Here is a 144,179-nt window from a genome sequence, read left to right on the forward strand (position 1 = left end):
GATTGCCGCCTTAGCCAATATTCATAGGAATGATCTGAAAAGACTAAATAAATAGCATAAGTCTGTCTTGAGTTAATTTAATACCCTTTTGCTGAACTTCTTTTTGTAATCTTGTTTTGAAAGAAAAGGGTACACCAGTCTGTGTGATGTCATCTGACTGGCACAGTAAACACGTGTTGGAGCAGATCCAACTCTTACTCAAAATGTGCAGGGAGAAATGTACAGTCTAGGGTTCCCTCCCTTCATTGCGTAGGAGTCTAGTCTGCGAATCACTTGTGGGTTTTAATTGGACCGGATTCTCCAAATTAACGGGAATCCCTGTCAGAGAAGAAACCGGCAGCCTGCCTCTCTCTCAGTCCTTATAAAAGCACACACAGTGCAGGACTCAGCAGGATTTGAACGGAGGGCCACTCTTTCAAGGTACAGTGAGACCTTTCACTCTCAAGTCATTGTGCATAGGCTATATGATTTATAATGGAATATAAATTAATTGAGTTGTGATGTTCTTTGTTCTCTCCTTTCTGTCTGTCCGAATGCTATTGCTCAGGTTGAAACAGAGGACACCTGTGAAGATGGCTCCATCAGTTATTTCTGCTCTTCTTCTGCTGGCTTGTGCTCTCCCATTCAATTCTGCTCAGTGTGAGTATTTCTAATCACTGCATATGTAAATTGCTTTGATTCGTTTTCTGATGTGTGGTGTTTCTGGGTTTTATTCTAAATGGTTCTAACCTCCGTTAGAGATGATAAGGATGCATGTTGTCACTGTAAATTACCATGAGCGTACTGAATTTATTTCTGTAAAAGTATAACAGACTGTATATGCTTTATATACACTGATTTATATTTACTCATTCACAAATGATTAACTAGGAGGGGGAAATAGTTTTTTTCTGGCTCTGTAATGTAGGATTCCACCATTATCTTGTCAGTGTGACAAGTGACAAGTCCATGTGACAAGGCCTTATTGTTGGAATGATATTGATACTGTTGTCATTGCTGGTGACTTGTGACTATCTGTTTGTGGAAAGATCTCCATGACTGTGTGCTAGACTACTGAATGACACAAAATATTCTTTATGTTGTTGACCTTTCTGTATAGCAAGCTGTAGTGGGAGATGTGGAGGAGAGTATTACAGGGGTTACATGTGCCAGTGTGATTATGACTGTCTCACTCACGAGGAGTGCTGTAAGGACTACGAATCCCAGTGCACCACCAGTAAGGACTTTTCTTATCTATTTATTTGTGGTATCCGAGTGACATTACATTATGATAAACAAGATGTGGATCATAATAACCCATTAGAATGCTTGACGTGTTTTTAGATGATATAGGCGCACATGGGTGTACAGGTATTATGCATGGGTTATAACATAACCAGGAGGGGACTGGTGTGATAATGGATGTACTGTATGTCTGACTGTGTCTGTGTACCAGGTGACTCGTGTAAAGGGCGGTGTGGCGAATCCTTTAAGAGAGGCAGGCAGTGTGACTGTGATCCAGACTGCGCTCGCTACAGCAAGTGCTGCCCAGATTACAAGAGCCAGTGTGGTATTGAAGGTTAGTAAAATGTCAAACACACCTAGCATGGTCTTCTGAAGTAAAATTCTACACTGAAACCATGCATGTTTTTTTTGCATGTACGGTACCTTCAGAAAGTATTCATACCCCTTGACTTATTCCATATTTTGTTGCATTACAGCCTGAATTCAAAATGGATTCAATAAATGTATTTTCTCACCCATCTACAAACAATAACCCACAATGACAAAGTGAAAACATGTTTTTAGAAATGTTTGCTAATTTATTGAAATAGAAATACAGAAATCTCTCATTTGCACAAGTATTCACACCCGAGTCAATACTTTGTAGAAGCACCTTTGGCAGTGATTAGATCTGTGAGTCTTTCTGGGTAAGCTTTCCACACCTGAATTGTGCAACATTTGCCCATTATTATTTTCAAAATTCTTCAAGCTCTATCAAATTGGTTGTTGATCATTGCTAGACCTAAATTTTCAGGTCTTGCCCTCGAATTTTCAAGTAGATTTAAGTCAAACTGTAAATCGGCCACTCAGGAACAGTCACTATCTTCTTAGTAAGTGTACAGTAGATTTGGCCTTGTGGTTTAGGTTATTGTCCTGCTGAAAGGGGAATTCATCTCCCAGTGTCTGGTGGAAAGTAGACTGAACCAGGTTTTCCTCTAGAAATATGCCTGTGCTTAGCTCTATTCCGTTTCTTTTTTTATCCTGAAAAACTCCCCAGTCCTGAACTATTACAAGCATACCCATAACATGATGCAGCCACCACTATGCTTAAAAATATGAAGAGTGGTATTCAGTAATGTGTTGAATTGGATTTGCCCAAAACATAACACTTGGTATTCAGGACAAAAAGTGAATTGCTTTGCAACATTGTTTGCAGTATTACTTTAGTGCCTTGTTGAAATTAGGATGCATGTTTTGGAATATTTGTATTCTGTTCAGGCTTCCTTCTTTTCACTCTGTCAATTAGGTTAGTATTATGGAGTAACTACAATGTTGTTGATCCATCCTTAGTTTTCTCCTATCACAGACATTCAACTCTGTAACTGTTTTAAAGTCACCATTGGCCTCATGGTGAAATCCCTGAGCGGTTTCCTTCCTCTCCGGCAACTGAGTTAGGAAGGACACCTGTATCTTTGTAGCGACTGGGTGTATTGATACACCATCTAAAGTGTCATTAATAACTTGACAATGCTCAAAGGGGTATTCAATATCTGCTTTAAAAAAAAAAGTTTACTCATCTACCAATGGGTGTCCTTCTTTGTGAGGCATTGGAAAACCTCCCTGGTCTTTGGGGTTGAATCTGTGTTGGAAATTCACTGTTCCACTGAGGGACCTTACATATAATTGTATGTGTGCTGTACAGATATGAGGTAGTCTTTAAAAAAATAAATGTTAAATGCTATTAATGTGACTTGTTAAGCACATTGTTACCACTGAACTTATTTAGGCTTGCCATAACAAAGGTGTTGAATACTTATTGATGGAAGATATTTCATTTATTTATATTTTTTATTAATTTGTAAAAAAATAAAAAAATAATTATACTTTGAATTATGGGGTATTTTGTGTAGACCAGTCACAAAAAATCTCAATTGAATCCATTTTAAATTCAGACTGTAACACAACAAATTGTGGAAAAAGTCAAGGGGTGTGAATACGTTCTGTAGACACAAACTTTTCTGTATTGCATCCACAGGTAAAGATAGTATATAATTTAATGTATGAAATAACATCGTATAAATTATAGTATGACTTACAATGAAAAAGTGGTTAGAGTTAGTTGATTTAAAGATAGGCATGTTGGCACTATGCATGTAAATATGCATGTAAATGTTAAACTCATGCAGTAGCCTGCGTCAGTTCATTTTTTTCTCTTTTAATAATTACTACAGACACCAAACAACCAGGCAGCACAACACCACTGAAGACTAGCTCATGTAATAACGTAAATGATGAAACACCAAAAGGTATAGATTTATTTAAAGATAGGCATGCTGGCACTATTCATGCAGTATATTCATATCAATAGCGTTATGCATGTTAAAATACAGAAGCCTGTCTGTTCATCTTAATTATTTTCTGTCTTATTATTTACCATTACAAGCACAAAACCAGCCAGTACAACACCAAAGACTAGCTCATGCAATAACGTAATTGATAACAAACAAAAAGGTATATTTCATTAAGTATTAGATTTGAGAGATATTATAGGAAAGTTGGTTGCTTTTGGATACTCTGACTCATTTAGTACTTGGTTGACACACCAGGGGCAGAGCCTCCCCAGATCCAGCCAAATGAGGAGCCAGAGATGACTCCCAATCCACAGGAGGAACTGAATGAAGGTCAGTATCTTCAGAACAACCTTACTGAGGAGATGGATAACCAACACTTCAGCCCTAAATAAGACTGAAAATTGAATTTTCACAATTATTCACTCAGCCCAACATCTTCCAATGACAAAGTCAAAACATTCCCTGTAATAAGAGAGTAATATTGTCTAATGAAAAACACAGATCTTTTGAACTTTTCCTGACCAGTCAAAAATGGCAGAGAGTGTGCTTCCAAGATGTTTTGGATTGGCTGCCTGTCCTGCTGCTGTGACATTCTCTCCAGCTGTGACTTGAGCCGGAGCCCGGAGGCCATGTCTCCTCAGAGGTAGCCAGGAGCTCTGTGTCCGGGCCAGCCCCAACGGCCAAGAGAAACATGGGGAAATAATGTCATTATGAGTGGGCCGTGTGGAGGAGGGCAACAGGCACAGTCTCAATCAAAGAGAGAAGTGAGGAATGGCGAGATGAGGCCAGGATGGATGAGGAGATGGAAGTGTTATATGTGGGTTGCAACCCAAAGGTCGATTCGGGATAAAACAGGGTGTTTTTGGATTGATGCACTCTGGCCAGCCCACTACAAACCCGTTGGCACTGTAGAAGTGTATTCCAGCCTGGAATGTCATCAGTGTCTGTGGTTTGATTCAAGACATGCCAGGATGAACTAGAAAAATAGGAAAATATCAGAGACAGAGTTGTGCAATTACACATGCCACCTATAACTCAGTTATGTTAATAAACAATTACATTCATTTTCAAATTTGTCAGATGACCAGTTCATGCCATTGGTCACTCCAGAACCAGAACTCCAGGATGAACAGGGAGATGGTGAGAGAAACTTTTTTCTCGTTTCTCAACATAGCTACAAATTCACTTTTTATTTAGCCTATGCTGAATTGCTAGTTAGAAGATGTGTGAATGTGAATTTGACATTCATTTGCCCTTATTCCCTTCCACAGATGTAAAGGGTGAGACCTGGCCAGAACTCCCTGTTCCCTCTCCTGAGGCTGAGCAAGAGGCCATTTTAGAGGGGGACTACACACCCTTCCCTGAGGAATGGGATCCAGAGGCAACACCTGGCCAAGAGGGGACCCCACCAGCAGAGGCAAACCCCTACCTTGCCGAACCAGCCAATGAGGTTCCCACTGAGACAGCAGGTAAGGGATTCAATGAAATTCCATCTTTATTGTCCCAGTACGGCAATTAATTATGCAGTCAGGACAGGAGTTTACAAAATGCATATATGCTGTTAGGATCTTATTTTTCAGAGTAAATAACTCACAGACACTAGAGAAGCTTAACCAAGTTTAATTCTGCCAAAGGGTCTTTACAGCTGTAATTCAGACAGCCAAACAAACATTTCTCACCATCACAGGTATATATATCCCACTTAAGACACTCCTCCCTCTTATGGTTCCACAGGAAGAGTGTAACAGGATACTAAACCCTTATTACTCCCTTCAGGGGATCTGACCTCACCTCCTGACCTCAACCCCTCCTTCATCTAGTCCACAGATGTCCATCTGCCTCCTCTATAGCAATCCTTTGATCTCCTCCCATCCATCCAGCACAATCCATAGCCACTCTGTCTTTCTACAGATCTCACTCCTTAATATACTATGCGTCTGATCTATCATGTTTTTAATATCTCAATGTTCAAAATTTTGAATCCAACAATACACACCACAGCATTTGGGCACAGTGTGGGAGATGATAGCTGAGCCATATCACTATTTCACTGTTCCTGGAAATTGCATTTTACAAGGTGTTTCACAATCTACTTTGAGTCATTTGGAGTCAAATCAAATCTGACACAGACATCAAATCTCATGTTTTTCTAACTCCAGACTCCAGTGTTCCTGAAGGACAGCCTGATTCCAGCAGCAGCCCGTATGCATTAGACACAACTCCCCCTAGATCCTCCTCTGAGCCCACCCCTGCCTCCCCCCAGCCCTCCGACCAAGTCTTCCCGAGCTCAGAGCCCCAGCCTGGGCCTACTCCTGCAGAGGACACCCTTGAACTCCTATCTGAAGGACAGAGTGAATTGGACCCTGAGGGTCAGGAGGCAGAATCTGAGAACACACTGCCAAAGGACTCTGAACCCAGACCCTCAAACCTAGAGAATGCTGCCACCACACCAGCCTCCGACCCAACCTCTACCAGCCCCACACAGGGTACACCCTCAGGCTCAGAGGATCCTGAGGCTACCCCTGCATCTCTAGACAGCCCCACCCCCTCCACCAAGCCTGACCAGACACCCAGTGCCCCTGAAGGATCTACCCCAAGCTCAGAGCAGGACAGCTACAAGGAGAATGCCCCAACAACCACCCCTTCAGACCCACAGGATCCCAATGCGGCCTCTGAGGCACCAGCATCTGATAGTGATCCCGAAGCTAAACCTGGCAGAGTGGACACCCCAGAAAGTTTTGATGACAGCAGTATCCCCCAGACTGGAGATCTGGCAACGCCTCCCACCTCAGATCCTCAGGCCACATCCACAGACCCAACGGGACATGAAGAGGAAGGAGACAAGGCTGCACCAGAGGAGACCACTACAGACCCCATGAAGCTCACTCTCGTCCCCTCCATCAAACCCACCCCCAACAAAACCACGGAGAAACCCAAGCCCAGCAAACCCACAGGGAAACCCAAGCCCAGTCCTACACGGCCCAGCACCCTCACCGATATCAACCAAGATCTGGGCACAGACAACCCCAGGGACTACCAAGCAGGTAAGCTTAACCATGTTGGATCTTGCTTTGTCTTACTTTAATACTATTGCAACGAAACAGTCAAAGTGGTAGAGCACCTATTACTGGGCAATGGTAGAGTCACCAGCCTTATTACTGGGCAATGGTAGAGTCACCAGCCTTATTACTGGGCAATGGTAGAGTCACCAGCCTTATTACTGGGCAATGGTAGAGTCACCAGCCTTATTACTGTGCAATGGTAGAGTCACCAGCCTTATTACTGGGCAATGGTAGAGTCACCAGCCTTATAACTAGGTCGATTTGCCAACCTATCCTTTCCTTAATGTGTCGCATTGGATTGTATTACTTCTCTTGGATGAAAAGAGCTTCCTCTTGCCAAGTGTAGCGGCACTATATTAACTGGTGACAGTCAAAGGTGACAGTTTTCCCATAGCCTAAGAAGACAGTCCAGCACTTTCTGTGGTTTGGAAAAAAGTCCTCAGCTCCTTCACAGAGCAAAACAGAAAGAGGTCACATTAAAGCAGCAATCAGCAGTTGAAACAATAACAAAGCGTTCTCACGCCACTGTTTAAGTAAAAAGCTGAGGGATGGGCCTGGAGAAATATAGACTATGGATACAAGGACTGACCAACCCTGATATCAAAATTATAGTTTTAACCATGTTGAGGCTATTTAGTGTTTGTTTACAAACATAGGAGTAAAACAAGCTTATATTTTGGGTTCTGATAAAGTACGACAGCTGAACTCAGCTCATGAACTGTTATATTCTTCAGGAATCAATGGGTACATGTCATTCATTTATAAGTCAAAAAAAATTGCTGTAGCAACTGCTGATTGCCCCTTTAGCCAATTAACACTTGGACAAACACTTCAAAATGGTCCTGTTTCATTTTATTTTTCTTAATTGTCCTCGTGTGCTTCCTTTTTCTCCAGATGAACACAATGACACCAACATCTGCAGCGGTCGTCCCGTCGGCGCGGTGACTACGCTGAGGAATGGGACCGTGGTGGTTTTCAGAGGTCAGTGCCAGACCATAACACTTGGTCTAGATACTGTAATTATATAGTCTATGTACCAGACACACCAGATGTTGGGTTTGCATTCCCAGACCGTACCCTGTCTGCCTTTGTGATGTTGTGACTGGACTGTCCTTCAGCTCTTATCCACATTTTGTAGATGTGACACTGATTGTTTTTCAAACCCAAGAGAACCCCAAACATGTAAATGTTTCACGTTAATTTCCAAGGGTAAAGATGGTTAGCTACAGTAAGACAACCCCTGTATTATAGACTAGAAGATAGATACTAGAGGGTAGGCCATCATTGTAAATAATTTGTTCTTAACTGACTTGCCTAGTTAAATAAAAGGTTAAATAAAAAAATAGGATGAGGATGAAAAGTAATTGAGGACTCGATGCAGATGGACATACCATACCCAGTGTTGCTTCCACTGTCCTCCTTCTTTAGGACACTATTTCTGGGTGTTGGACAGCAATAGGGTGCCTGGACCTGCCCGTGGGATCACAGACGTGTGGGGTGTCCCTTCTCCCATCGACACAGTCTTCACCCGCTGCAACTGCCAGGGCAAGACATACTTCTTCAAGGTACACCACCTATGTAACATTGAAACATAAGATACCCAAAGCAAATGATAGAATTTCCATTTTGTCATACAGTATTACTGACTTGAAGTGAAGGGTATCTGTTCAATAGGCCTAGAATGTAACTATCCCAAACATAGTGTTATAATACCTACTTTTATACTACATTAAGTGGAGTTGATAGAGAACAAAATTGTTTATCTATGTGCCTTCTCCCCTCCATAGGGTTCTAACTACTGGAGGTTCGAGAATGGCATGATGGAGCCCGGCTACCCCAAGCTAATCAGGGCGGGCTTCGATGGGCTGCAAGGACAGATCACGGCTGCCCTGTCTGTGCCAGAGTACCGCAAGAGGAGAGAGTCGGTCTACTTCTTCAAGAGAGGTGACTGACTGCTGTACACTACTTACCCAGTGGAGGCTGCTGAGGGGAGGACGGCTTATAATGTCTGGATCGGAGCGAATAAAATATCAAACACATGGGAACTAGGTGTTTGTTGTATTTGATACCATTCCACTCCAGCCATTATGAGCCCGTCCTCCCCAATTAAGGTGACACCAACCTTCTGTGACAATATTAACTCTGATATAAATACATTAGAATATTCTTTATTGCGAAAGCCAGTGATAATAGATTTACTCATAGGTTTCGGCTGTCTCTGGTAAAGCACAAAAAACATGCATGCCCATGTCATCCTGAGCTACCACGTCTGATATCTGTACGATTGTCTGTTCCAGGAGGCTTGGTGCAGAAGTATTCCTACCAGTCTGGCATCAGCCCTACATGCGGCAGGAAGGTCCACTACTCTGTTTATACCGTACGCAACCGTGTTGCTAGGCAAGCAGGTAATGAGCTGCCCAACTTGACATTTCAGTCCTTTCACTGAACATTTTATTAGACTGAGGCAGGCAGTGCTGAGAACCACTCACAGACAGGTTTTATTTGATCTGAGATGCATTTAGTTCTCTATAAAGACTCAGATGCGGCTCGGAAGGAGGGTAAGAGAAAGAGGTTCACTGAATGTAAGCAGGTTATTCAGAGAAAACAATCACAATAGTCAGGTTGTGTGGGTGCAGAATCAGATTGTAGTGGAATGTCGCAACAATGTTTTTATTAGAAGTAAACCGACAGATTTAAGAACTACATAATTTCCTCAAACTGGAATTTGTACTCCAAGACACCTAGACAAATGTTCCAGTTCAAATATCACACTCCTCAAATGACATTTTGTCACTCTCTAAACTGAACGGTCTCTCCTCTCAGCGCCTCTGCTGGGACAGGAGATCAACATCCGTCTGACCTGGAGAGGCTTCCCATCCACCGTGACCTCCGCCGTGTCCATCCCCACCCACAAGAAACCAGAGGGATACAACTACTACCTCTTCTCACGCTGTAAGTATTTAGCCAAGATACTATTTTTATTACCCAAATCCGAGCCTGTAGCCTGTCTTTGATGAAAAATGGTTTGGTGGAAAACCCTGCACCTGTCGGTCTGCTGTAAAAATCCAGTCCTAGACCTTACACAACATAATGTCAGACACATCTGAGCCCCATGTGTCTAGGCAGGGTGGGTCAGAGAGGAGGGTGGAGTAGATGGGTCTGCTGGCATGGCTTGGTCCTGATCCTGTCCTAGGAGTGTGTGTCAACAGCAGCCCTTCCTTACTCCATAAGGAGGGAGGTGTTTGTCTAGTCATTGTCATTAAGATACCCTAAATTGGGGCTCAGGGTCTGCTGTGGCCAATTAAGAGGCCTCCCACAGGTCGTTTTTCTGACAAAAGATGGTTCATTGTTGGTGGTTCTGTCAGTATCATATTGCTACACAAACTTAAATTCTTAGACATATATGAAGTGATTAACAAATGAGAGACCAAGTGAGCCATTTGGTCCAGAGACGAAGTGAGCCCATATTTTCCTCAAATTAACCCACCCTCTTCCTGTGTCTTTCAGCCAAATACTACAATGTCAATATGGGAGATGAGCGACCTTTCATAGCAACTCCCCCGGTGAGCTCTGCTCCCCAGAAGAACTCCGCCAAAGACTTTTTCAACTGTCCAAAGGAAGTTTGAGGAGAAACAGCAGGGACATTCAAAAACCGATTCACTGACACACCATTTTCCTAATGGATCTCAAACTTTATTAGCATCATTATTCATAAAACCAACACCACAATGTTTTAGCAAGGACTCCACGTAACAATTCTAAAAATAAAAAAAGAAGATTATTCATCATAACAATGAAATGATCAGTGATCACCATAACTACAGGAGATACATAATTTAGATTTATGGAAAACGCAGGTGTTCTCTTTGGAACCATGGTGACCAGTCTTGTAGCGGGAATGATGTCTTGTGGAGATGGAAATAATGTTGGGGCAGGAGCTCTGATCGGTTGTTTATCGGGCAAATCTCCTCCCAGTCCCAGTTACACCCCGTGATGGCAACGTCCCTGGTTCCCATCAAACGAGACATATTGGTATGAGACAAAGGTCTGCTTTATTAATGTAAAAACAAATCATTCTGATTCTGTACAGCGCCTGTATAATATATAATGCAAAGATGATGCTAATGTAACAAATAATTTTAGATGAAACATTTCTCTTCTGCATTTTTTGACTATTAAAATCGATTTAACATCAACAATGAATCTCAACTTGGTTTTATATGTTGTATTAAGAGCTGTGTACAATATAAATGTCTGTTCACTCACCTCTCCTCATGCGGTTCTCTGTCCAGCGTTGGAGCTGTCGGCTGTGTCCTGGTCTAGAGGGTTTGGGCTGAGTCCTACTACTGTCTAAAGCAGAGAGACAAAGGGAGCAGTTACACACAATTACAATTAGTGTTGACCTTTCCACAACACACGGAGTCGAAAAGGGATTTGTCCATGTGTTCACATACAGCTGACAGTCAGCAAACTCAGCATCACAACAAACAGGAGGGGCAGACAAGGGGTAGCTATGTCCAATAATGATGTATTAATCTCCATGTCCATTTACACAAACTCCGTACATGTCTGTGTGTTGCAGATCGAGAAATCGGGATGTTAGATTTACTCTGGATTTATTTTAGATGATTTGTGTATTAACAAAAAACCCAGTAAAAAAACAGGTCCTATTAATTTCTGCTTACTTTTAACTCGGATCTCGTACCTGCATACATCGACAGAGAATTGCATAGTTGGTACGCAAAATGTGTGCATGTTGGCGGGTCTGGTACTGTAGAGAGTTGGGGTCAGTACCTGCAGAGCTGGAGGAGAGTTCCTGGCTGGTAGAAGGCAGGCCGCAGTCATCTGAGACCTGGGTAGGTTCCTCTATCTCCCCCGCCCGAGACATTACAGGTTCCAGAGACACCTCCACACTGGACACGTACACAACACACAGGTCATTCACTATGGAGATCACACGATTACTGTTGCGGTTCAAGTTCAGTCAGCTATACAATTTGAAGCTTTACTTTTGATGAATTTCATAGAGTAAGCAAGGTGGTCTCACAGGTCTCCCCCCGGCGCCATGAAAACATCAGCCCTCTCGTCCCCAGGACTTGGTCCTTCGGCCACCACCAAGCCTGGGGTTGAGGTGGTTACCATGGGAACAGACTGAGAGGTGTGTTCCGTGCCGTCAGATGGCGGGACCTCTGCAAATATGGACACTGGTGGGAGGGGGAGAGAATTAGTAGACGCTTATCCAGAGTTTATGTTGAAATGTCTGAACACAAACATTTATTTGGGCTGCAATCTGAGGTGCAGTTAACTCTAATGAACTTATTAACCCCCGAGAGTCGATTGACGCACTGGTTGCATATTAAAAAAATCCCCATCAGTCTGTCAGTTTAAGCTAGAGACCTGTTTTTTTGCATTGGATGCTTCTCAATAGACTCCATCCACCAGTGTCGCACTTCCGCATCTGCAGTGAAAGGTGGCTAGAGCGGTGTTTGTTAGACCAAGAGGCATCCCGAAAAGTCTTCTCACATTAAAGTCTATAGCGTCTGGACCATTTGGGCTACAAACGAATGGGACTCCACTCTACGACCCCCACAAGTTTCACAGGTCTCATCTGAAGGTTAACCAATACCGGTTTTAAGAAACAAATCAAAGTATAAAGTAGTTTTGTGCCTACCCCAAAAAAGGGGTTACATACAGTACCAGTCAAAAGTTTGGACATTCCAGGGCTTTTCTTTATTTGTACTATTTTCTACATCGTAGAATATTAGTGAAGACCTCAACTATGAAGTAACACATGGATTAATTTAGTACCCCAAAAAAGTGTTCGAGTAAATATATTTGAGATTCATCAGTAGCCACCCTTTGCCTTGATGACAGCTTTGCACACTCTTGGCATTCTCTCAACCAGCTTCATGAGGTAGTCACCTGGAATGTATTTCAATTAATAAGTGGAATTTAACCAAAGGATTTGACAAATGTGATTGATTTACCATATAACACTGGCCTACGTCTCGACTTCTGCTACGCAGAATATCAAAGCTCAATGACTGGAAAAGTGTTTAGCGTTACATCCTTATGATATACACTACTGTTTAAAAGTTTGGGGCCACTTAGAAAAGTCCTTATTTTTGAAAGAAAAGCACATTTTTTGTCCATTTTAAAACATCAAATTGATCAGAAATACAGTGCACACATGGTTGATGTTGTAAATTACTATTGTAGCTGGAAACGGCGGATTTTTAATGGAATGTCTACATTGGAGTATAGAGGCCCATTATCAGAAACCATCACTCCTGTGTTCAAGTTTATAATTTTAAAAGGCTAATTGCTCATTAGAAACCCCTTTGCAATTATGTTAGCACAGCTGAAAACTGTTGTCCTGATTAAAGAAGCAATACAACTGGCCTACTGTAGACTAGGCCAGCATCCCGGAGTCGCCTCTTCACTGTTGAAGTTGAGACTAGCATTTTGCGGGTGTACTATTTAATGAAGTAGCCAGTTGAGGACTTGTGAGGCATCTGTTTCTCAAACTAGACACTAACATCTTATCTGTTGTGCAGCGGGGCCTCCCACTCCCCTTTCTATTCTGGTTAAAGTCAGTTTGCGCTGTTCTGTGAAGGAGTAGTGCACAGCGTTGTACGAGATCTTCAGTTTCTTTGCAATTTCTCGCATGGAATAGCCTTCATTTCGCAGAACAAGAATAGACTGACAAGTTTCAGAAAAAAAGTTATTCGTTTCTGGCCATTTTGAACCAGTAATCGAACCCACAAATGTTGATGCTCCAGATACTCAACTAGTCTAAAGGCAAGTTTTTTTGCTTTTTTAAAATCAGCACAACTGTTTTCAGATGTGCTAACATAATTGCAAAAGGGTTTTCTAATGATCAATTAGCCTTTTAAAATGAATAACTTGGATTAGCTAACACAACGTGCCATTGGAACACAGGAGTGATGGTTGCTGATAATGGGCCTCTGTACACCTATGTAGATATTCCATAAAAACTCTGCAGTTTCCAGCTACAATAGTCTACAATTTATAACATTAACAAGGTCTACACTGTATTTCTGATACATTTTATGTCATTTTAAAATGGACAAAAATAAGTGCTTTTCTTTCAAAAACAAGGACATATCTAAGCGACACCAAACTTTTGGACGGTAGTGTGTGTGTATATATATATATATATATATATATATATATTCATTGACCACAAGAGACAGGTTGGAAGGTGACAAACACTTGACAAATCAACTTCTTTTTTCTAAATTACTGCAGTTTGAATTTGTTGATTAAATACAGGACATTGTAAACAATAACAGAAGAATTGTGTCATACAAGTATGCTCAATACAAAATAACCAATACAATAATAACTCATTGCAGCACTGCCACAAAAATGGAAAAGGCAATTAAAGGAGAAGGAAATTAACAAGTTTGTCATCCACCAATAAAAAAATTAATGGCTTAAAATTACTAATATAAATCATCACTAACAGTCAAGAGGGTTGACAACTATGCTGCATAAAATTCAAGATAGTTGGGAACAGATTGTCCATGTCCATACCATCGGGTTTATGAACTGACATACAATTGAGCATCAATTCATTCTTTTCAATTAAAGCCATTATCTAAAATTCTCACTACAAAAACAATGCTCAGTATACGGGGTATTCAACAGTTAGACCGGTGCAGACTGCCATGCGGAAACAGAACAGAGCATCTCTTTCGGTACTGTCCATCGGTGGCTTGTTTTTGGAGTCAAGTCCAGGAATGCTTATTATGATATAATATCTGGGTGTGGTTGGACCTGCAAACTGTATTGCTGGGGGACTTTAAGGACCAGTCAGTCAACAGGAAACATTGTGCACTTAGGTTACAATTTTTTTTTTTTAAAGCAGAAATGTTGCAGATGGGGGCGGATCAAGTCCCGATTGTGACACCATGGGAGAATGGCGGGATGCATTGCAAGAGAAAATGGTAGAATTATGATTTATTGGAAAAAATAGATTTATCTGTGTCTATCTGAAGGGTGGAATAAGTATATTGACAAATATACAGTGTAAATGTCTGAGGTCCTCCAATCATGGGTGAGGGTCGGGATTATTGCATGTTTTGCTTCTCGTTATTTATGTTTTGTTAAAATAAAAAATTCAGGACACGATTGTTTGGTTGAAGGACAAAAGGGCCAAAATGCAGTACTGTCCCGCACAATCCAGGAACATGTGGTCACCCTAGTGTGTGTGTACCGTACCTGGGGCAGCCACCTGCAGGGGTGTGGTGGGAACACCAAGGCCCCCAGACTCATCCTCATGACCAGGCAGGAACAAAGGACTATCATACATCCCAAGACCTACAACATACACACACACTTGACTTCACCAAAGAGAGATTGACATGGCAAAAGTAAGATCTCTCCTTATCAAATATCTCTAAAAAGTTATCTGAGAAAAACAGTGAGAGGAGCATATAACTAACTTGTTGATCTCAGTGGTGTGTATGAGGAAAGAGAGAGTGGGTGTGTCTCAATGGTAGGGTATGGAGAAATAGAAAAGAGATGAGGTGTGCCTAAGTACAGTCCAGTACCTCCTTGTGATGCCAGATGTCCCAGGTCAGAGTGGGAGGTGGTGGTTTGGGGCATCAGGTCCTCTGGGGTGCCGAACCTGAACCGGGGTACACCAGCCACCTGGGGAGAACTGGACCATAGAGAGCGAGAAGAGGTTAGAAGTACTATGGGGTTCCTATGGGGACTTTACTAGTGGTGTTTAGCGGCTGATGTGTGTGTTTCTCACTGGATAGCTTCTGCAAAGCTGTCAGAGCGGTGTGGCGGCACCAGAGTAGGAGTACTGGGAACCATCCTGTCATCATCGTCAAAAAAGTGCTGCTGTAAGAAGGCAGAGGGAGGAAAGAATATTATACTAGATCCTGAGCGGAATTTATTTTTGGGTCCGATACAGTTTTTTGGGGGGGGACAAAACTCACCGATACATCTGCCGATATACTGTTTTACAGCGGGTAAATGAAAGTAATATTTTTACACATCGAATTTTCCTAAATTGCCATACAAAAGAAGAACTGTCCAAGAAGTATATTCTTCAAATGGTGATTTATTACATTGTGACAATGACACATGAGAATGGCCACATTTCCCCCATTTTATTTATTAAATATCGGTATAATTATCGTCCGATACCGATATAGCGCTAAAAGGACAACATCAAACACTGACAACAGAACACATGAGTTGCAGTTTAAACAACTTCTTAAGCTTCCCCCTACTTTTCGGAAATTCTGTTAAAAATCGCGCAACATTTTGGCGTCCTGCTACTCAGGCCAGGAATATAGTATATGCATATGATTAGTATGTGTGGATAGAAAACACTCAGACGTTTCCAAAACTGTTTAAATCACGGCTGTGACTATAACAGAACGTCTGTTTCATCGAAAAGCGCAGGAAAATCTGATCACTGGAGATGGAAAAAGTATCCATGCGCCACTCCCATGAATTGTTAAAGGTGAACCGTAATATATTAGGCCAAGCTTGCAGTACCTACAGCTTCCACAGGATCTATAGAGTCTCCTCATTTGAATCTGAATTGATTCTTGGTAGATCCGCCCAAAGGGAACCGATTCTCTCCGACCACCAACCCGAGGCATTGTCTGTCTTTTTCTCCGGACATTTTTCCACACGGCAGGCTATCGAATTTACATCGCCTCCTGATGATTTTTATAGCTTATTAACGTGTAGTTATACCTAAAGTTGCATTAGAAAGGTATTTCGAAGTGTTTTGTAAAAGTTTATCGTCGAATTTTTAACTTTAAAAAAATGACGTTACGTTATGAAACGCTCTTTTTTCCGTTTTCCACACAGTCTTCATAGATCGATATCTAGGCTATATATGGACCGATTTAATCCAAAAAAAGACCCAGTATTGATTATGGGACATCAAGGTGTGCAAAGAAAGAAGATGGTCAAAGGTAATTAATGTTTTATATTTTATTGTGCGGTTTGTGTAGCGCCGACTATGCTAATTCTTTTGTTTACATCCCCTACGGGTCTTTTGGGGTGTTGCATGCTATCAGATAATAGCTTCTCATGCTTTCGCCGAAAAGCATTTTAAAAATCTGACACGGTGGCTAGATTCACAATGACTGTAGCTTTATTTTAATACCAAACATGTGTATTTTAATGAACGTTTGCGTTTTAACTAATACCATTAGCATATAGCGTCGCGCATGTGCATTTCTAGAGCTCTAGGTGAGACGTCTGCGTCTCAAGTAAGCTCAAGAGGTTAAAAGGGATAGCGCGAAATGTTCTACTTAACCAGATAAACTCGTGTATACCATTTCATATGTCTGAGGGGCAGTGGAAAGGAAGTTGAAGGACGTTTTCACGAGCCATTGCTAACTAGTGTTAGCCAATGCCTGGAAGTCTATGGGAACAGGTAGCATGCTACCTGTTCCCATATTGTGACTTACTCCAATATTGTGACTTACTCCGCCGCTGGCCATCCCAGGGGTGAGCTGAGGGACTCTGCCTACCGACTGGCGGCGCATGGGGCGCTGTAAGGCACAAACACACACAACTCGGTATTACACAGATAACCATACCACAAAAACAGCAATATAATTGTCTTATGCACAGACACACACAGTTTAACTGGCTATATTGTGTCATAAGCACAAACCTGTACCTGAGCAGGGGGTCCCCGTTCCTGGTTGATGTTGAGGCGGGGGGGCAGCGGATGGGGTGCTCTCCGTGGAGACTGGTGCATTCGGGGAGCAGAGCTGGTTGGGTCACTTGAGAAGGCTTCCATACTGCTGCTGCCCTCGACTGACAGAACAGGAGATGACATTGTGGTTTAGTTTGGCAGAGTTCCTACATCAAAATCCAACACAAACGTAATCTCTCCATACAGACGGACGCAGTTACATCATTGTCTGTTGTACTAACAGATACCCCAATAATATTGTAAAATAGGCTCATGTCTACCAGTTTCCGACATGTTGAATCTACTGGCTTGGTTAATCTACCAACAGAGCGACTAAAATGCATCTCTCAATCCAGACAGACACCAACATATTACATCCCTCTGTCACTCAAGTGTCAGATGTCTAACCGACTGTGGAAACAAGTGTGTGACAGTTTCCATCGTCTTACAGCTGTGTGTCTGGGAGTCAGCCGGGCGCTGGGTAGAGTCAGATGCTCCTAGACTCTCCTCCGTCTCCGTGCCTGGGTCTGTCCCATCAGGACCCTGGGAGGGAGGGAGGCACACACAGTGGGAGAGAGAGAAGATGAGGAAAGAGGGCGGAAGGAGATGTTACAGGATGTTTCCCACGCACTATCTACTGCCCTGTAGTGTTGTGGTAAGCCGCATATGCTGATCATGATTAATTTCCCTTGTACAGGCAATTCCCTTAGAGGTCTAGTAACTTTAAAGCTAGCTAGACGGAGAGGGTGTGCCCCGCTTTCTTCTGCATCCACACCCAGACCACAAAGCCTCCACCCACCCTTCTCCCCTGCCAATCTTCCAGGACCTTCCGTTCCCACACACACCGTCACTCTAGATCACAACACAGACATGAGGTAGCAGAGTGTAGCAAGAGCACTGGTGAGGCACCAATTCGTCACACAGAAAAACGTGCATGTGCACACAACTTTGGTTACAACATTGCCTGGCTGTAACATCCGAGAGACATGACAGTTGGAAAGAATTAGGGAGTGGGTGCAAGACAGGAAATGAGAGAGAGTGGAATTACAAAACACATGCTGGAAATTACATCGTTAAGTTAGTAACCGCGCATGTGTGTGTGGATCTTACCTCTGTGTCGTCGCCTTCATATGCCTCATTGCCATCTCTGCTCCCTTCATTGCTCTCCTCCCCCTCATCCCCCATCCCTCCATCATCTTCATCCTCCTCCTCCTCGTCATCATCCTCCTCCTCCTCCTCCTCCTCCTCATCATCATAGTCCTAAAGAGAGGATGTAAAAGGTCTCAATGAACAGTCAAGTTGAATTTCAACATTGAGTATGGGCTGCATATCAACATTTTCATTCCATCAAATAGAGTTCCAGATCTCTAAGTGACATACTCTCAGATCATTTTAGGCAAGATTTTTGCTAGGATTTGAGGGAGTTCAATTGACCATTCACTAAGCCTTGTCCCCAAATGTTGGGCAACCAATCACAGAGAGCAAACACCTCAGGCAAGCTCACATTTGAAATGCATGAAAGCCATTGAGGGCATAACAAAAACTGAGTTTTCATCCAAAAACAAATTGTTTAAATGGCTACATAATTTAACAGTACACCAGGGGTACTTGCTACTGTGATTCTGGAAATGCAGAGCCTGTTGGGAGTATTTTTAGAATACAGAATTATACTTGTGTTATTGTTTGCTAGCTCAGCCGGTAAAGACGCCGTCACTTTATTGACCACTCAAAATTGCTGACGCTAGCTAGCTAAGTAGCCAGATAATATAACTAGGCTTTTTTCTAAATGTACGTTAGCTAGCTAAGTTATCCATGCTATGAATAGAAATTTCATCTGCTGTCGACATCTGGATAGGATTTGAGAGTGCTTGATAACAACTGACTGCATGCCGACAGTGCATTCAGAGCCATCCAGTGGCTAGCAACACAACAACCTTCATTTTACCAGGTTCCTGTGAAGCAATTGTAATGACAATCCACCATGACACACACGAGAGTCTCCTGATTAGCATGGGGGAGTCAGTTTAATTTCATTGTGTATTAGAAACACACTATGAGATCACTGTGAGGGGATTTCGCCAGTGGTTAGAAGAGGAAATTGGGCTTCCTGGGAAAATGTAACAGTAACCAAGGCTTAGCGAAGGATCAATTAGTGTCTAGCAATGAAAGTATTTCAAATCGACAATAGTCGATTCCCTTTGTCCGTACCGGTTCCTCTTCCTCATCCTCCTCCACCTCCACCTCCTCCTGCTGCTCGTCCTCGCTCTCAGAGTCGGTCACTATGACGATGACATCGTGCTGGGGGGGTTCTTCGTTGGCGTCGTATGAAAATGAGATGAATGCGGTCTCGGACAGGAGCAGCTCTACAGGGACAGACTGAGACGCTGCACCCTCTTCAGCCTCCTCTAGTACTGGGTACTCCTCCACCACCTGCTGACACACACACGATTAGACACACAAACCAGACTGAAAGACCACATCAGCCTCTCGAGAGAATGGGTAGTACACACATACCTGGCTGGTCTCTGGGGCTTCCTGGCTCTCTCCAGGCACCAGTCCCTCTGCACTGCCCTCAGCCAGCACCTCCTCCTGGGCCTCTGGCTCCTCTGGGTCGACTCTCTGGATGATGCGTAGCTTCTTGGGGATGGGGGGTTCAGAGGGGTCCTCCTGGGGGGTGTCTGTGTCAGGCCCATAAGGGCTGTCCTGCTCCTCCTCACGAGGTCTCTTGGACATGGAAGATGTTCCTGGCGTGGCTGAAACTGGAGAATTGAAAAATACACAATTCTAGCTTAACTTGGTAGATATGCTGTTCATTCAATATTAGAGGACCAGTGGTAATGCAGTGAGAACTTCACTCATTGTCAACCCTTAAGCTTAGTTAGACAACACTACTATAACCCAAATCTATAGAAACTCCTGGTTAGATTTAATCAAGACACTCACCTGTCCCAAACACGGCTGTTGACGTCGACGGCCTCTCCATTTGCGAACTGGGTGCCGCTTCCATTACTGGGGCCGGGGGCTGCTCCTGATTGGCTGGTTCAGTGTGGGGCAGGCTCTGTTGCTGTGTTGGCTGGACGAAGGCTGTGGTCTGGGTCTGGGTCTGCTGGACCACCAGCATTGGGTTGGTGGTCTGAACGTTGGGGCTGGTTGACCGTACTGAACCGCTGGCACTGCCGTAAACAGTCACATGCTCAGGCGGGCCCTCGGATGACTGCATGGCTGGAGGGGTCACAGGTGACAGGGTCAATACTGTTCAGAGATGGAAATACCATGTCTGCGGTCTGATTCCCGATCCTTCCGTCTGAAATGTGCTCGTTCCCCCATTGATCTCATCTGATTCAAGTAATAAAGTGCACTTCAACTACCAAAACACTTCACAAACAGCCATCCTGCGCTTTAAAAAAGACCCATACTCAAATAATAATGCTATAACATTCACATCACACCAACAGTGATATTGGTTCCACAGAACTCACCTTCCTGGTTCTCCACCTGTGTGGTTGGCATGACGGTGGCAGTAGGGGTGGGGGTGGGCACGGTGGCGGGGGTGATCATGGGCCTGATGCTTGCCCGGGGGTGGGCTTGTTCCCTGGGATGGCAGGGGGCTTGCTGGGGCCTTGAGCACCCAGAGGGGTAGGCTTGATGTTGGCAGTAGGGGGCTCAGAGGTACTGGTGCTATGGGGGAAATACAGATGAAAACGTCATTGCACAAGTTACCCAAGTGTAGTGAGTGTGTTTGCGGGGGAGAGAGAGTGTGTGTGAATACTTTACCTGCCCCGGTCTGCAGCTTGGGTGGTCTTCAGTGGTCCTCGCTGCTCTGTGGTCCTCTGCTGTTCCTGAGCCTATAGGTAGGAGAGGAAAAATTAAAAGCAATCCAGGCTAGTCAGGTAGAAAGCACAAGTGCTCTATTGAAATCTATGCCTCCATCTCTCACCTTGCTGGGACCCTGTTCAAGAGGCTCATCCCTTTGCTCTCCGTGTCTCTCCTGCTGTTCCCTCAGGTCCCGCAGCTCCCTCTCCTGGCGGCTCAGACGGCCCTCGTATTGGGACTTCAGAGCACTGACTCTAACCTCCAGCTCCTCCCTCTGCTGTTTCAGCTCCTCATTTTCCTTCTGCAGCTGGTCCTTGGAGCCTGGGGAGGAGGATGGGATAGGGTCAAAAGGTCCCCCCCTTTTTTTGCTAACATCTCATGACAGAAAATATCAGAGATCAGCATTCACATACCGTTGCGGACAAATATATTTGCACCCACCCTTGCACTTTTCTTAAAGCTGCAATATGTAACTTTTTGTGTGACCCGACCAAATTCACAGAAATGTGAGTGTACACTATTTCTATGCTTCTTGTTCTTAAGTTTTACTTTTGTACACCAGATTCAAAAAAATTGAGAGAGAAAAAAAAAAGGTGATATTTCACAGCAGTTTAGATGTGACAATGATTCTCTACACAATACATTGCTTGTTTTGTCAAACTGAAATTAGGCAAACTATTCGATACCGGTACCCCTTGTACACTGCTCAAAAAAATAAAAAGGGAACACTTAAACAACACAATGTAACTCCAAGTCAATCACACTTCTGTGAAATCAAACTGTCCACTTAGGAAGCAACACTGATTGACAATAAATTTCACATTCTGTTGTGCAAATGGAATAGACAACAGGTGGAAATTATAGGCAATTAGCAAGACACCCGCAATAAAGGAGTGGTTCTGCAGGTGGGGACCACAGACCACTTCTCAGTTTCTATGCTTCCTGGCCGATGTTTTGGTCACCTTTGAATGCTGGCGGTGCTTTCACTCTAGTGGTAGCATGAGACGGAGTCTACAACCCACACAAGTGGCTCAGGTAGTGCAGCTCATCCAGGATGGCACATCAATGCGAGCTGTGGCAAGAAGGTTTGCTGTGTCTGTCAGCGTAGTGTCCAGAGCATGGAGGCGCTACCAGGAGACAGGCCAGTACATCAGGAGACGTGGAGGAGGCCGTAGGAGGGCAACAACCAAGCAGCAGGACCGCTACCTCCGCCTGTGTGCAAGGAGGAGCAGGAGGAGCAATGCCAGAGCCCTGCAAAATGACCTCCAGCAGGCCACAAATGTGCATGTGTCTACTCAAACGGTCAGAAACAGACTCTATGAGGGTGGTATGAGGGCCCGACGTCCACAGGTGGGGGTTGTGCTTACAGCCAAACACCGTGCAGGACGTTTGGCATTTGCCAGAGAACACCAAGATTGGCAAATTCGCCACTGGCGCCCTGTGCTCTTCACAGATGAAAGCAGGTTCACACTGAGCACGTGACAGATGTGACAGTCTGGAGACGCCGTGGAGAACTTTCTGCTGCCTGCAACATCCTCCAGCATGACCGGTTTGGCGGTGGGTCAGTCGTGGTGTGGGGTGGCATTTCTTTGGGGGGGGGGGCGCACAGCCCTCCATGTGCTCGCCTGAATCCAATTGAGCACATCTGGGACATCATGTCTCGCTCCATCCACCAACGCCACGTTGCACCACAGACTGTCCAGGAGTTGGCGGATGCTTTAGTCCAGGTCTGGGAGGAGATCCCTCAGGAGACCATCAGCCACCTCATCAGGAGCATGCCCAGGCGTTGTAGGGAGGTCATATAGGCACGTGGAGGCCACACACACACTACTGAGCCTAATTTTTACTTATTTTAAGGACATTACATCAAAGTTGGATCAGCCTGTAGTGTGGTTTTCCACTTTAATTTTGAGTGTGACTCCAAATCCAGACCTCCATGGGTTGATAAATTTGATTTCCATTGATAATTTGTGTGATTGTTGTCAGCACATTCAACTATGTAAAGAAAAAAGTATTTAATAAGAATACTTCATTCATTCAGATGTAGGATGTGTTATTTTATTGTTCCCTTTATTTTTTTGAGCAGTGTACACGGCGGATGCCACCCGTTAGATATACGGTTCCGATATACGGTTCCGTATTTCACTGAAAGAATAAATGTTTTGTTTTTGAGATGATGGTTTCCGGGTTTCAACCATATTAATGACCCAAGGCTCGAATTTCTGTGTGTTATTATGTTATAATTAAGTCTATGATTTGATAGAGCAGTCTGACTGAGCGATGTTAGACACCAGCAGGCTCGTAAGCATTCATTCAAACAGCACATTCATGCATTTGCCAGCAGCTCTACTGTTTATGAATTCAAGCCTATCAACTCCCGAGATTAGGCTGGTGTAACGATGTGGTGTGAAATGGCTAGCTAGTTAGCGGGGTACTCGCTCTGAGACTTGGAGTAGTTGTTCCCCTTGCTCTGCATGGGTAACGCTGCTTCGAGGGTGGCTGTTGTCGATGTGTTCCTGGTTCAAGCCCAGGTAGGAGCGAGGAGAGGGTCGGAAGCTATACTGTTACACTGGCAATACTAAAGTGCCTATAAGAACATTCAATAGTCAAAGGTATATGAAATACAAAATGGTAGAGAGAAATAGTCCTATAATAACTACAACCTAAAAACTTCTTACCTGGGAATATTGAAGACTCATGTTAAAAGGAACCACCAGCTTTCATATGTTCTCATGTTCTGAGCAAGGAACTTAAACGTTAGCTTTCTTACATGGCACATATTGCACTTTTAACTTTCTTTTCGCATTATTTAAACCAAATTGAACATGTTTCATTATTTATTTGAGGCTAAATTGATTTTATTGATGTGTTATATAAAGTTAAGAGTTGTTCATTCAGTATTGTTGTAATTGTCATTATTACAAATACATTCTAAAAATCGGCCGATTAAATCGGTAGCGGGTTTTTTGGGTCATCCAATAATCGGTATCTGCGTTGAAAAATCACAATCGGTCGACCTCTAGTGGCCATGTACACCACCAACTCAATCATCCCTGGCAGAGTGGTGCCAGGAAAATAACCTCTCCCTCAACAAAACTAAAGGAGCTGATCGTGGACTTCAGGAGACCGCAGAGAACATGCCCTCATCCACAGGGCCACAATGGAGAAGGTGAAAAGCTTCAAGTTCCTCTGCGTACACATCATTGATCATCTGAAATGGTCCACCCACACAGACCGTGTGGTGAAGGAGCAACTGTGCCTCTTAAACCTCGGAAGGCTGAAGAAATTCAGCTTGGCCCCTAAGACCACCCCAAACTATTACAGATGCACCATTGAGAGCATCCTGTCGGACTGTATCAACGCCTGGTACGGCAACTGTACCGCCTGCAACCGCAGGGCTCTCCAGAGAGTAGTGTGGTCTGCCAAAACACATTACCGTGGGCACAGTGCCTGCCCTCCAGGACACCTACATCATCAGATGTCACAGGAAGGCCAAATAGATCATCAAGGACATAAACCTCCCGAGCCACGGCCTGTTCACCCAGCTATCATCCAGAAGGCGGGTTCAGTTCAGGTGCATGAAAGCTGGGACCAAGAGACTGAAAAACAGCTTCCATCAGACTGTTAAATAGCCATCACTAGCTGGCCTCCACCTAGTACACTGCCCTTAGTCATGGTCGCTAGCCGGCTACCACCCAGTTACTCAACCCTGCACCTTAGAGGCTGCTGCCCCATGCACATAGACATGGAACACTGGTCACTTGAATAACGTTTACATACGGTTTCTCTAATTTCATTTGAATATACTGTATTCTAGCCAATGCCACTCCGACATTTTTCATTCAAATATTTATATATTTCTTAATTCCATTCTTTAGATTGTGTATTGTTAGACACTACTGCACTGTAGCATTTTGCTACACCCGCAATATCATCTGCTAAATAATTGTATGCGACCAATAAAATGTTATTTGATTTGACGCACAACCTTTGACAAAGACCACGTTTTTGGACACTGGGTTGAACATTGCACTCCAAAACATCTTGATATTTGATATAGTCACTGTTTGGATACAGCTAACTTGGTCGTAAATGAGTTACCCGTGTCACAGCTGTACCCATTCCTCCCTCAAATAATTTTCCTCTAACTATGGTGAAGGAAAATTGTCACTACCGCTCAGTCCTGATAATAGCACACGGTGCGCGAGTTGTAAGCTCACGTCTGTAAACAGTTTAGCTAGTTCTGGAAAACGCAGTCGTCGTGTCGAGGTAAGCTTTCTGATGAAAAGTGAGAAGAGGTGTTTGAATGACTCAGGTACTGGGTTGGACTCTTTGTAGGGTAGGAGGGACACCCTTCCCAGACTCACACGTCGTCTCGACATCCAGCCAATAATGGCTGGCGTAGTGTAATAAAGGCTGCTGACGAATACGCTGGGGGAATATCCCGTAAGTGTAATACCGAAACTAATACTTTAAAGAAAACAGCAGTTGATGTAGGGCACCTCTAAAAACTGTAAGAATTATAGCAGTTTGCTTCTGAAGAGTGGGCCAAATTGCTAGCAGTAATCTTGCCCAAAGGCTGTGCAACCAAGTACTAGCTCCAGGGTGCCAATTACTTAAAAAATAAAGACAACTGGAATGGACTAAATAAAAACTCTAAACTTCATTTCACAAAAATAAAATTGGTTATGCAATGCTGAAGATACAATAACAAGGTGTGGAGACCAAAAGTATTTTCAATTTCAACTTATTTTAGAAGAAAAATTGAATAATTTAAGAAAAGTGCAAGTGTGGCAAAATATTTGGCCGCAACTGTATACTTCGATGCAAACCTCAGCCACACTCAAGCTTGAGCCACAGTCAGGTTTGTCTGGCCTGGCCTCTTACCCATAAGCTGGTTGATCCTCTGCTTGGCCCCGACAAAGGCCTTCCTGGTCTTCTCCTCCTTCTCAGCCATCTGCTGTCTGAGGGTGTCCTCCTGGGAGGCCTTCTCCTGCAGCTCCTGTCTCAGCCTGGTCAGCTCTGTCTGCAGCCTGGTGGCCTGCTCCTGCGACCCGCGCACCTCCGCCTCACGCTCACCCACCACCTGAGGGGAACACACCAAGGTCTGTGTTGGTAATATGGTTTCATACAACCGGGTACCTTTACCACCCTTTCTGAGCCAGTGTTTATCTTAACCCTCTGCCCAATAGGCATTTACAATTTTGGTGAAAGTCATCCTGGATGTTGCCTGGGAAAAAAGTATAGGGGAAACACTGCTCTGACCTTGTTGAGGTTGTCCAGCTGTCCCTCCAGGTCTTTGGTCCGGGTCTCAGCCTGTCCCAGGGAGTCCTTCAGACCCTGGAGCTCCTGGGCTGAGGCCTGCTGGGCCTCCTGCTCCTGGGCTGGGGTGGACGCTGCCTCAAACACCATCTGGAGAGGAGATCAGTCCAACGCTGAATACATTACGGCAGGATTCACACACTGAGAATGTCTATTTAAATCAAGGACATCAGGTTAGACATTGAGTGTTCAACTTGATCCCACCTGGACCAACACATTTGTTATTCAGTGACAACATGAGTAAGGGTATTATTAGTTTAATGAGAAAACAATTGAGATGTATCTTGTTCTTGAATCTTGGGAGTCTGAGTGAATTCAAGGCTGGGTTTCATGAAACAGCTTAGTTACAAATCAATTTATATATATTTTTAAACTTTGCCCTGTACAAAACCAGAACAGGTACCAGGTGTTTCACCAACTGACCTTGTCGTGCTCCACCTTGAGCTCCTCATACTGTGTCTTGTAGCGGCGTCCGATCTTCTTGACCTGAGTGATGGTGCGGAACTTCTCCTGGATGTCCAGGTTCTTGGCCTCCATACTCCTCCTCAGAGCATCCCTGTCAGAGCTCACCTTCCCCAGACCCTCACGCAGCATCTGCACCTGGCTCTGGAGGGACGTCACCGAGCCACCACTCCTACAGGGAGATCATACATTAATATAAAACATCCCAAAATACTTTTTATAGTACAATCAGCAGATTCTCACTTTTTATGTCTTGCGTTGTTTGCCAATTCATTGTGTAGCATGGTGTTTTTACAAAATAGGTTCCTCATTGAATTCAGCTTCCTTGCTGTCCTTGGTACCATGTAATAACAGAAAAGTCAAACTGAGCGGTATTCAGTTTTGGATTCCAGGCTATATATTCTGTTTATATTACAGCCTAGGCTAACTCTCACCTGGCCACCTCAGCCTTGAGTCTGCCCGTCTCCTCAGTGAGCTGCTGGATGCGTTTGAGGTGAGCCTCCTTCTCAGAGTGGAGACGCTTGTACTCCTCTGGGTCTGTGTCCTTCTGCTGGCTCACCAGGTGCTAAAGGGACACACAGGAGTTAAACAGAACACATTACATTTCAAATCCAAAGTCAATAAACAGGCTTTTGGACCTTAGACAAACTGTGAGTCACAAGGAATCGTACTTTGAGAATGTTTTTATTGTTTTATTTGGGGTGGGGGTATTTGTTTTCTGTCATTGAGTAATATTTCATGGGTATGTTATAATATGATTGGGACAAATTGTGTAAGGAATAACACGAACCTGTGTTCTGGCCTTCCAGCGTTTGATGTCCTCTTCCAGAATCCTTTTCTCTGCTTGCAGCATGCCGCTCTTCTCACTCAGTTCAGCGTTGGACTCCTGCATGGGCATTATGTCTGACTCCAGCTTACGCACCTGACAGACAGGGAGAGAGATATGAAGAAAATGTCAATCAAAACAAACATTTCAAATAAAAAATAATAAAAAGTTGGCCTCTTGCCTAAAACAGCCAAAAAAAAAAAAAAAACAAGGACCAAATTCACCCAAGGTTTCCAGAGAAAAATGACTTAAGATAGGGTTTTGTTATTATAACCAAAGGTTGGTGCTTTGACACTGAGAAAGTAAACCTGCTGTCTTACTTTAGCCTGTGTCTGCTGGAGCTCCTGCTCCATCCTCTCCTTCTCCTCCCTCAGCATCTTGTTGGTCTCCATCAGGACACTCATGGTCTCAGTCTTCTTCATCAGCTCATCGTGCTTAGCCAGGGTCTTAGCTGTCACCTGGGGTCAGGGGTTAAAGATCATAAGCAGCACTGAGCTATTATCATCGTAAACTGCTCTCTCACCCATACCCTCTTCATTTATGAACAAAACTGTTTTTCCACTCTCCATTGAACGGGCATTTCAGTCTAGGAAAAGGCTTAACCTGGGTCCAGGTAACTAGCCTATGAAGCCATAAATCATTGGCTTTCCATAGTGTCCAGCTCACCTGCATTCGCTCTCTCTCAGCACTAAGGCTCTCCTGTAGTTCTCTCAGCTCTCTCTCCAGGTGCTCTACTCTCAGCCTATGGCGAAGACTCTCTCCTTGGGCCACCTCAAATCGAGACTCCGCTATCTCCTTCTCTCGGCGCACAAACCTGCAGCGTGACAGGGAGGGGACAGAGGCTATGATGAGAAAAAAAGGGTGTTGTAGGAGTGAAGTAATTGCGTGTGGGGGGGGGGGGTTACCTGAGTATCTCAAGGACCTGGTCCTGAGACTTGCCTTCCTCCGTGAGGGAGATGTTCAGAGGGCTCTCGTTGGCCTGGCGCTGCAGGGTGGCGGCCATCTTGCAGCTCATGGTCTGAATCTGTTCATGGAGGAGGCTGTTCTGCCTCTGCAGCTCTTCAGAACGAGACACCACCTTAGACATCTCCTCCTAACAGAGAGTTCATGCACATTACAGCCTTGTGGTGTACACCAACTATGTAAACTGTACAACCCTTGCAAAAGTGAGTGGCAGTTTACAATCTCTAGCTTCCAACAAGTATAAAAATATATTTTACACTATCACCATCTACACTTCTAACCATTTGCCACCAACACCATATCTATTATTCATAATATAAGAATCTCCTTTGATTGCAATCAATCAACTGCAAATACATACCTTGAGGATCCTCTCCTGTTCCTCCCAGGAGACTCTGGCCTCCAGCAGCTGAGCAGAGGCTCTCTGGGCCCTCTCCTCCAGCTGCTGTCTGAGCGTGGCTGCCTGCAGGGCCTGGGCCTTGGCTGCCTGGAGGGACTCCACGTCTGCAGCATGGAGCATCATCTCACGCTCATACTTATCTTGTGCCTCTGACGCCAGCTTTGCCTGGGAGGGGGGAGAAGACCAGCATTATAGACCAGCTTTAGCTGACCATCTAGCTGGAATGCAATACATAATGTAGTTTATATGGATGTATGAACCAGTATCACAGTTTACATGGTTAGCGACAATCAAGCTAGGTAATGCTCTATACCAAGCATGCGGAAAACAAGGTAGCAAATAGCTTTGTCAGATATGCCATATGAAAGGTTGGGACACCACTGCAACAAGATAAGGGCCAATTAGCCACGGCCCACTTCTCCCTCTCACCTGCTCCTGGCTGTCCAGCATGGCCTGCTGTTCCTGGGCTGCTGCCACCGCCGCCATCTGTAGAGCCTCCTGGTGGTCCGCCTGCACACTGCTCAGACTCCTCCTCAGCACAGCCACCTGACACACACACAGGGATAAGGAAAACAGGAATTTAGATATTAAATGTGTGGAACAATGGGGACCCCGGCATTGTGTGAACCCAGCACTTACGTGCACACTGGATGTGGTTAAATAATACAGAACGCATCAGCTACCATTTGAGCTTTACAGTGTGGAAATGTTTCCTTAATAGTCATAATAAAGGACTGTAAGGGAATAGATGTTAAGCTATAGTCCGCTCTGCATCATACCTGCTGCTCCACGGAGGCCAGGGCTTTCATCTTCTCCTCCTGCAGGCCCTGCTTCTCCTTCTCTGCCTCCAGGAGCTTTTTCTCCAACTGACGGTGCTGCTCCTGGGCTTCCTTCACACGCTCCTCAATGGCAGACCGAGCCTGCTCTGTCACCTAGAGAGACGAGGGAGAGAGAGCCAGAGGGATTTAGGACTGTACCGTTTACGATAGGGGTCTGAATAAGGGTATGAGGGATATGGTTTGAGGACTAAAGTTGGAAGGTCATGTTTTTTTGTTACGTCTCTGCATACATTATGAAGAAGTCAAAGTTTTGTGAGCCAATACTAACAAGCATTAGCGCAATAACTGGAAGTCTACTGGTATGCTAGCATACAGTACAATGGTATCCATGAGTATCCTACTTAGGGGCCACGGTAGTATCCTACTAAGGGCTTAGGGGCCAGGGTAGTATCCTACTAAGGGCTTAGGGGCCAGGGTGGAGTCTTGACCTGCATCTCCTTGTCCAGGGACTCCTCTAGGCTCTGGGCCATGGCTCTGTACAGCTCCATGCTGGAGGTGGCTGTCCTCAGCTGCTCTGTCAGCTCCTCTGCCCGTGTCTCTGCCTGCTTCAGGCGGCCATGCAGATCCTCAGAGTCCCCTTCTGAAACCTGGAAACCTTGAGGGGTGGGGAGTTAAGAAGTGAGGGGGAAAGATGAGAAGATGAGGTGAGGAGAGGTAAGTGTCACAAGACAGAGCACAGCTATCATGGTCAGCATAGAACGAGAACCTTAATAAAATATCAATAACACTGCTAATGGTACATCTCCAGAACACATTGTTTCAGGGTTTTATTTAGCCCGTTACTACATTTCCTATAAAATGTCATAAGACAAACTAATGACAGCATAGCTGTAGACACTGACCTACAGCTACATGGAAAACTAGGAATCCCACAGCTTTAATAAGCAAACATGCTAACAAACGTTTCTCATAGGAAACTAAATAACTGCACTCTGACCCACAACTTATTTGTAGTGAGGCACCCAAATTACATTTTTGGCCGATATGATACTTTCCTTGCCAAAAAACCCGATACTCGATATTTCAATTTTAGCTGCCTTTTAAAATAATTCTAGTACAGTTAGATAGGTTACACAGGCAGCGGTCCAAGGCACTGCATCTCAGTGCAAGAGGCATCACTACAGTCCCTGGTTCGAATCCAGGCTGTATCACATCCGACTGAGATTGGGAGTCCTATAAGACGGCGCACAATTGGCCCAGCGTCGTCTGGGTTTGGCCGGGGTAGGCAGTCACTGTAAATAAGAATTTGTTCTTAAATGCCTTGCCTAGTTAAATAAAAGGTTACACACACACACACCAAAACGTAATTTTGTTGGCATGTACGCATGTCCCCATTACCAGTAAAACATAATCAAAACTTATTTCTTTCACTTGTTGTTTCGTTATTCATTTGTTCAGTCGTTTCATTCTCAACCAGGATTTCTATGGAATGCCGTTTGGGTCTTTGCATGTCAAAAAAAGACCTTGTTGACTAATCAGGACCTGAATATGACAACACGTCACAATTTAACACATTCATTAATGTTTTAGGTAGTTATTACACAATCACTCGTATTTCAAAAGTCACAACGATTCATCGATATGTATGCTATGATGTCTCGCGCACCTACAGTGCTGGTCATAAAAAAAAAAAGCTGCAAACAATGTCCTTCCCCAAAAACGACAATCTGTTTCAGTAGCTATCCTAGCTAACTAGCTAGGTGTCATTTAAATAACCCTAATTTATAAGACAGTTCTTATTTGATTAATGGTGGTCCGACTCCTCTATGTGAAGCTAGCCACAATAGGGATTAGCTACAACAGGGGAGTTTGCGGTTAGCCTTCAAAATAAAAGTATGTCATTGACAGTGATGCAAATGAATACAAATAGTAAAATTATGACATAATTGAACAGATCATGCTAAACGAGGTTGGAATGTTATATAAAATCAACAAAAGACAATGACAAAAATCTGTTGAAATCACACCGGATGTATTATACTTTAGAATTGCACTGGGGGTGGCAGGTAGCCTAGTGGTTGGAGCGTTGGACTAGTAACCGAAAGGTTGCAAGCTCGAAACCCCGAGCTGACAAGGTAAAAATCTGTAGTTCTGCCCCTGAACAAGGCAGTTAACCCACTGTTCCTAGGCCATCATTGAAAATAAGAATTTGTACTTAACCTCTCTGCGCACGGAACCCGGTAGCGGGATGAAATTCGACAACATACGGTGATCGCTACATTAATAGTCATATTAAAAATTACAAGTGTCTCACATGTTTCGAGAGCCTAGAATCTTGCTAATCCAACTGCGTTGTCAGATTTAAAAAAGGATTTACTGTGAAAGAATACGATGCGATTATCTGAGGATAGAACTCCATAAAAAACAACTACTTCAACCAGCACAGGCGTAACAAATTCACGAACTGCAATAAAATAAATAGTTCACCTTTGACGATCTTCATCTGTTTGCAATCCCAATGCTCATTGTTACACAATGAATGGTCTTTTGTTTGATAAAATCAATTTTTATAAACACGAAACATTTTGTGAACCGCTTGTGTCGTGAATTCCGTATCATTCCATTTGACGACACATTCGAGGTAAATACACACACAGAACGTGACTTTTCCAATCATGTTTGGTTTCATTGCAAACAACTGGTTTGTTTGTAACACAACCAAATCTGATGGGTCATTTTGCGGGACGTATTGACTGAAAGAAACCGATTTGAAGACAACAAGTAATGACATCATTGTGCACCAATGATATGACCGCTGTTTCGTTGATTGACTGTATTTTAACCCAATGACCACTGATCGTCATGAAATCTAGCTGGGTAGATAGCCAATGAGCTATATGTAATGGTTGTGTGTTGGAAGACCAACCAATGTAGTAAACTCCGGCGTAAAAGAGGTTCATTCGCCATTGACGATTCATACCGGAAGGAGCAACGCATGTTGCGCACAGCATTGTTTTGGTAAAGCGCATATTCAGCTGTTTATATATATATCAATCAGTATGGCGACTAAGTCAGGAAAAGCTAAATCTAAGTCTAGATATACAGATGTACACACAATTTTAGAAGAAATTGATCGAGGACGATTCATTTAGCGATTCCCAAATGGAGGAATATTTTTTGAACGGAGAGGACATTGTTTTGGACTGGTAAGTTCTTCTCATGCTAATGCCGTTGTTTGAAATTAATAATATAAAATATTATTTGTGAAATGAAATAGCCTATTTGAGGCTGTTGAGGGCAGGGCAGAACAACAATGGCCAAAGTGAAATGGAGACAGTAGATACAGCTTGTCTGTTGTAATATCATAAAGACAGTAGATCTAGCTGAAATGTCATAATATAAATGAGACAATAGATTTAGCAGGTCTATAATAATACACTGCTCAAAACAATAAAGGGAACACACAACAATGTAACTCCAAGTCAATCACACTTCTGTGAAATCAAACTGTCCACTTAGGAAGCAACACTGATTGACAATAAATTTCACATTCTGTTGTGCAAATGGAATAGACAACAGGTGGAAATTATAGGCAATTAGCAAGACACCCGCAATAAAGGAGTGGTTCTGCAGGTGGGGACCACAGACCACTTCTCAGTTTCTATGCTTCCTGGCCGATGTTTTGGTCACTTTTGAATGCTGGCGGTGCTTTCACTCTAGTGGTAGCATGAGATGGAGTCTACAACCCACACAAGTGGCTCAGGTAGTGCAGCTCACCCAGGATGGCACATCAATGCGAGATGTGGCAAGAAGGTTTGCTGTGTCTGTCAGCGTGGTGTTCAGAGCATGGAGGCGCTACAAGGAGACGGGCCAGTACATCAGGAGACGTGGAGGAGGCCGTAGGAGGGCAACAACCAAGCAGCAGGACCGCTACCTCCGCCTGTGTGCAAGGAGGAGCAGGAGGAGCACTGCCAGAGCCCTGCAAAATGACCCCAAGCAGGCCACAAATGTGCATGTGTCTGCTCAAACGGTCAGAAACAGACTCCATGAGGGTGGTATGAGGGCCCGACGTCCACAGGTGGGGGTTGTGTTTACAGCCCAACACAGTGCAGGACGTTTTTCATTTGCCAGAGAACACCAAGATTGGCAAATTCTCCACTGGCGCCCTGTGCTCTTCACAGACGAAAGCAGGTTCACACTGAGCACATGTGACAGACGTGACAGTCTGGAGATGCCGTGGAGAACGTTCTGCTGCCTGCAACATCCTCCAGCATGTCCGGTTTGGCGGTGGGTCAGTTGTGGTGTGGGGTCGGGTGGCATTTCTTTGGGGGGGGCCGCACAGCCCTCCATGTGCCCGCCAGAGGTAGCCTGACTGCCATTAGGTACCGAGATGAGATCCTCAGACCCCTTTGTGAGACCATATGCTGGTGCAGTTGGCCCTGGGTTCCTCCTAATGAAAGACAATGCCAGACCTCATGTGGCTAGAGTGTGTCAGCAGCTCCTGCAAGAGGAAGGCATTGATGCTATGGACTGGCCCGCCCGTTCCCCAGACCTGAATCCAATTGAGCACATCTGGGACATCATGTCTCGCTCCATCCACCAACGCCACGTTGCACCACAGACTGTCCAGGAGTTGGCGGATGCTTTAGTCCAGGTCTGGGAGGAGATCCCTCAGGAGACCATCCGCCACCTCATCAGGAGCATGCCCAGGCGTTGTTGGGAGGTCATACAGGCACGTGGAGGCCACACACACACACACACACACTACTGAGCCTAATTTTGACTTGTTTTAAGGACATTACATCAAAGTTGGATCAGCCTGTAGTGTAGTTTTCCACTTTAATTTTGAGTGTGACTCCAAATCCAGACCTCCATGGGTTGATAAATCTGATTTCCATTGATAATTTGTGTGTGATTTTATTGTCAGCACATTCAACTATGTAAAGAAGAAAGTATTTAATAAGAATATTTCATTCATTCAGATCTAGGATGTGTTATTTTGGTGTTCCCTTTATTTTTTTGAACAGTGTATATTCAATGTATAAGCAGTGTATATGTTCCCTGTACTCTATATATATCTGTTTATTATACCTGTTGATACAGGGCTCATATGTGAAACTATTCTAGCTGAACATTTTCTTTCACAGTGACACTGACTCCGAATGGGAGCCCCCAGTGCCAAGGTGTCCATCCCCCACTGAATCTGGTTCATCCAGCTCCTGACACAAGTGGTGTTCATCTGCCCAAATGTATTTTCTGCAGGCATGGATGTGCTATGGCACCTGGCATCAGCAACATAATATTGTGTAGAGGACAGAGGGTCTTCCAAATATTGAAAGTGTTATTTTGTAAATGTGTATATATATTTTTTTCATGTTTTTTCTCCAATTTTTGGGTGTGTGTTAGAATACCATTTTGGTATTTTGTATATCGTTATTCCATTCAAATGTATAACTTCACCAATTTGGCCACTTTGGTACATTTGGGCTACTTGTGTGGGACACCTGGGTGACTTCATGATAAATGTCATGTCGCACACTCATTTTGGAAGTTATCATTCTGAAACTTTGCACAAGTACTGTTGCCCTCTTATGTTTTTCACTGAAATTGTCCCAATCATCCTATCTGAATGTTTGTTTTGTCTTGTTGTATCATCTTTAAAATGAACAATAAAAAAAAAGTTTTTTTCATTGTATTATCTAAACCAGATCTATTGTGTTGTATTCTCATACATTCAATTCACATTTACACAACTTCAGAGTGTTTTCCTTCAAATGGTACCAAGAATATGCATATCCTTGGTTCTGTGCCTGAGCTCCAGGCAGTTAGATTTGGGTATGTCTTCAAACGGAAATTGAAAAAAAGTAGGGGGGTAGCTCTGAGGTTAACGGACTTGCCTAGTTAAATAAATAAATAAATAAATAAATAAGTGTGTGTGTGTGTATGTGTGTATATATATATATATATATATATGCACTGTCCAGCCTTACCTATAGATTGTGGATCAATGACATGGGGTACCAGTCTACTCAGTGATACACAGAACATTAGCATCATAGCTCTTATTGTGGGACTGAAACCACTGAATTAAGCCACATTTCTTGTCAACCTGTCTATTGAACACTATTCCTGAGGAAAAACAATACTGCGTGGACGTTTTGGAGTCGATAACTCTGAGGACGACATTGGTAAAAAAATATATTGGGTATTGAGTAGACTGATACCCCATTTCATTGATCCCCAATCCTTAGGTAAAGCTGTACAGTGAAATATGAATGTCAACACACAATAGGATGACTGGGGAGGCGACTTCACATTCCAACCTTGTTTAACATTATCTAGTCTAAATATGGCATGATTCCACCAATTGTAACCTTCTGCATCACTTTCAAAGAGGTACTTTCATTTTGAAGGTAACCAGCCAATTATACTATTATGCCAAATCCTTATTGTGGCTAGCTTCACAAACATAACTTGGTCTGATCAAGCCTCACTAGCCAGATGAAGCTAGCTGGCTGCTTATAATGTTTGGGCAACGGGGTTAAGTAGCTGGCTTGCTATTTATTTTCATGAACCAAAGTTACATTTCAATAGGCAAACAACAATACTTAAAAAGATTCCTAAATCATTGCTAAGAATAACGAAAATGACTGCAGTTTCAACTGGTCATTGTTTTTCCAGGCTGGTTGTACCAAGCTAAAGCTAGCCAGCCCAGAAGTTGCGGTCAAACAAATAATGCTTCATTACAAACGCGGTATTCTTTAAAAAAATTGTTTGTAGCCGGTGTTTGCAGACTTTTTTTATATAGCTTTGACAGTGTTACTGATATTAGTGGTGGGGCTTGGCTTGCACATGCAATTTCAGAACACACATTCTATAATAGATAGAACTGGTTTTTGACGTGTCAAACGAAAATCATATTTAAAACACATCAAATAGTGTTATTTGCGTCTTTGACACGCAAAGACCCAAACAGCATTCCATAGTATGTTGTGAAGCTAATAGCAATGAAGCAATTACTGTCGTGAAAGCCAACATTACCCACGACAGAGAACGGTTGATTGTCAAGGGCAATGAATTCAATTACCTTGGCGTTAAATGGATTTCGCCTTTGAGCTGTCTCGCTGAAATTTTCTTACCCTTTCAAATGACTGCTCAACTTGTTGACTGCTCGATCCACAGCAGACATTGTGGGCTAGGTTGGGAATGCTGCGTTGCACGTGTAGCGCAAAATTTTACATGGCGCCATTACGTCATGTACCTACGGTATATAGGTATTCGCGTCAGCTTTGACATCGTTTTTCACATCTGCGTTAAACCTAGACATCGAGCCGATACCGATTTTGGCATTTTTAGCTAATATCATCCGATTCCGAAATGTTCACCGATATATCGTGCATCCCCCTACTTATTTGATAGATTTATGAGTGTTAGACAAAGCAAGGAAAGTGAACTTCAAAACATGATGTTTAATTGGAATGTGCAGCTGTTGTTGATAAGTGATGAATATGCTAGCTTCTGACATGACTGCAAGTCTGACATTTAGCTGGGAAATTTGAAAAATATCAGAAGCTATTTAAAGACAGGATAGCAAACTGGGATTTAAATGCTCTTAAAATAGTAATTGTGCAAGTGGCTGTATTGAAGAAAACTGAGTACTATCCACATTCGAGCCATTCCAACATTCAGGCTACAAGAACTTCTATGGGTGGTTCCAAAACATTCTATGAGGTCTCAGAAGGCAGTCAACCTGATGTGATTCTGTACGTTGTATGTACTCTTACCTCTGATGCCCATGGGAGTGGGCGGGGAGCTCAGGGACAGACGACCACCCTCTCCACTGCCCTGCTGCAGCCGGAGAGAGCTCACCTCCAGCTGGGCAGCACTCAGCTGATCCCTGGTCTTCTGGAGCAGGGCCGTCTGAGTCTCCAGCTGCCTCTTGGCATCCATCAGCTGCAACTGGATGGGGAAAGGCGAGGAAGGGTTGATTTTGTGTATGGTATGTGACCAAATGCTTGAATTCTGCCTTATTGAAGCAAGTCTTGGGGAAAAAAGTATAAGTGCTATATTAAAGGAGAAAGAGTGATAGAATCCAGGTAGAGGGGGTTATAGTTGGACTTGGGATGATTGTTGGTTGGACTTACATCTTGGTTTCTGCTCAGCAGGTGGCGTTGCTCCACCTCGTGCTCCAGTCTCTTCTGCAGCTGGCTGATCTCCCTCTCCTGCTTCTCTATCTGGGCGTTCAGACGCTGCCTGGTGTCTGTCTCGGAGCGCTCCAACGTGGCCTGAATGAGCACACAGGGAGAACAGTTAAAACATGACACGAATGTAGAGAGAGAAGTGCCTCAACCAATTTATGAGTGGTTAGTGTGCGATGTATCAATTGTTTTGAGATTGGTGTGTGTGTCTGTAGGTACCTCTATGGTCTTGAGATTGGTGAGCAGCATGTTCTGTCCTCGTTGTTGGGTCTGCATGGTCTCCTTCTCCTGGGTCAGTCTGGACTCCACTAGCTTCAGCATCTCTATCTCCTTCCTGAGGCTCTCAGCACGACCCTGGAGGTGGAAAACTCAGCTCAACTGTGGCTTAGAAACTAGATGTAATACATGTATAGAAAGACCACTAACACACACATTACGAGAGTGAGACCAAGTATTGTCTTTTTTTCTAATACAATGAACAAAATACTTGGAACACAGAAACATGAGGTACACACACCTCTGCCATGTTTAGTTTCTCCTGGGCAACCCTCAGGTCCTGGGTCATGGTGTGAACAGTCTGCTCACACGTCTGGGCTGCAGCAGCCATCTTCTGTCCCTTCTCCATCAGAGAGGCAATCTCCTTCCTGTAGCCCTTAACATTATCCTGAAGCATCTCATACCTGGTGGGTGGGGGCGTCACCAGGTAGGATCAGTAAGTTATCAAGCGAACTTTGCAAAAAAAATCTGAAATAACTTCTTGTTCCCACATTGAGAAAGACAAAATGTCCAAAACACTTTGGTAAGTGTAACTTACCCACAAATTCCAAGGATTTTTGAAAAACCAGGGAATTTGGGCAAAGTTCACAGAATTTTACAACCCTAATCATGTGCCATTGTGTTGAATAGTGACCTGAAAGTGATGTGCAATTCTCTTACCTCTTGGAGGTAAACTCCAGTTGGGTGGATATCTTGGCATTCTGGAATCTCTGGTCAGACACTTGCTTCTGTAGCTTCTCACTCTGCTCCATCAGGGCCTTGTCACTCTCAGACCTCTCCCTCTTATAGGAAGAGAACACTTCCTGCAACTAAAAAAAAACATACCAAACAAGATGTTCCTTTGGATAAGAGTAATGCAACCATTTTGTATAAAACTAATTGAAGGATATTGTTTGTGATCTACCATAACATGGCGGTTTGGTGGAACAAAAAGGACAGATAATGTTTGATGTATCAAGCAATGCTGCATATACATGTACACTGATATGCAGACTTCCATTCTCAATGTTAAATGGTAGACTGCCACAGAATTCCTGTAGTTAGTAGGTGTATACTGCCCTCTAGTGACTGACTAAGAAAACATAAAACAGCACAGAAGATTGTGGGAGTTCACCTGTCGGAGGGCTGCCTTGGCCTCTACCACCTCGGTTGACTCGGTTGCCATAGTAATGATTCCAGTGGGTGTGGTGGGGGTGGCGGCTGGGGAGCGGCGGGGGGTGCTAGAGAACTCCTCAGCAGCTGCTGCACCTGAGACAAGAGGTCAATATGTAATTAATATATACACATCCCAAAGTTATCCACTGGGGCTGGGACAAAAATTACTTCTTAAAGAACCAAAAGCCTGCACACAGTATATGCTGCTCCAGTACTTTATTCATGCACCCACATATACATTTCTGCTACACTAGCCTCATCAGGCCCCGAAGAAGGAAATGTTTGTGAATTAATCTGAACCCGACCTTGCTGAGGGAAGCTGACTCCGGTGGCCTGGGCCAGCAGCACTCTGTACATATCTCTCTGCCTAACGATGGACTCAGCCAGCTGCATCTGGTGGCTACGCTGCTCTCGCAGAGCCTCCAGCTCTGCCTGGGCCTTCTCCAGACTGCGCTCCAACTCACTGCACCTGGGGGGGGGGGGATTGGAATGACCTTTTTACTTATCCACAGACAAACATTTTACTGACACAGGGGAACCTAAGAGGAAGGTGGAGCAGGAGCTACTATCATATTGCTTATGCCAATCCAACAATGTCAGATCCACAAATGTATCTAGTCTAGTGGGTTGTTTCTGGATGGAGAAAAGGACAGTCGGACACTTATCTTGGGGGCTTGGGTTGAAAGCAAAACATAAATGATCTGCAAAAAATATGGACAATTAAGTATATCACACTTGGTGCCAGTGGTCTCTTCCTCCTCCCTCTCCTGTGCTTCGCTGAGCTCTCGGAGGGCCACCAGGAGGCGCTGGTTCTGCTGCTGGAGCTCCTCCACCCCACGAAACGTCACCAGATGCTGCGTGATGACCTCTGACGTGCTGCTGATGTCAGCAGAGCTCACCTCCTCATCGTGGGCTACATGGTTACCACGCGCCTCCTCCAGCTCAATGAGTAGGACACGGATCTGGTGGGGGAGGGGGTGAAAAAGTTATGTCCCAAACCTGTATTCTTGAAACCATCACTTTTTGATGGACATTGTTATTGATTTTCCACACCTAATTCTACGACAATAGTGAGGTTTGCGAGGTTATAAGACAGGATGTTCTGTTTGGGCCCTACCTGCTGCCCCATGTCTGCAAGCTGCACATCAGACCTCTGGTTGTCTCTCTCCAGGACAGAAGAGCGCTTGTTGGCCTCGTCAGTCACCTTCTGCAGACGGTGAACCTCCTGAAACACAGTAACTAGTTATAATTCCACTGAATGGGTTCTGCCACACTATAAGTGCACATTATAGGCAAGTGCAGTGCAGTTCATGAATACCAACCAAGGCAAGCAGTACCGGAGCATCAATACCAACCAAGGCAAGCAGTACCGGAGCATCAAGTCTGACACCAACAGGCTCCTGAAGAGCTTTCATCCCCAAGCCATAAGACTACTAAATAGCTAACAAAATGTCCACATACACTATCTGCATTGACCATTCCATTTTATATGCATATTCTACACCCACTTGATTTGCTCATGCACACAATCATATACGCTGCTGCTACTCCGTTTATCATATATCCCGATACCTTACACCTATACATACAGTTGAAGTCGGAAGTTTACATACACCTTAGCCAAATACATTTAAACTCAGTTTCACAATTCCTGACATTTAATCAGATTAAAAATTCCCTGTTTTAGGTCAGTTAAGATCACCACTTTATTTTAAGAATGTGAAAAGTCAGAAGAATATTAGCCTCAAATAAATAATGAAACGTGTTCAATTTGGTTTAAATAATGCAAAAACAGTGTTGGAGAAGAAAGTAAAAGTGCAATATGTGCCATGTAAGAAAGCTAACGTTTCAGTTCCTTGCTCAGAACATGAGAACATATGAAACCTGGTGGTTCCTTTAAATATGAGTCTTCAATATTCCCAGGTAAGACGTTTTAGGTTGTAGTTATTATAGGACTATTTCTCTCTATACCATTTGTATTTCATATACCTTTGACTATTGGATGTTCTTATAGGCACTTTAGTATTGCCAGTGTAACAGTATAGCTTCCGGCCCTCTCCTCGCTCCTCCCTGGGCTCGAACCAGGAACACAACGACAACAGCCACCATCAAAGCAGCGTAACCCATGCAGAGCAAGGGGAACAACCACCCCAAGGCTCAGAGCGAGTGATGTTTGAAACACTATTAGCGTGCGCTAACTAGCTAGCCATTTTACTTTGGTTACACCAGCCTCATCTCGGGTGTTGATGGGCTTGAAGTCATAAAGAGCGCAATGCTTGACGCACAACGAAGAGCTGTTGGCAAAACGCCCGAAAGTGCTGTTTGAATGAATCTTTACACGCCTGCTTCTGCCTACCACCGCTCAATCAGATACTTGTATGCTCAGTCAGATTATATGCAATGCAGGACATGCTTGATAATATTGAGTAATATCAACAACCATGTGTAGTTAACTAGTGATTATGATTGATTGATTGATTGTTTTTTATAAGATCCGTTTAATTAGCTAGCAACTTACCTCTGCTTACTGCATTCGCGTAACAGGCAGTCTCCTTGTGGAGTGCAACGAGACAGAGGTAGGTCGTTATTGCGTCGGACTAGTTAAGTTTAAGGTTGCAAGATAGAGCCCCCGAGCTGACAAGGTGAAAATCTGTTGTTCTGCCCCTGAACGAGGCAGTTAACCCACCGTTCCTAGGCCATCATCGAAAATAAAAATGTGTTCTTAACTGACTTGCCTAGTTAAATAAATATTAAATAAAATGTTTGTTTTTTTTAAATACAGATTTCCGATTGTTATGAAAACTTGAAATCGGCCCTAAATAATCGGTCGACCTCTACTTTATATACAGTAACAGTCAAAAGGTTGGACACACCTACTTATTCAAGGCTTTTTCTTAAAATGTTGAATATTTTCTACATTGCAGAATAATAGTGAATACATCAAAACTATGAAATAACATATGGAATTATGTAGTAACCAAAAAAAGTGTATATTACTTTATATATTTCAACAAAGTAGCCACCCTTTGCCTTGTTGACAGCTTTGCACACTTTTGGCAACCTCTCAACCAGCTTCACGAGGTAGTAAGCAAAGAAAAATGACAGCCCATCAGTACTTTAAGACATTAAGTCAATACGGAAAATGAAGAACTTTGAACGTTTCAAGTGCAGTCCCAAAAACCATCAAGCGCTATGATGAAATTGGATCTCATGAGGTCCACCAGAGGAAAGGAAGACCCAGAGTTACCTCTGCTGAAGAGGATAAGTTATTTAGAGTTACCAGCCTCAAATATTGCAGCCCAAATAAATGCTTCACAGAGTTCAAGTATCATCAACTGTTCAGAAGACTGTGTGAATCGGGCCTTCATGGTCTAAATGCTGCAAAGAAACTACAACTATTTTTTATTTAACTAGGCAAGTCAGTTAAGAACAAATTCTTATTCACAATGACGGCCTACACTGGACAAACCCAGATGACGCTGGGCCAATTGTGCGCCGCCATATGGGACTCCCAATCTTGGCCAGTAGTGATATAGCCTGGAGTCGAACCAGGGTTCAAACTACTTAAGGACACCAATAAGAAGAGAATTGCTTGGGTCAAGAAACACGAGCAATGGACTTGTGCAAATCTGTCTTTTGGTCTGCTGATTCCAAATTTGAGATTTTTGGTTCCAATCGCCATGTCTTCGTGAGACGCAGAGTAAGTGAACGGATGATCTCCACATGTATGGTTCCCACCGTGAAGCATGGAGGAAGCGTGATGGTGCTTTGCTGGTGACACAGTCAGTGATTAATTTAGAATTCAAGGCACACAACCAGCATGGCTACCACAGCATTCTGCAGCGACATGTCATCCCATCTGGTTTGCGCTTAGCCTTGGTTGGTATTCGTGTTTTAAGAGGACAATGACCCAAAACACACCTCCAGGCTGTGTAAGGGCTATTTGACCAAGAAGCAGAGTGATGGAGTGCTGCATCAGATGACCTGCCCTCCACAATCACCTGACCTCAACCCAATCAAGATTGTTTGGGATGAGTTGGACCGCAGAGTGAAGGAAAAGCAGCCATCAAGTGCTCAGCATGTGTGAAGTCCTTCAACACGGTTGGAAAAGCATTCCAGGTGAACCTGGTTGAGAGAATGCCAAGTGTGCAAAGCTGTCATCAAGGCAAAGAGTGGCTACTTTGAAGAATCTAAAAAATATTTTGATTTATTTAACACTTTTTTGGTTACTACATGATTCCACATGTTATTTCATAGTTTATTTCTTCACTATTATTCTATAATGTAGAAAATACAAAAAATAAAGATAAACCCTTGAATGAGTAGGTGTCCAAACTTTTGACAGGCACTGTATTTTAATTACTTTCTCATGTTCTTATTTTTGTACTACTTTACTTCTGTTTATTGATTTTGAAAGAGCAAGCAAGAAAAGGCATTTCACTGTACTAGTGCAGGTGACAAAAAACTAAAATACATTGCATTGCAGTTCACCAATACCATCTCAAATACATTATTTTCACTTACCCTAGACATTCTGGATGATACAGTTTAGTGCAGTTCAAAACCATCCCAAGCCATTGCATTTATCATGAGTTCACTGGATTGGTTTCTAATTATCCTTACATATCCTCAGATGTTTGACTAACAAAAGTCTCTTGGTCCTCTGTATGGCAATAATAAAATGCACAAACTAAAACCCACACACCTTAACTGCCTGTTCTAGCTTGGATGAAAGGCTGGCCACAGATTTCTGCATACGCTCATGCTCATCCCTCTGGCGTTTGAGGATGGGACCCTTAGCCTCCACCTCCTGCACTATGTCATCCAAGTACTTATTCACCCGCTTGTTCTCCACACGCTCCAGCTGCAGTGCCTCCTGGGTCTCCACATACGCTGTGTACAACTGGAGAGAAGGAGGTCGCTCAAACAGTTATACAGTCCCACCCTCAATCATCAGTACTATGAGCGTAATGTGTTTAAATATAACCGTTTTCTTTGCAAAGTAAATCTCTGCAGATGAATTCTGTAAATGTTAAGTAAATATGTGACGTGAAAATGTGTGACATAGAAGAGTCCTCTGTCACCAAAGCAGTACAACTGTGGCGTTACCTCAGTCAGCTTCATGCCAGGTTTGACTATCTTGGCAACGGCGACTGCGGTCGGGGACATGGTGGTAATCGTTTCCTCTGACAGCACTGAGGCTGCACCGGCAGAGCCTGGACACACACAACCATGCACAGGGTCAAAGTTCATCCTCCAGCTCAAACTGAGGTCTTCAGAGCGTGACCAAAGAAGCCACATCAACCTAACACAAATCAGTCAGTGGACAGTTTATATTACCCATCGAATGCTCATTCAAATAACATCAAACTTACTGGTAAAGAGGTTAATTCTGAGAGACATCATCCAAAATGAAGCAATTTCACAGTCCAGTCAATTGTTCAGTAGAATCAGGCAAGATTGTGTCTAAGACCTGACCTTTGAGCTTGGTGTCGGACAGCAGTTCGTTGGCGTTCTCCAGTTCTTTTTCCAAATTGATGATCCTCTCCTTCAGCGCAGCAGCCTCATTGTCCCGACAGTCATCCATCTCCTGCAACCTCACCTCTAGGGCCTTGTTCGCTGTAGAGAGGAAAGGAGAGGATAATGGTAGCCTACTTGTGACAAGCAAACCAAGTGCCCATGTCTGTAGGTTTTGCATTGAGATGGTGTCTGTGTGGTTTCTCTCTCACCCTCTCCAGCATCTTTCAGCAGCTTGTGCAGCTCCTCTACAGCCCCACTCAATTCCTCACTCTTGGACTCAGAGTCTGCAGCAGCTCCCTGGGAAGACAAGGTAAAGGGTTGTTGGCCAGTGTTGGGAAAGAAACAATGTATTCAATGCTCCACATCATCCACCACAAAAATGTTGCATGCACCTGTTAACTAAAATGTTCTCCAAAAGCTTACTTACAAAAAAAAACATCAAGGTCGCAATGATGACCACCATTATTAGGGAGCTATGGACTATCCACTGGAATCCAAAACAAATCCAAGACTTGTTCTACATACCTTGTACAAGTTGGAGAGCTTTATGTTGGCATTTAGCTCGTTTCTAAACTTCTCCTCCATGCTAGCCTGCTGCTCCTTATCCTCTTTCAGTTTGTTGATTATGTCTTCAGCCTGCTTCTGAAGGCCTTCATTTGAAGTCTTCAAACTGGTCACTTGGTCCTGGACTCTGTTCAACTACAAAAAAAAGACAATTATAATGTTGACAGAGTACTGGGGGAGAAGCCAGTCAGGTAATAGTTTGTTTTTGATATGTGAATGACTCCATACTCAATAGATGAATATGATAACTGTCATGTTCTTACCTCATCCTCTTTGTTCTCCAAGCTGCACTTCAGCTCCAGGATCTGGTTGCCCTTCTGGCGTGAAAGAGCCAGTAGCTCCTCACTTTTAGCCTTTAGCTCTGCGTTCAGCCAGGCAGTCTGGCCTCGCAACAGCTCCTTTTCCTGCTCCATACGCTTCTCACGGTACTGAGGGAACCGGCACAACAGCATGGATTACACAAGATATATACATGTATTAGATCATTTCAACACCTTCCTTGAGAGGTGGGTCCTATTCAAGTGGCCACGAGCAACAGAGCGTTCAAATAGGCTCACCTTGATGTTGACCTCTGAGGATTCAAGCTCATCAAACTTGAGCTGCAGCCCCATCTTTGAGGCATTGACTTCCGCCACTTTGTCATTGAGGCGCTGCAGGTCCTCTGATTAAAAAAATAAATCCAATAGACATTAGATCAAGTGTGTGTCTGTGTGTTTGCATCTCTCCACATAGATTCATCCATACCACTCAGATAGGCCACTTCCTGGGATCTCCTCTCCAATGTACGCACAAGCTCCCGCTTCTCTGCCTCCAGTTCATTTTTGGCTTTACAGAGCTGGGCCTAGAATAAAGATGTTAAAGTCAATGTCAAGCCCAAAAAAGGTGTCAACCTAAGGCTGGGTGATATGGCCTAAAAAATGATCAATGGTTTTAATGTTCTCTAAATAAGCTTTGTTGTAAAATCAAAAGGTCAAACACAGCATTTCAAAACAGTCAGTAATAAATCTAATGAATTCAGGGCTTTTGAAATTATACATTAAAAAAAAAAATTTTTTTAAACCTTTATTTAACTAGGCAAGTCAGTTTTAAGAACAAATTCTTATTTTCAATGACGGCCTAGGAACAGTGGGTTAACTGCCTTGTTCAGGAGTAGAACAACAGATTTTTAGCTTGTCAGCTCTGGGATTCAATCTTGCAACCTTTCGGTTACAGGTCTAACGCTCTAACCACTAGGCTACCTGCCGCCCCATATATGCCTTCCACAACCACAAGACCGAGTAATAATGTAATTATTTTATGAAAATAGTCCAGCCTGCCTTTTCTTTGCAATAATCACTCTTCTGGCTTTCAAGTCTGTCTATGAAAATACCCTTTGTTGCAAATGTAACCAGAACCATGAATAATGCACATTCAGTAATAATGACTAACTTCTTGCAGCAAACATAGAAAATTAACACAGGTCTCATAAACAATCCCTTAAGCACAAGACCACATGCAAGTGAGTAGCCAGCTAATCTTTATAGTTCAAGTTTAGCCAACACGGATCCATTTGCTAGCTAACAAGGCAGAAAAGTTTCATTGTTATGAAGACACCCTTCTGTCCATCTCTAACTGTTTGAACAGCATGTTAGCCTGTCCACTTTGTTTAGATATTGAAATCAAGTGGCCTACCTTATTTCTCAGAATGAGAACGAGTTGCCAATTCCTTATACAATTATGTTTTATGCTTATTTCACATTTAGAAAAACAGACTAGACAGCTAGTCGTCTTTGGTTGAAATGCCGCAATGCCATGCGTGACAGAAAAATAACATTAATTTCCAAAGGGTATCATTAGAAAGCTTAAATTCTCTATTACAGTAAAATAATGTCTCAATGTGTTTCGCTAACAATATGACTAATTCTGTTGTACCAAACTGCAAATAGCAAGTTGAAAATGCTTATCAGAGAGGAAGAAGTTCTCTCTTATCTTTGTTGTTGTGAGTGGCAGGGTCTTGGTCAGGGTGTGTGCAAACAGTGAGAAAGAGACTAACAGAGGTTTCACTCTCACCAAAATAAGCCCAATGTTATTCTATGGATATAAGCTTGGCGCCTTAACAACTACTCCCATTGTTAGGTCGGAGGCATGCGCATCTCGTCATTACACTCAGATCTCTGGTGTAAATGGAAGGTGCACACAGCACAGAAGGAGCTTAGGAGACTTGACCAAAAATACATAAGAACATGTGGAGATAAACACTTGTAAAAAACAAAAAGTAGAAGTTGATTCATGCGACAGAGGTACTTGGAATATCGGGCAAAACAAATTTGAATAAATGTTATATATTACCTAGCCCTACACAAAGCGTTAAAGAGGTGGGAAGACCATGAGGCTCTCACCTGTTCAGATGTCAACTTCTCTTGGTTGATTTCATACTCTTTATTCTTTTCTAGTACACTCTTGAGTTCTTCATCTATAGAAAAAAATTGCAATTTCATAAAATGGTGGATCGTCATCCCCAATGATGGGATGTACTTGACCCAAGGTCAAACTTGGGTCATGGTCAGTAAATTGCAAAGAATCACATACCGGGGTTTACATACTGTACATGTGCTGCAGTGGTAAGTAAAGAGCCTTTGAGTGGATCAAGAAGCTAGTTCCACTTACCGATCTTGGTGAACTCCTCTCGGAGTTTGTGGTGCTGTTCAGTCTGGGTCACAAACTGCTCCTGACTCTGTTCAAGACGTTGCACTTTCTCAAAGAACTGTTGTTCTACAAGAGTGACAACACATGTTAACGTTGCTGCTATTGTCTCGAAGGCGTAATGATAAATCAAAGTAGTTTAATAAAGTTATCTGGGAGTATAGAGAAGTTCTTAACAAACGAACTAGTCATCCACCACGTTCCCAACGTCAGCCAGTAAGCTAAACAATTTAGACATGGCTGATTAACAATGTTGACAAGCTACCCTAGCTAGCTAACGATTTTTTAATCCATCATATAACTAGGCCTTGTGAGATAAACAGTTGTCGATGCAGCTGGGAAAGGCCATCCACGTTCTGCGATAACGAACGTACAATGTAAAATATTTGTTTAACTAAACCTCATTGTTCGATCTGTGATAACATTTTATTTTTATAACTAAACCAAGATAGACCACTGCCCGTCGTTTCATTTGGGAACAAATGTGGGAAGAACAAGCCTGGAGGTGGGCGGGGCCAAGCAAGAGCAAGCGAGATCCTATTGGCGCTTACTAACACTCATGCGCATATTTCCGTTAGGGAACGCCTACTCTATAGTGCAAGTGCGCAAAAACTACTCTTACTAAACAACACAATTTAAAAAGAACACTTTGGCAAAGAGAAAAGTCTACAAAACCAAAACTTAGTTCACTGTGTTCGTAACATATTATAGTTTTAGGAACAGAACATTGTATGGAGATCAAATGTTTAATCAATGAGCAAATTAGCACAATGTCGGCCAAAATCCATCTCCTTCCATCTTCTCCCACTGCAGGCAACAGGGCTTCCTCTCACTACCATATTTGGTAGTGAGTGGAAACGCCACGCGGATATTTCAAACGTATACATCCGGTGAAAAAACAACGAGACAGATGTATCTGTGATTCTGTCTTTAGCTAGCTACGTAGCCTAGATAACTTTAGCTAGCGAGCTGGAATTGTACACATCATTACAATGACTTATTCGGATATAACTTACCGCTATCGACTCTAAATTGCTCCTGGTGTGACTTGAGGGAATCTATTTCATATTGCAGATCAGAAAATAACTTTTCTAGTTTATTTTGAACAGCTTTTGGTAGCTTCGCTATCTCAGCGCGCTCCAACGCCTGAAGTAGCACTGTAGCCATATTTCAGCCACACCAACTCTGCTCTGAGCAGGCGCATTGATGACTTGTTCGCTCACATCGTGGTGTATGATGGGAAAAGTAATGTTTACTTTTTTTGTGTGACTGGGAATGTAACTTTAAAGTCCTGATTGAAAGTGCACTTCAGTCCAGCAAAAGGTCTTATCGGAGTCTTTGAAACCAGCGCTGAATGTTTTCATCTCAGGGTTTAATAACTTTTATTCTCATTAAAAAAGTTGTATTATATTACCGGTACAATCGCTAAGTCCAATACAATATAAATCTCCTGTTACAATTCCCCCAGTTTACAGTGACTTTAAGCAAGGAGTTGCTCTTTTTTTATTTCACCTTTATTTAACCAGGTAGGCAAGTTGAGAACAAGTTCTCATTTATAATTGCGACCTGGCCAAGATAAAGCAAAGCAGTTCGACACATACAACAACACATAGTTACACATGGAGTAAAAAAAACATAGTGTCAATAATACAGTAGAAAAATAAGTATATACAATGTGAGCAAGTGAGGTGAGATAATGGAGGTAAAGGCAAAAAAGGCAATGGTGGCCACCAAGGAACTTGAAACTCTTGACACGCTCCACTACAGCCCTGTCGATGTTCCTGTAGTCCACGGTAATCTCCTTTGTCTTGCTCACATTGAGGGAGAGGTTGTTGTCCTGGCACCTCACTGCCAGGTCTCCGACCTCCTCCCTATAGGCTGTCTCATCGTTGTTGGTGATCAGGCCTACCACTGTTGTGTCGTCAGCAAACTTAATGATGGTGTTGAAGTCGTGCTTGGCCACGCAGTCGTCGGTAAACAGGGAGTACAGGAGGGGAATGGTATCCAACACGTGTTTGATACCATTCCATTGACTCCATTCCAACATTTTGTGAAAATGTGTCCATTTCAAGATATGAATTCATAGTGCATTTACATAACTCCCATGGTTTATTTAATAAATACCGAGGTGTCTGGTTAGACTGTAAACTCTCCTTCCAGACTCACATTAAGCATCTCCAATCCAAAATTAAATCTAAAATCGGCTTCCTATTTCGCAACAAAGCATCCTTCACTTATATGCTGCCAAACATACCCTCATAAAACTGACTATCCTACCGATCCTTGACTTTGACGATGTCATTTACAAAATAGCCTTCAACACTCTACACAGCAAATTGGATGCAGTCTATCACAGTGCCATCCGTTTTGTCACCAAAGCCCCATATACTACCCACCACTGCGACCTGTATGCTCTCGTTGGCTGGCCCTCGCTTCATATTTGTCGCCAAACCCACTGGCTCCAGGTCATCTATAAGTCTTTGCTAGGTATAGCAGCACCCACCCATAGCACGCACTCCAGCAAGTATATTTCACTGGTCACCCCCAAAACCAATTCATTCCTTTGGTCGCCTTTCCTTCCAGTTCTATGCTGCCAATGACTGGAACGAATTGCAAAATCACTGAAGTTGGAGACTCATATCTACCTCACTAACTTTAAGCACCAGATGTCAGAGCAGCTCACAGATCGCTGCACCTGTACTTAGCCTATCTGTAAATAGCCCATCCAATTACCTCATCCCCATGCTGTTATTTATTATGCTCCTTTGCACCCGAGTCTCTCTACTTCCACATCTATCAATCAAGTGTTTAATTGCTAAATTGTAATTATTTAGCCATTATGGCCTATTTATTGCCTTACCTCCCATATCTTACCTTATTTGCACACACTGTATATACTTTTTTCTATTGTGTTATTGACTGTATCTTTGTTTATTCCATGTGTAACTTTGTGTTGTTGTTTGTGTCGCACTGGTTTGCTTTATCTTGGCCAGGTCGCAGTTGTAAATGAGAACTTGTTCTCAACTAGCCTACCTGATTAAATAAAGGTGAAATAAATAAAATCACCAACAAACTATCATGGTCCAAACACACCAAGACAGTCATGAAGAAGGCACGACAAATCCTATTCCCCCCCAGGAGACTGAAAAGATTTGTCATGGGTCCCCAGATCCTCAAAAAGTTCTATAGTCGCACCATCGAGAGCATCCTCACCGCCTGGTATGGCAACTGCTCGGCATCCGACCGTAAGGCGCTACAGGGGGTGGTGCGAGCACCAATGTTGACCTAAATGACTAATGATGATAAATACAATCCACCTGTGTGTAATCAAGTCTCCGTATAAATGCACCTGCACTGTGATAGTCTCAGAGGTCCGTTAAAAGCGCAGAGAGCATCATGAAGAACAAGGAACACACCAGGCAGGTCCCAGATACTGTTGTGAAGAAGTTTACAGCCGGATTTGGATACAAAAATATTTCCCAAGCTTTAAACATCCCAAGGAGCACTGTGCAAGCGATAATATTGAAATGGAAGGAGTATCAGACCACTGCAAATCTACCAAGACCTGGCCGTCCCTCTAAACTTTCAGCTCATACAAGGAGAAGACTGATCAGAGATGCATCCAAGAGGCCCATGATCACTCTGGATGAACTGCAGAGATCTACAGCTGAGGTGGGAGACTCTGTCCATAGGACAACAATCAGTCGTATATTGCACAAATCTGGCCTTTATGGAAGAGTGGCAAGAAGAAAGCAATTTCTTAAAGATATCCATAAAAAGTGTCGTTTAAAGGTGCCACAAGCCACCTGGGAGATACACCAAACATGTGGAAGAAGGTGCTCTGGTCAGATGAAACCAAAATTGAACTTTTTGGCAACAATGCAAAATGTTATGTTTGGCGTAAAAGCAACACAGCTTATCACCCTGAACACACCATCCCCACTGTCAAACATGGTGGTGGCAGCAACATGGTTTGGGCCTGCTTTTCTTCAGCAGGGACAGGGAAGATGGTTAAAATTGATGGGAAGATGGATGGAGCCAAATACATGACCATTCTGGAAGAAAACCTGATGGAGTCTGCAAAAGACCTGAGACTGGGACAGAGATTTGTCTTCCAACAAGACAATGATCCAAAACATAAAGCAAAATCTACAATGGAATGCTTCAAAAATAAACATATCCAGGTGTTAGAATGGCCAAATCAAAGTCCAGACCTGAATCCAATGGAGAATCTGTGGAAAGAACTGAAAACTGCTGTTCACAAATGCTCTCCATCCAACCTCACTGAGCTCGAGCTGTTTTGCAAGGAGGAATGCGAAAAAAATTCAGTCTCTCGATGTGCAAAACTGATAGAGACATACCCCAAGCGACTTACAGCTGTAATCGCAGCAAAAGGTGGCGCTACAAAGTATTAACTTAAGGGGGCTGAATAATTTTGCACGCCCAATTTTTCAGTTTTTGATTTGTTAAAAAAGTTTGAAATATCCAATAAATGTCGTTCCACTTCATGATTGTGTCCCACTTGTTGATTCTTCACAAAAAAATACAGTTTTATATCTTTATGTTTGAATTCTGAAATGTGGCAAAAGGTCGCAAAGTTCAAGGGGGCCGAATACTTTCGCAAGGCACTGTATGTAATTTCATTGTGTTACTTTTTAATTGTAACTTTAGATTATTTAGTAAATCATTTCTTGAACTCCATTGTTGGTTAAGGGCTTGTAAGTAAGTATTTCATGGTAAGGTCTACACGTGTTGTATTCGGCGCATGCAACAATTGTTTTTGTTTTGATTTCCAGCCATTATTATGAACCGTCCTACCCTCAGCAGCCTCCATTGCTCTACAATAGTACTGGGATATGCAGGGTCAGACTTAGCATCCTGGATCCTTAGAGAGAGTACAGGTGCTCTGTAGTTGTAAAAAGAGGAATCATTGTGGAGGAAAAAAATTGCCAAGACATGAAAACTTTAAGAGAGGTTGGACTTTTAAGTATCTTGGGGGGTCTTTGAATCACAGTTACATTTGGTTATCTACTAAAATCAGCCTGCATTTCAAGTCTACAGTTAATCAGAGAGCAACAATAAGCAAAACACACAAACAACCTGTGGTGAGCAAACAGGCATGTATTCGGAGATAAATAAGAGATAGATATTGGGATCCAGATTAGATGGATAAACAGTTTCAGATACTGTAGTTGTCTCCTATTTAGCTTACATACATGATTTACTATAAGGTTTAACAGTGGTTTGTTATACAAAGGGGTGGCTGGCAACATAACATATACAATGGTTCAAAATGGCTGTCTTCATTAGCAACAGGCACTAGCATTAGCATAATCACCAACTAATTGACAAATTACTAACAATGTAATTATTGTAGGCCTATGTTAAATTCAAGATCTTTTGAAGACCTAAATCCAAATACCCAATAAACCATTACTGCAGTAGCAGGATTAGAAAGAGACTATAGCCTCAACATTCAGAATAATAAAATATACCAGAGTTGGGGAAGTTATTTGTCTCTTTACATGATGTGAAAGGGACTTTAGTAAGCGTTGAGGTAGAAACACTTCTTTTTGGAGTACATTTATATAGAGCAAAGAGTAAAACCAGAGATGTGAAGCTTATGAGAACGACCAGAAACACAATACGAGCTTTATCATTGTCTGAAAAGAGAGAATGGTACAAGGACCACATGGTAAAGGGGCATGTAGGTAATTTGATGTCAGAAATGAATGTTGTACTGGAGGTTGGTCTAGTGGTCAACACAGTCGCCTGCAGATTACACATGCCCCCCAACAATGGGTTCACATTATGTTTGTACTAATTCAAAAGCTTATCATTGTGATCATTCTTTAACTTGTTTAAATTAATGAACTGCATCATGTTGATTACGGGTGTTCTCACATATTGTCCTCTTTAAAGTGAACTATGGGGTAAAAAAAAGCTAAATAACTTAGTTTTCCTTGTATTCACACTGCCCTTGCCTTTGAATGAGGACTCAACTCTTTTGCCAATTCACATCACCTATTTTGTGGTCCGAGTCCTCGTTGCATTCACATTGCTATGTTTAGAAAGGAAACAAAATATTTTGCCAATATTCACTCAATGCACTCTGGGTTTTAATAAAGTGCAGGACAAGTCATTCCACCAGAATGTGCTATCGGACAGCTAATAGATTGCTTTTAATAAGAGGAGACATAATCATTGCAATCAGAACATAATATTAACATGTAAATATTATTGGTAACATAATAAATAGCAGAAGAATAACTTCAGATTAAATAATGCTGTAATTGAACATTGAAAAGGCTACAGCACCTTTAAGTGCTAGCATTGATTTTGTTCCCCTTGTGACTTTCAACAAATATACAAAAGTATATGGACACCCCTTCAAATGAGTGGATTCGGCTATTTCAGTCACACCCGTTGCTGACAGGTGAATAAAATCGAGCACACTGCCATGCACTCTCCATAGGACAAGCAATGGCAGTAGAATGGCCTTACTGAAGAGCTCAGTGACTTTCAACGAGGCACCGTCATAGGATGCCACCTTTCTAAAAAAAAGTCAGTTCAAATTTCTGCCCTGGTCAACTGTCAGTGCTGTTATTGTGAAGTGGAAATGTCTAGGAGCAACAATGGCTCAGCAGAGTGCTAAAAAGTCTGTACTCGGTTGTAACACTCACTACCAAGTTCCAAACTGCCTCTGGAAGCAACGTCAGCACAACAACTGATCTCAACCCCATTGAACACCTTTGGGATTAATTGGAATGCAGACTGCGAGCCAACATCAGTGCCCGACCTCAATAATGTCCTTGTGGCTGGAAGCAATGTTACAACATCTAGTGGAAAGCCTTCCCAGAAGAGTGGAGGCTGTTATAGCTGCAAAGGGGGGGACCAATGCCCATGATTTTGGAATGAGATATTCGACGAGCAGGTGCCCATATACTTTTGGCAATGTAGTGTATATCCTCATCATTGACAAGTAATTGCAGCTTTCAGGCTTTAACAACAGTATCTTCAACTCATGGCACAGCAGAGAGATCAGATTTATTCATGATCTATACTCAAACAATGTTCTTTATGTCTTTTACACACATCTAAGCTACATTTGGTATCCCGCAAAAATTACTATTATTGTTTCTTGCAAGTTGAACTCTATATTTTGAGAGACATTACCTCCAGATGCGTCAATGAGCGGTCCAGCTGATAAATGTTTCCCCAATTCACAGACTCAAAGCGTTTTATCTACTATTTGTGAGTCAATTCATACTTGGGATAAACACAATATAGATAATGTAGTAAGAATATTGGAGGGACCTTGAGATGGATTATGACGAGGAATGGGCAGCATGTATCTTTCTACTCATGCAACACCACATTCTGCTGTTCCAGTACAACATTTTACACAGACAACATAGAACCCTATACGTTCTTAATAAGTTTGACCCTCAAAGACCCCCAAAGTGTTTAAATTGCAAAACAGGAAGTGGCACATACAGTTGAAGTCGGAAGTTTACATACACCTTAGTCAAATACATTTAAACTCAGTTTTTTACAATTCCTGACATTTAATCATAGTAAAAATTCCCTGTTTTAGATCAGTTAGGATCACCACTTGATTTTAAGAATGTGAAATGTCAGAATAATAGAGAATTATTTAGTTCAGCTTTATTTATTTAATCACATTCCCAGTGGGTCAGAAGATTACATACACTCAATTAGTATTTGGTAGCATTGCCTTTAAATAGTTTAACTTGGGTCAAACGTTTCAGGTAGCGTTCCACAAGCTTCCCACAATAAGTTGGGTGAATTCCTCCTGACAGAGCTGGTGTAACTGAGTCAGGTTTGTAGGCCTCATTGCTCGCACACGCCTTTTCAGTTCTGCTTACATATTTTCTATAGGATTGAGGTCAGGGCTTTGTGATGGTCACTCCAATACCTTGACTTTGTTGACCTTAAGACATTTTACCACAACTTTGGAAGTATGCTTGGGGTCATTGTCCATTTGGAAGACCCATTTGTGACTAAGCTTTAACTTCCTGACTGATACACCCACATATTTCCCCTTCCTCATGATGCCATCTATTTTGTGAAGTGCACCAGTCCCTACTGCAGCAAAGCACCCCCACAACATGATGCTGCCACACCCTTGCTTCACGGTTGGGTTGGTGTTCTTCGGCTTGCAAGCCTCCCCCTTTTTCCTCCAAACACAACAATGGTCACTATGGCCAAACAGTCCTATTTTTGTTTCATCAGACCAGAGGACATTTCTCCAAAAAGTACAATCTTTGTCCCCATGTGCAGTTGCAAACCAAACTTTTGATGGCGGTTTTGGAGCAGTGGCTTCTTCCTTGCTGAGCGGCCTTTCAGGTTATGTCGATACAGGACTCGTTTTACTGTGGATATAGATACTTTTGTATCCGTTTCCTCCAGCATCTTCGCAAGGTCCTTTGCTGTTGTTCTGGGAGTGATTTGCACTTTTCACACAAAAGTATGTTCATCTCTAGGAGACAGAACGCGTCTCCTTCCAGAGCGGTATGACGGCTGCGTGGTTCCATGGTGTTTATACTTGCATACTATTGTTTGTACAGATGATCGTGGTACCTTCAGGCATTTGGAAATTGCTCCCAAGGATGAACCAGACTTGTGGAGGTCTACAATTTCATTTCTAAGGTCTTGGCTGATTTCTTTTAATTTCCCCACGATGTCAAGCAAAAAGGTACTGAGTTTGAAGGTAGGCCTTGAAATACATCCACAGGTACACCTCCGATTGACTCAAATGATGTCAATTAGCCAATCATTAGCTTCTAAAACCATGATATAATTTTCTGGAATTTTCCAAGCTGTTTAAAGGCAGTCAACTTCATGTATGTAAACTTTTGCCCCACTGGAATTGTGATAATGAATTATAAGTGATATAATCTGTCTGAAAACAATTGTTGGAAAAATTACTTGTGTCATGCACAAAGTAGATTGTGCATGACCTACTTGCCAAAACTATAGTTTGTTAACAAGAAATTTGTGGAGTGGTTTGTAAAACGAGTTTTAATAACTCCAACCTACGTGTATGTAAACTTCCAGCTTCAACTGTACAGTTCCAGTCAAAAGTTTGGACACACTCATTCAAGGCTTTTTCTTTATTTTTAAAATTATTTTCTACTTTGTAAAATAAAAGTGGTAACATCAAACTATGAACTAACACATATGGAATCATGTCGTAACCAAAAAAGGGTTAAATCTATATATATTTAAATTTTATATTTTCCAAAGTTGCCACCCTTTGCCTTGATGACAGCTTTGAACATGCTTGCCATTCTCTCAACCAGCTTCATAGGTCACCTGGAATGCTTTTCCAACCGTCCTGAAGGAGTTCCCATATATGCGGAGCACTTGTTGGCTGCTTTCCCTTCACTCTGCGGTCCAACTCATCCCATACCATCTCAATTTGGTTGAGGTCAGGTGATTGTGGAGGGCAGGTCATCTGATGCAGCACTCCATCCCTCTCTTTCTTGGTCAAATAGCCCTTACACAGCCTGGATGTGTGTTTTAGGTCATTATCCTATTATAAAACAAATGATAGTCCCACCAAGCGCAAACCAGATGGGATGGTGTATCGCTGCAGAATGCTATGGTAGCCATGCTGGTTAAGTGTGCCTTGAATTCTAAATAATTCACAGACAGTGTCACCAGCAAAGCACCCCCACCTCTATGCTACACTGTGGGCAGCACACCAAAATGAGCAAATTTTACTCATCAGACCAAAAGACAGATTTCCACCGGTCTAAATGTCCATTGCTCGTGTTTGTTGACCCAAGCAAATCTCTCCTTGTTATTGGTGTCCTTTAGTAGTGGTTTCTTTGCAGCAATTCAACCATGAAGGCCTGATTCACGCAGTTTCCTCTGAACAGTTGATGTTGAGATGTGTCTGTTACTTGAACTCTGTGAAGCATTTATTTGGGCTGCAATCTGAGGTGCTGATTTCCGAGGCTGGTAACTCTAATGAACTTATCCTCTGCAGCAGAGGTAACTCTGGGTCTTCCTTTCCTGTGGCGGTCTTCATGAGAGCCAGTTTCATCATAGCGCTTGATGGTATTTGTGACTGCACTTGAAGAAACTTTAAAAGTTCTTGAAATTTTCCATATTGACCGCCCTGCATGTCTTAAAGTAATGATGGACTGTCGTTTCTCTTTGCTTATTTGAGCTGTTCTTGCCATGATATGGACTTGGTATTTGACCAAATAGGGCTAATCTTCTGTATACCACCTCTACCTTCTCACAAAATACCTGATTGGCTCAAACGCATTAAGGAAATAAATTCCACAAGTTAATGTTTAACGAGGCACACCTGTTAATTGAAATGCATTCCAGGTGACTACCTCTGTCCTTTGGTCTGATGAGTCCAATGAATGCTCTTCAGGAGGTTTTCATCAAGGATCTCTCTGTACTTTGCTATGTTATTCTTTCCCTCCATCTGAACTAGTCTCTCAGTGCCTCCCACAGCATGATGCTGCCATGCTTCACCGTAGGAATGTTATTGGCCAGTTAATGGGCTGTGTCTGGTTTCCTCCAGACGTGACACTTGTCATTCAGGCCAAAGAGTTCAATCTTGATTTCATCAGGCCATACAATCTTGTTTCTCAAAGCCTGAGAGTCATTTAAGTGCATTTTGGCAAACTCCAAGCAGGCTGTCATGTGCCTTTTACTAAGGAGTGGCTTCCATCTGACCACTCTACCATAAAGGCCTAATTGGTGGAGTGCTGCAGAGATGGGAAAATCTTCCAGAAGGACAACCATCTTCACAGAGGATATTCTGGAGCTCTGTCAGAGGTCACCGGGTTCTTTGTCAACTTCCAACCAAGGCCCTTCTCCCCCAATAGCGCAGTTTGTCTGGGCGGCCACTTCTAGGAAAAGTATCGGTGGTTCCAAACTTCTTCCATTTAAGAGTGATGGAGGCCACTGTGTTCTTGGGGACCTTCATGTTGCAGAAACATTTTGGTACCCTTGCCCAGTTCTGTGCCTCAACATAATCCTGTTTTGGAGCTCTAAGGACAATTCCTTACACCTCATGGCTTGGTTTTTACTTGGACATGCACTGTCAATCAATCACATTTATTTATAAAGCCCTTCTTACATCAACTGATGGCACAAAGTGCGGTACAGAAACCCAGCCTAAAACCCCAAACAGCAAGCAATGCAGGAGTAGAAGCAAGGTGGCTAGGAAAAACTACCTAGAAAGGCCAGAACCTAGGAAGAAACAGAGAGGAACCAGGCTGAGGGGTGGCCAGTCCTCTTCTGGCTGTGCCGGGTGGTGATTATAACAGAACATGGCCAAGATGTTCAAAGATGACCAGCAGGGTCAAATAATATTAATAATCACAGTGGTTGTCAAGGGTGCAACAGGTCAGCACCTCAGGAGTAAATGTCAGTCAACTGTAGGACATCATATAAACAGGTGTGTGCCTTTCCAAATGATGTCCAATCAATTGAATTTACCACAGGTGGATTCCAATCAGGTTGTAGAAACATCAAGGATGATCAATAGAAACAGGATGCACCTGAGCTCAATTTCAAATATCATAGCAAAGGGTCTGAATAAATCAGCAATCATTTCTTTTAACCTGTTTTCACTTTGTCAGTATGGGATATTGTATGTAGATTGATGATGTAGATCCATTTTAGAATAAGGCTGTAATGTAACAAAATGTGGGAAAAGTTAAGGGGTCTGAATACTTTCCGAATGCATTGTACACGGTTTCTAGGGTTGCCCAACCAGATTCTGGTCATTAATCAAGAAACAAGGTTCTGAACCCTTTTAGACTGATTCTTTTAGAAAATGGAAACTTTTATTAGCAAGAACATGAATGCTATTTAATTGGATTAAGGACAAGCCACTAACGATTTCAGTGGTATGAGATTTTGCCTATGGAAAGACTTAGCGCTGTTGGATGAAAGGAAATGAAAACATTAATACAGAAGTGTGGCAGCCATAAAAGTAAGGACAGGAAGGGGAAACTGTGTTTTTTTGCCGATGTGGAAGCTTATTGCATGGTGAAATGTGAGCAGAAAGTTCGGCAACGATGTGGAAACTTCATTTGTATTATTTTCTTCTGTTTTTGTTATTATTATAGGTTACTTAGAACATTGTTTGACTATAGGCCTATGGTATATGATTATCATTGTTTCTTTCTATGTTGATGTAAAAAAATATATCCATGACTGATTCACCACTTGAACAAAGGCTTTTGTCTGATACCTATCAATAATATACATATACAGTAGCGACCCATCATACAGGGCTACAAAAATATATACAGTACCCATCTAAAGTTGGACACCTACACATTCAAGGGTTTTTCTAAATTTGTACTATTTTCTACATTGTAGAATAATAGTTAAGACATCAAAATGATGAAATAACATGGAATCATGCAGTAACCAAGTGTTAAATCAAAATAGATTTTATATTTGAGATTCTTCAAAGTAGCCACCCTTTGCCTTCATGACAGCTTTGCATTATCTCAACCAGCTTAAGGTAGTCACCTGGAATGCGTTTCAATTAACAGGTGTGCCTTGTTAAACTGTGGAATTCCGTAATGTGTTTGAGCCAGTCAGTTGTGTTGTGACAAGGTAGGGGTGGTATTCAGAAGGTAGGCCCATTTGTTAAAACACCAAGTCCATATTATGGCAAGAACAGCTCAAATAAGCTATTTGTTTCTTCAATGTAGTCACAAAACCTTCAAGCCCTATGATGAAACGGTCTCTCATGAGGACCGCCAAAGGAAAGGAAGACCCCTAATGCAGAGGATAAGTTCATTAGTTATAAGCCTCGGAAATCGGCACCTCACATTGCAGCCCAAATAAATGCTTCACAGTTCAAGTAACAGACACATCTCAACATCAACTGTTCAGATGAGACTGCGTGAATGAGGCCTTCATGGTCGAATTACTGCGCAGAAACCACTACCAAAGGACACCAATAAGAGACTCGCTTGGGCCAAGAAACACGAGCAATGTACATTAGACCGGTAGAAATCTGTCCTTTGGTCTGATGAGTCCAAATTTGAGATTTTTGGTTCCAACCACCATGTCTTTGTGAGACTCAGAGTAGATGAACGGATGATCTCCGCATTCGTGGTTCCCACCGTGAAGCATGGAGGTGATGGGGTGCTTTGCTGGTGACATTCAGTGATTTAGAATTCAAGGCACACTTAATCAGCATGGCTAGCACAGCGATACGCCATCCCATCTGCTTTGCACTTAGAGGGACAATCACTTGTTTATCAACAGGACAATGACCCAACACACCTACAGGCTGTATAAGGACTATTTTAACAGTGAGTGCTCGTCAGATGACCTGGCCTCCACAAATCACATGACCTCAACTCAAATGAGATGGTTTGGGATAAGTTGGACCGCAGAATGAAGGAAAAGCAGCCAACAAGTGCTCAGCATATGTGGGATCTCCTTCCAGGCTGTTGGAAAATAATTTCAGGTGAAGCTGGTTGAGAGAATGCCAAGAGTGTGCAAAGCTGTCATCAAGGCAAAGGGTGGCTATTGATGAATCTCAAATATATTTACCTGAACACTTTTTGGGGTACTAAATTAATCCATGTGTTATTTTATTGTTGAAGTCTTCAAAATTATTCTAAAATGTAGAAAATAGACCCTTTAAATGAGTAGGTGTGACCAAAATTGGACTGGTATTTTTTTATGTAACCATTGCTTAACTAGGCAAGTCAGTTAATAACATTCTTATTTACAATGATGGCCTAGGAACAGTGGGTTAACTGCCTTGTACAGTGGCAGAACAACACATTTTTATCTTGTCAGTTCGGGGATTCGATCTAGCAACCTTTCAGTTACTGGCCTCAACACTAACCACTAGGCAACCTGCTGTCCCGGTACTGTAGATCTCAAAAAGAAACATCTTAGCTTTCAATTCATACAGCCAAATTACACAGTTAGGGAGCTAAAACATCTGCTATCAGAATTAAGTGAATTGGCCCCATGTTTAATTTCTTAATTCCACTATACTCAGGAACCAGTGCACCACTAAACTAGCCTGGCTGACGCAACCCACGTGGTACACAGTGAGTCAGGACTTCCAGTTAGGTTTTAGGACTTCATTTTGTATCAGCCAAACTACCATAACACAGCAGTGGGACATAGATTTTCAGACTTCACCATGTCGGTGGCAAGCAACCAAATCACAAACTGGCTTCTTGTGTGTGTGTGTGATTCTGTATCGATACATGTGTCGGAATTTAAGTCAACAACGCAAAAATGAATCGACCTTCTTTATTTACCGACAGAGGTCTATAATAGCAGGGTTAGAGTTCACACAGATCTGTAGAGCACTTGGCTGATCCACACACACAACTGTATTTCTTTCAGAGCAATTACGCAGTAGTGCCGCAGTAGGGAACCAGAGGTAAAATCAAAATGGAGGATATTCAACTACCACAGGAAATACTGCAGGAGCAGGTTCACAATTGTATCAGTATACTGGGTCCCGTTCAGCAGGGTGCGATGTAGTGTTGCAGATAGAAATGCCACAAGTAGAGCTGACATGACTCCTTACTCTACATTTCAGAAGAGCACATCTGTTCTAATTAAGTATATTTATATTTTAACATTGCGTGACACGGTGCCCTGCTGAACACTGCCCTGGAGTGGAGTGTTTAAACAGTGCAAGGCCTGAAGGCTTCCAAATGACCAAGGCCACAGCTCAATAGTCTAAAATTGGCTTCCTCTTCTTTCCTTGGACCTGAACCAATATGTTAACTGTGTTTCCAGATCAGTATAGAGGAAACAAGGAGAGAAAGCCACTGTACACCATTGAGACACAGCCCAAGAGTGTGTAAATGAAACAGTACAATGGGACCTATCGATACAGCTCACTAGTCTAAAATTGGCTTCCTCTTCTTTACTTGGACCTGAACTAATATGTTAACTGTGTTTCCAGATCAGTATAGAGGAAACAAGGAGAGGAAGCCATGGTACACCAGAGAGACAGCCCAAGAGGGTGTACATTGTACTGAAACAGTACAGTGTTCACCTTTAGGAGCCACACGATCCAAAGATGTCAGTGATACATTTTAAATAATTGAAGTATTCCTTCCCCCTGCAAGTGATCTAGTGAGTCATTTGGAAACTTTTCTATACAAAATACCTTTTAATACACAAGTGAATTAGGCTCTACTCTAACAATTTGTTGGGTGTAGGTACAATCACTAGATCAACGATCAAGGCATGTCCTTATCTGCACCATCAGAAATACAATCTCACTCAGAGCTCTTACCATGAAAAAAAAGTTTACTTTTACAGGCCTACATCAGAGGTCTAGGCCTTACTTAAAAAAAAATTATAATACATAAAACCCCAGAACTAAAGCAGCCCTTAAAATCTCACTGAGTGATGATGCAGAAACTTCTTCAGAAATACCCAGTATGGTAAGAGCTAGTTGGCTTGGGTTCCATCCCTCCACAGCTATGGGACACCACAAGCTAAAATGATAACTCTTCTCATACCTTATATTTGGAAATGCATATTTTCAAGCAGCAATACAAAAAAACTATTCATGAAGAACGCATAATCTCTGAAAAAAATACCGTATGAAAACGTCCCTGCTACCTTGTTTCTAAGTACAAAACCTCCGGAAGTAGCAACAAGTCCTTTTCTTTTTTCTTTGTTTTTTTTCTTTTCCATATTCCCCCCCTCTTTTTTTCCAAAACAGGTAAAATTCAGTCCTCAGATGCGAGTGTCATGAGCGATGACGGTCATCTCCATCATACCATTTTTGCTGAAGGATTCAGAAACATGCGAGCCTCGTAGAGGGGCCTAGGGGTCTGCTTGGGGGGACTGCTAAGGGCTCCTGGGGGCCTATGGGGCAGCCGCTCCATTTTAGGCCAGGGCCGGGAAGGCCTCTGGATCATCCACATTGGGCACAATCACCCCGCTCGGCTGAGAGGAGGGTTAGAGGGTTGGGAAAACAAGAGGAAATGAGATTGATCAGACATACAGTGAAATGACCATGTATGTTGTACTTAATCCAAATTCCTTTTAATCTCAAATCCTTTCCACAGCAGCTGTAACAGACTAGTAGTAATTAGTATTCTTTACCTTGTCAGTGCGTCCTCCACGGGTCGGCCTGGTGGGGGCTCCACCATCACGCTCACGGGGCTCCCTGGGCTCACGCAACTCTCCACGGAACTCTCCTCTGCCCTCTCCACGCCCTCGGCTCCCCCTGCCGCCACGGGGCCCACCACGACCACGGCTGGGGCGTCCAAGGTCTCCAAAGTTTATCTCCAGCTGGGCTGTGATGTCATTGGCCGGCTTCCGGAAGTGGTGATCGTCCTCAGCCTGAGAGACCGAGGGAAGAAAGAGAACATCAATGACAGAACACATCTGAGCAACATTGTCATCTCATGGCACCGACAGACCAGTAGGATTGTTAAGCGTCTGCTGGTTTAAAAGTACTTAGTTGCAAACCAATTCTACATGTAGAAATAACAAAAATGACAGCCGTCAGTTGCCCACCGGTGGGTAGTCCCTAAAACCACCTAGCCGACAGCAAGCGGACAAATGGCCCCTTACTGTGCACACTGACAATTGTTCTGGCGAGTTCTGCATTAAAGGGATAGTGTAAGATGTTGACAATCAATCTTCTTTCTACTTAACCAGACTCAGATGAACTCATGGATACACTTTTAAAGTCACCGTGTGTAAAGTTTCAAATTGAGCGAACAAATGTTAACAATGAAGATGCCAAGGCCCAGCATGACTCGATCACCATTTATGATATTGTTTGGATGGATGACCATCTGTGGGCTATCACAGGGGTCAAGCACACCTTATCTGTGGCTTTCTCTAAGGCTGGATGTTCCCACAAAACCCTGGGAGAACAGACACTGTTGGAGGTGTGAAGACAGATTAAAATAATGTTACTGTGTCAATTAAATCAACAAATTTGGATTGTTTCAAGAGTTCATAAAGAACGGAGAATCATTTTTACATGTTTTATTGTACTGTAAGTGGTATAGATTTATTGTTACAGGGAGATTTAGTTATTTTGTTGCCGGATGGCAGTCAGTTCAGGCGGAGTGAAGCAGATGTGCGCTCATATCATTTAGATAAGAGTTGATGATTAGATCAAAGCATGTTAGCAGTTTCTGTGAACTTCAAGTCATTGCGCTAACGCTAGTTAGCAATAGCTTACAAAACAACCAACTTCCTTCCAAATGCTATCCATGAGTTCAGGGGGGTAGACAGAAAAAGAGCCAGAATTGCCAAAATATCACACTATCCCTTTAATTTTCATGGGGAGAGAGAGTGCGTGCACTTCTGTCAGATGTGATACTCACCTTAGGGGCAACTGCCTCAGCCTCCACCGCAGCTTCAATAAGAGCATCAGCTTTCTTCTCCTTTATTGGAGAGGGACAAAAACATAGTAGGTCATGTAAAAAAAAAAATTTTTTTTAAAAAGGAGGCCAAGTCAGTATTGTGGTTTTGACAGTCTACTCACGTCCTTGGACTTGTGCAGCACGTATCCTTTCTTCCACTGGCTGTCGGCTCCCTCGTTGGCCTTGCGGATGTTGAACTCCACCTTGGTTTTCTCCTTGTCCTGCTGGGCCTTCCATTCATCCAGAGTCATCTCCTTGGGTTCCACTTCCTTAGGTTCACCAACCTCGTTCTCCCTACAACACACAGCAGAAAACAGAACTGTCAGAACACACAACTGGCAGGAGAATATGAGAAATATGGTGGAGAACCCATCCAGACCGTGCTTTTAAATTCCTGAGAGGGAGAGAACACTGGGCAGAAGAGGGAGAAATGTAAGGCTCAGCCCTCAACTCACTTGTTCTCAGAGTCAGCAGGCCGAGGCTCCTCTCCCTCGGGGGTCTCCTCGGTCACGTTCGATTGGTCGTGCTCGCTGTGGAGAGGGAAAAAAAAACAAGTTTAGCTCTCATACATTGAGTATGTTGACAGGTGACCAGGACAGTATAGAGACCAGGGGTCTTGACAACTGAACAAGGTAACTCAACAACACTAGGTTTGCAGACAGCCATTGAGAAAGTCGAGAGAGAAAAAGTGTTGTGCTAGGTCGGCTGTGCTGCTCACCCCATCTCATCCTTGACGGTGCCCCAGTTGTGAGATCCACTTCCTCCACGTTTCTCCTCACCTTTCTGGCTGCTGAAACAACATGGGCTTTAGCGCACAGCTTCACATCAATAGTCTCTCCAGCAAAAACAGTCTATCACATTTTTTTTTTTTTTTTTTTAAACTAGTTCTTATACTTCAAACAAGTAGTTCTTATGCACCAGTTCTCCAGACAAAGATGAAGCCTAGTGCTGGACTACAAATTCATCTCAATGGATAATGACCCCAAAAATTATTTTTTGCCCTCAATCGGGACAACAACAAAAAATCTAGTTAGAATAGAGATTCTCCATTGAACATGCCATTTAGATCTGGAGTAGGAAATCGGCCTAATAATGAGATACGACTTATCCATCCCGGAGTTAATACATAATTCACAACATGACACAGAAGACGTACGATCGATCACTGCCGCTGTGTCTGTCGAATTCACGCTTTCCTCTGGCGTCAAAGCCGTCGCTCCTGCCCATGCCCCGGCCCCTGCCGCCACGGATACCACCTCGGCCACCTCCACGTCCTCTCATCTGCCTATCACCAATGGGCCTGGACAGACAAGGATACCAACCAATCAACAGGCTGCCTCACAGGAAGCTACAGTTGATGTGTATTCAGTGAGGTGAAACATTGTACATAGAAATGTAACGAATAGAGCAGACATCCCCAGGAACATACCCCAGTACATAAAGGAAGATATAACAAACATTAAGTGTTAGAATGAGGATCCCAAAACACAATGTGTGAAAAATAACCAATACTGTGAACAACACTGAAACAGTGTTATGCCATAGTCATACAGATCTTACCTTTCCTTAGGCACTGTTTGAATACTTTCAAAATGCACTCTTATTTCCATCCTTCCTTAGAGTAGAGTCCTGCAGGGATCAGTTTTTTGGAGCAGCATCCGCCCCGGCCACATAAATTCTGAGCCCCACCCAATATCAGGAAAGAGTTCTCTCTGCAACCCGACTCACCCAGATCGATAGATAGAATTGTTCCGTGAGCCGATCCGTTACCCCGCCATATAACATCAATATATTTAACTGTTTGTGACTCCAGAGTAGTAGGCATAATTATTTTTAATCCCCTTCCCTGCATGAATTAATTTGTCTGCATGTCTATTCAACATTTGGATAAACAGAAACCATACCATGAATTAAGAAAAATATATTTTCATTTTCACAATGCAACAAGTAACTCAAACCACTGAAAGAGCCTTCTAATTAGCCTTAACTGTGATGAAAGCCAATAGCTGTCCTAAAACAATACCTTTAGATTAAATATTGTTTACATTATCAAATAGTTTAGGCCTAATTAAACCATTCCCAGAACCAAATATAGGTTGCAAAAATAGGCTACATTTACTTAGTAGGCTTATCAAACTTAATAGTCACATTGGTTTACACGTTATATAGCCTATTCTCACGTGAGGAGAGGGAACATGATCTCTGCATGTGGACAAGTTAGAATTTTTTGGCACTACACAAATAAGGGACAGTTCCCAGCTCCACACACACTCAAAGCGTGCATGGCTGAAAGCCTTGTATGCCTTGTCTCAACCCAATAAGCTCCTGGGTTTAAAAAAAGCGTATTATCTTGATTTAAAATGTTTTCAGCCCACAATGTAATTGTTCTGAACCACGACCCGATCCACGTGTTGACAGAACGTTCATTTCACCCACAAGTTGTTATTTTTGCGGCTCACCAATAGGTAGCCATGGGTATCCGACCCGATGCAGGATTTTACCTTAAGAGAAATCACCGCTGAATTGTGAGTATATATATATATTAAAAAAACCTGGCTATTCATGATAGATCAGCAACTCTTTATACAACAGAAAAGGCGTATTTGAAATGCATCATAACAGGGTTTCATATGTTTACCGCCACTCTTTACATACACACCCTGCTGTGTGGTTACAGTTTAATAAGTGGCAAGGCAAAGGTGAAAAACCATCAGTGAAGGTGGCATGACTTTGTAACTTAACAGTAGAGTGGTGGTGGAGTGGAACCCATAATCAAGGTATGTTTGAGTTACCTCTGACAGCCTGAGGGGGAAAATTCCTGTCAAATAGAGAAGGGGGTCACTTTTGTTTACAATAAACGAAAATGTAAGTTTACATTTTTTAAGCGAGAACAATACTGTCTAACAGAAGGCCAGTGTGGGTTCTGTCATTTTTATCAATCATCAATAGAACCTCTAAAGCAGTAATTTGGACTGCCCATGAATTAAAATAAAATTATTACTCTGCCATCATGTCCCCTCCGTACTTGACATTTCCTAAAATGTTCTACAACTCACTGTCGCTAGAATCTGAATATCGCAAACAGAACTGGAGTTATAACCAGTTTTAGGAGGGTATGTCATTTAAGTTTGTGGGTTTTTCCCCGTTGCCCCTACTTCTCCCGAGCATTGAAGGTGCTGTGCCCAGTTGGGAGAAGAGTGGATGAGCGCAGGGAAGCGAACAATGCAGAATTATGTCATCCCCAATTGTCAGTGAAAAACAGGGCAGGCCATTCTACTGTATTTACCTACTATTTATAATCTCTAAATGATATGTCCCCTATATTAGTCCACCAAATCACACAGTCTTATCAGTCCACTCTGGCCTACTTGGAGTACACAGTGAAAGCGTGCGTAATGGACCAAGACGAATGGATGCACATGCTGCGTTAGCGTTGCTACAAAATCTGAATGAAAATGACTCCGATGGCGGGGAAGAAATTAAGCATGACATCTCTAATGATTATTCTTCTGGGCCTCAACCTGAACCTACACCCGAGGCTTAAGCGTAAAAAAGTCAGAACGGTGCACCCTGAGAAGGTGCCCGAGCCACCACCAAATGAAACTAAGACAGGAGAGGACAGCACCGTTCAGATAAAATAGGACTGTGACAACCTTAGCACAAAATGTCATCAGAGAGCAGACTCTACACCACAGGCAAAAAACAATATCAGCAACGTCTCGTTGTTCATGTGACACCATGTAAGCGCGAGCTAACAATTTACAATTTTGGACTGCTGTCATACTGAGAAAGTTAACATGCTATTATTGCTTTGTGACAATATTGAATATTTATCAAGCACACTTGGCACGTATGTTTAGGCTACTGATATATTTAGATGTTATTAAAACAAGTTGTTACCTTGTCCCAACACATAGGCCTTCTGTTTCATAGTTGTAACATAACTCCACGAATAAAATGGATTGAACACTTAAATTTGTGTTGCGTTTTTACATAGAGCATAAAACACTAAACTAATGAAAATGATATTGTGCTATAAAAAAAAACTTATTCTAATGCTATCGAAGACCTTCATAAACAACCAAATTATTACTTTTTGATAGCATATATGAAATGTATTAATTACAATGTTAGAATGTGGCAGTCAGAATTACTGCTCATTAGCTTGAGGGGGTCCTCCTCGAGGCCCAGCGGTTCTAGTGTTAAGGACTAATATCAGTTTGTGAAATCAGATGGGTTACTGCTTGGCTGCAACAAAGGGCTGCACCCACAGGGATCTGAGTCGTATTATTGTGGGGGTTAGTATCTCTTCCTTTCACTCCTTTTCAAAACACCCACATTTGGTGCCAACTGAACACAGCCTTGCTCTACCCAGAACTCACTTCTCCACAGAGAACTCGCCTCCCTCGGCTGGCTTATCTTCTCCGCCGGGGGGCCTCTCGAAACGGCGTGGCGGCCGCCGGTCTGTCCGGGGGGGTCTGTCTGTAGGGGGGCGGCCCTCGCCCTGGCCCTCACGGGGTGGACCCCCAGCGGGGCCCTGACCCTCACGTCTGGGACCCATCCTCCTGGGACCAGGTCCTGGAGTAGGACAGGACAGAGGAGAGTTAGTAATTGATCCCCCAATAAAACAAGTACAATACTCATTTCCTCCAAAGATTCTTTAGCTAAAATAACTCAAACAGGAATTTAATGGAGACTAACTACAGTTAGAACTTTTCTCAAGACCCAACTCCAAAAGAGAGCAGGACTGATGTGCTGGAGTGTAAGGGCACACTATTAAAATACGGAGAATTTAAAAAATATATAAACAGGTTGAGGTTGAGCTTTGTTGAGGTTGAGCTTTGTATTATCCACCATGCCAGTACACAGCAGATGAAAACATGCTCTGAGACTAGTCTGACAAGTCCCTCCCACTGTTGACCAAAATAGACTCCCACACCATGCACCACCAGCAGCTGAACGCACGTTGGTGCATGCACCTGTCTCTTCTCTTGGGGTTCCATTTTTTTTTTTACTTTGCTTTTGACTGCCGTAACTGGGCTGCTAACAAAATACAGGGGCCTCCTATTTTACATTAACCATGATAATGTATAGGCGAGTAACACTAGTTTACTCACGCAGACGTAAACGACAATGTAATTGTTTGGTCAATATATATCGCTTTCTCTAACCTTGTTCGTTTACCGAGTAGCAGAAAAAGCAGCCTCTTTATTTGAGACTAACACAAAACGCCCATATTCACAACCGCGCTACGCAAGATGACATCATTCCCTGCCTTGTCGAGAACAATGTGCGCCACTTAGCGAGTGACAGTTAGGTGACTGCCGCTGTTGCACAGTCCAAACCTGGGCCACGAGGTTGGTCACGACACGGGTTAATGCAACCAGGTAGCGAAAGACTAGTGAGCTACCTAGCTAGCCAATTCGTAGGTTAACTAGTTAGAAAACAATCCTCAATTTTAACCTAGCACGATTGCTTCACATGTGAAAGTTGGCTTACACCCCGGTGTGAATACACGGTTAGCTAGGTAAACAATTTATGTTGCAAAAAAATTAATTCGCCAATCGTGCATTTAACAAGTATGCACTAATCAAACACTGGTCAACAGGTAGTTGGTAGCAAGCTAGCAAAATACTTTGGCTAGCTAACGTTGGCTAATTAACTTGCGGCTAACAATCCTGGCTAAACAAGGCCAGAGGCGTTTTAATATTGGCAGCAAAACAAGTTCGCCTGCAAGTTCGTTTTCAGGGGGCACAATAATGTACCACACCTAGTTACACTGTCGTGACTTTTTTGTGTAACGACTGTGATAAGCGTTTCAACTTTAGTTGACAAAGGGAATCATGTCGACCTCATGGAGGCTTTGAAAGCATTGCTAGCTAAGTTAGCTAGCTAACTTAAAGTTAATACTTAACTATCCAGGGCGAATTGCGATTTTGCTGATCAAGAGGACAACTATTGCGGGAAACAGTCTTACCATCTTTCTTCAGAGTCACCGGTGCCAGAGGCTCATCTTTCTTATCTGCAGGGACGACCTTCCTGTCTTTCTGGGACTCCTTTTTCTGGAGCTTGGCAGCTTGCGCCGCGGTCTTAGCGGCACCAGGGACAGGAGCCTCCTTCTTCTTGTTCTCTGCCTCCTTCAACAGCTCGAACGGGTCCGACTCGTCGTCAAATAGTTGGTCGAATCGGTTAGCTATGGCGCAGCCGAAACCTTCTTGCATATGTCCGGGCATGATGGCGCCCCTTCAGCAGGATTTTCCTCCGATTCTACGAGGCTTGGTGCGAACACTTCGCTAGATGTTGCCACAAGATGGCTGGGGAAAGAACCTTCTTCTCTTCCGGCGTGATAGACATCCGGGACAAAAACTTTGGCGCCGGGTGGGGCGTGTAGTTCTTTGATGAGGGAGAGTGTCGGAAAAACATAAGGGGCGGCTCCCTCAAATAAACTACCATACCCACAACGAGGGACGAGTTAATCATTTAGTTTTTCTCCAGTTGACAAACATGAACGCTCATGCTATCTATCTGTTGTAGTTTTCAATTTGCATTCAAGCATTTACTTTGTATGAGGCTTGTATGGGAGATCTTTCCCACCCTTTCTATACTCTAAATCCACTGTATATACACACACACACACACACACACCTAATAGCCATATTCATTCTCAAATATTTTGCAACATTGTTGCTCCATAGAATGCCTCCACAGTTCTTTGCAATGTCAATTAGGCCTAGGCCTGACCAAGTCTGACTTACAAATCTAAAACACTGTTCTGGTAGTAACCTGAGACATCTCTATGCACAACTCAGAACAGTCAATATTTTGTGATCTTTTAAGTATCAGTATATGCTGGTTCGCTACACTTGCAATAACATCTGCTAACCATGTGTATATGACCAATACACTTTGATTTGATTTATAGGCCCTAGGGGCTATTGATAATTTCATTGGATATGGGTAGGAATACTGATCAGCAACTTACAGTGAGTGACACAGAAAGTGTGAGGGCCAGCTAGTATACGGACTCCTTTAGATGGGATGCTGCTAGCTAAAAGAGAACCAGGAGTCATGGTCAAACAGGAAAGGTCTGGAAAGATCATTTAAGGGCAGCAGATGGCAGCAATAGAGGAGTCAGAGGAGAAGAGCCAGCCAGCCACTGCCTAACAGATTTGTGTCTTATTATGTCTCTATCTTATTACAAAGAGGATTAATCAGGGTTCGAATTACTATTTGTAGCCTATGGAGGGTATAAACATTTTATTTGTGTGGAGTGGCCTCTGAAGTGCTGAGATTTGGGCCTGTATTTATCAAGTGTCTCAGAGTGCTGATCTAGGATCAGGTCATGTCCATAATAATCTGCTTCATTATAAAAGGCAACATTTATCATAAATCACCACTCCTACTCTAAGACACTTGGTTAATATGGACGCAGACCTAAATAGGTGTATTTTTCCTGCTCCTGCTAGGAGTGCATAAGGCTGATAACCTGATGACTCCTAAAAAATTAAGGTGAGAAATAATTATGTACAACGTTTCTACAGACAAGCTGTCTTCAACAGGGTATAATGACAAACACTGTGAGATGACTCATTTATATAGTGATAACCTCATAACTCCTACCTGATGTCTGTCAACATTATTATGTACATTGAGAGACATAGTCTAGCCATGTCTATAGTGGAGGAATCAACCAGACTCTGAGAAATGGTACAACTTTGACACCACAGATGAAAGGGGTTCGTTCCAGAGAGGGAAGCTCCATTTTACATCCAATTTTCCTGTCTGCCTAGCGCCCACCCTAGCCATGACTGGTTCTGTTAAAGGTTTGACCCATCCCAGGATGCTGTCATCTCTGAAATAAGAATATGATGAATCATGTTTTTGAGCCCTGATAGCAATTGCTCATGATCTCCACCGCTCTACAGACGGGACAGTAGTGACTGTCATTGTCATTGAGCTGCCAGGACATCACATCAGACTGCGCAGAGGGAATGCTCCTCCGAGGCTGGATCAAAGCCATTTACTACCTCTCCAAGTCATTTCTGGCGGGATATCAATGTTTGTCTGGATTTCTATAGCTCTCTATATCATTTTATAGCGGCGATTTATCTGCTTGCTTCAGCCTATTGTTGCTGGTGAGAGAGAGAAGTGTTTGTTTGGTGGAAAGTGTATGCACATTAATTACGCACAACACAATTCACATGAACGATGACATCTGCAGTTACGAAGGCGATGATCGAATCTTACGCTCTCATGGTCTTCGTCATGGGGTCGTTTTTCGTGTATTTCTGCGGCATGGTTTGGGCATTCTGCAACCCAAAACTCAGCGGTGTCGAGGAGGAGATGCTGACAGAGGCTCCGGCAGAGGACGACAGCTGCTGGGTGTGCGCCCAGCCACCCCCGGAGCAGATACACTACCACACATGTGCGCACCCCGGCGGGACACCACAGAGGACAGGGGACTGGATCACACAGACCACATATGTGAACTTTATGGGGGATAGTAGACCTACTGCTGACAGCCTCCTAACAATGGACCGCACGGGATTTGCATGTGGAGACAACAGTCAATCGTGGCGCAATTTGGATTGATTGACACTATGCATTTATTTAGACAGTGATGGCACGTCATGTGAATATTTCTGTTTTTGTGTAGTCTATGTTGTGAGTAAGCTATGTGCATATTTGCTTTTATTTCAATGTCTGGTGAAACCTTTTTGTTGATTGTTATCACAGCACTAAAAAAACAAGCAAGCCAGAGAAACAATTATGTGAAGTCGATCATGCATTTACAGTAGTAGGCCCTATATGCTGGTTAAAATGAACAAAATCATTACAGTTGGCGTAGGTCTACCACTTTGAATCCACAAAGTCATTCAGGGCATCAGTGGGGCAGACATCATTAATAAAAGTCATATGGTTTATTGAAATGTTATTACATTATTTGATACATTAAATAATACACATACTTTAAAATGTGTTTGTGACAATACATGCAATACAAATACAATACATTAGTAGCAGAAGCAATGAGTGACATGGTGGCAATCAAATTAGAATATAATACCAGCACTCATTGTCTTTGAGGCCTCCCAATGTAGAAAAATAAGGCAAACAGTATTCATCACTTCCATCAATGACATAGTGTCAATCAGATGATTTTTTTTTTATCGCCTCAGTCATCTGCAGCACAGGATAGGAGTGTCTGTCCATTAGATAGGAGTTCTCTCTTGTCCAGTGTTCCTTCATTCAGGCTATTGTGGAGTTGCTCTCATACCCTTCTTGTCCTCCTTCAGTTTCCTGTGCACTTTGTCTTCCAGTTGCAGTAGTTTATCATGCAAGGCATCTGACATGTCCCGTCAATATCCATCTGAGAAGGGAACAGAGAGGCGATCAGACACAGCAGGGGACTGATGCTAAACAACTAGCTGATACTGATAGTATGGTCTGGCAAATGGCTTTCTGGAGTGGATTTGACAAGGATAGAAACGCAAGTCATGACACCCAACAGATAGAACAATTACTTAATATTTATTCATTTGTACGGATGCAATGTTAATCTACAGTTACAATCCACCACTTCAAAATTATCTAACGAGTAATATAATCAGACAAATTAATATCAATACTTGCCAAGCTGATATGACTGAAATTGAGATCTTGCTTGGTTGGTAGATTGGTACTCAAAAATAGTTAGGCTGGTACTGTATTTAAAAAACAACAATAGAAATATGTGATGATCATGTCGCAGATTCAGATAACTTGAGGTTGTTGTGAAAACGGCTTACAACTTTTAATGTGTACAGTATCACACACTTGAATTGACTTGGGTTTGTATAGCTATAGCCTAGCTAGTTAGTTTGGATTAACTGGAAATCTGTTGTTTGTACAGCTATAGCCTAGCCAGTTATCCAGTCAATCCAAGCTAACTGGCTAGGCTATAGCTATACAAACCACAGATATCCAGTCATCGATTTCTGTGGTTTGTATAGCCTACCTTGTGAGGGTGTGTGTAGTTGTTTCCCGGGCTTGAGGTTAGACTTTGGTATTTAGCACAAGGATCCAGAATCAGGTTTTTGCATAAACAGCCAGAACTGCACAATTAAAAGAGGTATAGATGAATCAAACCCTTAAATCACAGCATTAAAATACAAACAGAGATGAGCGCTAATATTGTGTGCGATATAAATACAGAAAGGTCATCTGTATCAATAGTTCACTGTGAGAGGTAGAAGTGCTATTGGTGCTTGTACACACCAGTGAGGGCATGTTATGTGTGGTAAATTCCAGAGCCTCTGCTACATTTTGTGTGTGTGTGTGTGTGTGTGTGTACATACCAGAGCCTCCGCTCCATTTTTACTGAGTCAAGGTGAATATGTTGGTAAAGATTCTAATCTATCAAAATAAGCCTGAGAGATCAGACTCATCATCATGATGAAAGCAATACAGTGCATCCGGAAGTATTCAGACCCCCTCCCCTTTTCCCCATATTGTTACCTTAGAGCCTTATTCTTATTCTAAAATGGATGACATATTTTTCCCATCATCAATCTACACACAATACCCCATAATGACAAAGAGAAATCAGGCTTTTAGACATTTTGCAAATGTATATAAAAAAACAAACAGAAATACCTTATTTACATAACTATTCAGAACCTTTGCTATGAGACTCGAAATTAAGCTCAGGTGCATCCTTTTTCCATTGATCATCCTTGAGATGTTTCTACAACTTGATTGGAGTCCACCTGTGGTAAATTCAATTGATTAGATATGATTTGGAAATGCACACACCTGTCTATATAAGGTCCCTCAGTTGACAGTGCATGTCAGAGCAAAAACCAAGCCATCGAGCTCCGAGACAGGATTGTGTTGAACCACAGATCTGTGGAAGGGTACCAAAAAATTGCTGCAGCACTGAAGGTCCCCAAGAACACAGTGGCCTCCATCATTCTTAAATGGAAGAAGTTTGGAACCACCAAGACTGTTCTTAGAGCTGGCCACCAGGCCAAACTGAGCAATCGGGGGAGAAGGGCCTTGGTCAGGGAGGTGACCAAGAACCCGATGGTCACACTGACAGAGCTCCAGAATATCCTCTGTGGAGATGGGAGAACCTTCCAAAAGGACAACCATCTCTGCAGCACTCCACCAATCAGGCCTTTATGGTAGAGTGGCCAGAAGGAAGCCACTCCTCAGTAAAAGACACATGACAGCCCGCTTGGAGTTTGCCAAAAGGCACCTAAATGACTCTCAGACCATGAGAAACAAGATTGTCTGGTCTGATGAAACCAAGATTGAACTCTTTGGCCTGAATGCCAAGTGTCACGTCTGGAGGAAACTTGGCACCATCCCTACAGTGACGCATGGTGGTGGCAGCATCACGCTGTGAGGATGTTTTAAAGTGGCAGGGACAGGGAGACTAGTCAGGAGCGAGGGAAAGATGAACAGAGCAAAGTACAGAGAGATCCTTGAGCTCCAGAGAGCTCAGGACCTCAGACTGGGGCAAAGGTTCACCTTCCAACAGGACAACGACCCTAAGCACACAGCCAAGACAACACAGCAGTGGCATTGGGACAAGTTTCTGAATGCCCTTGAGTGGCCCAGCCAGAGCCCAGACTTGAACATGATCGAAAATCTTTGGTGAGACCTGAAAATAGCTGTGTAGCGACTCTCCCCATCCAACCTGACAGAGATTGAGAGGATCTGCAGTGAAGAATTGGAGAAACTCCCCAAATACAGGTGTGCCTGTAATCAATGCCAACGGTGCTTCAACGAAGTACTGAGTGAAGGGTCTGAATACTTATGTAAATGTGATATTTCAGTTTAAATGTTTTATACATTTGCAAAAAATGTATAAATAAACCGTTTTTGATTTGTCATTATGTAACAAAATGTGGAAAAAGTTAAGGTCTGAATACTTTCCAAATGCACCATATATCTTGGAAACTGAAAGCATCTTGAAAACTTGAGCGTTGACATGCACAGTTTTGTGGAACAAATGATTTGAGTAAAATTCCCCTTTAACAAATACTATTATCACGCACGTACACACACACACACACACACACACACACACACACACACACACACACACACACACACACACACACACACACACACACACACACACACACACACACACACAGACACACACACACACACACACCAGCCAGAGAATGTGCATGAGCAGCTTCAGGGGAGGGTGGGGAAAGAGTGCAGGATGCTTTAAGTCAGGTTGGTCATCAATACAGAAGTGATAAGAGACACCACCACAGTCAACTGGGCTCTCCAATACAGAGCCCTGAGGTCAGAAGAACCCTGAGGTAAGCAGAATAGTAGAGGTGACTCTGGAATCAGCAGTGAGCAAAAAAAATATCCAGGGAAGAGGAGGACAGAACTACTGTCATAGAAACTGTGGTGTTAATATTTTATGAAGAGTGTTGCTATGAAAAGGCAGTTGGTGAAGGGCAGATGGATCCAGTGTCCTCAATGTCTTTACAAAAACTACTATCTCAGGTGATGTATAAAACGTTCATGAAATACGATTACATGACCCAAACAGATGTCTTTATGATTATCTATCTATACACTACATGACCAAAAGAATGTGAACACCTGCTCGTTGAACATCTCATTACAAAATCATGGGCATTAACATGGAGTTGGTCCCCGTTTGCCTCTACTCTTTTGGGAAGGTGGGCTAGAGGGAAAACCTGCAGGAAGGTTTCGCTCCAGGAAAGGGTTTGGTTTCACTAGCTACCACAGCCACAGCCACAGCCACAAAGTCAAAGTTGTATATATAAAATCAGCTTTTTGGTCTTAATTTAAGGTCAGGGTTAGGCATAAGGTTAAGGATACGGTTGGATTTAAAATCACACTTTAAATAAAATAAATTGTAGAAATAGGCGGAGGGGCTCTGGTAACTAGTGACGACGCGAATCTATTTACAGTAACAGCGCTGTCCACTAGTCTAGCGGAGAAAGAGAAAGTTGCAATAAACTTGTTTCCTTCACCGATACAGTAATAAAACCAAGACGTGTATATTTACGTGTTCGCTCCGGTAACTAACACGCCCTCGGTAATTATCGCTTGTTTAAATCAATAGAATTATATATAAATACAGCAACAATTTGTCCACAAACTGTAGAGTACGACGTTGAAATCAGACTACTGCCCCTTGCTAACACCGCATCCTATGGTATGATTGGGCGACATCCTAGCCCCAGCCAATAGCGTTTAGACTACTGTCAGCCCAGACATAGGAAAATAAGAGTAGATTGAGTAGAAAATCCTGTCTTTGTCTGGTTGAGTAGAAAATCCTGTCGAAGTCTGTCACATAGTCATATCCTGAACTCTGTGATTCACATAAACCTATATCCATTGGTCACATGAATGTAGTCTTTATTGTAAATCAAAACAACAGACAATGCATCATTTAGGTGATTTGTTTTATTTCGTCTGTAACAAATTATCTCCATGACAAATCAGACAAAATTCAATGTTTTAATTGATTAAAAAAACATTTGAGTACAAAGATCTTATAAAACTCAACCACTATTTAATTTCCTTGTGCACTGACACACTAATAACCTCTATACAACTTCATTACTATACAATAAGTATGCCCTCATTTGCTTTATAGATGGAAATCTGTAATAATACAATAATAAAGCATTAAAACAAGCTGAAACATTGAGATGCTGTGAACAGGTCCCATTTTGGTCTTAAGGATATATATCAAGGCATGCTTCATCCATATTACTGACTATCAAACCATTACTATGGACTACAATATATGTACAAATATACTTCCCACAGGGCAATATAACATCAGTTCGTGGTCAAGAGAGAACCTGAAAATGATAAATGAAATACAGAAATAAAACATTAACTGACTTTTTAAATATTTCCTGTATATAGTACGCTTACTTACTTGATCGTGTAGTTCATAATTCCTATTCTTATTTCTCGTTTTTTTTTCCTATTAATACATTGTTATTGAAAGCCCATTGTTGGGTTTTGAGTTTGCAAGAAAAGCATTTCACTGTGCTTGTGCATGCGACATTAAAACTTGAATAGTGTTTGATTTGGGTCTCAGCCTATAACTGAACAACCTATAAAGATGGCCCATAATGACACCAGAATGTGAATAATAAGGTCCAGGGGCGAAGGTTGCTGACAAGAAGGAGAAGGCCCCTGAGTAAAGTTGCATCTGTGTGTGATTGTAGGAAGCAGGACATCAAAACTAAGCCTGTAGACCATGAATACAGGAGACAGGTTGATAACATATTGAAGTCATCTAGGGTTCAAACCTAAAGCTAATGGTGAAAGAATTGCATAATCATAATAGCTACTATAGTAACGGTCTTGTTGTACAACAACTGTCCTTGTGTGCAGTTGAGATTGTCTGAAATCATTCTGACTGATTATCATCCTCACCTTAACTCTATTCAGAAACCCTCTAATCACCGTTCAGCTCTCACTCTCTTTCAACAGAGATACATCATAAACAGTTGTCTTGTTCAGAACAACTGTGCATTTTAACACATTCAATACAACACAATGATAGCTTAGAACATTTGTTGTATCAAGGTAGCAAACACACTAACCATTTAAAAAATCTTTCTCTCTAGAAGCATCGTTTCCTAAAATTCCCTTTCCAAAGACCCATCAGAACTTAGTTAGCACATCCTCTCCCCTCCAGTCTGGATCCTGATTAGCACCATAATCTGCTCAGTATGGACTGAACATGAACCATGCAGTTTATTTATAATCTGTTCAGTATGGACTGAACATGGACCAGCACTAATGCAGTTTATTTATAATCTGCTCAGTATGGACTGAACATGGACCAGCACTAATGCAGTTTATTTATAATCTGCTCAGTATGGACTGAACATGGACCATCAGTAATGCATTTTATTTATAATCTGCTCAGTATGGACTGAACATGGACCATAAGTAATGCAGCTGATCTACGATCTGATTTGGACAGTTATTTGGTCACAAATATGAATGAGAACCAACATTTGTACACCCCACATTCCACAAAGCCTACTGTCATTTTCTGAAACTACTCTCGACTGAGATGTTTAACGAAATACAAAACTGAATCTAGAAAATTGCACAATGTACAACTTTGTACAAATTTTCCCATGCAAAAAGAAGCTGATCAGTACCCAAATATATAAACAGAAAGCAAACTGAAATATAAACAATACATAAATATCAATACAAAATATTACTATTTGAGATTTAACAAGATCTATTGAAGTACATACACACCAATGTCTTTGAGCACTCTTGGTCAAATTTCACTGGCAGACAATGTGGCAAAGTGTACTGCCAGAGAGTACTATAGCTGAGATATGGTCGAATGATGGTTATTGCCTGTTATGAATTTGTTCATCACTTGTAACTCTTTACTCAAAGCCAACAGATTAGATATGTTATATCTATATGACACATTATCAACAGATTCAAAATGGATGATAGTAAGTTAGGATCATGTAAAGAGTCATATAATTCATTGACTACATTACCATTATCCCTGTTACCTCTAAGCAAAGTGTACAAAGAAACGATCAGTGATTGAGATGAATAAACCTTGCAAAATAATAATAAAACTTTTAATGTATCAAAATTCTCCAAACTGAACACTGATGGTTTGCTTAATGAAGACATCTGATTTACATTCAAGTAGTCTTCTTAAAGAAAACACAATTGAATTCATAGACGTGGCATTACATTACACTGCATTAAACAAGGTGGAAACGTCATACTTATTTCTAGTACCATTTGGAATAAATGATACATTTTCAAAAGTGCAGAACTTTCATTGCTAGATTTCACTTTTACTTCTCTAGCTGAGACAACGGACAGCCATTTGTAATTTTTCTGTGCATCAAAAGTTGAACTGAGTTGACCCTTTGACTTATAGACCGATGCTTAATGTGTTGTTGATGCGTTTCATCCGTCTGTCTGTCTGTGTGTGTGTGTGCTGGCCCAGGGGTTCGGGCCCTAAGCTTGGCTTTCCAGCAGCACTCGGTGAATCTCCTGGAAGGAAGGCCTCTCCTTGGTGTTCCTTCTCCAACAACACAGCATGATCTTATACAAAGAGTCAGGACACAGCACTGGCTGGGGCAGGTAGATCTACAACAGATAGACAAGACAATAAGGTACAATAAAGTAGAACATAGGCAGGTACATCTGCAGCAAAAGAGAGTGAGTCAGTTTGAGTGTATCTCTCACCTGTCGTTTCTGGTCCCTGAAGAACTCCCCAGTGTTCTCTATGACCTGTTCATCAGTCAGCTGGGAGTAAGGCTGCTCCTTACAGAAGGTCAGGGTCTCCCACAGCGTCACCCCAAACGCCCACACGTCACTGGCTGTGGTGAACTTACCCTGGGAGTGAAGAGGCAGAACAACAGACATTAGGCTACATACGTTATTGAGTTTAGATGATTTGTAGGGGCTTATAAAGGGGATAGTTCAACTGATAACCAAATCCCTCATTCACAGGCCCATTACAGTAAACATACACTGAGTATACCATAGATTAGGAACCCCCCCCCCCCCATTTGTGTCAAGTTGTCTGGATGTCCTTTGGGTGGTGGACTATTCTTGATACACACAGGAAACTGTTAAGTGTGAAAAACCCAGAAGCGCTGCAGTTCTTGACACAAACCGGTGCGCCTGACACCGACTACCATACCCCGTTCAAAAGCACTCAAATCTTTTGTCTTGCCCATTCACCTTCTGAATGTCACACATACACAATCCATGTCTCAATTGTCTCAAGGCTTAAAATGTCTTCTTCAACCTTTCTCCTCCCTTCATCTACACTGATTGAAGTGGAAAAAACATTATGAACAGACTATGTTTGATCCCACACTTGGGACTCTGACTCTATTGGTTACACAGACTTTTGGCCTCCCATCCTGTTCTAACCACCTCTTGTTGGCTTAGTATTCATGTTACCTGATGAAATTGCTGTACAATATGATCTTGTTGCCATCTAATGCACATTCAAAGGTCATAAATCACCACTGCAGAGCTCTTCCTGTCCTATGCTGTGCCTTGATTCATGTCTGGAAATGTGCATGTACACCGTGACCCATCTACTGTTGCTAGCCTCAATTCTGACTTGTGGTCTGTGTTAACCTTTCTGGTTCGAACCTTTTCCGGCAAGACAGATCTTCCAAAGGTGGGGGAGTGGCAATCTTAACCAAGGATCACCTTCAGTGCTCGGTTGTCTCCACAAAGTCTGTCCCCAAACAATTTGATATGCTGGTTTTAAGCATTAAACTTTCAAATAGCTCTTTGTTGACTGTCGCTGGGTGCTATCGTCCTCCATCAGCACCAGCCTGTACCCTACCTGCCCTAAGCTCTCTCCTAGCCCCTTACACTAAGTCTGAATTTGTCCTGCTAGGTGACCTAAACTGGGACATGGTCTCCGAGGGGTCTTTGGCCTGGTTTGCTAACTACCTCTCTCAAAGAGTGCAGTGTATAAAGTCAGAACATCTGCTGTCTCAGCCAGTGGCTCTCACCAAGGGAGTACCACAAGACTCGATCCTAGGCCCTACGCTCATCTCAATTTACATCAACAACATAGCTCAGGCACTAGGGAGCTCTCTCATCCATTTATATGCAGATGATACAGTCTTATACTCAGCTGACCCTTCCCCGGATTTTGTGTTAAACGCACTACAACAAAGCTTTCTTAGTGTCCAACAAGTGTTGGACACTAGTGTTCTCTTAGTGTTCTCTGCCCTTAACCTTGTTCTGAACACTTCTAAAGCAAAGGTCATGTGGTTTGGTAAGAAGAATGCCCCTCTACCCACCAGTGTGATTACTACCTCTGAGGGTTTAGAGCTTGAGGTAGTCACTTCACACAAGTACTTGGGAATATGGCTAGACAGTGCACTGTCCTTCTGTCAGCACATATCAAAGCTGCAGGCTAAAGTTAAATCTAGACTTGATTTCCTCTATCGTAATCGCTCCTCTTTCACCCCAGCTGTCAAACTAATCCTGATTCAGATGACCATCCTAACCATCCTAACCATGCTAGATTACGGAGACATAATTTATAAATTGGCAGGTAAGGGTATTCTCGTGAGGCTAGATGTTCTTTACCATTCGGCCATCAGATTTGCCACCAATGCTCCTTATAGGACACCTCACTGGACTCTATACTCCTCTGTAAACTGGTCATCTCCGTATACCCGTCTCTGTAGACTCACTGGTCGATGCTTATTTATAAAACCCTCTTAGATAGGGGGAGGCCTGAGATATTTACTGCAGCCCTCATCCTTCACATACAACACCCATTCTGCCAGTCGCATCCCTGGGTCGCTCCTCTTTTCAGTTCGCTGCAGCTAGCGACTGGAACGAGCTGCAACAAACACTCAAACTCGACAGTTTTAACTCAATCTCTTCATTCAAAGACTCAATCATGGACACTCTTACTGACAGTTGTGGCTGCTTTGCGTGATGTATTGTTGTCTCTACCTTCTTGCCCTTGTGCTGTTGTCTGTGCCAAATAATGCTTGTACCATGTTTTGTGCCGCTACCATGTTGTGCCGCTGCCATGTTGTGCTGCTGCCATGTTGTGTTGCTACCATGTTGTGTTGCTACCATGTTGTTGTCATGTTGCTACCATACTGTGATGTCATGTGTTGCTGCCATGCTATGTTCTTGTCTTAGGTCTCTTTTCTGTAGTGTTGTGTTGTCTCTTGTCGTGATGTGTGTTTTGTCCTATATTTTTTTACATTTTTAATCCCAGCCCCCGTCCCTGCAGAAATCTTTTTGCTTTTTGCTAGGCCGTCATTGTAAATAAAAATTTGTTCTTAAATGACTTTCCTAGTTAAATAAAGGTAAAAAGAAAAAGAAAAAGTGAACTAAGGTACAGTGGGGCAAAAAAGTATTTAGTCAGCCACCATAACTTGCAAATAAATTCATTAAAAATCCTACAATGTGATTTTCTGGATTTTTCCCCTAATTTTGACTAAATGGCTGACTAAATACTTTTTTGCCCCACTGTATCTATTCCATATAAGACCACCAGGGGGCCACCACGTCTCACCAGCTTCTCCCTCCCTCCCCCTCTCCCTCCCTCAGTCCTACCAGCAGTATGCTCTCCCAGGACATCCATCGTATGGGCAGCACGGCCCGACCCTGGATGCGGTAGTAGTCTCCACTGTACAGGTTCCTGCTCATGCCAAAGTCAGCAATCTTGATGGTGTAGTTCTTCCCTACCAGACAGTTCCTCGTGGCCAGGTCTCTGTGGACAAAGTTAAGCGAGGAGAGGTACCTCATCCCTGAGGCAATCTGAGTGGCCATGTAGCGCAGGTCACTGTAGCTGGAGCAGAGGAGAGGCAGAGATGGAGAGAGTCAGCACCAGGAGAGGTGAAGAGATATACAGGATTACACACACACCCCTGTCCCAGCCTCCATCCCCTTTTCCCTACCCGACAGTGGTTACGTTGCTGATGAGTGCTATCTGTCCCTCAGGTTCATGGCGGGACAGGAACTGGTTGAGGTCACCGTTCTCCATGTACTCTGTGATCATGCAGAGGGGGTCGCTGCAGATACACACGGCCAGCAGACGGATGATGTTGGGGTCCTTCAGACGTGACATGATTTTAATCTCCTTCAGGAAGTCATTCCTGATTATAACACAGAGGTCAGCGGTTAGAGGTCAGTAGGGAGACTGAGAGCTTTGAATGATAAATAGGAATTAATCCCAAAACACACACATAAAACATGTGCTGAAAAAATCACTCAAAACATGTCTAAGTGGGCAATACATTTGGGAGCAGCAGAGGCAGACATTCACTGTGTTCTCTAATCAGGAGTGTGCTTCCCCCTCACCTGGCGTTTTTGTTAGCATCTGCTCTGAGCATCTTAACAGCAACCAGTACTGGCTGGTTGTCACTGATGTTGAAGGAGAAATCCTCATCTATAAACTCCTTCATGCCCTCTGCCTCACACAAGTGGACCTGTAGGGAGACGGAACATGGAGACTCTGATCAACGCACTACATCTAGTGGTCACTAACGATGGTTCTAAAGAGCCTGGAGACTCTGATCAACACACGACATCTAGTGGTCACTAACGATGGTTCTAACGATGGTTCTGAAGAGCCTGGAGACTCTGATCAACACACGACATCTAGTGTTCACTAATGATGGTTCTGAAGAGCCACAAAGGTTGTGCAAGCTTTTTCTTCAGCCTAAATTAATGACACTGATCAATATTGTGCATAAGAAATGAGTTGAATTAATGTAAATCAAACATGGCATTGATTACTATGTAATGTCCAGAGAGCACAAACCTCTCCAAACTGTCCCTCGCCCAGCTTCTCTTTGAAGGTGAGCAGTTTCCTGGGGAACTCTTCCACTGCCACGTCCTTCCCTGACAGCAGGTCCATGGTTAAAGCAGGGACAGCGTACGTGTTGCCCCCGGTTACGCCCTGCAGGTTGACGATGTCTGCCTCGGCATAGTGAGGGACTCCGTCCTGGGCAACTGTTGCAGTGGGAGCCTTGGAGGCTGTCACTGCTGTGCTGGTCAAAACTGATGCCAGAGAAAAGAGTTGAAGGTAGATTCAGCAATATGACATCATCATACACAATGGGGTGACTTCATGCTTACAGAATGAGCAGACATGATCATTTTTCAACCTCCTTAATTCAACTCTCTCATGTCGTTTCTGGTCATTTAAACTCTGCCTTGTGTGTCTGGTCTACTCACCGGCATCCTTGGAGGTGTGGGAGAACTCAGGTAGCATGCGTATGAGTCGTGAGGGTTCCTGGTAGTCAGGGCCCAGGGGGAAGATACGCTCGTAGGTGGAGCTAGACTCCTGCTCGCTGGGTGCTGACGATGATGTCGGGTTGTTGTGGCTGTAGGCGAACGTCTCGCTCTGTAGTGACAGACTAGCAGTTAGTTCATCGTCCAGCATCCGCCGCGAGGCCTAGAATAAAGGATGCTGGGGTAAAGAGACACATCTGACCAGCCTCGATTGATCAACACGTGGTAGGATTTATTTACCCAACTTTTAATAATATTTTACATTTCCGGATAGTAACAAACAGTCACAATAACTAACGTTCACAATTCAGAGAAATGGAGCATCAAAATGCTTTTTTGACTCAGGAAAAACTCATTTGTATGTATGTGTGACCAGGTGGCATCTCTCACCTTCTCCAGCATCTTCTGCCAGACCTGCCTCCAGAGGATGATGACAATGATGGCGACAAGGATAAGAATGATGGCCACCAGGCAGACAATCAGAATTCTGGTGTTGCTGTCATCTATTTTGTGGGTGGGGTCATCCCCTGGGGAGGGGATAGAGGAAGACATAATTTGATTGGATTACATAATTAAAGCAGGAAATGCTTTGCATGAAATGCATTGCTCACGGGTGGGAGTGTGTGTTACAGCTTGTGTTTGTGTGATGCATGTGGAGTGGGCACTGACCTGGTTGAGTGCTAGTGGGGGGGCTGCTGCCGGTCTTGGGGGGTGCCAGGGTAGTGTTGTACATGGCTGTGTCTGGAAGAGCAGAGACAGACGTGAATCACAACAAAGAACAGATAATAGTTTACTGTTCATATTGAAAGGGGTGTTCTCTATACACGAGTTGGAGGTTATCTGAGGTGTGTGTACCGGTACACATGTTTACCTGACTGGAAGGTGATTTCGCTAAACATCATCCAGGCTTCAGCAAAGTAGAACTGGCACTTGATTGCGCTGGCCATATGATTGGCCAGAGAGATGGTGACGAAGCGGGCGCTGAGATTGACGTCATCCACCACGGGACTAAAGGAAAGGGGCGTGGCCTCCCAGTCAGCCTCAGAACGGAAGTAACACACCACCTGGCGGAATGCCTTGACATGCTTCATGAACATGTTGTTACAGTGCACCTAGAAACAGAGAAAGAGAGAGACAGAAAGAGAGATGGGAGAGCAAGAGGGGTATATGTTGTTACAGTGAAACAGGTTATTACAGTCAACCTGCAGGAAAAACGTTTTAGGGCGATGGAAATAGGGTCAAGCTGAAAGATTCGGAAATGCAATGCCTGTTATTTGGGAGGTGGTGTACACTTGAAATACCAGCTGGAGTAGCAAGAAATGGGACGAGTGGCCTAGCGGTCTAAGGCACTGCATCTCAATGCTAGAGGCGTCACTACAGACCCTGGTTCGATTCCAGTCGGTATCACAACAGGCACAATTGGCCCAGTGTCGTCTGGTTTAGGGTTTGGCTGGGGTAGGCCGTCATTGTAAATAAGAATTTGTTCTTAACTGACTTACCTAGTTAAATAAATAAATAAAGGTAAAAAAATAAAAAATAAAAAGAGGTTGTCTGCCTCCCCCCAATCCTTTCACACACACCTTCATGGTGGTGAAATTGCGAGTGCGGTCAAACTCGAACATGATCTCCACATATCCATTGGGAAAGCTCTCATTAGTCCATCCCACGTAGTCGTAACCAGGCCACACATTGTAGACGTGGCTGTGGGTGAAGTCATCTAATCCACACATTCCATCAGTCAGCTGGCCTAGCCCCTCCGTCATACTGGGGATGGAGAAGGAAAAGGAGAGAGGAGATGAAGATAGAGCTCAGTGTTGGAGTATTTTGAGGTAGTCAAAATACAAAGTAAAAATCTCTAGAAAACTTTGTTTCTGTGGTGAACAAGAGAGGCTGTGGCTGAACTATCCTTTTAAGGAGACCTGGCGACATGTAAACAACTACTTGACCACCTTGCTTCCCTCCACCCACCACTAGGTGGTAGCATCATATTATCCACCACCCTCAATATCTCATCTTGGCTGTGGTATCAAAACAGCCATTTTCTCTTCTTGGACTACTTTAACAGACTCAAACTCAGAGAGCGAGAGGAGAAAGAAAGAGAGAGGGAAAGAGACTTCCTGACTACTATAGCAGAGACAAACTGATGGCAGTGTCATGGAGGATATTGTTCAGCACACAGTGACTCAAACACTAACACAGAACGGAACGGAAGGATACCCAAATAGTCATTTATGCTCCCAAGAAGTCAGGTTTAATTCCAAAGACACTTAATCAAACTCTTCCACGCGTTCATGGATCAGAAGCCATCCGTGGGTGTAATTGTTTGTGTGTGTGTGTTCCTAACACTCCATTGCACAACTGCACAGAGAAAAATTACGTGTGTGTGTGTGTGTGTGTGTGTGCGTGGCATAACCACAGTGATCCATGCCACGGTCTACATCCTGCCAAAACTATGGCAACCAGGCAACAACAGGGCCAGTGTGGAACCAAGGCTCAGAGGTTGGTGAAGGAAAGACAAAAGGAGGAGGAGGAATAACAGAGAATGAGGTTGGATGAACCGAGAGAGGAGGGATATATTGAGAGGCGGAATGAGGAGGAGGAAAAAACAAGGACAAGGAGATGAAGGAAAAGAGGAGCAGCAAGATGACGAGGGAGGACGAGAAGGAAAAGGAGTTATGCACACCCACCTGTAGATGATGGCTCCATCATACACCGAGTCATTGAGGTGGACAGGCTGGCCCTCCAGACTCATCTGTTCTCCTGCTGGGGCGTTGTAGGACACCAGACCATCTGACATAGAGAGAGACTGCATTAGCCCACTGAGCTAAAGCCTAGGCAGCGAGTTTGCCCAACTCTGTCTACCTATGGCTCAGAGCTCCTCCTCCTATCCCTTTCTCCTCTCCATCTGTCTTACCAAGCCACTCACAGCCGTAGAGCTCTACCCTCATGCAGACGTTCATGGAGTGGTCTGAGACGGGCATGAACCTCACGAAGCGGGCGATGATCGGAGGCTCCAGGTCCTTCAGCACAATGTCATATGCATTCCTGTTTCCCTCTATCACCTACAGCCATGAATCAATCAACCAATTAGCCTAAATAATAAGAAATAAATCACACATTCCAGTTCCCCTTAACCACCGGAGAGTGACGTCACAAATCACCAAAATTACCATTATCAATGTATTAACATTTTTATATTCCTGTCCTCCTTGTCAATCATTAATCATGTAAATCAATAATCACCTGTTTGCCCTGTCTGTTCCTCCAGGAAATCCAGCGGCTGCCGTCACGGCTATATTTAATCTTGTACATCTGGGCGAACTCGTTGCCGATGCCCCCTGCGTGGCGGCCCTGGGTGCCCACCAGGGTGATGAAGTGGAGGGAACGCAGGTCTATCTGGAGGAACTCCTTTAGACTGTCTGGTTCAACCGTTATCTCTGGACACCACGCACCATCACCCTCCTCAAAGTCTAACCTGAGGGTGGGAGATAAAGGGGTGGAGAGGATGGGACAGAGAGGAAGGGGTGAAGAGGGTTGGAGATAAAGGGGTGGAGAGGATGGGACAGAGAGGAAGGGGTGAAGAGGGTGGGAGATAAAGGGGTGGAGAGGATGGGACAGAGAGGAAGGGGTGAAGAGGGTGGGAGATAAAGGGGTGGAGAGGATGGGACAGAGAGGAAGGGATGAAGAGGGTGGGAGATAAAGGGGTGGAGAGGATGGGACAGAGAGGAAGGGGTGAAGAGGGTGGGAGATAAAGGGGTGGAGAGGATGGGACAGAGAGGAAGGGGTGAAGAGGGTGGGAGATAAAGGGGTGGAGAGGATGGGTAGGGGGCGGGGGTGGAGAGGGTGGGAGATAAAGGGGTGGAGAGGATGGGACAGAGAGGAAGGGGTGAAGAGGGTGGGAGAGAGAGGAGGGGGTGGAGAGGGGAGGAGAGGGAGAGAGCAGGAATAAAAAGGAGAGTAGCGAGAAAGGGAGGCGGTGAACACAGATAGAGAGAAAGGGAGGAGGGAACAGAGAGAGAGAGAGAGAGATGGAGGGAAAGGGAAGAGAAAAGGGAGAGAGAGGTCAGTGGAAATTGTGGTGTGTGGATGTCAGTTCATACAGTCTGTTAAACAAACACATTTGTCGTAAATTAATGTGAAAGTGTTCATGTAAGGTTGAGCTGGCAGGGGAGAGGGGAGGCTAGCCAGAATAAAACTATGCTGTCCAGAACAGAACCTAGATTACATCAGTCTAAAAATGAGAGCAGGCCACCCATTCTCCAACAAGCACACATGCACACGCAATCTCCCTGTTTCTTATTTTTCTCTCTCACTCTTTCCAGGCTTAACCATGTGTTTTTTTTACACACAGGGAGCAGAAACTGATACCCAGTAAACTGAAAACACACACACACAATCTTGAAAACAGTTTGTGAGTGTATATGAATGTGTATGAGTGTTTGTGTGTGTAGTTGTGGGGGTGCCTGCATGTGTCCAGTCCACAATCGAAATTGAGAGGTATTTATGGATGTATATGTGTGTTTGTGTGTGTCATTGGCGGCCAGTGCCACTTAAGATGAGGGAGGATGATAATTGTTGTTATGAGCATGGCCTTATTTCTATTACAGCATAATGGATGACTGTCATTCATATTCCATTCACCCAGATCAATGTAACATCAATAGGTTTAGGCTATTACATGATACTCTAATTTCCCCTATACACATTGTTGTGTCTCTGGCATCATTAAAGTGAAGACTGTTATTTTATCAAATCAATTCTCTGTAATTATTATTACGTGATTAAACTAAACATGTAAATGTAATTAACTACGAAGTTGGGGCACCAAGGAAAATCTTCAGATTACAAAGTTATAATTTTCCTAATATAACTCTTCAGATATTTTAATATCTGATCAAATAGTCTTCTAATTAATAAATAATTCTTTACCTCACGTTAGTCTCATTCCAAACATTGTAAATTGTTGGTTATCTGGACAAACCCAGCCTTTACTATGAATCATCCATACACCAATTGTCTTAATCATTTATTTACTAACTAAGTAAATAATCACAGAAATGCATAAACAAACAAACAGTAGATATGGTTACAAGGAAATGATAGGGGAGGTTGCCTAGTGGGCTAAGCCGATATGACGGCTTGGTGAACAAACGGAAGTGGGTGTGGACTGAGAAAGGCGGGAAAGACAAATATGAAATGCTAATCCTCTGCACACGAACGCTCACTCATTCGAGAATAATTGCAATCAATATATATTTACGCTCAGTGTGTCGTCGTGATCTCTGTTGGAATTGTCCGTCTTTCTTCAGAGTACCATTCAGAAATGTTCTCATGGTATAGATATTTCGGCAGTTGTCGGTCTTCGCATCCCAGGTTGACATAATTTCTAGCTGCAGACTAGTAATTAGTATCTAAGATTTGCTCTTATTCTGTCAGGATCGATAGTCTCAGAGTTGAACCATTTCCCGCGTGTAGCCAATGCTTCACGTGGTATGGTTAGGAATTCAACAACCATTAATCCTAAGCTTAAACTGAGATTTTTGTGGTCTCTACTCAAACCTTTGACCCCTCAGCTGACTGAGGTATGTACGGTCTGAAGAGGATTTCTTCAGGAGGGGGTTTTATTCGTAACAGTAGAAAAGTGCTGTTCTATGACACCAGATCATGTCTGTGCTCACGGGGCAGGCCAATGACTTAGTTAAACTTTAAAGGGAATACAATTATATTTCATTGAAGGTTTAACATCACCTTACATCATTTCACAAATAGTTTAATCTTTCCTCTTTCATTTTATACAAGAATTAGATGCAAACCATAATTGAGAAAAGTACATATACAGAGATATAGTCATGTGTGTTTCCTGTCCTCTCTGAGGTCACCAAATGAAACACACTCGTCATACGCATCCCTTAAGTGTCCACGGACCATTCCCACAAGTGGACATTTTGTATCAAATCCTCATTTTGGGGATTTATGAGTTCGCCATGTGAAATCCTTTGTTCTCTCTGTGTCTCTTTCTGCATGGCCAGGGGGAGAGAGTCTCCTCCAGGAATTTACAACCTGAGATAACAGAACCTGGGTGTAGGAGAGAGAGAGGGGCCACTAGCTAAACCCAAAAAGGGCCACATCATGACACCATCATGAGGTTGCTACAACCTAGCCTATGAATGAAAGTTTACAATGTAGCTGGGTGCACAGGTAGAGAGTAATCAAGGTGACAGACAGTGACACATTCAATACCGCCTTGCACACTCTTGCCTGCATCTAGATGATTTTGGGAGTAATCATTAGTCCAACAGTTGAAAATATGAATTTCTATTGGACAAATTCAGTTTTTTTTTTATCCCTGCGTCTTTCCGTTAGCTTCCGTTTAAGAAACGTTTTCAACAGAATCAGCGTAGAGTTCACTTTCATAGCAGTCACATAAAAACAGCATGATCACTTTGCTTGTAATATATATATATTATATATATATACAGTGGGGCAAAAAAGTATTTAGTCAGCATAATTTGCAAATAAATTCATAAAAAATCCTACAATGTGGTTTTCTGGATTTTGTTTTCTCATTTTGTCTGTCATAGTTGAAGTGTACCTATGATGAAAATTACAGGCCTCTCTCATCTTTTTAAGTGGGAGAACTTGCACAATTGGTGGCTGACTAAATACATTTTTGCCCCACTGTATATATAATTCCTTCCCACAACCATCTATGTGCTCTCCTCTCACCTTGTCTCTTTGCTTGTGGACTTGTGCACAACACATCAGTTGTCTGTAACCAGGCAAAAAAATACCTTTCCAACGAAACCCTCATATCATGACCGCTACACAAATCCTACATCGTTGTCACATCATAGTAAGCATAGCTACTAGAACTAACTCATTAGTAAACCCACTACAATCATGCAGTACAGTGTACTGTCAGAAAGCAGATTAGCAGTTACACCGGTGGGCCGGTGGCAATGAATTAATAAAACCAAAAGCTTACCTTGACTTAGAAGAGTTCCCGTGTTGGATAGCCATTGCCTGCTAGCTAACATAGCATACCTCTCTTTTTGAGCCAGGTGTTTGAGTAGGCTAAACTAGCTAGCTGCATATGCTAGCTAAATGAAAGTTTTAAAAAATACAACCAAATATAGTTAGCGCTCTCTCTCTCTCTTGCTTCTCCTTAATTTAGGAATAAATGAATTTGTTCAAAACTGTTCAACTATTGTCTTCCTCTCTCATTGAGTCAACTACTCACCACATTTTATGCACTGCACTGCAGTGCTAGCTAGCTTTAGTTGATGCTTTCAGCAATAGATTCATTATCTGATCTTTTGATTGGATGGACAGCATGTCAGTTCATGCAGCAAGAGCTCTGATAGGTTGGAGGACGTCCTCTGGAAGTTGACATAATTACTGTGCAAGTCTATAGAAAGGGGTGAGAACCATGAGCCTCGTAGGTTTTATATTGAGGTCAATGTACCTAGAGGAAGACAGAAGCTAGCTGTCCACCGGCTACACCATGGTGTTACCCTACAGAGTGCTGTTGAGGATACTGTAGACCTTCAATGCAAAACAGTGTGTTTTAATCAGTTATTTGGTGATGTGAATATATTTAGCATAGTCTTATCTAAAAAGGATAACTTTAATGTTTCACTATTTCATTTGTGTGAAATTCACTGAGGAGGATGGTACTCCCCTTCCTCCTCTGAGGAGCCTCCACTGTGGGTGTGTGTCCGCGCACATGTGTGTATACAGTACCTGCCGTATCTAGCAGCTGTAGACTCAGACCACTGACTGGAGGCAGAGATGTCTTCATCCTGAATTTGTCCTCCGGACATCCCCAGAGGGTACCGACACACACCTACAACACAACTCAGCTTTTAGTACAAGCATGCATGTGCGCACCCATGTAAATCCACACATATATGCAAAGCATATACAGTTGAAGTCGGAAGTTTACATACACCTTAGCCAAACACATTTAAACTCAGTTTTTCACACCCTGACATGTAATCCTAGTAATAATTCCCTGTCTTAGGTCAGTTAGGATCACCACTTTATTTTAAGAATGTGGAATGTCAGAATAATAGTAGAGAGAATTATTTATTTCAGCTTTTATTTCTTTCATCACATTCCCAGTGGGTTCAGAAGCTTACACTCAATTAGTATTTGGTAGCATTGTCTTTAAATTGTTTAACTTGGGTCAAATGTTTTGGGTAGCCTTCCACAAGCTTCCCACAATAAGTTGGGTGAATTTTGGCACATTCCTCCTGACAGAGCTGGTGTAACTGAGTCAGGTTTGTTGGCCTCCTTGCTTGCATATGCTTTTTTAGTTCTGCCCACAAATGTTCTATAGGATTGAGGTCAGGGCTTTGTGATGGCCACTCCAATACCTTGACTTTGTTGTCCTCAAGCCATTTTGCCACAACTTTGGAAGTATGCTTGGGGTCATTGTCCATTTGAAAGACCCATTTGCGATTTAACTTCCCGACTGATGTCTTGAGATGTTGCTTCAATATATCCACATAATTTTCCTATTGATGCCATCTATTTTGTGAAGAGCACCAGTCCCTCCTGCAGCAAAGCACCGCCACAACTTGATGCTGCCACACCCGTCCTTCACGGTTGGGATGGTGTTCTTCAGCTTGCAAGCCTCCCCCTTTTTCCTCCAAACATAACGATGGTCATTACGGCCAAACAGTTCTATTTTTGCTTCATCAGACCAGAGGACATTTCTCCAAAAAGTACAATGTTTGTCCCCATGTGCAGTTGATAACCAGTCTGGCTTTTTTATGGCTGTTTTGGAGTAGTAGCTTCTTCCTTGCTGAGCGGCCTTTTAGGTTATGTCGATATAGGACTTGTTTTACTATGGACATAGATACTTTTGTACCCTATTGTACCTATTGTTCTGGGATTTATTGGCACTTTTCGCACCAAAGTACATGAATGTCTAGGAGACAGAACGCGTCGCCTTCCTGAGCTGTATGACAGCTGTGTGGTCCCATGGTGTTTATACTTGCGTATTATTGTTTGTACAGATGAACGTGGTAAGAAGAGGGGCGGGGGCGTATGCCTTATGGCTAACGTGACATGGTGTGATGAAAGAAACATACAGGAACTCAAATCCTTCTGTTCACCTGATTTAGAATTCCTCACAATCAAATGTAGACCGCATTATCTACCAAGAGAACTCTCTTCGATTATAATCACAGCCGTATATATCCCCCCCCCCAAGCAGACACATCGATGGCTCTGAACGAACTTTATTTAACTCTTTGCAAACTGGAAACCATTTATCCGGAGGCTGCATTCATTGTAGCTGGGGATTTTAACAAGGCTAATCTGAAAACAAGACTCCCTAAATTTTATCATCATATCGATTGCGCAACCAGGGGTGGAAAGACCTTGGATCATTGTTACTCTAACTTCCGCGACGCATATAAGGCCCTGCCCCGCCCCCCTTTCGGAAAAGCTGACAACGACTCCATTTTGTTGATCCCTGCCTACAGACAGAAACTAAAACAAGAGGCTCCCACGCTGAGGTCTGTCCAACGCTTGTCTGACCAAGCTGACTCCACACTCCAAGACTGCTTCCATCACGTGGACTGGGAGATGTTTCGTATTGCGTCAGATAACAATATTGACAAATACGCTGATTCGGTGTGCGAGTTCATTAGAACGTGCGTTGAAGATGTCATTCCCATAGCAACGATTAAAACATTCCCTAACCAGAAACCGTGGATTGATGGCAGCATTCGCGTGAAACTGAAAGCGCGAACCACTGCTTTTAATCAGGGCAAGGTGTCTGGTAACATGGCGAATACAAACAGTGCAGCTATTCCCTCCGCAAGGCTATCAAACAAGCTAAGCGTCAGTACAGAGACAAAGTAGAATCTCAATTCAACGGCTCAGACACAAGAGGCATGTGGCAGGGTCTACAGTCAATCACGGACTACAGGAAGAAATCCAGCCCAGTCACGGACCAGGATGTCTTGCTCCCAGGCAGACTAAATAACTTTTTTGCCCGCTTTGAGGACAATACAGTGCCACTGACACGGCCTGCAACGAAAACATGCGGTCTCTCCTTCACTGCAGCCGAGGTGAGTAAGACATTTAAACGTGTTAACCCTCGCAAGGCTGCAGGCCCAGACGGCATCCCCAGCCGCGCCCTCAGAGCATGTGCAGACCAGCTGGCCGGTGTGTTTACGGACATATTCAATCAATCCCTATACCAGTCTGCTGTTCCCACATGCTTCAAGAGGGCCACCATTGTTCCTGTTCCCAAGAAAGCTAAGGTAACTGAGCTAAACGACTACCGCCCCATAGCACTCACTTCCGTCATCATGAAGTGCTTTGAGAGACTAGTCAAGGACCATATCACCTCCACCCTACCTGACACCCTAGACCCACTCCAATTTGCTTACCGCCCAAATAGGTCCACAGACGATGCAATCTCAACCACACTGCACACTGCCCTAACCCATCTGGACAAGAGGAATACCTATGTGAGAATGCTGTTCATTGACTACAGCTCGGCATTCAACACCATAGTACCCTCCAAGCTCATCATCAAGCTCGAGACCCTGGGTCTCGACCCTGCCCTGTGCAACTGGGTACTGGACTTCCTGACGGGCCGCCCCCAGGTGGTGAGGGTAGGCAACAACATCTCCTCCCCGCTGATCCTCAACACTGGGGCCCCACAAGGGTGCGTTCTGAGCCCTCTCCTGTACTCCCTGTTCACCCACGACTGCGTGGCCACGCACGCTCCAACTCAATCATCAAGTTTGCGGACGACACAACAGTGGTAGGCTTGATTACCAACAACGACGAGACGGCCTACAGGGAGGAGGTGAGGGCCCTCGGAGTGTGGTGTCAGGAAAATAACCTCACACTCAACGTCAACAAAACTAAGGAGATGATTGTGGACTTCAGGAAACAGCAGAGGGAACACCCCCCTATCCACATCGATGGAACAGTAGTGGAGAGGGTAGCAAGTTTAAAGTTCCTCGTCATACACATCACAGACAAACTGAATTGGTCCACTCACACAGACAGCATCATGAAGAAGGCGCAGCAGCGCCTCTTCAACCTCAGGAGGCTGAAGAAATTCGGCTTGTCACCAAAAGCACTCACAAACTTCTACAGATGCACAATCGAGAGCATCCTGGCGGGCTGTATCACCGCCTGGTACGGCAACTGCTCCGCCCTCAACCGTAAGGCTCTCCAGAGGGTAGTGAGGTCTGCACAACACATCACCGGGGGCAAACTACCTGCCCTCCAGGACACCTACACCACCCGATGTTACAGGAAGGCCATAAAGATCATCAAGGACATCAACCACCCGAGCCACTGCCTGTTCACCCCGCTATCATCCAGAAGGCGAGGTCAGTACAGGTGCATCAAAGCTGGGACAGAGAGACTGAAAATCAGCTTCTATCTCAAGGCCATCAGACTGTTAAACAGCCACCACTAACATTGAGTGGCTGCTGCCAACACACTGACACTGACTCAACTCCAGCCACTTTAATAATGGGAATTGATGGGAAATGATGTAAATATATCACTAGCCACTTTAAACAATGCTACCTTATATAATGTTACTTACCCTACATTATTCATCTCATATGCATACGTATATACTGTACTCTATATCATCGACTGTATCCTTATGTAATACATGTATCACTAGCCACTTTAACTATGCCACTTTGTTTACATACTCATCCCACTTTGTTTACATACTCATCTCATATGTATATACTGTACTCGATACCATCTACTGTATCTTGCCTATGCTGCTCTGTACCATCACTCATTCATATATCCTTATGTACATATTCTTTATCCCCTTACACTGTGTATAAGACAGTAGTTTTGGAATTGTTAGTTAGATTACTTGTTGGTTATTACTGCATTGTCGGAACTAGAAGCACAAGCATTTCGCTACACTCGCATTAACATCTGCTAACCATGTGTATGTGACAAATAAAATTTGATTTGATTTGATTTGTATATGATCACGTCTCTATTATGCATGGAAATACTTGGGAACAGATTCCCCAAATGAAAATCACTTGGATCTAATTTCTTGGTGTTTTTACAGTTTATGTCTAACAATGAAAATGTAACCCCCCAAAAAAACGTTCTTTGGGGAGCCAAATAAAACCACACACAACCGAATTCGGCCCGCAGGTTGGGATCCCTAATATAGGCAATAGCTCAAGAAATATTCAGGTCTGGACCACCTCCGCTACACCAAGTTGTGTGGTAGTAACTTTTACAGGCTGACCACAATGCTCGCGTCTACATGTAGAAATCTACATTCTTCAATTATTGCATCCACACTGCTCGGGCGCGCCAACGAGCGTCTGCATTGCAAAGGACTAAAAGAGAAGTCAGTTCTATTTCTGACGCAGATCACGCTGCAAGTCCTGCCTCTCCCATCTCCTCATTGGTTTATAGAAGCAGGTACCCACGTGCCATCTCCTCATTGGTTATACCCACGTGGGTGACTGAAAGACAAACGAGGTCGTGGCGGTAATGCACCTAATTTATGAAAGTTGCCAATCGCAATATAAAGTCAAAAGAAGAAAAAGCCTAGGAGTAGAGATGACTAGAAATGATTCGGATGACCATTTTATGTGTGGATTAATTGTCGGAGTAGAGGACCTTGTGTATTTCAGGTAAAATAACAACTCAATGTTTATATCCCAGGATAAATTATCTAGTGACAGCAAGCTAGCTAAATTGGACAAATTAGCTAGCAACTGCAAGCTAGCTAGCTAAATTGCAATAAATGTTTAATGCTTTTCGACCTGTCCCCAAATTAATGTAATTGGTTAAGAGTTTGTTTTGATATTTTAACCTGCGTGTCATGATCGCGTTTGGTGTGGGGGGGACAAAATACATATATGCACGATGGCGCACGGCCGGTTTGGATTCTTTGTTACTGGTGGGAGTGCTGAGCTCTCAGACAAACCCATAGTCTGTATTGACCAGGCTTATCTGTCTAATCACAGACATACACCCGCCTTCTACTTTCTTCTACAATAAAAAAACGTTTATGTTTTGTCTTGCCTATTCACCGTCTGAATGGCACACATACACAGTCTGTGTCTCAATTGTCTGAAGGTTTTATAATCATTTTTTAACCTGTCTCCTCCCCTTCATATACACTGATTCAAGTGGATTTAACAAGTGGCATCAGTAAGGGATCATAGCTTTCACCTGGTCAGTCTCATGAAAAGATCAGGGGTTCTTAATGTTTTGTATACTCAGTGTAGATGGTATCTATTCACTTTTACAAGCCTGAAATAGAGTATCTTTTACTTTTGTTGCTGTTTCTAAGAGTAAAAATAAAAGGTGATTTTCCATCAATATAATCCCAGCAGGGCTGAGTGTATATTGAGTATTTATTGAGGTTTATGGTTTATAATCACTGCTTCAACTGTCTTCTCTACTCAGTAGAAAACTGATGTTAACAATTAACTTGAATACAACCCAACCAATGTCTTAGATGATTTTGCAGAACATTTCAGCAAACTGTATAGATGTCCTGTTTGAGTGTGAGTGTGTGGGTGTACAGTGTGAGTGTACAGTGTGAGTGTGTGGGTGTACAGTGTGAGTGTACAGTGTGAGTGTGTGGGTGTACAGTGTGAGTGTGTGGGTGTACAGTGTGAGTGTACAGTGTGAGTGTGTGGGTGTACAGTGTGAGTGTACAGTGTGAGTGTGTGGGTGTACAGTGTGAGTGTGTGGGTGTACAGTGTGAGTGTACAGTGTGAGTGTGTGGGTGTACAGTGTGAGTGTACAGTGTGAGTGTGTGGGTGTACAGTGTGAGTGTACAGTGTGAGTGTGTGGGTGTACAGTGTGAGTGTGTGGGTGTACAGTGTGAGTGTACAGTGTGAGTGTGTGGGTGTACAGTGTGAGTGTGTGGGTGTACAGTGTGAGTGTACAGTGTGAGTGTGTGGGTGTACAGTGTGAGTGTACAGTGTGAGTGTACAGTGTGTGCGCACAGGGTTGACTGTTCAGTAGGAGAGGCAGAGGAAATGCAAGGGGACACTTGGTGAGAGAGATAGAGTGTTTCTGTAGTGTACAGTATGATGGATGGTCACAGGGAGTAGAGGAGGTGGTGCAGGCCAGGGGGACTCTCCCTTCAGCATGGCCCCTCAGCTCAGCTCTGTCTGAGACACAGGAAAGTCTTTGTGAAACTGCCAGAAACAGCACACAGAACACACAATGCTCAAGGCCCTTTCTGTCCTCCCTCGCTTTTTTATCCTTCCTTTCTGTCCTCCCTCTCTCTTACAAATATTTGCTTAAAAGTCAAGATGGGGAAACCTTGCAGAGTTCATCCTGGCAGTGATGGTGAGATTCAATTCAGAAAGAGATCAGTCCCAAAACAAAAAATTATTCCTGATGTGAGACTGCCTTTTTTCTCCTCTGCAGATCCCTGATCCTCCCTTCCATCCTCCCCCTTTCTTTATCTTCCCCTGACCTCCTCCATCCCTCCCCTCCCTCATGCCCCAACAGACATCAGCCATAATCATCACACACTTCTCATATTTCCAGTCTATTTGTGGTAATCTTGGTAATATAATTGCAATCAAATGTGATAACATCTGCAATTGTATTTGGAAACATTTAATTGGCTCTCCAGGCAGTTCAGATACTCGATCCTGGCCCCCCAGGTTTGGGAAACCCTTCCATAAGTGAGAAAAACATCCATAACATTTTTACTGCAGTTTACTCACCTCTGGTAAAATAATGTTTCAAATAAAATCACGCTGCAGATTATAGTATATTTGATAATTTTTCACAGATCTGTGCTCTTTTGCGTGTTGAAAATATTTCCCTAATGAGTGGTGGAGGTTGGGCTAGTTGACCATGGTATTTCACCACTGGTCTGAGTGAACGAAGAGAAACATGAGTCCATTCACATACAGGTGTCCACTGCAAACAGAGGCAGGGAGAAAGAGAACCAGAGAGAGAAAGAGAGAAGTAGGGGAAGACGAGTCCTGAATTTGCAGGCATTGATAGTTTATTGATTTCAGACTAGAGTAACTGAAAAATCACATTATTTACATGTCTTATTACTTAATATTGCGTGAATGAAGCTCATGATATTATTGTCACTGCAGGACACAAATACAACAGAATGAAACTCTGAACAACAACATTATCTGCGATTCACTTGGTGAAAATAAGTAAACGGATCCATAATAAATATAATGTTCCATCAACTACAGCCAGACAGATCCAAATGCTCAGCCCACAGACAAAGGAGGAGAAGGCAGAGAAAGTGTTTGATATTTCTTGGGATATAGTTGGTGAAAATAAGAGTCATTACCAGTGGCTAAGTCAGACTCCATCCTAAACTAAAGCATGCATATATATATATATATATATATATATATATATATATATATATATATATATATATATATATATATCAGTGGGGAGAACAACTATTTGATACACTGCCGATTTTGCAGGTTTTCCTACTTACAAAGCATGTAGAGGTCTGTAATTTTTATCATAGGTACACTTCAACTGTGAGAGACAGAATCTAAAACAAAAATCCAGAAAATCACATTGTATGATTTTTAAGTAATTAATTTGCATTTAATTGCATGACATAAGTATTTGATCACCTACCAACCAGTAAGAATTCCGGCTCTCACAGACCTGTTTTTCTTTAAGAAGCCCCCCTGTTCTCCACTCATTACCTGTATTGACTGCACATGTTTGAACTTGTTACCTGTATAAAAGACACCTGTCCACACACTCAATCAAACAGACTCCAACCTCTCCACAATGGCCAAGACCAGAGGGTGTTAGGACATCAGGGATAAAATTGTAGACCTGCACAAGGCTGGGATGGGCTACAGGACAATAGGCAAGCAGCTTGGTGAGAAGGCAACAACTGTTGGCGCGATTATTTGAAAATGGAAGAAGTTCAAGATGACGGTCAATCAGCCTCGGTCTGGGGCTCCATGCAAGATCTCACCTCGTGGGGCATCAATGATCATGAGGAAGGTGAGGGATCAGCCCAGAACTACACGCAGGACCTGGTCAATGACCTGAAGAGAGCTGGGACCACAGTCTCAAAGAAAACTATTAGTAACACACTACGCCGTCATGGATTAAAATCCTGCAGTGCACGCAAGGTCCCCCTGCTCAAACCAGCGCATGTCCAGGCCCATCTGAAGTTTGCTAATGACCATCTGGATGATCCAGAGGAGGAATGGGAGAAGGTCATGTGGTCTGATGAGACAAAAATATAGCTTTTTGGTCTAAACTCCACTCGCCGTGTTTGGAGGAAAAAGAAGGATGAGTACAACCCCAAGAACACCATCCTAACCGTGAAGCATGGAGGTGGAAACATCATTCTTTGGGGATGCTTTTCTGCAAAGGGGACAGGACGACTGCACCGTATTGAGGGGAGGATGGATGGGGCCATGTATCGCGAGATCTTGGCCAACTACCTTCCCTCAGTAAGAGCATTGATATTGGGTCGTGGCTGGGTCTTCCAGCATGACAACAACCCGAAACACACAGTCAACTAAGGAGGCAACTAAGGAGTGGCTCTGTAAGAAGCATCTCAAGGTCCTGGAGTGGCCTAGCCAGTCTCCAGACCTGAACCCAATAGAATATCTTTGGAGGGAGCTGAGAGTCCGTATTGCCCAGCGGCAGCCCCGAAACTTGAAGGATCTGGAGAAGGTCTGTATGGAGGAGTGGGCCAAAATCCCTGCTGCAGTATGTGCAAACCTGGTCAAGAACTACAGGAAACTTATGATCTCTGTAATTGCAAACAAAGGTTTCAATAACAAATATTAGGTTCTGCTTTTCTGATGTATCAAATAGTTATGTCATGCAATAAAATGCAAATTAATTATTTAAAAATCATACAATGTGATTTTCTGGATTTTTTTTAGATTCCGTCTCTCACAGTTGAAGTGTACCTATGATAAAAATTACAGACCTCTACATGCTTTGTAAGTAGGAAAACTTGCAAAATCGCCAGTGTATCAAATACTTGTTCTCCTCACTCAATATATAGAGAGGGGGGTGGGGAGAGAGAGAGAGAGGAGAGGAGAGAGAGAGGACCCCTGTAACGTCACCATTGGCTAATACACTCTTACAGTTCACATGCACGCACACAGCATACACACACCGATCCAGCTCCAAGTGGCTTCTTTCCCTCTCTTACCACTTATTTTTTTTCTATGTGCCCTGGCCAGTGAAAGACAGGCTTGTTCCATCGTGTTTGCTGTCTAACCACAGGCTCCAGGCTCTGATATTATAGTAAATTTAGTTTGTGACCGTCTCGCGTAAACTCTCATAACCTTTCTATTGTTTTAATATGAGAGCAATATCGCAGAGGCTCAAGATAGGCTAAAACAACTGGATGACCTGACCTTGGTGGGAGTTGAAGATATATTGTGTGTGTGTGTGTGTGTGTGTGTGTGTGTGTGTGTGTGTGCGTGTGTGTGTGTGTGTGTATGTATGTGTGTGTGTGTGTGTGTGTGTGTGCGTGTGTGTGTGTGTGTGTGTGTGTGCAGGCAGAGGATCCAGCTATCCCACTGGAGTCTGTGGTTAATGCATTCCAGACATTCTGACAGCAGGAATGTACATGGAAAGGGGCTTGCCATGTGTATTTGCTGGGATTGTTGTTCACCACTTAGAAGTGGTGGAGTGCAGAGTACCAATGGATCGGAACATGGCCAAAGTTACTTTAAATTCATTCAACAAAATGTTCTAAAACCAAAATATGCCCCATTGTGGGACAATCATTTTGAAGACAAGTGAGGGAGAAATCATCATTATTTCCATATTTCAAATCCTCTAGACTAGACAAAGACTTCCTAAACGCAAGAGAATGGATGAGGGAATTGTGTGTCTGTCCAATAAGCTATATCTTTAAGTCCTTTGTCACTCAACAAATTTGCTATGAGTCTTGTTGACTCCAGCACAGGTCTTACTGTGTCTAACTACCATTCTGTTGCATGGATGAAGAAAAATAAATATCAGAATGCAGAAAATTTGCATGGCTGCATTTAGTAACACTGAGAGGCAAGGTGATGCCAACTTTCCCCTTTTTAAAATCCTTGAACAGTGCTGTTATACCATCTCTGTCTTTTCTATTTCCACTCTGAGTGGGCGACAAGATTTTCGCTGTAGACTGGGAGCCATATAGAGACTCTGGAATAAGGCTTTAGTAGAGATAGATGGAGGAGAAATAGAGAGGGACTATAAGGCTGGAGTAGAGATGGAGCAAGAGAGAAAAACTGTATAACGCTGGACTATACATTGAGTAATAGAGATAGGTGAAAGCTGGACACTGTCAAGATGATCCACTGCTGTATATCTGGTAAACCAGATCAGAGACTTCTATCAACTGTCATAACGAGATGTAGAGAGGCCTGAAAACAACCACAGCACCCACCACTGCTCTGTCCCATTGGAGAGAACACCCTCTTCTTAAAACCTACTCTCTTGCTCAGCCTGCCATTATAGCATCAGGCTAGTCTTAAAGATCAGCCACATTGTAGGCTGTAAAATACACACATGAATGGAGAGAAGGGCGTGTCAAGTGTGTGTGTCACTCCACTGAAAAATATGTTAAAGTTGTTATGTATGATCATGAAAGTCCACAAAAACGAATGGTCATTTCGCTGCACCAAGCTACAGATAAATACAAGTTTACAGCATATGAAACATAGCCTTTGTTTACTTTTAGGCGCCCCAGACGAGTTAGTGAAAAATGTTCTGGTGTGTTTGTAGTTTGCCTTGAGCAGGATGTAATTAAACAGCAATGTTAATGTGGAGGACTGACTGTACAATTATCTCCCTCAGAGTATAGACTGCCACGCCACAGCTGTAAAAGACCTCAAAGCACACACGCACGTGCAGACGCGCAAGCTCTCGTGTGCACACACACACACTCCTAGGTCTATTGCTTGGCCCTGTGCCCTGCTCTTTTATACAATTCTAAACGTATATTTAATGAAAGCAGCTCTATGATGTTGTGACACATACTACAGTCCAAGGTGATTGCATTTCTCAGTTCTTGATGATGGCTGTTGCCAAGGTGTTAGTGCTCCATCTCGGCACACCAAATGTTGCCACTGGGTTTCCTAGTAAAATATAATTGCTTGTCTCATTGACATCACACTTTCCCTCAGTGAATCACCCCTAGAGTGGGAACAGAACAGTGGAGAGACCCATGGACAACAGAACAGTAGAGAGACCCATGGACAACAGAACAGTGAAGAGACCCATGGACAACAGAACAGTGGAGACCCATGGACAACAGAACAGTGAAGACCCATGGACAACAGAACAGTGAAGTGACCCATGGACAACAGAACAGTGAAGACCCATGGACAACAGAATAGTGGAGAGACCCATGGACAACAGAACAGTGGAGAGACCCATGGACAACAGAACAGTGAAGAGACCCATGGACAACAGAACAGTGGAGAGACCCATGGACAACAGAACAGTGGAGAGACCCATGGACAACAGAACAGTGGAGACCCATGGACAACAGAACAGTGGAGACCAATGGACAACAGAACAGTGGAGACCCATGGACAACAGAACAGTGGAGACCCATGAACAACATAACAGTGAAGACACATGGACAACAGAACAGTGGAGACCCATGGACAACAGAACAGTGGAGACCCATGGACAACAGAACAGTGGAGACCCATAGACAACAGAACAGTGGAGACCCATGGACAACAGAACAGTGGAGACCCATGGACAACAGAACAGTGGAGACCAATGGACAACATAACAGTGGAGACCCATGGACAACAGAACAGTGGAGACCCATGAACAACATAACAGTGGAGACCCATGGACAACAGAACAGTGGAGACCCATGGACAACAGAACAGTGGAGAGCCCCATGGACAACAGAACAGTGGAGACCCATGGACAACAGAACAGTGGAGACCCATGGACAACAGAACAGTGGAGACCCATGGACAACAGAACAGTGGAGAGACCCATGGACAACAGAACAGTGAAGACCCATAGACAACAGAACAGTGGAGAGCCATGGACAACAGAACAGTGGAGACCCATGGACAACAGAACAGTGGAGAGACCCATGGACAGCAGAACAGTGGAGACCCATGGACAACAGAACAGTCCCACTCACATCAAAGAGACAGCAGTAGCAGTTAAGGCCACCAAATGGAAACTGATAAGATAATTATGTTCTCCAGGTACATAACCCAATTTAATTATATTACTCTCAGTCTGCAAACCAGAATGTGTAAGATCCTGGTCGAATGAAACAGACGGAGGCCCAGCGAAATAGTCAAAAAGGTTTATTCACGGAACATTCTAAAGTCAAGAATACAAAACAGTTGATTTTATACTGACTTCCCACACCCACACACAAACATACGCACACACATACACACAAACATACGTACACACATACACACAAACATACGCACACACATGTCCTGCTACGCACACACTGTCTGTCTCACTACCCAGCCAACAGAGATAGTGACCTTGTCCTTGACGTACTCCCCTCTCTCTCCCAAATCTCTAGTCAGGTCGGCACCAAGCTTAGACAGTCTGTGTTTAAAATACCATAAAGACATATTGTTTTACCCTAATTCTGACTAGGACGACACATGTATTGATTATGATTTTATACATTCTAATCAATTCCATACAATTATGTTTCAGGGCGGAATATTCTAATCATTCAATTAACAGACAATTCTCACCTATCAGAAACACACACACACATACACACACACACACACACACACACACACACACACACACACACACACACACACACACACACACACACACACACACACACACACACACACACACAACTTTCTCCATACCATTCCCATGCCAACACTCACCTGGGTTAACCTGTGAGGTGACGTCTCCTAACAGGTAGAGCAGGATGATCAGCGGAAAGTGTCCCCCCCACAGGCACTTCATCCCAAACACACACACACACTTTCACACACAGAGGGTCTTCAAACCTGAAATCAATGAGAAAACAACCGTCAGAATATGTCATACAAGTTTAAGTATTTGGACTGTGGTGAAATGAAACGGAAGTTTTAGGGTCTGTATTTGGATCCATGTGGTATATTCAGGCAGTTGGTGCAGTTTCATGTCTTTCCTCCAGGGAACCAGACCATCTGAGAGGTTCAAGGGAAAGCTGCAGCTTTTACTGGAGGAATGGTTTTCATTTGCTCAATAAAGACAATAATTGCTGTCTGAAAGTGGAATTTCCATTCATTCATTATCTTACCACAAGTGAAGAGTGAAAGCATATTAAAATGTCGGGGATAATTTAACATTACAGTAGCCAGCTCTGAGTAATACAACTGTACATAAAACTATATCCATACATCTAAATGTAAATACTTTAACTTTCTTTAGTAGTTCTCCATCCCCTGGCTGTGTGTGTGTGAAACATTCTTTAGTAGTTCTCCATCCCCTGGCTGTGTGTGTGTGTGAAACATTCTTTAGTAGTTCTCCATCCCCTGGCTGTGTGTGTGTGAAACATTCTTTAGTAGTTCTCCATCCCCTGGCTGTGTGTGTGTGTGAAACATTCTTTAGTAGTTCTCCATCCCTGGCTGTGTGTGTGTGAAACATTCTTTAGTAGTTCTCCATCCCCTGGCTGTGTGTGTGTGTGTGAAACATTCTTTAGTAGTTCTCCATCCCCTGGTTGTGTGTGTGTGTGTGAAACATTCTTTAGTAGTTCTCCATCCCCTGGCTGTGTGTGTAACATTCTTTAGTAGTTCTCCATCCCCTAGCTGTGTGTGTGTGTGTAACATTCTTTAGTAGTTCTCCATCCCCTGGCTGTGTGTGTAACATTATTTAGTAGTTCTCCATCCCCTGGCTGTGTGTGTAACATTATTTAGTAGTTCTCCATCCCCTGGCTGTGTGTGTAACATTCTTTAGTAGTTCTCCATCCCCTGGCTATGTGTGCAACATTCTTTAGTAGTTCTCCATCCCCTGGCTGTGTGTGTAACATTATTTAGTAGTTCTCCATCCCCTGGCTGTGTGTGTAACATTCTTTAGTAGTTCTCCATCCCCTGGCTGTGTGTGCAACATTATTTAGTAGTTCTCCATCCCCTGGCTGTGTGTGTAACATTCTTTAGTAGTTCTCCATCCCCTGGCTGTGTGTGCAACATTCTTTAGTAGTTCTCCATCCCCTGGCTGTGTGTGTAACATTATTTAGTAGTTCTCCATCCCCTGGCTGTGTGTGTAACATTATTTAGTAGTTCTCCATCCCCTGGCTGTGTGTGTAACATTATTTAGTAGTTCTCCATCCCCTGGCTGTGTGTGTAACATTCTTTAGTAGTTCTCCATCCCCTGGCTGTGTGTGTAACATTCTTTAGTAGTTCTCCATCCCCTGGCTGTGTGTGTAACATTCTTTAGTAGTTCTCCATCCCCTGGCTGTGTGTGTAACATTATTTAGTAGTTCTCCATCCCCCATTATTTGGCATGTGTGTGTAACATTCTTTAGTAGTTCTCCATCCCCTGGCTGTGTGTGCAACATTCTTTAACATTCTTTAGTAGTTCTCCATCCCCTGGCTGTGTGTGTAACATTATTTAGTAGTTCTCCATCCCCTGGCTGTGTGTGTAACATTATTTAGTAGTTCTCCATCCCCTGGCTGTGTGTGTAACATTCTTTAGTAGTTCTCCATCCCCTGGCTGTGTGTGTAACATTCTTTAGTAGTTCTCCATCCCCTGGCTGTGTGTGTAACATTCTTTAGTGTAGTTCTCCATCCCCTGGCTGTGTGTGTAACATTCTTTAGTAGTTCTCCATCCCCTGGCTAGTAGTTCTCCATCCCCTGGCTGTGTGTGTAACATTCTTTAGTAGTTCTCCATCCCCTGGCTGTGTGTGTAACATTATTTAGTAGTTCTCCATCCCTGGCTGTGTGTGTAACATTATTTAGTAGTTCTCCATCCCCTGGCTGTGTGTGTAACATTCTTTAGTAGTTCTCCATCCCTGGCTGTGTGTGTAACATTCTTTAGTAGTTCTCCATCCCCTGGCTATGTGTGCAACATTCTTTAGTAGTTCTCCATCCCCTGGCTGTGTGTGTAACATTCTTTAGTAGTTCTCCATCCCCTGGCTGTGTGTGTAACATTCTTTAGTAGTTCTCCATCCCCTGGCTGTGTGTGTAACATTCTTTAGTAGTTCTCCATCCCCTGGCTGTGTGTGTAACATTCTTTAGTAGTTCTCCATCCCCTGGCTATGTGTGCAACATTCTTTAGTAGTTCTCCATCCCCTGGCTGTGTGTGTAACATTCTTTAGTAGTTCTCCATCCCCTGGCTGTGTGTGTAACATTCTTTAGTAGTTCTCCATCCCCTGGCTATGTGTGCAACATTCTTTAGTAGTTCTCCATCCCCTGGCTGTGTGTGTAACATTCTTTAGTAGTTCTCCATCCCCTGGCTGTGTGTGTAACATTATTTAGTAGTTCTCCATCCCCTGGCTGTGTGTGTAACATTATTTAGTAGTTCTCCATCCCCTGGCTGTGTGTGTAACATTCTTTAGTAGTTCTCCATCCCCTGGCTGTGTGTGTAACATTCTTTAGTAGTTCTCCATCCCCTGGCTGTGTGTGTAACATTCTTTAGTAGTTCTCCATCCCCTGGCTATGTGTGCAACATTCTTTAGTAGTTCTCCATCCCCTGGCTGTGTGTGTGTGTGTAACATTCTTTAGTAGTTCTCCATCCCTGGCTGTGTGTGTAACATTATTTAGTAGTTCTCCATCCCCTGGCTGTGTGTGTAACATTATTTAGTAGTTCTCCATCCCCTGGCTGTGTGTGTAACATTATTTAGTAGTTCTCCATCCCCTGGCTGTGTGTGTAACATTCTTTAGTAGTTCTCCATCCCCTGGCTGTGTGTGTGTGTGTAACATTCTTTAGTAGTTCTCCATCCCCTGGCTGTGTGTGTGTGTAACATTCTTTAGTAGTTCTCCATCCCCTGGCTGTGTGTGTGTGTGTAACATTCTTTAGTAGTTCTCCATCCCCTGGCTGTGTGTGTGTGTGTGTAACATTCTTTAGTAGTTCTCCATCCCCTGGCTGTGTGTGTGTGTGTAACATTCTTTAGTAGTTCTCCATCCCCTGGCTGTGTGTGTGTGTGTGTGTGCTAGAGAGGACTTCAGACAGAAGGAGGCAGGAATAAATTAAGGCAGCATTTCAGAGAGGGAGACAGAGAGAAACAGAGAACAGGGGGACAGACAGACAGACAGATACAGAGTGAGCGAGAGACTTCAACAGACCCAAACAGCCAATGGTCTAATCTTATTTTACCTTAGAGGAAATGTCGATGTCCACTCACAGTGATCTTTTAGTGATTTACTCTAGTCTCATGTGGTTGTCTGACCTACCACTATTAATGATCCAGTAAAAGGTGTGGGGGGAGAGAGTTGGGGTTGCACATGTAAATGCTTTACTGTCATTCTAACTGATTGTTACATAATTACAAACAGTAATTGTTTGTGGCAATCTCACTGTGTTAATAGCTTCTTATGTAACAAACACTATTTAAAGAAGGAGAACGACTGGAGCAGAATCATTAGTGGTTGTTCTATCTTTGTTAATATAAAAGTGAACATTTCTCTAGTAAGATTGTAATCTTTGGACAGCAATAGTTGGAAGTACCATGTAACAATGTGGAAATGCAATGTCAATACACTGCACCTATGCAACTACCATGTAAATTCATAGGGTTTCGGAACCTTAGGTAAAGTGGCAGTGTGGTTTTGAAGAGAAAGGCAGAGGGGTGAAGAGTGCACTATGGACTGTATAGAGTTAAGCTGGAGAGATCAGAAAGCCAAAGGGGAGGTTCCCTGGTCGTCATCCTAGGCCAAAAGGGCACGTGTGTGTGTGTGTGTGTTTGTGTGTGGGACATTTCCGGCTGTTCATCCCTGGCCAAACAACTTTCTTTTGGCAGTGCGAGGCTGCATAGGAGTGGCTGATAGATCAACATGTCAGGGTCAAGCAGCACAGCACTCCTCACAACCACACACACACACACATATGTACACATGCACAGGCACACACACACAGTCTTGTATAACTGACCTTGTGGGAACACTCAATTCAGTCCCATTCAAAATCTGATTTTCACTACTTCCCTTACTCCAAATCTTACCCTAAACCTTACCCTAAATCTAGCTCCTACCCCTAACACAAATTCTAACCAGAACCCTAAACCCTCTAGAAATAGCATTATAACTTGTGGAGACTAACAAAATGTCCCCAGTTCTTAAAATGTTATGTTTGTTTACTATACTTGTTGGGACTTCTGGTCTCCACAAGTATAGTTAAACATGACCACCCACCCACCCCCACACACACACTAAACCTCGCTGTGCCCTCTGCAGTAAACATTTACACATACTAACCATCCTCCACACACTCACATAGCTCTACACCCAGAGACCACACTTGCACACTCACACCACCTAGGAACCTCACAATAACCAGGCCATTGCCATATATCAGTGCTAAAACCTGGAGTTTCATACAATATAACAGAGTTGTATTCTGGCTGTGGGATACATATTCAGATCTGCTGCCCAATACCACTGCCAAGATGGAACTCTGATGATACCCAACGTTACAGAACGACTTATTTATCTATATACAGTTCCTATAAATCAATAGACATTTATGATATCTTAAATTCCAGAATATAAGGAATCCTGCTTTCATGCAAGTCGTCAGACATTCGGCATACGATTTCTAAGCCATCCTTACTTTCACAAATACAATAACATCACTGTAATTGTGTTATTGTAATCAGCTAATCACAGAACAAAACAGCTGTAAAACTGTACAAACTCTCAACAGCTCCCCTTCACCAACACACATCGACCTCTGAATGGCCTCATTGTGCATTCACCATCATCAACAAAATCATCTAGTTAGTTTCTCCTTCAGAAGTGCTCCATTTCCTGTTATATCAGATTACAGCCATATCACACTAAGACACTGGCCTCCTTATAAGGGTAAATATATAGGTGTTAATGCTGGGCTTAAACAGTTAATGAAACACAAACAGCTGGTGGCTTGTGTCATGTGTTGGGGAGGGAGAGTCAGAGAGGTATTTACCATGTGGCCAGAGAGAACAGCTCTCATGTATAAAAGTGGACATAGAGTTAGCATGAAGAAAACCCAACAGTTTTTCCATTTACCAAGGCCATGTTCTGTGACTTTCAACACCGCACTGTCATAAGATTCCACCTTTCCAACAAGTCAGTTGGTCAAATTTCTGCCCTGCTAGAGCTTCCCCGGTCAACTCTAAGTGCTGTTATTGTGAAGTGGAAACATCTAGGAGCAATAACGGATTGGCCGCAAAGTGGTAGGCCACACAAGCTCACTGAACGAGACCGACAAGTGCTGAAGCGCGTAGCACGTAAAAATGGTCTGTCATCGGATGCGACACTCACTACTGAGTTTCAAACTGCCTCTGGAAGCAACGTCAGAACAAGAACTGTTCGTCAGGAGCTTCATGAAATGTGTTTCCATGGCCGAGCAGCCGTACACAGGTCTAGGATAAAAATGTGCAATGCCAAGCGTCGGCTGGTGTGGTGTAAAGCTTTCCTGCCATTGGACTCTGGAGCAGTGGAAACACGTTCTCTGGAGTGGTGAATCACGCCTCACGATCTGGCAGTCCGACGGACAAATCTGAGATTGGCGGATGCCAGGAGAACGCTACCTGCCCGAATGCATAGTGCCAACTGTAAAATTTGGTAGCGGGGGAATAATGGTCTGGGGCTGTTTTTCATGGTTTGAGCTAGGCCTCTTAGTTCCATTGAAAATAAATCTTAACGCTACAGCATACAATGACATTCTAGACGATTCTGTGCTTCCAACTTTGTGGCAACAGTTTGGGGAAAGCTCTTTCCTATTTCAGCATGGCAATGCCCCCGTACACAAAGTGAGGTCCATACAGAAATGGATAGTCGAGATCAGAATGGAATAATTTGACTGGGCTGCACAGAGCACAGAGGTTAAGAACACCTACACATTCAAGGGTTTTTCTTTATTTTTTACATTGTAGAATAATAGTGAAGACATCAAAACTATGAAATAACACACATGGAATCATGTAGTAACAAGAAGTGTTAAACAAATCAAAATATATTTTATATTTGAGATTCTTCAAAGTAGCCACCCTTTGCCTTGATGACAGCTTTGCACACTTGGCATTCTCTCAACCAGCTTCACCTGGAATGCTTTTCCAACAGTCTTGAAGGAGTTCCCACATATGCTGAGCACTTGTTGTCTGCTTTTCCTTCACTCTGCGGTCCAACTCATCACAAACCATCTCAATTTGGTTGAGGTCAGCGCATTGTGGAGGCCAGGTCATCTGATATAGCACTCCATCACTCTCCTTCTTGGTAAAATAGCCCTTACACAGCCTGGAGGTGTGTTGGGTCATTGTCCTGTTGAAAAACAAATGATAGTGGGACTAAGCGCAAACCAGATGGGATACTGGTTAAGTGTGCCTTGAATTATAAATAAAGCACTGACAGTGTCACCAGCAAAGCACACCCCAGCACCCCCACACCATCACACCACTTTACAGTGGGAAATACACATTCAGAGATCATCCATTCACCAACACTGTGTCTTTCAGGTTGGTACCAAAAGGACACATTTTCACCGGTCTAATGTCCATTGCTTGAGTTTCTTGGCACAATCGAGTCTCTTCTTATTATTGGTGCCCTTTAGTAGTGATTTCTTTTCAGCATTTAGACCATGACGGCCTGATTCACACAGTCTCCCCCGAACAGTTGATGTTGAGATGTGTCTGTTTCTTGAACTCTGTGAAGCATTTATTTGGGCTGCAATTTCTGAGGCTGCTAACTCGAATGAACGTATCCTCTACAGTAGAGGTAACTCTGGGTCTTCCATTCCTGTGGCAGTCCTCATGAGAGCCAGTTTCATCATAGCGCTTGATGGTTTTTGTGACTGCACAAGAAGAAAGTTCTTGAAATGTTCCGTATTGACTGACCCTTCATGTCTTAAATTAATGATGGACTGTAGTTTCTCTTTGCTTATTTGATCTGTTCTTGCCATAATATGGACTTGGTATTTTACCAAATAGGGATATCTTCTGTATACCACCCCTACCTTGCAACAACACAATTGATTGGCTCAAACGAATTAAGGAATGAAATTCCTCAAATTAACTTAAGGCACACCTCTTAATTGAAATGCATTCCAGGTGACTCCCCCCACTCATGAAGCTGGTTGAGAGAATACCGAGAGTGTGCAAAGCTGTCATCAAGTCAAAGGGTGGCTACTTTGAAGAATCTCAAATATATTTTGATTTGTGTAACATGTCTTGTTACTACATGATTCCATATGTGTTATTTCATAGTTTTGATGCCTTCACTATTATTCTACAATGTAGAATAATAGTAAAAATAAAGAAAATCCTTGAATGAGTAGGTGTTCTAAAACTTTTCGGTAGTGTAAGTGCAGTGGTGGAAAAAGTACTCAACTGTCATACTTCAAATTCCTTAAATAAAGCCAACCAGATGGCACGATTGAATTGTTTAAAAAAAAATTACCGACTACCAAGGGCACACCAACACTCAGACATAATTTACAGACACATTATTTGTGTTTAGTAAGTCCATCAGTTCAGAGGCAGCAGTAATGACAACACGTTATATTGATGTGTGTGTGAATTTGACCAGATTGCTGTTCTACTTGACCATTCCAAAAGTACTTTTGGGTGTCAGGGAAAATGGATGCGAGTAAAAAGTACATCTTTTCTTTAGGAATGTAGTAGAGTAAAAGTTGTCAAAAATACAAATAGTAAAGTACAGATACGCAGAAAAACGAATTAAGTAGTACTTCAAAAGTACTTTTACTTAGTGAGAGCTGTATTCTCCATCCAGGTAGGTATCTGCATGGAGCGTAGGGCTGTTGTCTCATAACAAGGCTTTGCTATGGTAACATCAGAGCAGGCTCTGACACACAGGACACAGGGTTATGGGCTGTCTCACATTCACCATTATGGAAAACTTCTGCTCATTCTCATTTCATAGCAGCATGGAACACTTATCCACTCACCAGTATCGTTTTAAACTCAAATTCCTTTTTCATGTGAAAAGTTACGATAGTTATCAAGTCCAAATGTAAATGTTTTTGCAATGTCTGTAAAAGTTTGCTGACATGTTAGGAGCTGAGATCAAGCTTTCAGTAATGATCAGTGAGTAACTCCTCTTGACAATGTTTTATTCTGATGCAGCAAACTATTGAGAGTAGTGTTTCTACAGTCCAATGGTTGAGCTACTGTTCACTTTCACTCACCTCTCACTGACAGGCTGTCAGGACTGGAGAGAGAGGGAGGTAGACAGGGAGGGGGGGAGAGAAGAAAAAACAAGAGAGCACAGGTGCATAAGCCCAACCTCTCACCTCACCTCACTGATTAAAATACTTCCTGACTAAAATGGGGTGGAGAGGATCTTGATCAGACCATTCACCCCCCAGCTCTTCAGGGTCCAACTTACTCTATCATTCTGCAGCTATACTAGAGGCCCTATAGACAGCAGAGATTTGTTGGATCTTCTGATCTGGAGGTAAATTCAGGGGAGTAGAGGGAGACAGGGGAGGAACAGGGGAGACAGGAAGAGAGGCGGAGGTAGCATGACAGAACGAGGTACATGAGGAGGCACAGGGGGAGTTAGGGGCCCTCCTAGGCCTAAGGTGAGGGGCCGGAGTGGGGCAGAGTGGACAGACAGGACCTGTGTCTTGCCATACACTGTCCCTCACATTCCTCCTCACACAGCCTGCTCAAGTGGGCTTGCTACTAGGGGTCTACTGTCGTGTGTTAGTACACAGCCTGCTCTATGGGGCTGCTGGGGCCAACTATAGGGCTAATTTTACCCAGGAATTGGTTTCATACACTCCTATAGCTCCTGTAGGAATCAACCTAGACTTACTAAGTAGGGCCTCCCCAAAACCAGCTCTCAAAGCCTATATTACTCACTGGGCTCTGGTTGGAGTTGAATGTACCATACTGTGCCTAGTGTGCTCATATGCAACCTAAGTTATACAGTTGACTTCTGATACATGCAATGGGCTCGACAGTGTGCACTAAACTGGAGCATGCAGGGAATAGAAGTCATGGGTAGAGGATAGGGTATAGGGTTAGAGGCTGGGGATTGATATTTAACAAAGCAAGTGAAAAGTTGTGCTTTGGTCCACTGCTGTCTGTCCCTCATTACTGCTGTCAAATAAACTGACATCATGAGACAGGGGCAAACTAAATGCTTGATCCTATTTCTGTACTAAATCCTGAAGGGGAATTCAACCTTATGGTCCACCCTACCATATATGCATTAATAACAGATGAAGCTGGGAGTCTCAGAGCATGTCTGTCTGACAAAGTCAAACAGTCAACAGAAAACTCAGATCAAAGTCATCTTTAGAATAACAAACAAATGTCAGACAGCAAAGCACTTCAATGCTTTCACAGAGGCCACAAAGGAAAACAATCAGGCTTGAACCGGTCGGAGAGAAGTCAAACAAAGCACTCAAGGGCCATATCTGATACCTCAAGAGTCTGAGGTGTGGAGGTCAAATCACTGATGGGGTTATCAGAGAGAAAGAGTGAGACAGAGAGAGATGGAAAAAAATTGAGAGACCACTGTTCTTTTTTATGAACTCAAAACTGCCAAATAAAACCCAAACGGGATCCTAAAGAATAAGTACAGATATAATAATTGTCTAAAATGGTTTAACCGTTGAAGAGAAAAAAAGAACACAATATTTATTGACCTCTTAACTATTTTGAAAAAAATGTCAACACTACATGCACATTTTTAATGATTTTATTGTGTTACAGTTCATAAGGAAATGACTCAATTGAAGTACATTTATTAGGTCCTAATCTATGGATTTAACTTGACTAGACAGGAGCGCAGCCATGGTTGGGCCTGGGAAGGCATAGGGCCCACCCACTGGGGAACCAGGCCCAGCCAATCAGAAAGAGTTTTTCCCCACAAAAAGGCTTAATTGCAGACAGAAATACTCCTCAGTTTCATCAGCTGTTCAGGATACTGGTCTCAGACAATCCCGCAGTTGGAAGAAGCCGGATGTGGAGGTCCTGGGCTTGCATGGTTACAGGTGGTCTGTGGTTGTAAGGCCAAATTCTCTAAAACAAATTTGGAGGCGGCTTATGGTAGAGAAATTAACACTCAATTCTCTGTCACCAGCTCTGGTGGACATTCCTGCACTCAGCATGCCAATTGCACACTCCTTCAAAACTTGAGACATCTGTGCCATTGTGTTGTGTGACAAACTGCACATTTTAGAGTGGCCTATTATTGTCCCCAGCACAAGCTGCATGAGGTCTAAATCAGCTTCTTGGTAAATCACACCTGTCAAGTGGATGGATTATCTTGGCAAAGTAGAAATGCTCACTAACAGGGATATAAACACTTTCATGCACAACATTTGAGGGAAATAAGCTTTTTGTGCATATGAAACATTTCTGGGATCTTTTATTTCAGCTCATGAAATATTGAACCAACACTTTAAATGTTGCATTTATATTTTTGTTCAGTATAGTTCTATCTGCACACAGTGCCCTGTCTTGTGCTCCCAGAGTAATACAGTGGGGCAAAAAAGTATTTAGTCAGCCACCAATTGTGCAAGTTCTCCCACTTAAAAATATGATAGAGGCCTGTAATTTTCATCATAGGTACACTTCAACTATGACAGACAAAATGAGAAAAAAAATCTAGAAAATCACATTGTAGGATTTTTAATTAATTAATTTGCAAATTATGGTGGAAAATAAGTATTTGGTCAATAACAAAAGTTTATCTCAATACTTTGTTATATACCCTTTGTTGGCAATGACAGAGGTCAAACGTTTTCTGTAAGTCATCACAAGGTTTTCACACACTGTTGCTGATATTTTGGCCCATTCCTCCATGCAGATCTCCTCTAGAGCAGTGATGTTTTGGGGCTGTTGCTGGGCAACACAGACTTTCAACTCCCTCCAAAGATTTTCTATGGGGTTGAGATCTGGAGACTGGCTAGGCCACTCCAGGACCTTGAAATGCTTCTTACGAAGCCACTCCTTCGTTGCCTGGGCGGTGTGTTTGGGATTATTGCCATGCTGAAAGACCCAGCCACGTTTAATCTTCAATGCCCTTGCTGATGGAAGGAGGTTTTCACTCAAAATCTCACGATACATGGCCCCATTCATTCTTTCCTTTACACGGATCAGTCGTCCTGGTCCCTTTGCAAAAAACAGCCCCAAAGCATGATGTTTACACCCCCATGCTTCACAGTAGGTATGGTGTTCTTTGGATGCAACTCAGCATTCTTTGTCCTCCAAACACGACGAGTTGAGTTTTTACCAAAAAGTTATATTTTGGTTTCATCTGACCATATGACATTCTCCCAATCTCCAAGCTCTTTGGTCTTGGCCATAGTGGAGTTTGGAGTGTGACTGTTTAAGGTTGTGGACAGGTGTCTTTTATACTGATAACAAGTTCAAACAGGTGCCATTAATACAGGTAACGAGTGGAGGACAGAGGGGCCTCTTAAAGAAGAAGTTAGAGGTCTGTGAGAGCAAGAAATCTTGATTGTTTGTAGGTGACCAAATACTTATTTTCCTCCATAATTTGCAAATTAATTCATTAAAAATCCTACAATGTGATTTTCTGGATTTTTTTCCCTCGTTTTGTCTGTCATAGTTGAAGTGTACCTATGATGAAAATTACAGGCCTCTCTAATCTTTAAAAGTGGGAGAACTTGCACAATTGGTGGCTGACTAAATACTTTTTTGCCCCACTCTACATTATGTAACTGTCAAAAGGAAAGACTCATAAACTAAAGTTTTCTTTGTATATTTTTCTACCATAGAAGAGTCTGCTCTCCCTGTATAAAATATGGACGTATTCCCCTTCAATGGACACTTTGTTGAAGTGACACATCTGGATAATTAAAGGGAGGTGAGACGTGGCAGTGTGTGTGTAGGCTGGTGGATAATTCCTACTGATGAATAGGCTGATGTGACTGAGAAGTCTGTCTGAGAAGTCTGTCTCCCCCCCCACACACACACACACACACACACACACACACACACACACACACACACACACAGCTGGTCAAAGCACTGCATAAGTATTCCTGATTAAAAAATATATATATTTAGACCAATCATGGGAATTAGCAGTAGAATACACAATGGTACAATTTGATAAGTTGATTAAGGTTTGGACATTACAATGTGTGTAAAACAAAAATGGCTGTGAAACACCACAGGAAGCCTCAATCCCACATCCCCATACAGCTTAACCTCCCATCCACCTCTTCCCAGCTTCACCTCATCCCACCTGCCAGGAAGACAGTGAGACTTCTCCTAGATGTCCCACCAGTCCCAACCCCTCCCCAGTACTGAAAGTCCTCAGCCTCCCCAGTCACCCCTTTGCCCACCATCATCAGGCCCCCCGGACCTAACCCCACCCTCCTACAACCCCACCGCTCCCCTGCCACCAGAACCCGACCAGTCAGAAATATTAACTTATCTCACAGGTTCACAGTGGTAAAACCTATGGGAGAGAAATATTACTGTGCTTCAAGGCTTTCATGAATGTTTTTACTTTTCATGAATGTTTTATTTTGAAGATTGGATCAGAAATGTTCTCACTATCATCATGCTCTGTCACTCCCTCTTGCTTTTATTTAACTCCAAATGTATGTTCATGTAAAGTGAAGTTAGTGGGTTGAAGTTGTACAGAGCAGCAACTTAGTATGCTGTTCCTAAATATGAATACCAGAACGTTGCTTCTGGTGCTGGGAAAAAGAACGTTCTGCAAAACTATTGGTTCCCCCCAGGCTCAGAACAGGAAGTGGCCAAGGACAGATACTCCCGTCAGAAAACCACAGACTGGGCTTTGTGGGGCTGGAATTGGGAAATGGTTATTCAGCTACAGATATCATGAACTGGCTGCACTGGACAGAAACTTTTATGTTGACTGTGTGGAGACAGACACATATCAAGACGTGAGCACTATCAGTAGAACTGAAACGGTCTGTGAACAGAAACGGTCTGCTACTACTGATCAAACCGTGCGCACTGTATTTAGTACAAGGTGGGACTGAAAAGAGAGGGGATGTGGGTTTTATGCTGTTTGCACAGGGGTTTTGGATGTGCAGAAACAAATCATATTCTCCTGGAAAGACTTCCTCTCCTTCCCTCGTCCTCTCACGGTCATACAGAGGGCTGATGGTCCATGGGGGAACCGGTAGAGTCAACACACAGAGGTGCCCTGCTCTGGTCCCCTCCTCTGCTCGCCTGCCTTGGTCCCCTGGCCCTCTGACCTGGCCCTCTGACCTGGCCCTCTGACCTGGCCATCTGACCTAGACCTCTGACCTGGCACTCTGACCAGGCTCTACTGTCAGCAGCACTCACATGCTATGCCATGAGCAAGAGGAGTAGAGGAGAGAGGAGAAGCGTTGAGAGAACGACTGGAGAGAGGAGAGTGGCTGGGGAACAAGCCCAGGCTCAGAGTAAAAGTGAACTGCGATGTGAATAACATTTGCTCCAGACTTTTCATGGGGTGATCAGCTCAATAACGGCAAAGGACGACAGCAAAATGGAAGCAAAGTGAAAAATGTTTATGCAACTAAAATCATTTGATGGTGTAGGAACAACTGTTGAATATACTTGTAAGTCTATGCACAGTATTCTGTGCATGGAGGAGAGCTTAATGACAGTAATGGAAGAGGAATGGAGAGGTTTGATTTACTGTGGAACCAACTGGGCTCTACAGCACAACCTGAGACCATTGAGTAAAGTCTGCAATGTGTGTAATTCTGTCTCTGCGTGTGTGTGTATGTGTGTGTGTGTGCGTGCGTGCATGCTTGCCTGTGTGTGTAGGGTCTGCCTTCCCACAGCCCGACTGTGTAGTGCGCCAGGCAGGGTAGTTATCTTTTATAGTGGCCAATTACAGTGAAGTAAAGCTGTACAGACCAATGATAGCAGCATGAAATCACCAGTCAGCCTTGATTAAAGGGGCATCCCTACAACTTACCCATAACCTGCTCTGAAACACACTACCTGTCACTATACACAGCCTGCTTTGAAACACAGTCAACCACTAGGATGTGAGGTCCTGAATGTGCCTAGTTACACATGAACGAGGAGAAGGCTGAATTAATAAATACAGAATAATATAAACTGTGACCCCTTATTGTTTCTCCTTCCGCACCCCCCTCTTCCACTTGTATTCAGGTTGTGTAAACCAATTTTTTTGATACAGAATCTAACCTTTCCTAACATATCATATGATGTGGCTTCAGGAAGTGTCATGATTGTGCATATCGGAGCTGAGATCTTTACCTCTTTCCCTGTACATTAATATACCATAGAGCTTGACTGAAAAATATCTGCCTCTGAAACAGACTGAAAGACAGAGAAGAGAAAAAGCAGAGAGATTATCTGAAAGCTATAATTTGCTCCCAACTTCAGTCAGTGTTGAGATCTGGTAGTGATTAATGGGCTAAGAGGGTGACACCCACACACACACATGACCGGGGGCAAACTACCTGCTCTCCAGGATACCTACAGCACCCGATGTCACAGGAAGGCCAAAAATATCTTCAAGGACAACAACCACCCGAGCCAATGCCTGTTCACCCCGCTATCATCCAGAAGGCGAGGTCAGTACAGGTGCATCAAAGCTGGGAAAGAGAGACTGAAAAACAGCTTCTATCTCAAGGCCATCAAACTGTTTAAAAAGCCATCACTAGCCGGCTTCCCCCAAGTTACGTAACCTTGCACCTTAGAGGCTGCTGACCTATATAAATAGACTTGAAATCACTGGCCACTTTAATAAATGGAACACTAGTCACTTCAATAATGTTTACATATCTTGCAGTACCCATCTCATATGTATATACTGTATCCTATACTATTCTACTGTATCTTATTCTATGCCGCTGACATTGCATGTCCATATATTTTTATATTCTTAATTCCATTCCTTTACTAGATTTGTGTGTATTGGGTATATGTTGTGTAATTGTTATTTTTTACTTGTTAGATATTACTGCACTGTCGGAGCATTATGCTACAACCGCAATAACATCTGCTAAACATGTGTATGTGACCAATAAAATGTGATTTGACACACACACGCAGGCCACACAAGCACACACATGCGTGTACACTGCACACATGCACATGCAAACATAAAATTATATCCACAAACTATTCTTCTCTGGAAAACATACAAATCTAAACATTTGATTAATTCAAGGGTATGAAAGTACAAGCTATGGCTGATAAGAGCAATGCAACCTGGGCAGACAGGCGGGGCAAATGAACAGAAAGTAAAACAATGCAGAGAGCATTTTATTGGCCATGCGTTCATTAGCTGGAGCTGTGTATGTGTGTGTATGCAGCCATACGCTAGACAAGCTACCATGACCAGCCACATCAGCTTCTGATTACAGCCTCTCTAGTTTCCCCTTAAGCCCATAACATAACATGCCATAGCAGAGATTTCATTTTGATGGGAATGCATGAAATCCTAATCAAATGTAGTTGTTTTTTTAAATCCAAAACCAGAGCCAGGTGTAGGGATATAAAAAATAGGCTGTAAAGTTTCAGACTGTGACACAAGCGCGCCACGCATGCACGCCACACACACGAGAGGTGGGAGGGAGAGGAAACACTGGAGAGCACAAGACTCCATTATGTGCATTTATGTGTAATGCTAATGTGTGACACATGGCAGGGAGGGGGAGAAGGGAAGATTATATACAATGATGGCTGGTCCATGTGCTACCTAGGATGAAGTCCAAATCAACAACACAATTGTAGGGTTCTGTGTGACACACACTCAAACACTATACACTCTCAATTGGTGTCACTCCCAGCCCTGATACTAGTGACCCTCTCCCTGACTGTCTAGCTGGTAAGACTATCTGGACTGTATTCAGCGTTAATGATACCCAGCTGGGCTTAACGAGACCTGAGAGAGAGAGCGAGAGACTGAGGGGAAGCTTCAGAGAGGAAAAGAGAGAAAGTAGAGAGAGAAAGACAAAGCAAGAAAGAGAGAAAGAGAGAGAGGGAGAGGAGAAAAATGAGAGAGGTTTTAAACTGAACAGTATTGGATGGAGTTTTTAGAGTTAAATGAAGCCCTGTGGAAACTCAACGGTCAGGTCCAAGAAGTTATTTTCCATTTCCCCCCATAACAGCAGCAGTCAGTCTGCTGGACCATGGTGCTTAAATCCTCTCAGAGCCCCAGACCCACTCTCACTCTGCCTTTCCCCATCTCAATTCTTTACTACTCAACTAAATCTGTTCATGTCAATATTACCACTTAAAGTACAACTTCTTCTACTTCAATAAATTACCCAACTACTGCTGCTTCAATAAATTACCCAACTACTGCTTGCTTCAATAAATTACCCAACTACTGCTTGCTTCAATAAATTACCCAACTACTGCTGCTTCAATAAATTACCCAACTACTGCTGCTTCAATAAATTACCCAACTACTGCTGCTTCAATAAATTACACAACTACTGCTGCTTCAATAAATTACCCAACTACTGCTGCTTCAATAAATTACACAACTACTGCTTGCAAATGTAACACTACTACTGCTTGCAAATGTAACACTACTACTGCTTGCAAATGTAACACAACTACTGCTTGCAAATGTAACACAACTACTGCTTGCAAATGTAACACAACTACTGCTGCTTCAATAAATTACACAACTACTGCTTGCAAATGTAACACTACTACTGCTACTACAAACATCTCCACGGTCACACTTTATTTGGATCGTCCCATACTATACAAACAAACTATCCGTTGATAAGCAACTGGTTTAGAATTAGGGTTAACGTAAGATTAAGTTTACAGTTAGTGTAAGGGTTAAGTTTAAGGTTAGGATAAGGGTTCATGTTAGGGATAGGGTTAGTGGAGTTAGTTGAAATGTTGTTGACAGTTATTGAACGTATACTGAACATCTACAAACATCTCCTTGGGACTATCCAAATAATGTGTTACTGCTCCACTTCTACTTCTAAAAACACCACCATAAGTACTGTTCTATTACTACGCTATGTCTGAGTGGTTTCAAGCTGTCAAGACATTTCTCCCAAGACACTCCAGTACACTCAGAGACAGTTTGGATCATTATGTTTCCTTGAATATCGTACTGCTTATTCATGATACTCAACAAAATGTTCCATTCTAAAGTAGTAGTGAGAGAGAGAGAGAGAGAGAGAGAGAGAGAGAGAGAGAGAGAGAGCTGAGATATTTCTCTCTAACGTTTTCCTGTTGTTTTCAGGTTCTTGCCAATCAATCCATCTGTGTGAGGCGTTAAGAGACCAGCTCTGTCTCATCGGTCTTCCCTCTGTTTTTCTCTTTCCTCTCTCTCCATCCACTCAAGGCATATTCCCACTCAAAGCAAAGTCATTATCTTTTATTCATCTCTTTCTTCACTATGTTCTCATCATGTGGACCTCAAAACTGAACCAGCAAGAGACAAACAACTTCAGCCTAGTTTGCTAAGCATTGATCACAAACCAGTTTAGACGTTTGGGTGGTTGTGATATTCATGTACACTGGTACTTAGAGTAGGACAAGACTGAGTGTGACTGTGCATACTAACCAGTAGTTCACCCTGTCTTTAAATATAACACTTTATTCGTATAGTCCATCTGTAAACGCTCTACAGACTATCAGTAACATTTTAACCAACTATCTACCAACCCCAACCCTAGCTCTAACCCTAACCTTAAGCCTTACCCTATCCTCCGCCGAGTCCCCAACAACCGGATGTTCCGGTTCTCAGGGGAATTGGAAATAGAGCCTGTGACACTACTTCTGCTTTTGGACATTGACAAGGGGCTCGTTTGAGTGGTAAGGTGAAAACAAACCGACTGTAGACGAAAGTCGAGGAGTGAAGTCGGGTGTGGTGCATCTGCGACAGCCTAGAGTCGGACACTGATGTGGTTTTCCAACAGCAAGGCCCAGTACAACATGGTGGTGTTGACATTGTTTTCAAGTTTGTCTTTGTAATGTAAAAATAAACATGTCTCCAACCCCCATATCACAAACTCATGAAGTGAAAATATATGTGTGTACATTGTACAATAAATTGGTGTGAGAGACCCTCAAACATCACATTAATTTGCTCATATCCATGTATACACGAATTCGGGAAAGTTGGTTCCTTTTTCAGTCACATCTTGGGTCACGTTTGCATGGGTCAAACAAAATCACCTCCAACAATGCAGGCGATGGCAGCAGGATAAGGTTGGTGAAGAGTCATGGTGAAGAGTCATGGTGAAGAGTCATGGTGAAGAGTCATGGTGAAGAGTCATGGCCTCATGCAGTTGACATGTAGGCACACGCCGGACAAAAAAAACAAAAACATTTTCACCCCTTTTTTCTGCCCAATTTTGTGGTATCCAATTGGTAGTAGTTACAGTCCTGTCTCATCGCTGCATCTCCCATACGGACTTGGGAGAGGCGAAGGTCGAGAGCCATGCATCCTCCAAAACACAACCCAACCAAGCTGCACTGCTTCTTGACACAATGCCCATCCAACCCTGAAGCCAGCCGCACCAATGTGTCGGAGGAAACACCGTACGTACACCTGGCGACCGTGTCAGCGTGCACTGCGCCCGGCCCGCCACAAGAGTCGCAAGTGCGCGATGAGACAAGGATATCCCTGCCGGACAAACCCTCCCTAACCCGGACGACGCTGGGCCAACTGTGCGCCGCCCCATGGGCCTCCAGGTTGCGGCCAGTTGTGACAGAGCCTGGACTTGAACCCAGAATCTCTAGTAGACCACCGCGCCACTCGGGAGGCCCTATGCTTAACAATTTTTATCCCCATAATGCAACACACTTTGAAAAGGCGGTGACCACTGACTTGACAAAAGTGATCCGCTCGAACTCACCCAAGGCGACACTCAACTCCTCCTCCACATATACTGGATTGGTTGAATAGTGCAGAAGAGAACCTCCCAGACATTTTTTTCCTAATTATTTGTAAGGCCAGTATGTAGGGGATCTATACTGAACAGAAATATACTTCAACTCCCCAGTGGGTTGGCCTGGCTCACAAGTGAGTGGGCCTATTCCCTCCCCCCCCCCCTCCCATGGCCTATTCCCTCCCAGCACCCCCATGGCCTATTCCCTCCCAGGCCCCCCATGGCCTATTCCCTCCCAGGCCCCCCATGGCCTATTCCCTCCCAGGCTCCCCCATGACCTATTCCCTCCCAGGCACCCCCATGGCCTATTCCCTCCCAGGCCCCCCATGGCCTATTCCCTCCCCCCCAGGCTCCCCCATGACCTATTCCCTCCCAGGCCCCCCATGACATATTCCCTCCCAGGCTCCCCCATGACCTATTCCCTCCCAGGCCCCCCATGACCTATTCCCTCCCAGGCCCCCCATGACCTATTCCCCGCCCAGGCTCCCCCATGACCTATTCCCTCCCAGGCCCCCCATGGCCTATTCCCTCCCAGGCTCCCCCATGACCTATTCCCTCCCAGGCCCCCCATGACCTATTCCCTCCCAGGCCCCCCCCCCCCCATGGCCTATTCCCTCCCAGGCTCCCCCATGACCTATTCCCTCCCAGGACCTATTCCCTCCCAGGCCCCCCATGGCCTATTCCCTCCCAGGCTCCCCATGGCCTATTCCCTCCCAGGCCCCCCATGACCTATTCCCTCCCAGGCCCCCATGACCTATTCCCTCCCAGGCCCACCCACCTGCGAAATCCATAGATTAGGGCCTAAATTAGGGTTAGGGTATAGGTAAACTAGGGTTAGGGTATAGGTAAACTAACCTAGCAGGGGTTAAAGAAACAACTGAAACTATACTGAGCATAAATATAAATGCAACATGCAACAATTTCAAAGCCAAGGTAAGGTGCTAGCTAGCATTAAACTTATCTTATAAAAAACAATCAATATTAACATAATCACTAGTTAACTACCCATGGCTGATGATATTACTAGTTTATCTAGCTTGTCCTGAGTTGCAACTGGAAACGATCTATCCGGAGGCTGCATTCATTGTAGCTGGGGATTTTAACAAGGCTAATCTGAAAACAAGACTCCCTAAATTTTATCAGCATATCGATTGCGCAACCAGTGGTGGAAAGACCCTGGATCATTGTTACTCTAACTTCCGCGACGCATATAAGGCCCTGCCCCGCCCCCCTTTCGGAAAAGCTGACCACGACTCCATTTTGTTGATCCCTGCCTACAGACAGAAACTAAAACAAGAAGCTCCCACGCTGAGGTCTGTCCAACGCTGGTCCGACCAAGCTGACTCCACACTCCAAGACTGCTTCCATCACGTGGACTGGGAGATGTTTCGTATTGCGTCAGACAACAACATTGACGAATACGCTGATACGGTGTGCGAGTTCATTAGAACGTGCGTTGAAGATGTCGTTCCCATAGCAACGATTAAAACATTCCCTAACCAGAAACCGTGGATTGATGGCAGCATTCGTGTGAAACTGAAGGCACGAACCACTGCTTTTAATCAGGGCAAGGTGTCTGGTAACATGACTGAATACAAACAGTGCAGCTATTCCCTCCGCAAGGCTATCAAACAAGCTAAGCGCCAGTACAGAGACAAAGTAGAATCTCAATTCAACGGCTCAGACACAAGAGGTATGTGGCAGGGTCTACAGTCAATCACGGACTACAGGAAGAAACCCAGCCCAGTCACGGACCAGGATGTCTTGCTCCCAGGCAGACTAAATAACTTTTTTGCCCGCTTTGAGGACAATACAGTACCACTGACACGGCCTGCAACGGAAACATGCGGTCTCTCCTTCACTGCAGCCGAAGTGAGTAAGACATTTAAACGTGTTAACCCTCGCAAGGCTGCAGGCCCAGACGGCATCCCCAGCCGCGCCCTCAGAGCATGCGCAGACCAGCTGGCCGGTGTGTTTACGGACATATTCAATCAATCCCTATACCAGTCTGCTGTTCCCACATGCTTCAAGAGGGCCACCATTGTTCCTGTTCCCAAGAAAGCTAAGGTAACTGAGCTAAACGACTACCGCCCCGTAGCACTCACATCCGTCATCATGAAGTGCTTTGAGAGACTAGTCAAGGACCATATCACCTCCACCCTACCTGACACCCTTGACCCACTCCAATTTGCTTACCGCCCAAATAGGTCCACAGACGATGCAATCTCAACCACACTGCACACTGCCCTAACCCATCTGGACAAGAGGAATACCTATGTGAGAATGCTGTTCATCGACTACAGCTCGGCATTCAACACCATAGTACCCTCCAAGCTCGTCATCAAGCTCGAGACCCTGGGTCTCGACCCCGCCCTGTGCAACTGGGTACTGGACTTCCTGACGGGCCGCCCCCAGGTGGTGAGGGTAGGCAACAACATCTCCTCCCCGCTGATCCTCAACACTGGGGCCCCACAAGGGTGCGTTCTGAGCCCTCTCCTGTACTCCCTGTTCACCCACGACTGCGTGGCCATGCACGCCTCCAACTCAATCATCAAGTTTGCGGACGACACAACAGTGGTAGGCTTGATTACCAACAACGACGAGACGGCCTACAGGGAGGAGGTGAGGGCCCTCGGAGTGTGGTGTCAGGAAAATAACCTCACACTCAACGTCAACAAAACTAAGGAGATGATTGTGGACTTCAGGAAACAGCAGAGGGAACACCCCCCATCCACATCGATGGAACAGTAGTGGAGAGGGTAGCAAGTTTTAAGTTCCTCGGCATACACATCACAGACAAACTGAATTGGTCCACTCACACAGACAGCATCGTGAGGAAGGCGCAGCAGCGCCTCTTCAACCTCAGGAGGCTGAAGAAATTCGGCTTGTCACCAAAAGCACTCACAAACTTCTACAGATGCACAATCGAGAGCATCCTGGCGGGCTGTATCACCGCCTGGTATGGCAACTGCACCGCCCTCAACCGTAAGGCTCTCCAGAGGGTAGTGAGGTCTGCACAACGCATCACCGGGGGCAAACTACCTGCCCTCCAGGACACCTACACCACCCGATGCTACAGGAAGGCCATAAAGATCATCAAGGACATCAACCACCCGAGCCACTGCCTGTTCACCCCGCTGCCATCCAGAAGGCGAGGTCAGTACAGGTGCATCAAAGCTGGGACCGAGAGACTGAAAAACAGCTTCTATCTCAAGGCCATCAGACTGTTAAACAGCCACCACTAACATTGAGTGGCTACTGCCAACACACTGTCAATGACACTGACTCTACTCCAGCCACTTTAATCATGGGAATTGATGGGAAATTATGTAAATATATCACTAGCCACTTTAAACAATGCTACCTTATATAATGTTACTTACCCTACATTGTTCATCTCATATGCATACGTTGATACTGTACTCTATATCATCGACTGCATCCTTATGTAATACATGTATCACTAGCCACTTTAACTATGCCACTTGGTTTACATACTTATCTCATATGTATATACTGTACTCGATATCATCTACTGTACATCTACATCTTGCCTATGCTGCTCTGTACCATCACTCATTCATATATCCTTATGTACATATTCTTTATCCCCTTACACTGTGTATAAGACAGTAGTTTTTTTTTTTTGAATTGTTAGTTAGATTACTTGCTCGTTATTACTGCATTGTCGGAACTAGAAGCACAAGCATTTCGCTACACTCGCATTAACATCTGCTAACCATGTGTATGTGACAAATACAATTTGATTTGATTTGATTTGATTTTGATATAATGAATGCGGTGCCTGTTAATTTATCATTGAATCATAGCCTACTTCGCCAAACAGGTGATTTAACAAGCGCATTCACGAAAAAAGCACTGTTGTTGCACAAATGTGTACCTAATCATAAACATCAATGCCTTTCTTAAAATCCTTACACAAGTATATATTTTTAAACCTGCATATTTTGTTAATATTGTCTGCTAACATTAATTTATTTTAACTAGGAAAATTGTGTCAATTTTCTTGCATTCTGTGTAAGCAGAGTCAGGGTATATGCAACAGTCTGAGCCCCCTGGCTCATTGCGAACTGTGTGAAGACCATTTCTTCCTAACAAGGACCGTAATTCATTTTCCAGAATTGTACATAATTATGACATAACATTGAAGGTTGTGCAGTGTGACAGCAATATTTAGACTGATGGATGCCACCTGTTAGATAAAATACAGAACGGTTCCGTATTTCACTGAAAGAATAAACGTTTTGTTTTCAAAATGGTAGTTTCCGGATTTGACCATATTAATGACCTAAGGCTTGTATTTCTGTGTGTTATTATATTATAATTAAGTCTATGATTTGATAGAGCAGTCTGACTGAGCGGTGGTAGGCAGCAGCAGGCTCGTAAGCATTCATTCAAACAGCACTTTCGTGCATTTGCCAGCAGCTCTTCGCTGTGCTTCAAGCATTGCACTGTTTATGACTTAAAGCCTATCAACTCCCGAGATTAGGCTGTCAATATTAAAGTACCTATTAGAACATCCAATGCCCATATGAATAACCCCTATGATGTAACTGGAATGAGATAGATGTTCTTCTTCTTTGTTTTTGTTTTATTATTTCACTGCCATACTGTGTTTGATCTTGTCCAGCCATCTTGTCTCAAGAGGACCACAATGGAAATAAGTCCCAGACTATGTGTGTTATCCTCAATGATTTTATTCATGTGCATGTATGGCTTTTACATTTTATGTGTGCTTGTTTTTTTTCAAATGGTCAAATTAATAAACTAAACTAAAAGGTATATGAAATACAAATGGTATAGAGAGAAATAGTCCTATAATAACTACAACCAAAATCTTCTTACCTGGGAATATTGAAGACTCAAGTTAAAAGGAACCACCAGCTTTCATATGTTCTCATGTTCTGAGTACATTTGCTTTTGACATTTTTTTTTTTAAAGAGGACTGAGATCAGTTATTTTAAAGAGGAAAATATGTGAAAACACCCTTTAAGCCTAACCCTAACTTTAGCAAGCAGTTTGTTATCAACAGATAGTTTGTTGATAGTATAGAGCACCTACAGATTAACTTTCCGGACTATCCAAATAAAATGTGACCCACAATAACACATGGAATACTTTTTCTATGGAATATCCAAACTATCCAAATAAAGTATGACCCATAAGAGTACATCAAAATGGTACACTATGGAATATGCTGCCAGCGAGGGGCCTGATCTGTATGGGCTCAGTCAGACATGGACCTACGGCAGGCAGGCAAGTCCATGTAAGCACTGGGTGTCTCTGCTGTGTTTTGAAAGGAGTTGAAATTACACCCTGACCCTGCTGGTTCAGTAGTGTGTCATTACATCTCTACCTCTGTATCTGGACAGACTCTGAGGCCCCAGGGGGAAGGAGGGAGAGAGGGAGGCAGGGATAGAGAGATAAAGAGAGCGAGGGAGGAGTTGCTAATTGAAATTATATGTCTATTCCTCTAATAACTTAAAGCACATGTTGAGAGCTGGAAGAGAGATGTCAGATAGCCAGAGAGACTGGCTATTACCATCAGTGAGGTCATGAACCTGGCTCAACACAAACTCTCACATACCCACTCACACCCTGCCAGGAATGGCTAAGGGGTCACACCACATGCCTCACCACCTTGACCTCCTCAGAACAACTGTCCTTTATGACACTGTGGTCATCTACACTAACCTGGTTCAGATGGCTCAGCCCAGCTGGAGCAAGGTGTCGGCAACACCAGACCAGTGACTATTAGATCCTGTATGAGTCATGACTATGTATATATTGATATTTATTTGGGATAAAACTGCCTGCTAAGTGATTGTGTTACGTCCCCACATCAAAATGGTTGAATTTAGCCTCTGTTTGGATTGGATCTGTCACCCACATACCACCTACGTAATACCTATATCCTGCCTGCATGACACAAGAGGACAAGGATAGACACACAAAGATGCATGGTATGTATGATAATACCAAGCCAAAATAACGTATCAGGGCCAGGAACTCAAGTGGTCTACAGTTGCTCAACTTTTCCATAACACAGTAAACAAATGTCCAGAAAAACAAAGCACAACAAATTCTCTCTGGGGTTTGAACTCGATGCACAAAAGTGAAAAAGCCTCAAGCTATTTCTGCATTAGTTCCACTGCTGCTTCTCCAGACAATAAAACAAGACTTACAATATCCCTCTATCAATGGGGAAGCACAACATATTTTTGCAGTCAACATTTTTAAAGATATTTCGTTTTAAATCAAACTAGACACAGTTAATACAGTATGAGTGTAAATGGCCTCTGTGTATAGCAGCTGGATTGCAGCGGTGCTTTACACAGTGAAGTGTGGATCTGAGATAGGCTGCATCTCATCTCTCTGCTATCCTCTATTCTAGTCTGCCATGTAAACAGTAGCTCTCTCTCACTCAAGAAAAACCGGGATATTGGGTTCATAACTAGACTATAAACACGCTGAGACACCTAGAGGTACTGACACAATTCTAAGAAAGCAAAAGTATCACTATAGCTTCCAGTGGAACCCAAACCCTTCACCCTTGAAACACATTTAAAAAATTGTTATTTTTGAGAAAAAGTTTGAAACGTACTTTTAAAGAGTTTTGTCCTTTCAAACCATTTGTTCAGAGGAAGCGGTGGAGTATTCCAGTGAGTGTCCGTGTCCCCAGTTCTGTCAGAATCCAAGCCTTTTCGATCTTTTCTTCCTCGCTCCGCTCAGTTCCCTCTCATACTCACTGGGCTGATGCAAGACACACTTGAAAAAAATAATAAAACGGAGCTTGGAGCGGAGGCAGAGAAAGAGGGGGAATCACATTCTGAGAATTCTTGGGGGCATGCCAAAGTCCCAGAATTTCACATGCTACAAATAAGGTTTCAATTAAGTCAGAGCCCAGTACCCAATCAGAATGCTTTTTTCTCCTGGAGGAGAAAGTTATTTTGATACCCTGAGGGAGCGATGAAACCACTTTAATTCACGGCAGCAATAATTCATTAAGCAAAAAAACGTAAATTCAACGTTGCATGTTCTTGTTGTGTGGAAGAAATGACATTTGATACTGTTGACAAATACAGTGCCTTCAGAAATGGTTCATACCCCTTGAATAATTCCACATTTTGTTGTGTTAAAGCCTGAATTCAAAATGGCTTAAATATGTTCTCACCCATCTACACACAATACCTCATAATGACAAAGTAAAAACATGTTTTTGGAAATGTTTGCACATTTTTTGAAAATTAAATACAGAAATATCTCGTTTACGTAAGTATTCACACCCCTGAGTTAATACTTTGTTGAAGGACCTTTGGCAGCAATTAGAGCTGTGAGTCTTTCTGGGATTTTCTCTATGAGCTTTTCAACCCTGGATTGTGCAACATTTGACCATTATTCTATTCAAAATCCTTCAAGCTCTGTCACAGTGGTTGTTGATCATGGCTAGACAACCATTTTAAGGTCTTGCCATAGATTTTCAGTCAAAACTGTAACTCGGCCACTCAGGAACATTCACTGTCCGTCTTCTTGGTAAGCAACTCCAGTGTAGATTTTGCCTTGTGTTTTAGTGTGAATTAATCTCCCAGTGTCTGGTGAAAAGCTTACTGAACCAGGTTTTCTATGATTCTGGCTATGCTTAACTACATTATTTTTTTATCCTGAAAAACATTCTAGTGCTGAACAATTACAATCATACCCATAACACAAACAAGCCACCACTATGCTTGAAAATATGGAGAGTGGTACTTAGTAATGTGTTTTATTGGATTTGCCCAAAACATAACACTTTGTATTCAGGACAAAAAGTGAATTGCTTTGCCAATTTTTTTGCAGTATTAATTTAGTGCCTTGTTGCAAACAGGATGCACAGGCTTTCTTCTTTTCAACTAGATTAGTATTGCGGAGTAACTACAATGTTGTTGATCCATCCTCAGTTCTCTCTTATCACAGCCATTAAACTCTGTAACTGTTTTAAAGTCCCCATTGGCCTCATATTGAAATCCCTGAGCAGTTTCCTTCCTCTCCTGCAACTGAGTTAGAAAGGACACCTGTATCTTTGTAGTGACTGGGTGTATTGATATACTATCCAAAGTGTAATTAATAACTCGTTTTACAAAAACATTTTTGACCGATTTACCAATAGGTGACCTTCTTTACGAGGCATAGGAAAATCTCCCTGGTCTTTGTGGTTCAATCGGTGTTGAAATTCACTGCTCGACTGAGGGACCTTACAGATAATTGTATGTGTGGGGTACATAGATGAGGTAGTCATTAAAGTAAAAAACGCTATTATTGCACACAGAGTGAGTAAATGCAACATGAGACTTAAGCAAACTCATTCATTTATTTAGACTTGCAATAACAAAGGGCTTGAATACTTATTGACTCAAGACATTTCAGCTTTTCATTATTATGGGGTACTGTGTGTAGGCTAAGTGTGCTAAAACTATCGATGCACATGGCCATGTTTCATATCTGCCTGAAGAAATATAACATTCTACAAAATACATCAAGGTAATTTACCTCAGTAAATTCAACATTTACACTTTACATTGAGGTATCCTTTATAAAAGTGTTACGTAAGCATATCCCTCGGTCACTGCAATACCTTCTGTCAGAGATAGAAGCGGGAGTGAGAGCAAATGAAAGGGAAAGGAGAAGAAAAAAGGAGAAAGTCAGCAATAGAAAGTGAGAGGATTGTTTGTGTGTGAGAGACAGAGACAGACAGGGAGAGAGACAGTTAGCAGCCACAGAGTAGATTTCCTGAGTGGCTGCAGCAGTAAGTGTAGCATGCTCACTATGGCCATTCTTAAAACACAAACCATGTGCTGCTTGCTGGAAACTCTGATTCAACACACCAGGACTTCTAATGCAAAAGACACACCCATCACACAAAGGACCGACAAATCTACACACAGGGTGCGCACGTGCAGACAACTACGCACACACACAGGTGCACGCACACACACCATGCTAACCTTATGTTTAATCAAAGAAGACTCATACCTCTTCAAATTGGATATTTCTTTAATAAAGAAAATGGAAAACAATTCTTATGTGAACAGTGTCATTTGGAAGCCAATCAGGCAGAAGACTAGCAGTAGTGTGCTATGCAACCCAGTTATCATTAAAAAACTCTTTCCATTAACCAACATTACATGTTAATACTCAATCAATCATTTATATTAGGTTCATCTGACTACAATTGCTATACCTATCTCTATTTGTATCTGTATGTACAAATCACTTGGTAAAATGCATAGGTGGTAATTTCCATCTACAAGACAGATAAAAATATTGGACTTAAGCAAAATAAATAGCTTGATCTTCAGACTGCTTCATCCAGCCCCACAAGGCTTCTGTCCTTCATCCTGTGCTGCGGCCACGTGCTCCTCAGAAAAAAAAAACATTTGGAAAACATTCCAACTGGGGGTTGGATCTCATGGTACTGAGTTATAGTACGGGTTTCCCACTTATAATTCCAATTAAGAAGCTTGTTTTGGGATGTTGGAAATGCATTGTGTTTCAATTATTTAGGAAAGCAAATGAACGCAGCATTATTGCACAGAAACAAACGTCACAGTTTCTTCCAGTTGTAGGGAGGAGGAGAGGGAGTGGAATAGGTCTTTGGCTCATCTGTTTTTTGCTCACTCGCTCTCTCCCTCCTTCCCTCCATTTTCCATCCCTCACAAGCCATTCTTCACCAGTTCGTGGGCTCCACTTTCATCGATGACCAGGGTAGGGCGGAACTCTCGCCCACTCACCAGCTCCTCCAAACCCTGCAACACAACAGGAAGTGACATCAGGCTATTATATCAACAACACTGGTAAAACTGAATTAAGTAACTATAACAAAGAATCACTTTATAATATTTATTTCTATTTGAACTGAATTAAGTAACTATAACAGGAATCACTTCTTAATATTTATTTATATTTGAACAGGTCCCTACTGTTAAGTCTCTCCCCCTTACCTCTCCGCCATAGGACACCAGTGGGGAGATCTCACATTTGATTGGCAGGTCTGTTCCATCCTTCAGACTGTGGGGAAAAGAAGAGGAAGGAATGAGAGAAGGAAAGGTTGAGTGCTTTTCTCTTGTGTATGGAGTAAGAAAAGAGAAGAGGCAGCTGGATGTGTGATTGTCTGCTCCAGCTGTTCTTAGATGATTAGATGTTTGGAGCAAAGCATTAAAGCATTCACATCAGAAAGACTTCTAGACCTTTTTCCTGGACCCAGATAAACCCTATTCTATTTAGTCCAGGAGTAGGCTTCATCTGGGTCCAGGAAGACTAAGTAGGCAGTTTCAAGTGGAAGTGAATGAAGTCTATTGATTGGGAGAGAGCATATATCATACAGAAAGAGCCATTACACCTTATTGCAATCTAATGTCACCACTAAGTAGCATTTATGAACATTTATGAATGTAATAAATATTTTTAAAAGGCTGTTGAATACACTACTTTAAATCATAATCTTTGAACAATGATTTAAATGTATTTAGTGTTGCCGTCACAATCACAGGTAACTGGCCAACATCAGATCTGAAATGGCCCCTCAAAATCAATTGCAAAGCATGCCCAGTGCACATTACCCATGACCCAGCATGCTCCACATTCCATGGGTTAGTAGCTACTGTCCCAGTTAGCACTAGGGCCTGCACCAATATCTTATGCATCCTTCCTTCCTTCCCTCCCTCCTTCCTTGAGATAATCACTGCTCTAGGATGGTTTGATTGGTGAAAGCAACAGGATGATAAACTGGCCTACACTTACCTAATCACATGCAGACCAAGTCAGTGGGCAGGTCAGGTACCCTGTGACCTCACTATGACTTTTGACCAGGGCCCTAGTACAGCTAAACCCCAGGCTGCATCTCAACACACTAGTCCCTTCCTCTCCTTCCCTTCACCCACACTGATAATAAACTGACCAGGTGAAATTAGGACAGGAGACAGAGGAAGCCAGTATACAGAATTGAGACACAGCCCAGGTGTGTGTGTGACAGTGGGTTACAGTGAGCAACTGTGTGAAAGCCCAAGCCCCGTCACCATGCAGTAACTCAGTCAGTAGCACAGAAAATAGTTACTTCTGGTTGACATCAGCTGTGCCACATCCTGCAGGTCCATCTCTGGAAACATTAAAACATTACACAGGACACACAGGGTTAAGGGGAACCGTGAGAGGGATACTGTGAGAAAAAGTGGGATTGTGGAAAAGGTGTGACAGGGAGACTATATGGTGATGAACGTGACAACAGGTGAAGAGATAAATAGAATGTATATTCACTGCGAGTGTGTTTGGTGTGTGTCTCTCTCACCTGGGTATAGCAGGCACACGTGTCCCGTTCTCGTCTATGAAGTGTCCTGCAGCATTGAGGACCCAGCGGTGATGCAGGGACATGAGGGCGTGTTTCACCGTGGTGGGCGTGTCTTTACCGTCCTGGCTGTCGGCGTTCTTCAGGGCAGAAAACTCATCTTCACGAAGAACCTCATATACCACAAAGGCCCTGAGACACACAAAACCCAGTGTGAAAATGCATCTTTTGTGCTACCGTTTCCAAGGTAACCCACCCTTGAACAACAAAACATATTTATCATCTTTATCAAAACCACCTGAGAATGGCAGAGTTCTAAAATAGAGCCACATAGAATTGCATCCTCATTGCAATGAGGAATCATTTGACTCCATGTAAAGTTCTAAAAGCAGCAACATGACACAAAGGTGATGTCATGAATCAACCGCTGAGAAAGAGACTGGAGCAGCTCGCAAAAATCTACATCTTACAGGCCCCAGCAGCCGGAGGAGGAGGGCTGGGCTGGCTCTGGGACAGTGGCTATGGAGCTGGGGTTTGGGCTAGGTGTCTGAGGTCCTGGAACCTGCCAAGGAGATGGGGGATGGAAGCTGGGGCTCCAGAGATCTGGGTGTCAGGACCTGGGTCGTACTAACGGATGCCTGGCTGTGTCTCCCCCTTCCCTCTCCACAGGTTAAGGGGAAATGCAGCCAGCTCCACACATGCTAAAGTCAGCTGGAAAATCACTGCACTTACTTGGCAAACTGGAATATGTCAAAGACAAATTTTTCCATTTTAATCCCGTTGGGTTTGTCGGGTTTGATTAGCCGTCCCTGCGTGTCCACATACAGGATTTTCTTCTGGGCCACGTGATGCTGCAGCTGAGGCTCAAACGTCCTGAGAGAGAGTTTCAAGTTTCAATGTCACATGCACAAGTAATGGCTTTTTTTGCGAGCGCTAACGCTAACAGTGCAGTAATTAATAACAATGTAATGCAAAAAACAACAAGGTAGAACAAAAACACATGAGAAATAAAAACAAGTAAGCGCACGCACACACACATATATATATATTAAAAGTCAGTTCCTGTACCATATTTACAATGTGCAGGGATACTGGATTGATAAAAAGGTAGATAGTACCTTCAGAAAGTATTCATACCCCTTAAATTATTCCACATTTTGTCATGTTAAAGCCTAAATATGAAATGGATTACATTTTTACCCATCTACACACCCCATAACGACAAAGTGAAAACAGGTTTTTTGACAATTTGGAAAATTTATTGAGAATGAAATACAGAAATATCAAATTTACAAAAGTATTCACACCCCTGAGTCAATACATGTTAGAATCACCGCCAGCGATTACAGCAGTTTGTCTTTCTGGGTAAGTCGCTAAGAGCTTTGAATACCTGGATTGTACAATATTTAGCCATTCTTTTCCAAATTCTTCAACCTCTGTCAAATTGGTTGTTGATCATTAATACACAACCATTTTCAAGTCTTGCCATAGATTTTAAAGACGATTTAAGTCAAAACTGTAGGTTGGCCACTTAGGAACATTCACGGTCTTCTTGGTAAGCAACTCCATTGTAGATTTGGCCTTGTGTTTTAGGTTATTGTCCTGTTGAAAGGTGAATTTATCTATCTCCCAGTGTCTGGTGGAAAGCAGAATAATCCAGGTTTTTCTCTAGGATTTTGCCTGTGCTTAGCTCCACTCCATTTATTTGTTATCATGAAAAACTCCCCAGTCCTTAATGATTACAAGCATACCCATAACATGATGCAACCACCACTATGCTTGAAAATATGGAGAGTGGTATTGTGTTGTATTGGATTTGCACAAAACACAACACTTCATATTAAGGACAGAAATGTAATTGCTTTACCCCTATTTTTTGCAGTATTACTTTAGTGCCTTGATGCATGTTTTTATTCTGTATAGGCTCCCTTCTATTCACTCTGTCAACTAGGTTAGTATTGTGGAGTAACTACAATGTTGTTGATCCATCCTTAGTTCGCTCTTATCACAGCCATTCAACTCTCTGTTTTAAAAAGTCACCATTGGCCTCATTGTGAAATCCCTGAGCAGTTACCTTCATATCCTGCAACTGAGTTAGGAAGGACATCTGTATCTTTGTAGTGACTGGGTGTATTGATACACCATCCCAAGTGTGATTAATAACTTCACCATGATCAAAAGGGATATTGAATGTTTGGTTATTTTTTAATATATTTTTTTTACCCATCTACCAATATGTGCCCTTAATTGCAAGGCATTGGAAAATCTCCCTGGTCTTTGTGGTTGAATCTATGTTGAAATTCTCTGCTGGACTGAGGGACCTTACAGATAATTGTATGTGTGGGGTACAGAGATGAGGTAGTCATAAAAAAAAATCATGTTAAAACACTATTATTACACACAGAGAGAGGCCTTGTGACTTGTTAAGCAAATGTCTACTCCTGAACTTATTTAGGCTTGCCATAACAAAAGGGGTTGAATACTTATTGATTCACGACATTTCAGCTATAATTATCAACTGATTTGTAAAATTATTATTATTTTTTTTAAATTATGGGGTATTGTGTGTAGACCAGTGACAAACACATCTCAAATTAATCCATTGGAAATTCAGAATATGGAAAAAGTCAAGAAGTGTGAATACTTTCTGAAGGCCCTGTATGTGAGGTGACTAGGCATCAGGATATATGATAAACAGAGTAGCGGCAGCATACAGTGGTGCAAAAAAGTATTTAGTCAGCCACCAATTGTGCAAGTTCTCCCACTTAAAAAGACGAGAGGCCTGTAATTTTCATCATAGGTACACTTCAACTATGACAGACAAAATGAGGGGAAAAAAGTCCAGAAAAATCACATTGTAGGATTTTTTATGAATTTATTTGCAAATTATGGTGGAAAATAAGTATTTGGTCAATAACAAAAGTTTCTCAATACTTTGTTATATACCCTTTGTTGGCAATGACAGAGGTCAAACGTTTTCTGTAAGTCTTTACAAGGTTCTCACACACGGTTGTTGGTATTTTGGCGCATTCCTCCATGCAGATCTCCTCTAGAACAGTGATGTTTTGGGGCTGTTGCTGGGCAACACAGACTTTCAACTCCCTCCAAAGATTTTCTATGGGGTTGAGATCTGGAGACTGGCTAGGCCACTCCAGGACCTTGAAATGCTTCTTACGAAGCCACTCCTTCGTTGCCTGGGCGGTGTGTTTGGGATTATTGCCATGCTGAAAGACCCAGCCACGTTTCATCTTCAATGCCCTTGCTGATGGAAGGAGGTTTTCACTCAAAATCTCACGATACATGGCCCCATTCATTCTTTCCTTTACACGGATCAGTCGTCCTGGTCCCTTTGCAGAAAAACAGCCCAAAAGCATGATGTTTCCACCCCCATGCTTCACAGTAGGTATGGTGTTCTTTGGATGCAACTCAGCATTCTTTGTCCTCCAAACACGACGAGTTGAGTTTTTACCAAAAAGTTATATTTTGGTTTCATCTGACCATATGACATTCTCCTAATCTTCTCCTGGATCATCCAAATGCTCTCTAGCAAACTTCAGACAGGCCTGGACATGTACTGGCTTAAGCAGGGGGACATGTCTGGCACTGCAGGATTTGAGTTCCTGGCGGCGTAGTGTGTTACTGATGGTAGGCTTTGTTACTTTGGTGCCAGCTCTCTGCAGGTCATTCACTAGGTCCCCCCGTGTGGTTCTGGGATTTTTGCTCACCGTTCTTGTGATAATTTTGACCCCACGGGGTGAGATCTTGTGTGGAGCCCCAGATCGAGGGAGATTATCAGTGGTCTTGTATGTCTTCCATTTCCTAACAATTGCTCCAACAGTTGATTTCTTCAAACCAAGCGGCTTACCTATTGCAGATTCAGTCTTCCCAGCCAGCCTGGTGCAGGTCTATAATTTTGTTCCTGGTGTCCTTTGACAGCTCTTTGGTCTTGGCCATAGTGGAGTTTGGAGTGTGACTGTTTGAGGTTGTGGACAGGTGTCTTTTATACTGATAACAAGTTCAAACAGGTGCCATTAATACAGGTAACGAGTGGAGGACAGAGGAGCCTCTTAAAGATGAAGATACAGGTCTGTGAGAGCCAGAAATCTTGCTTGATTGTAGGTGACCAAATACTTAATTTTCCACCATAATTTGCAAATTAATTAATTAAAAATCCTACAATGTGATTTTCTTTTTCTCATTTTGTCTGTCATAGTTGAAGTGTACCTATGATGAAAATTACAGGCCTCTCATCTTTTTAAGAGGCAGAACTTGCACATTTTATTATCCAATGGCCAGTAGAATGGAGGGAAGAGGTGGCTGGTTTTCCCTTGACCTTAAATCGCGCCAGGATCCCCCACTCCTGCCTATAAAGTCGGCTGACCCTCTTGGGTAGAACGAAAATATGGTCGGAATTGTTAAGTTCATGTTTTAAGTATCCCTATATTTCTGATATTACGGGGCTATCACTCAGTCAAGAGTGCGCCTGCGCAGGGAGTCTTGTTGTTGATGGACCTAGCCTTGAGTGGAACGGCTACCTTATAGTATAGTAAACTTTGTTAAACTGGAACCTTGATGTTGTCATTTCGAGTTAACATTGGTAGCAGAGGATGGCTAATAACTACAATGTGCCACTGACGAGAAGAGGTCATATGAAAGTTGGAACTTGGAATGAACTTGGAATCTGGACACGGGTTACTGATCTAGACGAGAAAAAAGAGATGCAGCACTGGAAATATCCCTGGAGGATTTGAACAAGGATGACGGTATGGGAACTTTGATCAGAGCACTGGATTCTGTATTTCTTAAAGAAGAGAAAGACCGTGCCTACGAGGCATATTCAAACTTTGACAGTGTTACGAGAGACATTTCGGTTGCAATGACAGACTACATCACTGATTTCGAACAGAGGTACAATAGGATGTGTAAGTACGACATGGTTCTCCCGGATGCAGTGTTAGCTTTCAAGTTGCGAGATACTGCCTGTCTAGATGGTAGGGAGAAACAGTTGGCTTTGACTGCTTGTACTGTGCTGACTTTTGCATCCATGAAGTCGGCACTAAAAATACTTTTTGATTATTTTGACAATTTTTAAAGTTAAACTGGAACCTTGTCGTTGTGTCATTTCAGGTTAACAGGAATTACAGAAAGAGCCCAGGCCAGATGAATAGAAGTCAGAATTGAGGTAAGTAACTGCCGATCTGATGTCCAAAAGTTATTGTCGGTTGTAGGAAATTATAGCAGATACATTCCCTGCAAATAAAGTAAAAAATAAACAAAATAGCTAAGTTGGATCGAGCTTGCAAAACCACGGCCAACCATGGCGGAGAGAGAGAAAGGGGGTAAGAGAAAGGCAGGGATGCAGAGAGCGAGAACAACAAAGACCCCACTGAGAGTACACAGTGGCTGACCACTGACTGACCCAAAAATAAGAACATCCTTGACTGTACAGACTCTGTGGGCATAGCCTTACTAATGAGAGAGGCAGACCTGGTTCTCAAGAGAAGACAGGAGGTGCCCACTGTCCACAAAATTAGGTGGAAACTGATCTGCACTTGCTAATCTCCTGCCAAATATATGACCATATTAGAGACCCACAAAGAATTTGAAAACAAATCCAACATTGATAAACTCCCATATCCAGGGCATACAATTAACACCTGCCAAATGCGTGTAGATTTAGGTATTGCAGGTAAGAATGTCTATATTACCAGCCACGTTGGCGGTTGGTCAAGTTGCAGGGCACTACAGTGCGAGCCCCACATTGAATAAAAATAGTAAAAAGTCAAGTATGAGCATATGTGAGTTAGGGTCAGAAAAATGCTGCAGTAGTTGTTTTCAAAGTATTTCTGCTGTTTTGTTTCATAGCTGCTAAATTGCAAAAAGAAATAGAAATCCTAGACTGAACAAAAACATAAAAACAAACGTCCCATGTTTCATGAGCTGAAATAAAATATCCCAGAAATGTTCCATATGCACAAAAAAACATTTCTCTCAACTTGTGCACAAATGTGTTTACTTCCCTGTTAGTGAGCATTTCTCATTTGCCAAGATAATCCAGCCATCTGACATATCAAGAAGCTGATTAAAAAGCAATATCATTCCACAGGTGCAGCTTGTGCTGGGGACAGTAAAAGACCATCGTAGATTGTTTGGTCGATAGGCTGTTGGTCGACCGAGATTTCTTTAGTCGAGCAGTAGCAAAAGAATGAAATACAAATATCGTGGTGTACAAGACACCTGTCTGATTCGCATCTGTTTGAGTGGACTAATCCATTGTGGAGGCCCTGGGGATGGTACAGTTCATCACTCTAAGACATGTGCTACTGAAATTGTATATGGTTATATTAC

General features: G+C 43.1%; 5 protein-coding genes across 11 annotated transcripts in view; 1 reads left to right on the forward strand and 4 right to left on the reverse strand.

The window, feature by feature from the left end:
* Positions 1-263: 263 nt before the first annotated feature.
* Positions 264-10,415, forward strand: LOC112251152 (proteoglycan 4-like). 2 transcript variants are annotated; one of them, XM_024421936.2, is made up of 15 exons: positions 264-420; positions 548-639; positions 1,100-1,216; positions 1,436-1,558; positions 3,435-3,509; positions 3,810-3,884; positions 4,635-4,694; positions 4,826-5,023; positions 5,714-6,598; positions 7,511-7,597; positions 8,045-8,181; positions 8,404-8,560; positions 8,914-9,021; positions 9,440-9,568; positions 10,124-10,415. In XM_024421936.2, exons 2-15 carry the CDS (start codon positions 573-575, stop codon positions 10,240-10,242), a joined length of 2,337 nt encoding a protein of 778 aa, XP_024277704.1. In that variant the 5' UTR covers positions 264-420; positions 548-572; the 3' UTR covers positions 10,243-10,415. The 2 variants fall into 2 exon arrangements, with proteins under 2 accessions (XP_024277704.1, XP_024277705.1); XM_024421937.2 differs by lacking the exon at positions 3,435-3,509.
* Positions 10,288-49,474, reverse strand: LOC112251222 (nucleoprotein TPR-like). The gene is given in 50 exon segments (XM_042322261.1): positions 10,288-10,621; positions 10,883-10,966; positions 11,411-11,529; positions 11,664-11,820; positions 14,864-14,962; positions 15,196-15,305; positions 15,402-15,493; positions 17,107-17,172; positions 17,304-17,443; positions 17,771-17,864; positions 18,432-18,581; positions 19,530-19,751; positions 19,836-20,080; positions 20,265-20,543; positions 20,801-20,902; positions 20,905-20,999; positions 21,096-21,166; positions 21,259-21,455; positions 26,022-26,220; positions 26,400-26,546; positions 26,880-27,090; positions 27,353-27,483; positions 27,709-27,840; positions 28,065-28,202; positions 28,411-28,558; positions 28,650-28,837; positions 29,069-29,272; positions 29,537-29,653; positions 29,887-30,039; positions 30,375-30,541; positions 37,671-37,845; positions 38,031-38,171; positions 38,304-38,438; positions 38,602-38,764; positions 39,021-39,169; positions 39,475-39,608; positions 39,821-39,984; positions 40,251-40,477; positions 40,633-40,740; positions 44,221-44,418; positions 44,625-44,731; positions 44,994-45,134; positions 45,245-45,332; positions 45,561-45,734; positions 45,863-46,027; positions 46,157-46,260; positions 46,344-46,440; positions 47,978-48,051; positions 48,246-48,350; positions 49,298-49,474. Coding segments are annotated over 50 exon segments (7,110 nt in total). The 5' UTR covers positions 49,449-49,474; the 3' UTR covers positions 10,288-10,568.
* Positions 49,475-62,565: 13,091 nt separating this feature from the next.
* Positions 62,566-72,023, reverse strand: LOC112251154 (plasminogen activator inhibitor 1 RNA-binding protein-like). Of its 2 annotated transcripts, none has more exons than XM_024421939.2 (9): positions 71,661-72,023; positions 70,066-70,261; positions 66,840-66,983; positions 66,402-66,470; positions 66,139-66,213; positions 65,806-65,977; positions 65,645-65,704; positions 64,404-64,643; positions 62,566-64,244 (listed from the first exon to the last, which is right to left on the reverse strand). In XM_024421939.2, exons 1-9 carry the CDS (start codon positions 71,914-71,916, stop codon positions 64,185-64,187), a joined length of 1,272 nt encoding a protein of 423 aa, XP_024277707.1. In that variant the 5' UTR covers positions 71,917-72,023; the 3' UTR covers positions 62,566-64,184. The 2 variants fall into 2 exon arrangements, with proteins under 2 accessions (XP_024277707.1, XP_024277706.1); XM_024421938.2 differs by having other exon boundaries at positions 66,402-66,473.
* A 7,091-nt stretch (positions 72,024-79,114) lies between these two features.
* LOC112251155 (discoidin domain-containing receptor 2-like) lies at positions 79,115-133,296 on the reverse strand. 4 transcript variants are annotated; one of them, XM_042322262.1, is made up of 17 exons: positions 133,119-133,296; positions 107,380-107,505; positions 94,232-94,334; positions 89,732-89,963; positions 89,403-89,550; positions 89,176-89,278; positions 88,069-88,252; positions 87,360-87,600; positions 87,158-87,229; positions 86,879-86,991; positions 86,432-86,600; positions 86,016-86,254; positions 85,553-85,680; positions 85,150-85,347; positions 84,806-85,040; positions 81,935-82,084; positions 79,115-81,835 (listed from the first exon to the last, which is right to left on the reverse strand). In XM_042322262.1, the coding sequence occupies exons 2-17, from the start codon at positions 107,459-107,461 to the stop codon at positions 81,704-81,706; spliced, it is 2,529 nt and encodes an 842-aa protein (XP_042178196.1). In that variant the 5' UTR covers positions 107,462-107,505; positions 133,119-133,296; the 3' UTR covers positions 79,115-81,703. The 4 variants fall into 4 exon arrangements, with proteins under 4 accessions (XP_042178196.1, XP_024277709.2, XP_024277710.2 ...); XM_024421941.2 differs by having other exon boundaries at positions 86,432-86,651; XM_024421942.2 differs by having other exon boundaries at positions 86,879-87,015.
* Positions 133,297-135,526: 2,230 nt separating this feature from the next.
* Positions 135,527-144,179, reverse strand: part of LOC112251156 (UDP-N-acetylhexosamine pyrophosphorylase-like) — a 30,057-nt gene continuing 21,404 nt past the window's right edge. The window contains exons 7-11 of one of the 2 annotated variants that reach the window (XM_024421944.2): positions 138,564-138,704; positions 137,835-138,023; positions 137,604-137,645; positions 136,492-136,558; positions 135,527-136,296 (exon numbers count right to left, since the gene is read on the reverse strand). In XM_024421944.2, coding sequence (XP_024277712.1) covers positions 136,204-136,296; positions 136,492-136,558; positions 137,604-137,645; positions 137,835-138,023; positions 138,564-138,704 — 532 coding nt within the window. In that variant the 3' untranslated portion in view covers positions 135,527-136,203. The remainder of the gene's footprint in view (positions 136,297-136,491; positions 136,559-137,603; positions 137,646-137,834; positions 138,024-138,563; positions 138,705-144,179) is intronic. The other variant, XM_024421947.2, reaches the window with a different exon arrangement.

The sequence above is a fragment of the Oncorhynchus tshawytscha genome, linkage group LG05, assembly GCF_018296145.1.
Source record: "Oncorhynchus tshawytscha isolate Ot180627B linkage group LG05, Otsh_v2.0, whole genome shotgun sequence".
Classification (NCBI taxonomy): domain Eukaryota; kingdom Metazoa; phylum Chordata; class Actinopteri; order Salmoniformes; family Salmonidae; genus Oncorhynchus; species Oncorhynchus tshawytscha.

Excerpts from the sequence above, each read along its gene's own strand:
- LOC112251154 (XM_024421938.2), bottom strand. The coding sequence starts at position 71,916 with ATGCCCGGACATATGCAAGAAGGTTTCGGCTGCGCCATAGCTAACCGA. Across the intron at positions 66,214-66,401 it reads ACCGTCAAGGATGAGATGGG|CGAGCACGACCAATCGAACG; the intron begins GTGAGCAGCACA and ends CCCTCTCCACAG. Across the intron at positions 65,978-66,138 it reads CCTGCTGACTCTGAGAACAA|GGAGAACGAGGTTGGTGAAC; the intron begins GTGAGTTGAGGG and ends TGTGTGTTGTAG.
- LOC112251155 (XM_024421943.2), bottom strand. The coding sequence starts at position 107,461 with ATGAAGTGCCTGTGGGGGGGACACTTTCCGCTGATCATCCTGCTCTAC. Across the intron at positions 86,255-86,431 it reads CCACACCTCCAAGGATGCCG|TTTTGACCAGCACAGCAGTG; the intron begins GTGAGTAGACCA and ends CTCTGGCATCAG. Across the intron at positions 85,348-85,552 it reads GATGCTAACAAAAACGCCAG|GAATGACTTCCTGAAGGAGA; the intron begins GTGAGGGGGAAG and ends TGTTATAATCAG.
- LOC112251152 (XM_024421936.2), top strand. The coding sequence starts at position 573 with ATGGCTCCATCAGTTATTTCTGCTCTTCTTCTGCTGGCTTGTGCTCTC. Across the intron at positions 1,217-1,435 it reads CGAATCCCAGTGCACCACCA|GTGACTCGTGTAAAGGGCGG; the intron begins GTAAGGACTTTT and ends TCTGTGTACCAG. Across the intron at positions 8,182-8,403 it reads GCAAGACATACTTCTTCAAG|GGTTCTAACTACTGGAGGTT; the intron begins GTACACCACCTA and ends TCCCCTCCATAG.